The following is a 121,896-nucleotide window of genomic DNA, read 5'->3' on the forward strand; positions in this document are numbered from 1 at the left end:
ACCAGTCAGTGCTTGTTTCCCGGGCCCAAAATCGGCGTTCAATGGATAGAATCTGCCCCATTACCATCAGGATCTCCAAAGCGCCGGGGCCCGCGGTTTGAGATAATTCTGTGTCCACGTCCTCATCACTGTCATCGCCGCGCTGTGGTTCAGCATATACTGCACGAGAGTGCGCGAGGTGTTTAAAAACGATTGCGGTATGGAGCTGAGGTTTATGCAAATTCGGAATAGTCCCGTAGTGTAGACGTACCCTAATAGCAGGTAGGAAAAATATGGTCCCAAGTTTTGCAGGTAGAAAAAGATAAGTGCTGGGGGAGTGTGAGGCCGTCCTCCTGAAAATGTGAACCCTCATTCTGTTCCACCCTTGAATCATCAGTTGGGCACCTGCTTACAGCCCTCATGGGAGTGACTCCTGTAGCAAAAGTCACAGTCGGTGGCCTATGTATCTGAAGTACTTATGGCTTCCCTTACTGTAAGAGACGAGTGCCTTGCAATTTTTAATGTACCGGTATTTAAAGTGCAGCACCCAGAGGTATTGATCTTTATAGTCTGGCATCAGACACATGACCTAGATCATGGTCACCAGTGGCCAATGCTGACCCAAAGCATATCATTCCTCATTCCCTTGAGATCCCTATCTGTGTCCACAGTAAGATCGTTTTACCAGCACGGCTTAGTTCTTCGACCCAGCCAGCCAGCAATTTCAGAGAAAATGGGTTCACAATCTGTACAGGATTTACAGCACAGAGGAGAGGTTCTTTGGCAGATGGGCTCCTTCCCGTGCCGTTGCTCGACGTAGCTACAAACCCTTCATGAGTTCACAGCCCCCGGGAAGATGCTGAAATTAGCACCAAGCAGTTCTGTAACATCACGCCATGATGAACCCCTCAGTGCCCTCAGTCTGGGAAGGTAGGGAGTGCACCCAGGAGATAAGCAAGTACATTAACCACGGGGCTATAGAACAACCATGTCCCATTGGTCCATCGCCCAATGAAGGGTATAGGAGGCCATGCCAATTATGATATTTAATGGAGTCTAAACATCACAGTGTCCTGATTTATGACACTACAAGGGACAGGAGAACCAGGTCCTAGGTCTTTTCATCTCTAACTTCTATGCATCGAACTGATATTGCCAATTGGCATCTCAGAGCCAGCCAAACAGGCATCAGATGGTGATTACTTGTGGTCACCACCATATTTGACCTAGAGCTGAAAAAGCCTGGTATCCTAACAGCAGCCAGTCCCTTCGACTCGCCAGTCCCCCTCAACCTGCTTTGAACATCTCCCCTCCCCCCCCCCTCCACCCATGAAATCAGACATCCAGATGTCAAAACCGAGACGGAGACGAGAGACAAGAAGGGCCAGATCCTCAGCTGGTGTACGTCGTCCGAGCCTTGTCTCCAACAGAGCTCTGACATTTCACAGCAGCGGAGGAAAAATGCCTGGCTGCAAAATGCCTATTTATGAGAGCACATTAAGCAAAGTAATTCAGAGCATGAGCTCTTCTGATCGGAGGCTGAACCCATTTTCCACTGGAACGTCGCCTGGTAAGTGCTTCATCTGTTCAGTGACCCCCAGACCACTGTTGCCAACAGCGTTTCCTGCTGAGAAACTAAGCCAACTTCCCCTCCAGCACCTGGATTGGGCTATAGCAATACTGGGAACCTATTAAATTGCTGTTGGCTCCAGTGAGTCGAAGTGATTCAATTCAGTGACGAACACACACGTTTACTGACACAAATTCTCCCTGGCTGGGAGGCCTCTGGCTTCAATGGCCTTCACAGAGTCATGGACTCCAAGGCAAGAATGGACCAGTATGGTCATCTAGTCTGTCCTCCTGCATTTCACGGGCCACAAGTGCTCCTTGTATTAACGATACCTGCAACAGACCTGTACATCTTCCAAGGGCAAAGATTTAATGAAACAAATAAATTAAATGAAAGTGTCCTAAAGACGACAACTGCTAGCCTGCCTGTCCCATATATTCACCCTTGGAGGGCCTGATCCAAGCCTGTGGAAGCCTATAGGACAGTGGTTCTCAGCCTTTCCTGACTACTGTTCCCCTTTCAGGAGTCCGAAGCCTGAGCCTTAGCTTCGCAGGACCCCTGGGGCCCCAGGCAATTGCCCTGCTTGCTACCCCCTAACACTGGCCCTACACTTGCGACCCCCACTAAACCCGTCCTGCGACCAGGGTCGGTCATAGACCATAGTCTGTGGTGTCCCCCTGCCATTTGTTAAACTTTTGAATTCCTTATTTTTATTGCATTTGTAACCCACTTCACGACTTTGATGCATGCTTTGCGTGCATGATTTATCCCCGTTATATAAGACGATAAATTTGCACACTAGGATCTGTAAATCTATATTTATTTGTGCCATATATAAGCAAATAAAAAAATTATTTCCTCTAAGGTTATAGAAACTTTTTAATTTTAAGACTAACTTAAATGTGCTAACATCAAGAAATTGAACTGTGCACCAATATTAAATAGTGTTACAGTAGGTGACAGCCTTAGATTGTTAACCCTAGTCCTCTAGCCCCGCTCTGCCTTATATACCCGTGCGGGCCTTGAAGGGGCGGGAGGACTCAGGGCTCCTCCGGCAGCAAGGGGGCGAAGGGGGATCGGGGCTCTGGTGGGTGGGGGGCCGGGGCCTCAGGCAGAAGGTCTAGCCTCCCTGAAGTGTGGGTCCACCTGCTGCCCATATTTATAGCCCATATCCCATGACCCACTAAGAGTCTGCAATGAATGCTTGGAAGCAAAGCTGAGAGTCTAAGATCTCAGGGCACGTCTTCACTACAAAGCTAAATCGGCACTGCTGCAATCGACGCAGCGGCATCAATTTAGCGGGTCTGGTGAAGACGTGATAAATCAATGGGAGAGCGCTCTCCTGTCAATTTCTGCACTCCACCTCCTCGAGAAGCGTAAAGTAAGTTGACAGGAGAGTGTCTCCATCAATACAGCGTGGTGTAGACATCGTGGTAAGTGGATCTAGCTACATTGACTTCAGTTACGTTATTCACATAACTGGTGTAGTGTAGCTTAGATCAAATTATCACGGTAGTGTAGACCTGGCTTCAGACGCCATTAAGGGTATCTCATAGAATATCAGGGTTGGAAGGGCCCTCAGGAGGTCATTTAGTCCAACCCCCTGCTCAAAGCAGGACCAACACCAACTAAATCATCCAGATGTGAGTGCAGCTCATAAAGACACACTCAAGTTAGTTTTAATCTGGGTAGCTCAGGTGCCAGAACAGTGAAGCCAGTGCTGGCTCTAGGCATCAGCGTTCCAAGCATGTGCTTGGGGCAGCACTTTTCAAGGGGCGGCATTCCAGCTCTTTGGGGGCGGCACTTTTCTATGGGTGGCACCCCAGCCCTTTTTTTTTCCCCTGCGATTTGGTGGCGGGGCACAGTCTTTTTTTTTTTTTTTTGGCTTGGGGCAGCAAAAAAACCCGGAGCCAGCCCTGAGTGAAGCCACAGCAGTATGTGCTGTCCACACCCACCCAGAACCATGAGTAATTCCTGGGGAGACTAGTCCATGGTGAAACAGCTTCATTGCTCCGATACCACGCCCACCGAGCCCTGGTCTACACTACAGAATTAGGTCAACACAAGGCAGCTTACGTCAACCCAACTCTGTAAGTGTCTACAGTAAAACTCTGCTCCCTCCAACATAACTCACCCACCACACCGACTTCATTACTCCACCTCCGCCAGAAGGGTAGCCCTTAGGTCGGCGTAGTCAGGCCGACGCGGTGTCACAGCGTACCGATGGGCATTCTACTGGTGACGTGAGTGTAATGCAATGAGTATCCAATATGCCCACGCACCACAGAATGGATTGTCCCAGTGCCAACCATTCGCAAATCTTGAGTCAGCCCCACCCCACTCCAAAATATCATGCGATTACTAAGTCTCCTGATTTTAAACCAATACATGCTGGATTTTTTTTTATTTGCCTTGTGTTTTTTTGAGCCTGTAGAGGTCACATTTCCATGACTTCCCCACAATCACAAGGGGCAGAAACTTACTTATTTTTGTAATGAAAGATGAGATTCTCATGTAACCACAGGAGCTACAGAAGGTGCAGCTTTTGAGGAAACCACCCAATATCGCAAATAAAATTCACAAGAGCGGACAGCACTGAGTTGCTCCAGTGCAAAGGTTAGCTTTCCTCCTTCATCCGTTCGGTCTGAATGCATTGCATTTGGAAGTGAAAAATTGCTGACAGTTGCTAGAGCCAATATAGTAACCTTACCCCCACACAAGTCTGCTAATCCCTCTCCATTCTGAGTTGGAACATGCCATCCTATCCCAGTCTTGGGCTCCTGGCCATAATTCTACCCATGTACCTCAGTCCTGACCTGTGTCACTCCTCTGCTATTCCAGTCCTGGGCTCCCCCGCACAGCTTTGCCTCTAAACCTGGCCTGCTATTCCAGTCCCGTTCCCTGCAGCACATTTCTTTCTGTCTGAAATACCTTATATTCATGACTGTCATGTCAGTGAAATGTGACCAAAAATAAACGGCAGCTGTGCCCATCAAACAGATGCTAATGAACTTCCAGCCAATAAAATTATATGGGGCTCTCTATTGTTTCCTACTTCTTTCTTCATTCTCCCCAGGAGCTGACTTTATGGAATTACTGCAGGAAGTTCCAGATGCCTGAATAAGTAGGGAATGGACAGTCCTTGATGAGGCTAGCAGGTTGCTATATACCGTAATCTTTCGTGTACTGGCCTGTAGGTTTTGCTTTAGGCACCTGTTCTAAATGTACAGGAATCACAATGAGCCCCAGATGGAGTTAGCCAAAACCACAATGATCAGGGGTTGTAACGTGAAAGAGAAAAATCCTGGAAAAAAAGTTATTTTTCTCCCCCGCCTGCTATGGTCCTACAGAAGCCTTGTTGCTGGCTGGTGATATATGTGGGCAAGTTTGCTGGTCTCTCCTTGTGGGCCCACGTCTGCTTCTGTTCAGCGCCGTGGCAGTTTGACCACTAATTGTATTGGGAGCAGAGTCAAACCCTTTTGTTATGTCTAAGGCCTGATCTACACTACGAGTTTATCTCAAATTTAGCAGCGTTAAACTGAATTAACCCTGCACCCGTCCACACACCAAAGCCCTTTATTTCGATATAAAGGGCTCTTAATATCGAAATCTGTACTCCACCCCGACGAGGCGAGTAGCGCTGAAATTGGTATTGCCATTTCAAATTAGGGTTAGTGTGGCCACAATTCAACGGTATTGGCCTCCGGGCGCTATCCCACAGTGCACCATTGTGACCGCTCTGGACAGCAATCTGAACAGCTCCTCTTAGCTTCATGGGGGGCACATAGCATCTCCCAAAATATGCTAGTAGGTGCTAGACCAATTGTAGCAGATACTGGGCCTGATCTGATCTCATTCACACCAGTTGCATGCTGGTATGATAAATACCTAGCTCTTATATAGCATTTTTTGTCAATAGATCTGAAAGCACTTTTCAAAGGAGGTCAGTATTATTATCCCCACTTTACAGATGGGGAAATTGAGGCACAGTGAGATGAAGAGACTTGCTTAAGGTCACCAAGCAGACCAGTAGCATAGGTAGGACTAGAACCTGAAGGGTTAAAATTCATGTGCATTTTATATAACAACCTGGTATATGGATTGTGCCAGCTCTTTTCCAAACCCAAAGTCCAGCGTGTGGTCAAGAGACCAGAGGCCTAGCAAATAGTGATTAGCTAAGAGAAAGCTGGGTAAACAGATAATCTTGTTTTGCTAAAATAAGACTAGTCAGCAAATTGCCAGGTGTTGGAGCTAAGAACTAAATAACTGTGTCTTATTCAGAGTTGCAGATTGAACAAAGAATCCCAGTTCCTATGTGTTCATTTCTTCTGTAGAGAGACATTCTTCCCACAGATCCAAACTTGAGTTTATGAAAAGTTGGCATATGTCAGTATAAGATATGACATCCTCCCACCTCCCCGTCCAAGGGACCAATGCCTGCCGTAAGACACAAAGAAGACAATCTTTATTGCCATATACTTTCACTGTTTCTTTGTTTTAACCCCTACGAATGTATCTGTTGAACAATAAGAGGAGCTACCCATTCCTATGGACCCCAAATCAGAATTCAACATATATATTTTATACTAATAACATTTTATCAAAGTATTAATTAAATGTTAACGTGCTAACTTGAGACCATGGGTGGAGACATTATGTAACCTGTTAACCATTGGCTACTGTGCTATCTTGTCTCGCTGCAAAACCTATCCCAGGGTGTGGAACTGCCTACCCCATCACTGTCCCCCACCCATGGAAAATCCATATAGTCCATTGTAATCAATTGATTGACAGTGTCTCTGAGCCTAAAAAGCAAGGTGACACTCCGCCAGCGCTGTGTGTAATAAACTCCTCTGCTTAACCTCTACACGGTGTGGATTCAAGTCCTTCAAACCCATATTTCCTGAGTCTCTGTTCAGGCCGCTATCCGCTAGACCACACTATTGACATCAGTTGGGTTGCTCTTCCCACCATATGAGATGAGAATCAGGCCAATTGTCTTGAAGAAGCAGCATTATTCAGTGGGCAGGTGGCTCAGCTGGGACCGGGAGACCTAGGTTCTACTGCAGACTTTGTTACTGGCCTTTCTGTGTGACCTTGGGCAAGCGGCTTTGTTTCTCTGTGCTTCTGTTTTCCCTCCCATCCTTCATCTGGCTGGTCTAGTCAGATTTTAAGTGCTTCATGACAAGGAATGTCTCACTATATATCTACAGAACTCACTGCTGCAGGATGTTACCAAGGCAAAGAACTTACAAGATGCAAAAGATATTAGCCATCTATGAAAGAGAATAGCTGGCAAAATCGGATGTGTTTACAAGGGCCATCACTCCTCATGCTTCAGGGCATAAAATGATCATCAGATGGGGTTAGCAAGAAATTGTTTCTCTTCATGTTTTAGTAATACAGTGTTAGGAGCACATGATAAGGGGAAGTGCATTATGATTTGCTGCAAAGCATCCACCAGTAACCAATGTCTAAGACAAGATACCTGAACTGATGGACCATTGATCTGGTGTCCTATGAAACTCTTCTGTTCTTAGACTTTATCTTAGACTTCTCTAAGGTTTTATATATATATATATATATATATGTTACAGATACCATCACATCAGAAGACAGAGTTACAACAAACTTCCAAGCTGAATTGAAGGAATTAGCTTAGCCATATCCTGTAAGAGGCTTTAGCCTGGTGATGGGACATAGGTAAGGTCACCTTATATATTTATGTTGCATGCAGGTCAGGGAACAATTGGGTTGTAAGTGGATCCCCTGATACAGTTGTATTTGACAGACCATAAGGCAGAGGTTGTGCTACGAATGACCAAGACATGTCATGACATAAATCACTGCATCGTGATAACGCTATGTCACTGCATCATTTAATGACAACATTGTGTCAGACCGAAAGACATTTGGGGATTGTTTTAATGCCATATAAGCCCTACAAACAGTACCTGGAGCAACCCTAAAGAATTGTCGTTCCCCGTTTACTCTCCCCATCCGCTTCTGCCCCAATGCCAGTTTCTTAACCATGCAGCTACGATGAATGTCGGATCTGCTATGTGATGCCTAAGAAATCCAACATGACAGAATCAAGTTTTAAAAGGGTGTAAAAAGCTCCTGTTATTAGAAATGTATTTCAATGAGTATTTTCTGCTCTAAACACAAAGGAGGATGAGACAACCGTGCCGACTGGATACTTTGGAAGGCCTGCTCTGCTTGGCTAGAAGGACCCAATTGGAAAGGGCTCAAGATCCTGAGTAAGCAGCAAAGAATCCTGTGGCACCTTATAGACTAACAGACGTTTTGCAGCATGAGCTTTCGTGGGTGAATACCCACTTCTTCGGATGCAAGTAGTGGAAATTTCCAGGGGCAGGTTTATATATGCAAGCAAGAAGCAAGCTAGAGAACCAGTTTCTCCTCTCTTGGTTTTCACTCAACTGCTAGAACAGGGCCTCATCCTCCCTGATTGAACTAACCTCGTTATCTCTAGCTTGCTTCTTGCTTGCATATATAAACCTGCCCCTGGAAATTTCCACTACTTGCATCCGAAGAAGTGGGTATTCACCCACGAAAACTCATGCTGCAAAACGTCTGTTAGTCTATAAGGTGCCACAGGATTCTTTGCTGCTTCTACAGAACCAGACTAACACGGCTACCCCTCTGATACTTGATCCTGAGTAAGTAAAACATGTGTGAGTAAAAGGAGAATAAGCCCGGGGGTAAGCCAGTGAAATGCGTCATCGACTCAGCAAGCGGAAAGGGGAGGGGGAAGCACATATTTACTGCAATATGGCAAGTGGAACGGGAAAAAGAGGGTGAGGTTTCAGGAGGGACCTAGTTTGGTGTGACACCATGAGCATCAGGCCTGCCAGCTGGGGCCAGGCTGCTAGCAGACAAACACAGGCTTCTCGGCATGTAGCACCAGCCCTGTGCATATTCAGTGAGAAGAGTTGTAGGAAAGATCTTTGTTGCCACATGTCCTATTGCTGATGAAACACCTACAGGCTGAGAGAGAAATCGATGCAGTCAGCAACCACTGATTGCAAAATGGCCTCCATAGTCCTCCAGCTGCCTGGCTCTAGAAAATATAAAGACCAGCGTCAGAAAGGCATGCTGGGAAAAAACATATCTATAAGACAACAACCCTACCCTGGGGAGAATTAGGAGCCAGAAGTCTCTAAGGGTACACAGATACTGGAGCTGCTCCATCAGGGCTAGCGTGTTAAAAACAGCAGTGTAGCTTCCATGCTGCGAGTGGTAGGAGAAGTCAGCAGCTCTGTGATCTCACCCGAGACCCTAAGTACTTACTCAAGCATCTAGCCCCTTGCACTGCTGCGGCTACATGTTATTTTAATGCATTGACTTGCTCTGGGTTAGCATGGGTATGTCTACTTGTGCTGGAAGTTATTCCTTCCAGTTCCAGGGTAGATACACCCAACTTTAGATGCTCACAGGGAAGGTGCTGAACCTATCACTGAAATGTACAACTTGGAATAGAGAAAAAAATATAGAAACTATATGCACCTTGATTTGGATAAGCATCAAACCATGAAGAACGACCTACAAGTATCTCAAGCACTGCACAATCCTTCAAAAATGTTATTAGCTGCGGTCGCAAGTCTTAAAAGAAACTCAGCAGCCACTTCATTAACTCCATCTTTCTTCAAGGCTTGCCACGTTATGTTTCTTAAAATATATTGGGTAATAAAATATTAAGCTCTGATTGAGAGAGCGACTGCAAGCAAGATGGACGCTGTTGCTGGGTCTTATTTTTTAGTTTCCAGATCTGGGATGTGAGAAAACATTTTTTCACAACTCCTCTAGCTCAGGAGTTTAATTTTCTTCTTTTCCATTTGCAGCCAGAATTTATGTAGCGATTTATGCTCAGCTGAGACACCAATTTGGGAATGGAAAAACCAGAGAGGAAGATGGAGAGCTGAGTAATAAAGGAATACTCCTTAAGATGTGTGAACAGCACTTTTGTAAAGTGAATTTAGTGCTGGCGAAAACATGGCTGGTTTGGAAAGCCCTGCAGAAGAAAGCCCTCTGTTTATCCACAGAATAGATAGCAGAGGTGCAAGCTTCCCATTACTGCTCCATCAGTGTGGGCTAACACTGAGCTGCAGAGATTACCTCCAAGTGACATGGGCAGTCTCCATAGCCCATGTCACAATACAGGGCAACTGCACCAGTGTTTCTCCTCAGTGGTTCAACAAGGGCATCCACTCTCAGGCTTCCAGGACCCTAGCAGTTGCATTTCTTGGGTGGAGACCTGCGTCTCTCCCCATCCTGACTGGGATATTTCCAGGCCAAACAGTTCTCTGCCTACACTGTTATTCTTAGCAAAAGACAGTCTGCCGAAACAGACCTGCTTGCTTTCTCTTTGGAGAGTAACAACGGTGTGACTGCCACTATTATAAGTTACCGCACAGCAGTTCCTTCTTAAAGTAGAAAGTATTACAGAGAAAACAAATTCAGAACAATACAAGAACCTACACACATGCTAATAAGCTCACCAGAGATCACCACAACCCAGGGGCGGCTCCAGGCACCAGCGCGCCAAGCGTGTGCCTGGTGTGGTAAGCCGCAGGGGGCAGCCTGCCGGTCGCTGTGAGGGTGGCAGTCAGGCTGCCTTCGGCGGCGTTTCTGTGGGAGGTCCACCAGTCCTGCAGCTTCGGCGGCAATTTGGCGGCGGGTACGCCGAAGGCGCAGAACTGGTGGACCTCCCGCAGGCGCGCCACCGAAAGCCGCCTGCCTGCCGTGCTTGGGGTGGCAAAATACATAGAGCCGCCCCTGCCACAACCTTAACATTGGCTCTGGCAGAAGAAGTCCGTTTGCAAGGCATTTGCTGGTGGTTTCAAATTCATCACAGCTTCACTTCAGAACCAGCCCACTGATAAAAAGTTCAGTCCATCCTTTAAACAATTCAGGGGTCTTTGCTCTGGTTGATTCCAGATGGATCTGTCCTCAGGGCATAGCTTCAAAAGGCCTCCTAGGAAACCACTTCACTCATATTGTGTTGGACCCAGGCTATTAAAAGAAATGATGTGGGTGAGGTGATACCTTTTAGTGGGCCAAACTTCTGCTGGTGAAGGAGACCAGCTTTCGAGCTACACAGAGCGCTTCCTAATATTTACATTGGTCCAGTTCCTAGAAAAGTTACATACAATCCTACAATCGCACATAAACAATTCCATTTCCAATACAATGGATCCCAAAGGTATTAAAACCTAATTCAATAAAGTTTAACTTAATTCAGTAAAGTTTATCTCAATTCCATAAGGTTTGTCCAGGATACTGTCCGTCCATCACAGCCCATTCATCCATTGACCTGAGACTGCCAGCGGAGGTTGTGGTTCCTGTTACATCCTTGGGGGGAGCCGGTTTAGGAAGAAATCAGTTGAGGCCAGAGAGCTGACAGCTAACAAAACCACCATTTTATTTACAGAGAGAGAGAGCTCACTCAGCCAGCTGAAGCTGGCTGAGCTAACCCATAATAATCTAACTCAGTTGCCATAGCAACAAAAACCATGACAACCAAATACACAACAGTTCCTGTGGCATGGACCCTCGTCCATTGAGAACTGGATCAAGACCAGTAGGTAAGTCTCCAAAGAACGCTAAAGATAGCTATGAAGACTCCTGGTCACCCAGCTGAACCCCTGTAGAAGGAGTCCAGCAATGAGGAAGGGGAGCCTTATAAATGTCTGCAACAGAGCCGGCCAATTAGATTCCAGCTTTTGAAAAATGTATTAAAGAAAGAAAATCAGGGAAAAAAAGCTTTTTACCAGGTTTTTTCCTGTTTTCTGACCAGCTGTCAAGCCAATTGAAATTTTGAAATACCAAATTTCAGCCCCGCCCAAGGCCACACCCTCTTTTTTACAGCCTCCCTCAACCCGGTGATGCCTCCCTCCATGACGGGCAGCTGTACACAGACGTCGGCGTGTGGCCAGGTGGCTAGAAGCAGATTATGAGCATCTCGTCACAAGGTGGTGTAGCAAGGACTTGACATAGTACCCATTACCTCTTTATAGCTACCCAATGGAGTCACCATGTACAATCGTATTTATATTATAGCCGCATGTATGTTATCCCTGCAAGTAACTGACTTTCTTCGCCACTTCAGTTTCTGATGTGACACCAGACCTACACGTCAATGGCTTACGAAAAATAAGAAACCAAACGGACAAAATAAAAGAGCTAATATCTGCATGCTAAGTTATTATCTTCCAGCATTATTACAGCACTGCTGAAGTGTTAAGGTGTCAGCTATCTCCATTTTCCACTTGCAGCGAAGAGAAGGAAGTACATGAAAGCTTGTTTGAGGAAATTAACTGGACCAGTGATGCTGAACGTTAACCTGCAGGAGAGGATGTATGTATTGCAGTCAGAAAAGGAAGGCAGCTGACTATGATCTAGGCCTGACCTGTCCTTCAGTGTTCCTTTTAGAGAGGGATAGATCCAGTCACCTTTACTCAGGAGCAGATCAGTGGAACTGCTAGAGGAGTAAGCACTTACTCAGGGCAATATGGGTGACAGAATTAGTGCTACCGTAATTAGAACTTATTGAAGAATAGAAACCAATGATAATTTGCAAATAAATGTGGTGAGTCTGTTCTGCTGTTATTCATGGATTCATATTACTCATCATCCAGGAGTGCTCAGATCACCTGCTGTCTACAGTAGAACCTCAAAGATCTGAACACCAGAGTTACCGACTTACCGGTCTACCGGATACCCTGTGGAACCGGAAGTAATCAACCAGGCAGCAGCAGGAGCCACCCCACCACCACCACCAAAAGCAAATACTGTACTGTCTCAGGGCTTCAGCCACAGGGGGGTTGGAGCTTCACCACAGGAGGAGGTGTCAGGGCTCCGGGCAGGGGCTCAAGGCTTCTGATTCTCTGGAGTGCTGGGGCTCAGGGCTTCAGCCCCGCAGGGGTCACCTGGGCTCAGAGCTTCAGCCCCAGTGCTCCCCCCGTAGCTAAAGCCCTGAGCCCTGGTGCTCTCCGCAAGGCTGAAGCCCCAAGCCCAGGCGTTCCCCCAGCTCTAAAACCCTGCACCCTGGTGCTCCCGGGGGGTAGAAGCCCTGAGCCCACGGCCTGGAGTCCTGGTGCCCTGAGGGTCAGAAGGCCCATCACACCCCACCCCCACCCAGAGCCCTGACCCCTCCCACCCTGTGGCTGCAGCCCCAACCCCCCATGGCTGACGTCCATAACTTCTTATTCAGAATTACAGAACATTTCAGTTACAAACAATCTCCATTCCCAAGGTGTTTGTAACTCTGAGCTTCTACTGTATTTGCAAAAGTGTCATGAATTTAGATAAACTATTGAAAACTTGTATCAGAGAGTAAATTGTTTGCCGCTATTGTTATATGGTAAAAGTTTCAGTCAACCAATCAAGGAAAGGAAACAATACCATGTGACTTAGAAGACCAATCACATGCCACAATACTGAATCGTCCAGGTGAGCAGTTTGCAAGAGCTATCAGCTGTAATTTGTTTGCACCAAGTTTTTGCCAAATATGTCTGGATAACATATATATTTGTAGATATCAGGATCATGTCACCTATTTACTAAAGGAAGAATCAGCTGAATTCTGCAGAGTTATCTGCTCTAATGCGGATTGTTTTATTTCTGCAGTTACTTGCGGCTTGTTACTCAGGGTCGATCTAAGATACGCAACTTCAGCTCCATGAATTGACATACTTAGATCTACTTACCGCGGTGTTTTCACTCCGGTAAGTCAACAGCTGATGCTCTCCCGTCGACTCCACTTGCATTTCTCGTTCTGGTGGAGTACCGGAGTCAATGGGAGAGCGCTCAGTGGTCGATTTATCGCATCTAGTATAGACACGATAAATCAACCCCCGCTGGATCGATCTCTGCCCGCTGACTATTCTGGGGAGTAATTCAATTGGCTGTCACAAGATAAGCCTGTTTAGGATGCCTACACATTAAAGACAAATGCTGCTAGAGATCGCAGCTTGGGAACCTCAGCTGACTTCAGCTGCCATGTTGTAACAAGGACAGAGGCAGCCAAAATCCAAACCATTTAGGCAGGACCGGCTCTAGGCACCAGCGCCCCAAGCACATGCTTGGGGCGGCACTTTTCAAGGGGTGGCATTCGAGCGCTTCGGCAGCAACACTCCAAACTTTTTTTTTTTTTTGCTTAGGGCGGCAAAAAACCTAGAGCCAGCCCTGCATTTAGGATGTTAGAGGTTAAAGCCAACCCCTTGAATTGTGCCTGACAGCGAACCGGCAGCCAGCGCAGATCACGCAGGTAATGCATTCCCTGCAATGGATACCACTAAGTAGGTAGGCAGGGGTGTTCTGCACCAGCTGATGCTCCAGAGTGCTGTACAGGTGCAGCCCTATGCCGAGTGCATTGCAGCAATCCAGGGACAAAGGCATGGAGAACTGTGTCCAGATTCAGAGCCCAAAGGAGCAGTCCGAGCCCCTTCAACAAACGCAGATGAAAAAAGTTGCCTCCACTCTTGCTACCTGGAATCCAGTATCAGCTCTGGATCCAGTGAGCATGTAGATAAACAAAGGCTGGGAACATTCTCTAACTCAAAGGGGCGGACAGAAGCTCTCTCTTCTCCCCTTAACCTACCAGCAACACCTCAGGCTCATCCAGATGAAGCCTCAGCCAGCCCAGTCCTCAGCTAGCCACCAGTGATCATAGAATCATAGAATCTCAGGGTTGGAAGGGACCTCAGGAGGTATCTAGTCCAACCCCCTGCTCAAAGCAGGACCAAACCCAACTAAATCATCCCAGCCAGGGCTTTGTCAAGCCTGACCTTAAAAACCTCTAAGGAAGGAGATTCCATCATCTCCCTAGGTAACCCATTCCAGTGCTTCACCACCCTACTAGTGAAAAAGTTTTTCCTAATGTCCAACCTAAACCTCCCCCTCTGCAACTTGAGACCATTACTCCTTGTTCTGTCATCTTCTACCACTGAGAACAGTCTAGAACCATCCTCTTTGGAACCCCCTTTCAGGTAGTTGAAAGCAGCTATCAAATCCCCCCTCATTCTTCTCTTCTGCAGACTAAACAATCCCAGTTCCCTCAGCCTCTCCTCATAAGTCATGTGCTCCAGCCCCCTAATCATTTTTGTTGCCCTCCGCTGGACTCTCTCCAATTTGTCCACATCCTTCTTGTAGTGTGGGGCCCAAAACTGGACACAGTACTCCAAATGAGGCCTCACCAGTGCTGAATAGAGGGGAATGATCACATCCCTCAATCTGCTGGAAATGCCCCTACTTATACAACCCAAAATGCCATTAGCCTTCTTGGCAACAAGGGCACACTGTTGACTCATATTCAGCTTTTTGTCCACCGTAACCCCTAGGTCCTTTTCTGCAGAACTGCTGCCCAGCCATTCGGTCCCTAGTCTGTAGCAGTGCATGGGATTCTTCCATCCTAAGTGCAGGACTCTGCACTTATCCTTCTTGAACCTCATCATATTTCTTTTGGCCCAATCCTCTAATTTGTCTAGGTCCCTCTGTATCCTATCCCTACCCTCCAGCGTATCAACCACTCCTCCCAGTTTAGTGTCATCTGCAAACTTGCTAAGGGCGCAGTCCACACCATCCTCCAGATCGTTAATGAAGATATTGAATAAAACCGGCCCCAGCACCGACCCTTGGGGCACCTCACTTGATACCGGCTGCCAACTAGACATGGAACCATCGATCACTACCCGTTGAGCCCGACCATCTAGCCAGTATTCTATCCACCTTACTGTCCATTCATCCAGCCCAGACTTCTTTAACTTGCTGGCAAGAATACTGTAGGAGACTGTATCAAAAGCTTTGCTAAAGTCCAGAAATAGCACATCCACTGCTTTCCCCTCATCCACAGAGCCAGTTATCTCATCATAGAAGGCAATTAGGTTAGTCAGACATGACTTGCCCTTGGTGAATCCATGCTGACTGTTCCTGATCACTTTCCCCTCCTTTAAGTGGTTCAGGATTGATTCCTTGAGGACCTGTTCCATGATTTTTCCAGGGACTGAGGTGAGACTGACTGGCCTGTAGTTCCCTGGATCTTCCTTCTTCCCTTTTTTAAAGATGGGCACTACATTAGCTTTTTTCCAGTCATCCGGGACCTCCCCCGATCGCCATGATTTTTCAAAGATAATGGCCAATGGCTCTGCAATCTCATCAGCCAACTCCTTTAGCACCCTCGGATGCAACGCATCCGGCCCCATGGACTTGTGCTCGTCCAGCTTTCCTAAATAGCCCCGAACTACTTCTTTCTCCACAGAGAGCTGGTCCTCTCCTCCCCATACCATGCTGCAGAGTGCAGCTGTCTGGGAGCTGACCTTGTCTGTGAAGACAGAGGCAAAAAAAGCATTGAGTACACTAGCTTTCTCCACATCCTCCGTCACTAGGTTCCCTCCCTCATTCAGCAAGGGGCCCACACTTTCCTTGACTTTCTTCCTGTTGCTAACATACCTAAAGAAACCCTTCTTGTTACTCCTAACATCTCCAGCTAGCTGCAACTCCAAGTGTGATTTGCCCTTCCTAATTTCACACCTGCATGCCTGAGCAGACCCAGCGAAACAGACACACAGAGCTGCAGTCTCCATCCAGTCTGGAATGGACAAATGCTCACCTCACGCTCGCAACTAGCAGAGAGACAAAGAACTGAATGGGCTGTGGAGTCTGCACTATCCTTTCATCCCTGCAGGCGATCCCTCCATGTGATGGTGGAGGAAGGTAGATAGGACCGCATGTGGAAAAGCTTGCCCGGCTAGTCTGTTCTACTCCTGCCCTGTGGCTTCAGTCTCTGGCACTGTCCATCCAGAACTAAAACGCACTGTGGAAAAATAAGGATTTAAAGAATGACTAGTTTACAGTCTGCAGATCACCATGATTTACCCACTTCCCTCTTCCCAGCCTTTGGAGAAACGGTTTCGTATTGTCTGTCGGATAGTGCGCAGTTAAATAAAAGCCCTGGTGAGAGGTTAACGGCAGATGGCAAATGCTCCCTGCAAACAGATGTGCAGATGGGCCTTCGCCTTGTTCGCGAGCGATAAAGCTGGACACATTCCAGAGCCACCAGGACCGAGGGTGGAAAGAGCAGCAGGTTGGAGGCAGACTCTGTCTACTGTGAATACTTGGGCCAGTGGAACCCGGCAGCTAGTGGGAGGGAGATGAAAAACAGCTATTTAACAAAACAAAAAACCCAGCGGGTAAAAGCAGCTCTGTTTTATGTTCCTAGCTGTGCTTCCCAACGTTCTTTTCAAGCCGTTCTCCGGCGTTTTTCTTTAACCAGCGACTGGAAGCAGCTCTTATCTCTTCTTCTGACTTGTTTGTCTACATTACCGCACGGGGTCGATCTAAGATACGCAACTGCAGCTATGTGAATAGCGTAGCTGAAGGCAAGGTACTTAGATCTACTCACCACAGTGTCTTCACTGTGGTAAGTCGACAGCTGACACTCCCCCGTTGACTCCACTTGCACTTCTCGTTCTGGGGGAGTACCGGAGTCGATAGGAAAATGCTCAGTGGTTGTTTGATCGCATCTCAACTAATAAATCAATCAATCCCCGCTGGATCGATTGCTGCTGCCGATCCGGTGGCTAGTGCAGACAAGCCCTTAGGAAAATGCTATTAGAGGTTTCAAAGCAGCTCCGGGTTCATTTGGCATTTGGGATACTGGCTATTGCACCGGCAACTAACGCTATATCTACACTACCGCGGTAAGTCAACTTACTCTATGCAACTCCAGCTACGTGAATAACATAACTCGAGTAGACGTACCTTAGGTCGAGTTACCACAGGGTCTACACCAAGGGGCGTCGACGGGAGACTTACTTTATTCCTCTTGTCAGGGGTAGCGTACAGGGATCGACTGGAGAGCGATCGGCAGTTGATTTGGCTGGTCTTTACCAGAGCAATCCCAGACTCACAGAGACAGGAGCCAGTATTGTCAGTGTCAAGCATTCAAAATCTTGAATCAGGCCCTCCCACAATCTTGAGTTTGGCTTAAAATCATGAGATTTTAAAAATAAATGGTGGGGTTCTTTTTATTTGTCTTCTGTGTTCTAAGCCATCAAATATAATAATAGTACTATCCTAGCTCCTATGTAGCTCCCGTCATCAGTAGATCTCAAAGATCTCGAAGGAGGTCAGTGTCATTAGGCTCCAGTTTACAGATGGGGAAACTGAGGCGCAGCATTTCCTTACCTGACAGGGGTAGAGTGAGGTGCTCAGATGCTATGGTGGCAGAAGCCATATAAATAACGTGTGCGAGAGAGAACTAATGACAAGTAGCGTGTGTGCATTCTAAGACAACCAAAAAATGCTGCACCAAACCTAACAGCATCATAAACAATAGAACTGGTCAGAAAATGGTCAACTTTTAAAAACCTTGGTTGTTGTTTTTCGGAAACGTTCATGGGGTTTTTATTCTGGGTTTTCAAGAAAAAATTAAAAACCTAAAAGTTTTACTGAAAAATATTCAATTTTCAGTTTTTCCATCGGGAAAAAATATAAATACATTTGGTTTTAGATGAAAGTTTTCTGCAAAAAATTCTTTGGAAAAAAGGCCATTTTTCATCAAGAAAAAGCTGATGGAATATTTCCAATTGGGTCTAATAAATAAAGAGAATATACATATACCCGTGTCATGCTGTCTGGAATGGCTCATGACTCTGAATGCCTACCTCAGGGCAGACTGCCAGAAAATGGGGCAGACACCCCAAACTGATGGTATGTTCTATAATTAGATATCACCAAGCCTGTGACAAATGTGAACTCCTGGATCACTACACCAGTCCTACCATAGTGTCACAGACAATCCCCTTAGACTCTCCAGGTAAGATATATGCACAGATGAGTCACAGTTTGTAATTCCAAACGATGGCAGTGATGTAATAAACTGCCAGTTTCCCAAAAGTCTTGTCAGGGTTTTCAGATTGTCTCTGGGGATCTCCGCTTTGGATCCAGGACACTTCCTTGTAAGAAACAGCCCAGAGATGCAGGATCTCTCCTTGAATCCATATGTATAACTTCTTCTAACAATGTCACTACGATGACAGAGAGTGAGGAATGCATTTGGAGTCTTTGACCTCCAGTCATCACACACAATGACCGCTTGCTTTGAAATGAGCACTTTTCTGTTAGAGGTCCTCATTTGCATTCTTTCTCGTTTGATGGGTTATTTAGTCACAGGGGTATACACACAATGCAAGTAAGATCCCACTCGTTTTCATGACATTTAAACACCAAATACACTCTCAGACATTTAACAATCACTTTGATCTATACTAAGCCAGAAGTGAATTGGCCAGTGGCTCTGGCATGAGCTGGCACCTGGTCTGCCAGCATCACAACTGGAAAATGAGAACTCTTGCATTCAAAACTCAGAGGAGCAACTAAGACAGGACCAAGTAAACATAGACTATCCCTGAAAGGTGTTTGTCCAAACTGTTCTTAACAATCTCCAGTGATGGGGATTCCACAACCTCCCTTGATAACCTGTCCCAGAGCTTAACTACCCCTAGAGTTAAAAAGTTTTTCCTAATATCTAACCTAAATTTCTCTTGCTGCCGATTATGCCGATTACTTCTTGTCCTACCTTCGGTGGACATGGAAAACAATGGATCACCGTTCTCTTTCCAGCAGGCCTTAACAGATTTGAAGACTTATCAGGTCCCTCCTCAATCTTCTGTGCTCAAGACTAAACATGCCCCGTTTAACTTTTCCTCATTCCATCATTTTTGTTGTTCTCCTCTGGACTATCTCCAATTTGTCCACATCTTTCTTAAAGCGTGGCACACAGAACTGGACACAGTTCTCCAGTGGGGGCCTCACCAGTGCTGAGCAGAGTGGGACAATCACCTCCCGTGTCTTACATATAAAACTCCTGTTACTACACAGGGGCGGCTCCAGGCACCAGCACGCCAAGCTCGTGCTTGGGGTGGCAAGCCACAGGGGGCGCTCTGCCGGTGGCCCCGAGGGCGGCAGGCAGGCTGCCTTTGGCGGCATGCCTGCGGAGGGTCCACTGGTCCCACGGCTTCGGCGGACCTCCCAAAGCCGAGGGACCAGCGGACCCTCCGCGGGCATGCCGCCAAAGGCAGCCTGCCTGCCCTGCTTGGGGCGGCAAAATGCCTAGAGCCGCACCTGTTACTACACCTAAGAATATCAGTCTTTTTTGCAGCTGCATCACATTGTTGGCTCATATTCAATTTGTGACCCGCTGTAACCTCCAGCTGTTTTTCTGCACGACTCCTGGGTTGGGCAATGCTTGAAAGCACCTGTTACGTTCCCTCCTGCTTGCACTGAACCTGCTGCTCCGTGTAAGGCTTTAGGAGTAAGGCCATCCTGTGCTGTATCCTCTCCCAGGCGTGCACAACGTTTGCTGGCGACAAAGGCCGACATTTTCAAACTCAAGTGAGGCACCTAAATCCACATTTAGACACCGAAAATGGCCTCCGTTTAGAGGGACCAAACATTCCTGGCTTCCACCGAAGGTCAAGCGCTAGGGAGCAGTCATGTGTACCGTGGCCTTTACTAGTAGCGTAGCTCCTATTTGTACTGGGACCCAGCCCTCAGCTTTATCTTCTTCATTCTGGACACTCGAAACGGTGCTGTTTGCTTCTGAAGTTAGACCTTCGAGGTCTCAAGAGACGCAGCCAGCCTGGGGCCTGTAACAATAGCCACTGGAGTCTGTGGACAATGACCCCGTCATTATTATTTGCCTTCCCGTATTACCAAGAGGCTCCTGCCAAGATCAGGGCCCCACTGCGCTAGGTGCTGGACATGTAGTGAGAGTTGGTTCCTGCCCCAAATAGTTTATCTTCTCAATAGAAGAGAGAAAGGCAATATTATTATCCCCACTTTACAGATGGAGAACTGAGACACCGAGAGGTTAAGTAACTTGCCCAAGGCTGTACAAAAAGCCTGCCGCAAAACTGGGAGTCCTGGGTTCTATTCCCAAGTCCCAGGCCGGAGACTTCACCGTAATCATCTTTCCTGCAGCCCCTTGGCAGCTAACCTTGATCCCTGTCACGTGACTGCATCCAGGAAACAAAATTCAATCTCTCACCAGCGCTCCTGAGTGTCACCCCTGATTCCAGCTCCCAGAAAGACCGTTAGCAATGAGAGGTCCGGACTGCATTTGGGATCACCCCGCTCTACCTCACTTTCAGACCCGTGTCGCATGGAGGGATAAACCACCCTACTCAACGTGGAAGACCCTTAAGAAAAGCAATCAGACCTGACCTGACGTTTATAGCCTCATGTGCGCACAACCCATCAGAAAACACTTTGCAAAATTAAACTGCCCGAAGCAGCCGATCGCCTGCGGAGTGAGTGGCTGGAAAGAGAACAAAGAACCCCCGAGTGCTCTCTGAGTGGGCTGGTTTGGGTCTGAATATATGCTCAGTTATGGGGCCTGACAGCACCAGCTGGTGCTATGAAATCTGGGAGCAGACAGCCTTCTGGCTCGGAGGCACTCGCTCACAGATGGGAATGAAATGCAACCAAGCTTCTAGCAGCACTAGCAGAACGTTTACAAACATTTCATCTTTTGGCTTGGACTCTCCAGTCTCCTCCCTCCTAACCCAGACCTCCCAGGCACCTTTTACAGCTGCTCAAATCCTGACGCCGAGCTGTGCTGTCTGCCACTCACAAACGGCCTGTGCATGTAGAAAGGCATCAGTTCTAAAGCCAGAAGGGACCGTTGTGATAATCTAGTCTGACCTCCTGCATAACCCAGGCCGTAGGAGTTCCCTAACTTAATTCCTCTTGCAGTGAGGGTTGCCAGGCGTCCAGTTTTCGACCAGAATGCCCGGTCAAAAAGGTACCGGGGCCGCTCTGGTCAGCCTTTAAAAGTCCGGTCGGCAGTGCAGCACGGCACAGCTCCCGGAAGTGAGCGGCATGTGCCTGCGGAACCCAGGCGTAGGGGCGATCAGGGAAGCTCCATGCGCTGCCCCTGCCCCGAGTGCCACCCCCTCAGCACCCATTGGCCAGGAACCACAGCCAATGGGCGCTGCGGGGGCGGCGCCTGCGGGTGCAAGCAGTGCACAGAGCCACCTGGTTGTGCCTCCCCCTTGGAGCCAGACATGCCAGCTACTTCTGAGAGCCACGTGGAGCCAGAGCAGGCAGGGAGCCTGCTTTAGCCCTGCTGCACTGCCGACCAGGAACTTCCTGAGGTAGGCGCCACACGGCTGGAGTCCGAACCCCCTCCCGCACCCCCAACTCCCTGCCCCATCCCTGAGCCCTGTTAGGATATAGGTATTCAGGCCTGTCTGCAAAGGCCTATACTTTAAGAATTTAGGTGTATTCTTATTACTTAGCTAGTTATAGAGGTATAAAAGAAAGAATTAAAAACCACTGTCTGTGTAGTGGCCTTTTTTTACGGTGACAGTCTGAGGCCTGGTTCTTTAGCTAAGCAGCAGAGGCAGCCATAAGCTGGGAAGTGTCTGGTCACATTCTCACATTCCAAACTAGTCACATTGAAATAAGGTGACATCATGACTCCATCCTGTGGGGCAGGCTGGGTTTTGTTTTCTATACGCCAAGGGAAGCCATGAATGAGTTCTTTATTTCGAGTAAGAGAGAACAACAAAAGCCCAGTCGCCGTGGGGGGGGGGTGAGCACAGTGGGTGCAACTCTTTCTGCCACGTGCTGCCTCTGAACTGAACACAAAATGGCCGCCGTCTCCAGCAGCCAACAGAATCCTAGCAATTTAAAGGGGCAGGAGAGGCAGAAAACCAAATCAAAACAGTTCCATCATACTTCTAATCTAGCTAGCAAGTGACTTCGCCTCTCTGCACAACGCTCAGCCCTGCTTCACAGGAGTGCTGCGAGGATAAATAGATTAAACAAAGGTGATCAAAGGTTTAGAAACCCTGACCCATGAGGAAAAGTTAAAAAAACTGGACATGTTTAGTCTTGAGAAAAAATGAGGAGGGCCTGATAGCCATCTTCAAATGTGTTAAGGACTGTTACAAAGAGGACTGTGGCAATTATCTTTACTCCTCTCTGGTGTGGTCTTTCTCACCGTTTTTTTTTATCCATGTGTCCTCCCTCAGGCCCATAACATTTTATGTTCTGCTACCTACCATATGGATGCTGAGCAGTAATTAGGTTGACCAGATGTCCCCATTTTATAGGGACAGTCCCCATTTTTGGGTCTTTTTCTTATGTAGACTCCTATTACCCCCCACCCCCTGTCCCGATTTTTCACATTTGCTGTCTGGTCACCCTAACAGTAATAGATACTGGAGGAGAAATCAAAGTTTTCTTACAGTAACTTGTTTGATTGGCACCGTATACACTAGTCCTGGAAGAGAGGTGGTCACCAAAGCATGCGGGCCAATCCCAACTTTCAGAGATTTCAGCCAAACACTAGTGCCTGGTTCCCAGAGAGTGACTCTACTCCAAAGAATTAAATCTAGTTAGCTATTAAGGCAGAGAGCAAGTGCTCTTGCTCCTTCACACAGCTGCCTCAACGAAACAATCAGCTGGTGACTCCTGACATAACGACATGAACTTAGGACAAAGGAGATTTGGAGGACAGCTGAAAAGGTTTCATTTAAAAAAAAAGAAGCAGGCTTGCAAATTTAATTGCCACCAGCTTCTTGGTAAACTTGGGGCCCTACAGCAATGACAGGCACCACATGCCTGCTCTGCAAACTTTGCTTGTGCAGGAAACTCCAGGAGGGAGAATGCAGCTTGCCTACAGACTACGGTTCACTCAAGTAACCACGGAAATTGTCCTTCATAAGCTAAGCCCCATTTAACGCATTACTCTCTGAGCGGAGTTCTGGACGGAGCAGTACTTCTATATTCAGTCTCTTCTCCAGTCGAAATGATTCCTCTCCGACTTCCCTGCAGTCAACACCACAACCGACTGGCCTGAGGGAATGTGCTCAAGCTCACACGTTCCGCTCCAAAGGGAGGGAGCGAGATGTTCCGTTCTATACGAATCTGAGAACACAGCCTGGTAACTAGGATGGCGCCCTTGGGTCCTGCAGGACTGTAACAGCCTCAGTAGTTAGAATTATGATTTTCATGGGGGTTTGGCCACAGGGAGCCCTTCGCAGGGCTGAAATACAATCAGAGCGGCTTTCCTTCCACTTGGGAGCTGAAGTTCCCGGAGGAGCCAAGAGCATGTGTTACTTTAGCCTAGGGTGACCAGATGTCTCGATTTTATAGGGACAGTCCCGATTTTGGGGTCTTTTTCTTATATAGGCTCCTATTACCCCCCACTCCCTGTCCCAATTTTTCACATTTGCTGTCTGGTCATCCTACTTTAGCCCCACATAAACGCTTCCCCGTAGCATTTAACATAAAAACATAAACCGTCTACACAAATCAAACACAAATACTAGTAACCATGAGGATGTTTGATCTCCTCGGCACTAAGAGAAGTCAAATAAGGCGCAGGGGAGGGGGAGGATGTAACGTACTTACCAGCCATTAGACAGGGATTTACTCCCTTGCAAAATGGTCCTGCTGTTTGGATTTGCCAAATTTAAAGGGCCAGCTGCTGAAAGGCATGCTGGGAAATCAGTGTCTGCACTAGAAATGGTTACTTCCTGGTCCCTGATCACGAAGGATTTATGGGCTCAGAGCCTCAAAGGCATTCAGGTGCCCAACTCCCTTTGAAACCAATGGCAGTTAGGTGCCTAAATACCTTGGAAGAGCTGGGCCATGCTCTTTTCTCCGTACCATGTATGTTCCTATTGATAACTATTGCAGAGCGAACCTTAATCAATGGCAGCATAAAGCATTTACGTGCATCGCTCATAAAGAAGTGAATCTCTCTCAGACACCAAAGATGTCAGCCTGCCTACATTTTTCTATGTAGCTTCAGAGGGCTACAAAATTCTTTACTTCCTACACTAAAACTGTTGCTTTTATTGTTATTATTACTGATTATTGATTATTGATTTGTATTACCATAGCGCCTGGGGGCTCTAGATATGGACCAGGACCCCACTGTGCTAGGTGCTGTACAAACACAGTCCCTGCCCCAGAGCTGCCAATCTAAGGCTATGATAAGAGACAACAGATGGATACAGACAGATGGGGAGTACAAGGAAACAGTGGGACAATATTGACCAGCGTGACATGCAGGGATCTCCACACACCAGCAGCCTAGTCATTGTCAAGTTGTTTGTAGGCTTCCTGGCAAAGAAGAATTTTTGAGGAGGGATTTGAAGAAGGGCGGTGAGGTGGCTTTGTGGGTGTTCAAGGGGAGCTCCTCCCAAGAGTGAGGGGCAGCACAGGAAAACGCACGAAAGTGCTTGTTTGACAAAGTAACAAGTGAACAGCTGAGGCTGGCATCGTGAGCTGAGTTGCTCTATGCTTGTAAAAAGCTGCTGCAGCCCACCGCTGAGCTGGCTGCATTTCAGCAGCAGGTGAAGTGACCGGATCCAGTGAACACTAGCTTTGGCAAATGTGGTGGATAAGCAGCTGAACAGGAGCTCTCACTGCGACGCTGTGGCCACAAGGACTAATGTGATCCTTAGATGCATAAACAGGGGAATCTCGAGCAGGAGCAGAAAGGTAATTTTACCTTTGTGTCTGGCAAACGGTGAGACCGCTGCTGCGAAACTGGGTCCAGTTCTGGTGCCCGCAATTCAAGAAAGATATTGATAAATTCAAGAGGGTTCAGAGAAGAGCATCAAGATAGATTAAGAGATTAGAAAACCTGCCTTATAGTATCAGAGGGGCAGCCGTGTTAGTCTGGATCTGTAAGAGCAGCAAAGAGTCCTGTGGCACCTTATAGACTAACAGACGTATTGGAGCATGAGCTTTCGTGGGTATCCGACGAAGTGGGTATTCACCCACGAAAGCTCATTCTCCAAAACGTCTGTTAGTCTATAAGGTGCTACAGGACTCTTTGCTTGCCTTATAGTGATAGACTCAAGGAGCCCGATCTATTTAGGGTAACGTTAGGGTGACTTGATTACAGTCTGTAGGTACCTACATAACAGATTTGATAATGGGCTCATCAATCTAGCAGAGGAAAGTACAACACAATCCAGTGGCTGTGTGCTGCTGGCAGAACAGGTGCCAGTTCATGCCAAGGTCTGTAGGGCTCAAGTGAACACTATCACACGGGTAGCTGGAAACTGGTCTGGCTCACCTGTGGGTTAATATTGCTAAAATAGGTCTTGGCCTTGTAACAATGTGTTTAGACTTTATGAAATGATTGTCAGTTGCTACATGCCTCAGTCTCACTTAGACTATCTGCAACGCATGCTAGACAGTAATATAGCTCTGGAACCGTAAACCTGTTTGCTCTGAAACTGTAAATCCAGTCAAGACAGAAACATCACCCAGTGCGAAATACTGGTTTGCACCCAGGAGGAGGGGTTAGCCCCGGCCCATCAGGAAGGCCTGTTGAATCCAAACGGGCCATTGTAAGCCATCAAAGCACAAGGAGTTTGCTGATTGCTTCCTGGACACCCATGAAGAGGGGGATGTGTAGAAGCACTCGTCCTATCAGTTTGGACTTTAGGGAGAGGGGATAAAAATCCCTGACCAGAAGGAATCGGGGTCTTTTTACGCTGTTTGGACTCTCAGGGGCAGAGATTCCTAAACATAAGCAAGAGATCCCCAGGATGAACCTGGGTTAGCTGGGTGAACCTGGGTTAGAGCTGGAATATTTCAGCAGCTCTATCACCATCTGAAACCATTTGTGTGTGTACACTTACCACTTTAACCTGGTACATAACTCTCATTTCTTTTCCCTAGTTAATAAATCTTTAGTTTACTCTAGGATTGGCTACAAGTGTTTGTTAGTTTTGGGGTGTGAGATCTAAGGTGCAATTGATCAGATGTAAGAGACTGGTCCTTTGGGACTGGGAGTAACCTGAATATTGTTGTGATTTTTGGTGTAATCACAGAGTCAGGTTTGCCTGGGTGGCAAGATGGATCAGAGCGCACAATGGGGCTGTCTGTGACTCCTCATATAAAGCCATGTGTTGTGCCTGAGGAGTTCACACTTGGTTGGTGAAACCCAAATATAGACCTCACAACCAGTTCGGGGGTTGTGCCCTGCTTCTTGTCAGTCTGCCTGAGGGTGGGTCTCTTGCTCGTAAGCCACTCCAGACAGTGTGACAGGCCAGAAGTTGAAGCTAGACAAACTCAGATGGGACATAATGTGTAAATTTTTAACAATCAAAGTAATTAACCACTGGTACAATTTACCAAGGGCCGGGGTGGATTCTCCATCACTGACCATTTTTGAATCAAGACTGGATGTTTTTCTAAGAGATCTGCCCTAGGAGTTATTGTGGCCAAGTTCTATGGACTGTGTTATCCAGGAGGTTGGATTAGAGCGATCCCTTATGGCCTTGGGATCGATGGATCTAGTTGTTGTGGGAAGCAGTTCTGGAGATGCAGCTTCCCTCGGGCAGCTCGCCCACAGAAGTCAGGCAAAGGGGCAGACAGCGCAGCAATTGCTCCTCTCCTCTTTCCCCACACTGGGCAGAGATCCTGGCACGAGGCTGTGGGTGAGCTCAGTCAATCAGTAAACTGTGGTGCCTCCGTCTGCGGGCCCTGCTAGTTCAGCAAAGGAGCTGGGCGGGGGAAGGGCTATCTGAGCTTTGCCCCTCTCATCCTTTCCATTCACTAGCGTCTGACTGAGGAGCCAGCCAATTCAGCAGGGTGGCTGTGGGGAGCCGGCGTTTCACCACCACCCCATGATGCTGGTTAACTAAGTGCCAGCAATGGCCAAGGCCGTAGGCAACTGACAAACTCATAGCTGGAAACCAAACCAGCTCACCTGTATGGTAGTTTTGTTGGAAATAGGTATTCATGCTAGAATCACAGAATCTCAGGGTGGGAAGGGACCTCAGGAGGTATCTAGTCCAACCCCCTGCTCAAAGCAGGACCAACCCCAACTAAATCAAGAACATGTTATTAGAATGTATTTAGTGTTTAGATTTCAACATTTCAGCTTGAACGTCGCTGCGTGCACCCGTCTCACGAGTAGTGTCTGGATTCTGCGCTATAAGGAAATAGCCGCGTTTTGCTTTATAACTTTGACAATGTTTGCTCTGACTGTGTGAACCCAGGCACGGGAATCACCCCTTGACCCCCGCCCCCGCCTATCCTGGAGGACTATCAAAATTTAAGTGGGCCATTATCAGACAAAAGCTTTTCTTAATTGCCCCATCCCCCCATGGAGAAGTACAGGCAGAAGGCCTCATCCCACCGGCTTGAGTGCTGGAAGAGGGAAATAAAAATAATTGACTGCACGCTCACAGGGCCAGCGGCATTAAACTAAAGCGGAGATCCCCAGGGGTTACCCCTGGGTCCGCCCTGAAAGACATTGTGAATTGACAGATCACTACAACTCTGTCACGCGTAGGATTTAAACTCATTTGTGTGCATGTTTGCTTGCTTGATCCTGTAACGACGTCTGTTACTACTTTTGCCTAGTTAATGAACCTTTCAATAAGGTCTTACAGGCAGGGCTGAATTTGTGATGGAAACGTTGCCGGGGCTCAAGCAATGTGTTTACTTTCATAACCGAGGAGGCAAATCCAGAGGGTTGCCAACTTTCTAATTGCAAAAAACCGATCACTTTTGCCCCGCTCCCTGCCCCTTCCCGAGCCCCCCCCACCCCCCACTGTCGCTCACTCTCCCCCCTCCCTCACTCATTTTCACTCTCAGGCCGAAGTAGGCACCAGGAGAAGGCCAGGAGCTGCAACAGCTTGACTGTGGGAGATGGAACGTGGGCTTCAGATACCCTTCACCTCACCGGGGAGAGATTTTAAACACTATTGGAAAATGAATTGCCCCCCGAAAGAGTCCCACCCGCTCGCAATGAGCGAGACTAAAGAGACAACTGCAGGAGCTTGATTTTTCTTGCCTTCACCCAACTGTCCTGGCAGGGAATCCATTAGTGCGGCAGCCACTGACTGACCTGCCCTACCTGACAATGAACAGCATAGCGGGGTGGGGGTTTGAAGGGGGGAGGTGATGCTGCTCCATGTTTAATGACTAGTTAAATTGTTTACATGTACGGTTTAAGACAATAAAATGTCATTCGTGCTGCAGAAACGGGCCCCTCCCTATTTTCCCATCCTGCTAACCAATAGCATTGGCCTCGTTAGCACTGACTTCCCACTTGGTAAGGCAACTCCCATCTTTTCAGGTGCTGTCATATTTTTACTGCTTACTGTATTTTCCACTCCATGCATCTGACGAAGTGGGTTTTATGCTTATGCCCAAATAAATGTGTTGGTCTCTAAGGTGCTACAAGGACTCCTCGTTGGTTTTGCTGATACAGACTAACACACCTGTACCCCTCTGTAAAACTGGTCTCTGATCGTTAGAGCTGAAGCACAAGGTCTAATAGCCCTTCCAAAATTGTTATCGTCATTATTTATAACAACTTGGGCTATTCTTAAACCCATTGTCAAATCTTGCTACATTCTTGGTCTCAATCACAGTGTGGTCATGAGTTCCACAGTCTAATCACACGTTGTATGAAAATATATTTTCTTGTTCTGATTTTGCCACTTATTAATTTTATTGACTGTCCTTTGTTCTTAGGGAGGGAGACCAGAAACTCCGAATTTAACTTCCCTTGATCATTATTTTATACATTCTTATCACATCTTACTTTCGTCATTTCTTTCCTAAAGTAACAATCCTCAATCTCTTCATATGAGAGTTTTTCCATGCCTCTAATTGACAAGGTCTAGAACGTACACCTGCCAGTCCTTGAGTGACTCAGAATCGTCACCAGTAATGAAGATTTTGCAGGGCCGATTAAACCCTCGTGACAATTGGGCAATGCAATTAAAGAGGATGAATTTGCAGCCAATACAGACCCTGAATTCAAAATTTAACTAACAAGTCTGCTGCTGCTATATGAGTCAGAGGATCCAGCTCCTTCGCTCAGAGCTCTATAAATTGAATAGGAGTAAGAAATTTTAAAAACCAACTTATTATTGTCACTACGGTAATACATTTATGACTGTAAAAACATGGTAGGTGCAGATATGCTGAATACAAAGGGGCTAGCGATTCAGACACTTTTTAGAGCCGATTGGAATTTCAGTATATTAATCTAACCTTTTTAAGTCAATGAACCCCATTAGTCTCTCATTTAGACTATGGTGAACCCTTTGACCTCCATGGGATTGCACCAGTGAAAGAGCAGTGAATTTAGCCTACTGCATGTGAATTTGGAATCTCAGAGCAGAGGTATGTATTTATTTATATTTTATAACACTTCCATGCATTTAAAATCCTGAGGTTATCAGCTCGTGAAAGTGTCAGTCTTCCGCCTGAAGGTCAGCCCTGGACAGAGGAGGAAGCCGGTTTAGCTGTACACCTAGAGTGAGTAAATAGGTTAATTGGAGCATGTCAATATGCATAATGAGATGACAGCCAGGAGAAAAGATACCAAATTCTCTCTTTTCAGAATTCAGTCTTCTGCATACAGAAATGGCGACATCTCCAGGATATTCTACTTAATCACACGTATAAGTTTAAAATGAATACATTGTAATGTTCTAGACCCTCTTCTCAGCATTTGAAGATGCTTGTTAACATAAGAATGGCCACACTGGGTCAGACCAATGGTCCATCTAGCACAATATCCTGTCTTCTGACAGTGGCCAATGCCGAGTGCCCCAGAGTGAATGATCAGGCAATCATCGAGTCATCCATCCCCTGTTGCCCATTCCCAGCTTCTGGCAAACAGAGGCTAAGGACAGGGCTGGTGCTTCCATTTAGGCAAGATTTGGGGGGTGGCATTTTGCCACCCTCGGAGGCAATTTGGCGGCGGGGGGTCCTTCCGCGCTCTGGGTCTTCGGCGGCAATTCAGCGGCAGGCGGGGGTCCTTCCACGCTCCGGGTCTTCAGCGGCAATTCTGCAGCGGGTCCTTCAGTCGCCCCGGGACCCGCCGCCGAAGTGCCCCAAAGACCGGGAGCGCGGAAGGACACCACCCTCCCCCCCCACCGCAGAATTGCCGCCAACGACCGGGAGCGCGGAAGGACCCCCGCCTAGGGCGCCAAAAACCCTGGCGCCGCTCCTGGCTAAGGATACTTAGATCATGGGGTTGCATCCCTGCCCATCCTGGCTAACAGCCATTGATGGACCCATCCTCCATGAATTTATCTAGTTCTTTTTTAAACCAGTCAAAATATTGGCCTTCACAGCGTCCCCGGGCACCAGTTCTAGCAGCATATGAAAAGTGCAGCATATGAAAAAGTAATTCCTTTTGTTTGTTTTAAACCTGAGGCCTATTAATTTCATTGGGTGACCTCTAGTTCTTGTGTTATGTGAAGTAGTAAATAACACTTCCCTAGTCACTTTCTCTACACCAGTCAAGATTTTATGGACCTCTATCATATCCTCTCTCAGCTGTCTCTTTTACACACTGAAAAGTCCCAATCCTTTAAATCTCTCCTCACACAGAAGCCGTTCCATACCCGTAATCATTTTTGTTGCCCTTTTCCAATTCCAATATATCTTTATGGAGATGCAGCGACCACATCTGCACACAATATTCAAGATGTGGGCGTACCATGGATTTATATAGAGAAAATATGATATTTTCTGTTTTCTTATCTATCCCTTTCTTGATGATTCCCAACATTCTGTTCGCTTTTTTGACTGCCGCTGCACACTGAGTGGATGATTTCAGAGAACTATCCACAATGACACCAAGATCTCTCTTGAGTGGTAACAGCTAATTTAGACCCCATCATTTTATATATATAGTTGGGATTATGTTTTCCAATGTGCATTACTTTACATTTATCAACACTGAATTTGATCTGCCATTTTGTTGCCCAGTCACCCAGTTTTGTGAGATCCCTTTGTCATTCTTCACAGTCTGCTTTGGACTTAACTATCTTGAGTAGTTGTGTATCATCTGCAAATTTTGCCACCGCACAGTTTACCCCTTTTTCCAGACCATTTATGAATATGTTGACCGGCCCTGGTCCCAGCACAGACCCTCAATGACACCACTATTTACCTGGCTCCGTTCTGAGAGTTGACCCATTAGTCCTACCCTTTGTTTCCTGTCTTTTAACCGGTTACTGATCCACCAGAGGACCTTCCCTCTTAGCCCATGACGGCTTAGTTTGCTTCAGAGACAGCAGCCAAGTCCGATTATAAAAAGGTGTATTAGTGACACCTAGTGGTTACTTCTGGATTTTTAAAAATTAGGGTTTTTCTACACACCAAAGTTGTGCTGCTTTAACTATACTGGTGCCATACAACCCTCCGTCGCTTTACACTGGTATCGCTACTCCAGTACAAGAAGGAGAAGAAGCAATCCCAGTGTAAGGAACCATTACCACTGTGTCCACCCTATAGATGTACCCGTATAACTTGACTGGCTTAAAAACACACACACACAGAGCACACCCTAACCGACAGTTCTCTCAGTACAAAACCTGTGTGTAGACCAGGCTTGATGTACTCAGAGCCTCGGAGGTTTGACTCCAAGTTACAAATAGCTGTCCCCCAAGTCTCTCCGGTGAGGGTGGGTGAGGTGCTACGCACCTTGCAGAACCAGCTCCAAAACCACTTGGCTGCCATGGGTGACGGGAAGTCATTAAAATAAGCATTACAGAATTCACACTCCTCATGGAGGCATATTGACCACGGCAGCCAATGAATTTATGCTGCTCTATCCCACTTTACCAACTCCCTTCGTCTGTCGCCTCTTCTCTTTTAGGGTAGGTCTACACTGCCATCGAAGGTGTGATTTCAGCACAGGCTGCCATACCTGCATTAGCTTTACCCACACTAACGAGGCTAAAATCAGCGATGATGACGCAGCAGCACAGGTTTCAGTCCCGGCTGGCAACATGAGTACGTAGCCAGGGTCCCAGGCAGGTTCGTACAGCCCCATGGTCACCACTTCTTCCCTGCTTCTATCAGCCATGCCAGCTAGAGAAAAGCTAGCAACAGCTACGCCCAGGCCCACCGACAGCAATTCCAGGCCCCAGGGCAGCACAGGCAATGGGCCACCTGGAAAGGGATGGCTGCCACCGCCAGTACCACCCTGTGCAGGCGATTTAAAAGGGCCTAGGGCTCCTGGCCGCTGCTACCATGGCAGCAGTGGAGACTGGGGAGCCCGGGCCCTTTTAAATCACCTGGGCCCCTGGGCAATTGCCCCCTTTCCCCCTACCCCTCCATCAGTGGGCCTGGCTACGTCTGCCCATGCTGCAGTCACGTCTCCAGCTGCACTGTGGACGTACCCGCGGGTTGGAAGCTCCTTTGGACAGGAGCTGTCTCTTACTACACGTACGCACCCAAACCTGCCCGACACCTCCTGGCGCAGCTGCAATATAACCCACAGAGTATTCCTCTCCGGCACTAGTGCATGCGGACGCTGGGAGATAAATGCACAAGACACTGGCCACTATAGATTGCACGAGGGGGCTTTATTCTGTTACAGAAAAAAAATGATTGTTTTTTCATGTCCCAGGCGGCACTGAGGATAGTCCTGGCCTGAGCCCAGCACATCTCGGAAGAGCAGGCAACCTCATCCTCACGTAGCCAGCAGCAAGCAAGCCTTCCACTAAAGCCTGGGGCAGCCGGGAGTCGGAGGGGATCTTCCCAGACTCCCTCCCATCACGCGCAAGAACTTTCGAGACCAAGCGGACGTGGCTAGCAGGATGGCCACCTACTCCTTGGCCGAGATGCGGCCTCATCCTCTCCGGCCTTTGGGAACAGCTGCTCCAAGAGCGGTGAGAGAGCCTGGGTTCCACCGGCCCTTCTTTTTCCCCTTCTCAGACCTCCGCACTCTTCCTCCCTGAAATAGACAAACAGGAGATTTAGAGATCAAGGAAAGAACAGGGTCAGCGAGAGCCTGGGTCTGAATTTGTGTTTGCTCCAGGCAGTTTTATTGCTGTGCAGCGGGAGAGTCAAACTGAGCCAGCTGCAGTCATAGAGCAGTGGGGAACTTTGTGCAATCTACAGCAGAGGTTCTCAACCTTTTTCTTTCTGAGCTATAAAAACTCCAGAGCCCACTTGTGCCACAGCAACTGGTTTTCTACACAGCCAGTAGATTATAAGCCAGGGCCAGCGTTAGGGGGTAGCAAGCAGGGCAGGTGCCATAAGGGCCTAAGTTGCTCGGGCTTCGGCTTCAGCCTGGCACGGCGGGGCTCGGGCTTCGGCTTCAGCCTGGCACGGCGGGGCTCGGGCTTCGGCTTCAGCCTGGCACGGCGGGGCTCGGGCTTCGGCTTCAGCCTGGCACGTCCAGGGCTCGGGCTTCGGCTTCAGCCTGGCATGGCGGCGCTCGGGCTTCGGCTTCAGCCTGGCGTGTCCGGGCTCGGGCTTCGGCTTCAGCCTGGCGTGTCCGGGCTCGGGCTTCGGCTTCAGCCTGGCGTGTCCGGGCTCGGGCTTCGGCTTCAGCCTGGCACGGCGGGGCTGGGGCTTCGGCTTCAGCCTGGCACGGCGGGGCTCGGGCTTCGGCTTCAGCCTGGCACGGCGGGGCTCGGGCTTCGGCTTCAGCCTGGCACGGCGGGGCTCGGGCTTCGGCTTCAGCCTGGCACGGCGGGGCTCGGGCTTCGGCTTCAGCCTGGCACGGCGGGGCTCGGGCTTCGGCTTTCCGCCCTGGGCTCCTGCGAGTCTAACGCTGGGTTTGCTCTTTGGTTTATTTTGGAGGCCCCTGTGCAACCTGCTCACGGCCAGACTCCTGGTTGAGAACCTCTGATCTACAGGGTTGGGGTTGATTTTAATATAAAACTTAACAGCTCTCCCACCTACATAGGAATAGGCCAGGTCAGAACACAGATGGAAGCCTCAAAGCCCACCCGGAAGTGGCCTACTGCTGATGATTCAACATCAGGCATTCTTCCCTCTGGGTCAGCCCTGAACCAATGCCCCATTGTAGTTCTAGGGAGAGTGGCTGTTAAAGGTGCCATGTTTCAGCTGAATAGACGTGAGGGCCTGACCACTGGTGGTCATTAAATACCCCATGGCATAGCTCAGCTGTTATCCCTGGTGTCCTGACCAAGTGACCAGAGAGGTCATTACATGATAGTGGGGACCTGGGAAATATTTATATTTTGATGACTATCATAGGCCCTCAGTGGATCTATGTGATACGTCCCTGCCTGGGTCAAAAAGAGTGTTAAAGAAACCAGGCAGGAAAAGTAGAACCACGGCCTAGGTAAGGAGCATCCCTTCGGGGCTAGAAACCTGGCCATGGTGTTTGAAGAGGGAATCCTCAGCCCCGAGCCTGGCGCCAGGGCTGTTTGGCTGAGGCTCAGAAGAGATCAAAAGACAGTGACTGGTTAAAAGACCTGCCCTCCGGAGCGGGAGTGGAATGGGCAACACACACCTCTGAGACTGACAGACAGGCTGGCTGGGAGTCAGGGTCCCTGGGAGGTCAGGCGACACCAAGGCTAAGTCATGTCTAGCTAGGGGCTTGAGGGAAATGCCAAGCATGGCTCAGGCAACCTGCGGGGAGGTGGCTTTGTTATTTTACATCCACTTCTCTAAGCCCTTGGGGCCAGGGAAGTCATGCTTTGTTTTGGAGATGCTGCTTGTGTGTCACTGCATCCTGGTACTGGCCAGGCTCCTGAAGGCTGCAAGGGGGGGAAGGGCGGAGCAGAGATAAACTGCTGACAGCCTGAGAGGTGTAACCCAGAGAGCCGGCCAGAAAGTGGTTGGATGGCAAGATTTTAACCCCCAAAAGAAGCCGAGGCAGGGGTGCACTCGGGGGACTGGAAATGGGTCTCAGCAGGGGCAGCCTTCCCAGGGCCTGTCACCGTGATGCCCTCCAAGAGTCCCGCTTTCTCCAGAGCCACAGCGCGTCACTGTCTGACGTGAGCTGTTGTAGAGAGGTGGTCACCGCCCCTTCTCTCCAGTGTCCTGCCCTCCCACCACCTGGGTGTTTTGAGGAGAGTTAAGGGGCAGGCAGAGGGGTCATGTCTCGTGCAGAAAGACGGGGAGCCAGAGGGGGAGATATTGGAGCAAAGAATGACTATACCCCCATCTTCAGCTCCTCAGCACCATTGGCAGGAGATAAGGAACCAAAAGGTTAATTCAAGGTGAGGGGAGAAAATGATAAAAAAAATACAACCCACCAGATCTGAATTGTGTTTTTATGGGGGGAGGTTCAAACTTCTTGTGGAGATTGTTAGTGTGTCCAATGTGGGTTGTAACACTTGGGGTTGGTGGCAGTGATGTAACAGGTGAGGATCCTGCAGAGAGGCCTTTTGATCGCTAGGAGGCACCATGGAACGTTCATTCGAATTCCAGCACGGGGGCAAGGAGTGCTGGGCAGGAGAGCTGGGTTGTCCCGGGGCTGGCTGAAGGCACCAGGAAGGGACTCTAAATCAGTTCTTTCAGGGGGTTTCTTGTAGTTAACAGAGTGTTTGTTAAGCAGGTCAGGGGTGGAGCTGCGGTGAGCGGCTGCCCTGTTTAATCAGCCATCACATCACTCCCAGGGACATGGTCTTTATCTCACGGGAGCAGAGCGAGGGTGCCACAAGGTACAGGTTTTAAGTCCAAATCTCAGCAATGACAGCAAATTGCCTGAGCCCAGGGCACAGGAAATGCAGGGCTGTAGAACTTCTCTTACTTTTACATCTCCCAAGATTTTGTAATTGTCATCAAACTGCAGCAGGCCCCAGCATGACAGGCACCTGGTTTCCCCCCATCCCCACAGTGATACACATGGCAATTTTCCAAGCTCCTCGCCCGTGAGTCCACCAGCACTCAGTCCCCGGTTCCTTTCCTCTGCTCAAACACAATCCAACCACTCAGCCCCTTTCACCCTCCCAGCACTGTTCTCTAGCTCTAGTTTCCTGACTAGCAAAACACCCCTCTGGGGTAGACAAGTGATATTTCCCCACTTCACCCTACTGCAAACTGAGGTTAACCCAGCTAAGATAACACAGCAAGGCAGAGGTGGGAACAGAACCCATGACACCTCCTCCCCTTGCCTTTGATCACTAGGAATAGGAGCACAATGCCAATACACTGGACAAAATTCAGCTTTGGAGCAGGCCAGGCCAGCCTCCACTGAAGTCACTAGACAATGCTCTGACAGAGATGCCACAGGCGATTATTCTTTGGTGCTGTCCCAGGGGAGAAGCAGCCTGTCTGTGCGGTTACCTGTGGGTCAGTCTGACACCAGGAGCCGAGCCATGCTGCCGATGCAGCTGCCCCCCAAGCAAGAGGCCTTGCTTGGGGGGCAGGCAGAGAGCTTGGATGCTGGGAAGTGTGGAGATGTTAGTCTGGGAATAGCAGGAGATCACAACTTTTACCCAGAGTGAGTCCCACCTCCTCTCTGCCAGAAGCCCTGTGTGATCCCTGCATTCGCCTGCCAGGTGACCTGCACCTCCACAGGTACAGTAATCTGATGGGTGTTCTGCGCTCTGGTGAGCAGCACGGGAATCCTCACACCACCCGAGATCTTGGGGGAAAAGCCTTTCAGTGAACAGGATTTTGCCAGCAAAGCTTCACTAGCATTTCACAATAGCCCTTCGCAGAAAACAGGAGAGATGTAGCCTCCTGACCATCCTGAGGCAAGTCCCAGTCATTATCCCTGTTTTGCAGATAGGGAAACTGAGGCAAAGAGAGGGGAAGTGACATGCCCAGGTCACACAAGACGACACTGGGCATGTCATGTTACATGTTACATTCTTGGCTCCCAGTCCCATGCTTAGTCCATACACAACCCTACAGCAAGGACAGGAGCAGGGGAATGACCCACTCCACTTTCTTCTCCAAGCTCAACTTTTCATCAGCGAGGATTACGTAGTGGAGCTCATCCTGGATGTCCCCCCTCCCGCATCTCCCAGCAGATCCCAAGAAAGGACAGACACGATGCAAACAACTTCCCCTCCATTTCTTATCCCTCCTGCAAAACATACCTTCAGCTGGGTCTGGAATCCATTCTCCTGGGTTATTGTTCTGCCATGTGGTCCCACTGCGCCCAGATCTTCCACTGCCAGCAACTCCTGCATGGTGGGCCTAGCCATGGTGGCCGCAGCCAGCACCGCAAAAGCCAAGAGAAGCAGCAGGCGTCTCATCATGGTCTTAGTCTCCCCCTGGGGAATGCACAGACTCTCTGCTCGTAATCTCAGTTGGTCTGGAAGGAATCGCAGAAGGAATCTGGCTGTAACTGGGAAGAAGGGTTGTTTGAACCGATGATCCAATTGAAAGGGTTTCTTTACACAAAGACCTTTTTTGGTCCCATCCCAGAGAGGCTCCATCTGACCAATCACTTCCCCACCCCCAGCCCACACAATGTGCATTGTGCAATGCTAAGAACAAACAGATCAAGAACAAGATCCCCAGCCGTGATGTCTGGCAGATTATCTACTGGGGGCTGTGTAATGTTTAGCAGGCACTTGGGAGGCAGATCAGAAGGTTGGAGAGAAGTCACCGACTTTGTTATTTCTTGCAGAGTCTGCTCAGGCCTCTGCAAACATCTGGTTCATGCGTCATACTCGGTTGTAGCAGGGACATTATGAGCATAGCTTCTCGGATACGAACTGACTGTGGAATCATTTGCTGGTGCACCCGCTCCCTCACTGGCAGAAGTTGTGCTAAAATAGCAAGTAACGTGCTCCACTGCTCTCTCCTGGCTGGAATCGGAGCTCCTGGTGTCTTTGGTTGTCTTGCTTTGGAGCGGACACACAAAAGAAAACAAAGGCAGTGATTGTTGTCTGCTGCATAGAGGAGAGGGCTCGCAGTCCTTCCCAGCGCTGCACACAGATTTAATTCTGTTTAGCACCCAGGACAGGGAGTCTCCAGTGCTTAAGGCATATAACAACGTAATTAACACAGTCAGAACAATGAAGCAGGAAGGAAGGAGGAAGCCCTTGCTGGCTTCAGAAACAGAGCACCCCGTTTCTGCCAGACCCCTGACATGCGGGCATCCCTCTCCCCAGGGAGAGAAAATCTAGCAAGCGCTTATGGGAAATCCACATTGAAAATAACAGTTATACACCCTGGACTCAGAATAGGAAACATCATATTTATGACATTCTTGATAGCAATCAACATCCCACCAGAAGAACCCTTTAGACATTTAGATGACGCTCCCCCAGTGAATTGATTTGAACAAGATTCCTCTCCATGAAACCATGAAAACAGGGAAATCCCAGGCAGATGTTTAACAGGCACAAAAGTTTTCTGTAACTAGATGGTTACCCCCATGGCCATTACTGGGAGGAATTGCCAGGCAGCTGACCTGCTAGAGAACTAAAGTTACAACTAATCAAAAAGTATTTTTTTTAAACTGCTCGACGCTTGAAGAACCCAGATGACAATGGGCAAGCTGTAGGGAATGAACAGGTGACCGAGCGGGGGGGTATGTCTGTGTTAGACTGTGAACTCCATCATGTTCTGCAAGCTGTAGGGAATGAACAGGTGACCGAGCGGGGGGTATGTCCGTGTTAGACTGTGAACTCCATCGTGTTCTGCAAGCTGTAGGGAATGAACAGGTGACCGAGCGGGGGGTATGTCCGTGTTAGACTGTGAACTCCATCGTGTTCTGCAAGCTGTAGGGAATGAACAGGGTGACCGAGCGGGGGGTATGTCCGTGTTAGACTGTGAACTCCATCGTGTTCTGCAAGCTGTAGGGAATGAACAGGTGACCGAGCGGGGGGTATGTCCGTGTTAGACTGTGAACTCCATCGTGTTCTGCAAGCTGTAGGGAATGAACAGGTGACCGAGCGAGGGGGTATGTCCGTGTTAGACTGTGAACTCCATCGTGTTCTGCAAGCTGTAGGGAATGAACAGGTGACCGAGCGGGGGGTATGTCCGTGTTAGACTGTGAACTCCATCGTGTTCTGCAAGCTGTAGGGAATGAACAGGTGACCGAGCGGGGGGTATGTCCGTGTTAGACTGTGAACTCCATCATGTTCTGCAAGCTGTAGCGAATGAACAGGGTGACCGAGCGAGGGGGTATGTCTGTGTTAGACTGTGAACTCCATCGTGTTCTGTGAACCCTGTTTGGTTTCCAGAGCTCTACTCTCTGCTGTGACCTTCGTTTTGGAATGTGACCTTCATGCTGGATTGCACCCTCCTTTGTGGTCTACAGCCTCCATTTTGTTGCAGGTCTTGCTACCTAGCGGCAAGACTATCTGTGTCTGGAAAGTTACGACAAAGCCCTCAAGGGCCATCATCACTGAATGATGCTCCCCTCCTTGGAAAATGGGTTTTCCACCAGTGGGCGCCATTGACTTTAAAATGTCTCTCTACACGGATGCCGACAGGGGCGGGAGACCTGTAACCTCCTGTCTGGAAGAAACCCAATTTTCTCTTTGGTTGGTGACAGATTTTAAAACCTATTTTCAGACATACAATAGAACCTCAGAGTTCTGAACACCTCGGGAATGGAGGCTGTTCGTAACTCTGAAACGTTCAGAATGCTGAACACAGTGTTATGGTGCTTCTTTCAAAAGTTTACAACTGAACATTGACTTAATACAGCTTTGAAACTTTGCTATGCAGAAAAAATATTGCACCTTAATTTTAACCATCTTAATTTAAATGAAACAAGCACAGTCACAGTTTCAAGCGCTCTCTGCACCCCAAGTGCCACCTGTGCCTGGGAAGGCGGGTAATTGCTCAACGGTCCTGTTGGTGTGTCTGTGTGACAGAATGCGCAGTCAGAGATTTATCCACACGAATAAATCACTAAACCTCCAAAATATCAACACTGGCTGCAGTTACCATGAGATGGAAACTGGGACTTTAGTTTCCCATGCAGGGATCTACAGGAGCTTCTTGGTTGCTTGACACATCTTTTCTTCAACTACTAAGATACCGTTTCTATTGCTGTAGCATCAGCCCCCAGCTGGCACCTCCAGGGGCACTGATTCCCTAGTGGCCTTATTTTTGCAGCCAAAATCCCCAGAAAGGGGATCTCCAAGGGTGGGAGGGGGAAAGACCCCCACATTTACTGACCCTCAGGCCTGTCAAAGGCTGAGAACAAACGAAGATGCCGACAAGAAACCGAGACCGACTTGCCAACCCCAAACATTCAAAAATTACGCGTCAGGCTCCAAAAATTCTTGTCACCTCATCACAGGCCTCCAGGAGCTGGTGCTTTAAGAAAAACGCCAAATATCGTGGGAGTTGCGATAAAAGTGTGAGAGCTGGCGACGCTGCTGAGAACTGGTGCTTTCGTCTCAGAAATGGAACTGAGCCGTGTTTTCCTGCCGGAAATGGGAGAGGCCTTTCAAGGCTCAGGCAGGGGTTTGGGCCGAGCCGGGCGCTTGGGGAGCTGCAGTGACTGGGAGCATGGAGAAGCCAGTGGAGGCGGAGGGATCGGAGGTTAGGGGCTGGCTGAGCCGTGGGGAGCCCGAGGTTTATTTGGGGCAGGGGTAGAGCTTGGGGGTGCTGTTGTGGGTCAGACAAAGCCTGGGGCAGCCCCCCACTTCCCATTACTCCCCATCTGCTCCTCCTCCCCACAGCCCCAGCCATCCTGCCCCTTCAGCCCCCATTCGCTGCCCTGCCTGCCCCTTTCACCCCCATTCCCTCAGCCTGCCCATCCCCCCATATTGCTCCATCTCCCCCACTACGCTCCCCCCACAGCCAGTCACTGGGGCTGTCGGGCTGCTCCCTCCATCTGCCCCAGGCTGCCTGGGCGACAGCTGCGGCCATTGAGAGCACAGGAGAGACCGTCGCCAGCCTCAGGGTTGGTCCCAGCCGCCCCATGGGCCGGGAGGAGGACACCTTGGGCTGTGTGTGTGTGTGTCCCTGGCACTGAGTGTCCTGGGCTCAGAGATCCCCCTCGCTTTGCAGAGAGCAGCACGGGGGGGTGGGGGAGCAGCTGCTGAGGGTCGGGAGGCGGGACCAGAGGGACACAGATGCTGCGCTCTCCTCTGGGGAGGAGGCAGCATGAGGGGACACAGATCCCTTGGAAGAAGCATTGTCCAGAGGGCCCTGAGCTGGGGCAGCTCCCACCTCTCCTCCCCCTCCCAGAGGAGCCCTTGGCACAGCCCCTGGGGCTGGGTGGCACCTCGCCCCTGCCCAGCAGGCTGAGAGCCTCACACGGCAGCTCCACTGTGCACCTCCCCAGCCCAGTGCAAGCTGTGACGCTGATGCCAGCTCTGATCAAAACAGTGCGCTGAGCTGAGAACTGACAAACTCGCTGCTGGGAGTCAGGCCAATTCACTTGTGTATTAGCAGGGGACCAAAAGAGGCTGCTAGATTGATATGAATGTATTTGGCTTTAAACTTCACAACATGAACAGGATTTTGCATGGATCGTTTTCACTTATCTGTATCTTGTCACTATTTTGCATTGTCTGACCCCCCCCCCCCCCGCTCTAAATCCCCCTCCCAACGTGAGGGAAGCCTTGTGCAATGCACATGAAGGACGCTTTTCAGAAAGGTTACACGTCCTGCGTGCTTCGGAGCGAGTGGTCATGGTGCATTGAGTTCAAAGACTCCCAACGCATTTCTCTCTCACAGCCACCAAAGCAGAAACCACCTATCTGTCCTGTCCGATTGTCCTACGTGAACAAGTATCAATATGTATACAAAGGAAAACCCTGCCTCTCAGGAGGGTTTGGACTCGATCAGGGCAGAATAACTGAATGAGAAGATGGAGAGCCCCAGGGGTACTGTGGGTAGCCCTGAGACACCTTTGGGAAAATAGCAGATGACAACCTCTCTGCTCCCATTTGGAATTACAAACTGTGATTCACCTGTACATAGGTTTTACCTGCTTTGTCCTCTCAAAAACTTTCTTTTTTTTAGCTAATAAACCCTTAGATTATTACAGAATTGGCTGCCAGCGTTGTCTTTGTCTGAGATCGAGGAGGCAGCTCGACCTGGGTGAGTGACTGGGCTCTTGGGCCTTGGAGTAACCTGGAATATTTGTGATTTTTGGTGTCCATGACTATTTATCACATGGTTGCTTTTGACAGTTGTCCCAGAGTCAGGCGCTCACTGTAATGAGCTGCTCCAGACAGCATGACAAAGGCCATCGCCTCCCACGCGCCGCCTCCCCCCGGCCCGGGCCGTCTCCTCCCACGCGCCGCCTCCCCCCGGCCCGGGCCATCTCCTCCCGCGCGCCGCCTCCCCCGGCCCAGGGGCTGAGGAAGGACAGGCAGGTTGGGGGAGGCTGGGTCACGCCGAGTCACACCTGGGAGGGGGGGGTTCTCTGCCCCGGGGGGGTGGGCTGGGCCGGGCACAGGCCGTTCCCACCCACCACAGGCTACGCCAGCCCCTGGAGTCTTCATCCAGCCCCACGTCTCTGTGGGCACAGCCCCTTCCCGGCAGTGCACCGCCTCGTGGCCAGGCTGGGAGCCGGGGAACCGGCCACTCCCGACAGTGTGGGGACACAGGGTGGGTCCCAGCAGTCAGAGTGGAGGCCGGGGCAGGGGCTAGTGCTACCCATGGGCAGGTGGGAGGAGACTAATTCCCCACTGGAGAGGGGCAGGGAGGGGGTTACTGCAGCGGCTGGGAGCTCTGGGCTGCCCATGGGACCCTGCTCTGCGCCCCTTGGAGCCGGGGCCGTCGGGAATGAGGGAGCCAGGCTCAGAGGTTCCTGCTTTTATTGATGCGAGTGAATAAATGCAAAACACACGGGAAGCGCCAGGCTCAGCAAAGCGGGTTCATCGCCCGGCACGGAGGGACTGAGAATCCCACGACCGATAGGGCCCAGTCCTGGCCTCTGCCTGCGGCGCTCAGCAGGGGCTGGGGGTTTCTGTACCCCGCAGCCAGCAGCGCCGGGGAACAAATGTGGGGAGTGGAGGGGAGGGCGTCCCCTCCCCAGCCGTGGCGCCTGTTTGGCCTTTCTGGAGTCCACATCTGAAAGGTTTGAGGAAGCCTGAGTCTGGTGCTGCCCGGCAACCCTGGCTTACTTCTGTGTTTGTGTGGCTGCACGGCCCGTCTCCCTCTCGCTCCCTGAAACACACCCGGGCGAGACACAGCGCTAGGGGCTGGAGGAGCTGGAGGCACCGGCCCGCTCCATGGCTGCCCCCTCCAGGTCGGCACTAGAGACGCCGGGTGTGGGTCCCAGCCCGCCCAGGCTGCGAGGCAGCGAGTCTGGGAGAACCACAGGGACTGTCAGTGTCCGGCAGCCTCAGCCTGGAATCCCCTTTGCATTGGTCCCAGCCGAGCCCCACGTCCTCCCCACAAGACTCTTCAGCCGACAGGGGGCTGCGCCCACTGATCTGCTGTGCCCAGACCCTGTCTGTATGGCAGTGGGGGGTCCAAAGTGGGCCCTGCCCTGCCTGGCTCAGCCATGGGCCCTGCTCGGCCTCTGTCCCCCGGAGACGTGACAGGGGCTGGGCACTGGGCGTTGTCTGGGATCCCAACATGTAGGAACCTGGGGCAAAGCAGGAACCTCCCAGCTACAGCTCCCCTCCCCCGCCCGGGGAGAGGGTCGGGGGAGGCTGGGTTCAGGGGCCGGGTCTGCCCCATACAGAAGGTTCGGCTGGTCAGGGCAGGGGTCAGTGAGAATCTCCCTGGGGCAGGGTCATTTCTGGGGAGGCCGTGGATCCCCTGGGTGGGGAGATGTAATTCCCACAGCAGAGTTGGGGATAGGGAGGGTCCCTGCCAGAGTGACCCTGTATCCGATCCCATCCCGCCCCCCGGGGACCCCAGGAAGGGGCACAAGGCAAAGAGCCTCCCTGCAGGGACGTGCTCGGGGCCTCGTGCACAGGACTCACCAGCGGCTGCCGTTGGGCTCTGTCCACCTGGGCCGACGCCCCATCACGCGCTGCCACCGCACCGGGACCCTCCACGCCCAGCGGCTGCTGCAGGATGGGCCCAGCCAGGGCAGCCCCGGCCAGCGCCAGAACCAGCAGCAGCACCAGCCACAGACGCCTCATCGTCCCCTCGGGCTGCGTCTCCTCCTGGGACTGTCGAGCTCTGCTACCACGTCCCCTGGGAGAGGGGCCTCGGCCTCGGGTTTGTGTGAGCGTGAGGATTTTAACCAGGCCTTCTCTACTCAGAAATTCCTCCCTCCCCAAGGGAAACAGGAAGGGCCTCGGTGCAATATGCTGAAATCCCTTCTGGGTTTCCTCACCCCACAGAAGCCTGAAGCAATAGGCAGTTACCAGCACTGACCCTGGCCTCTGCCCAAAACTGCCCTTTGTGGGGTTTTGTGTATGGCACAAGAGGGGCATGAAGGGTAGCAGGACAGGCAACGGTCACATGCTATTACACTGGATCCTGCCTTTCCAACTGGCCTGTGTGTGACCCTACACTCCCCAGCACCTCTGTTCTGACAGATTTTCCCTTTTTGTCCACTGAAAGGCATGAGTGGGCAGTAAGAACACCTGGGTCAACCATTAAGACATCGCTTGAGAATGGGACACAGGCCTTTTATATCCACACCACCGGCCCAAGTATGGTCAAGCTCAAGTGACCAGAAGTTACCAGCGGATGAATGACTCTGAGGTAGCCAAAGTGAACTGAGTTGTGGGGCGCAGTCCAGTTTCCCCCAGAACAAATGGCCACATCCCAATGACACTCTTGGTAATTCTGTTTGGCAGGTGTCACCGGGTGGTGCTGTCATAGTCTTCTAAGTTTCTTTTCTTGGTGTGCGAGCAAGTTTTCAGCCTTGGGAAGACATGCTGTGTGTGAGTTTTGTGCTATGCTAGGTTTTGGTGTAAAAGGGAGCTGTGTGAGCAGCAGGAGAATTTGCTCTCTGCCTTCGACTCTGATTAGAGAAAATTCTGGAGATAGAGTGGCTATTTGGCCATCTCCATTTCAGGATTGGTGTGTGCATGTAAATAAAGCAAGTTACACTTAGAATATACCCAGATTGTCACTGATTTCTCCTCCACTGGGAAGCCAACCTGCAAAGCCCCACACAGCTGCTATTGCTCAGCTGAGGGGCAGCTCTGGTGTCAGAAGAAGGGATAAAAGTACTTCACTATCCTTGGATCAAAGGCCCAAAGAAGCGCCTCAATGTTTCACAAACATCAACCATCTGCAGGGTAGGTGACACCTCCCAGTACCGAACCAGTCCCCTCTGGTGTGCAGAGCAGCACCACACAACAGGACCAGCCAGGACATGGAGAACACCATATCCTCATCCCATCGTACCAACTGAAATTCCAGGGGGAATGTAGGTAGCTAGGGCACAATTACCAGTTTGGGAAGTTAGCCAGGATTTTGGATTCACACGCTCCATCTTTTCTACAGCGTCATGGGAATTTTAGTGGCCCAAGTGGTCCAGAACTTGGTTTTAATCCTCATTGGAAAGGCAGCGCCTCCACCAGCACAGCAGCCTCTCACCACTACGCGTGGCATTGCCACAACTGACGAGAGAAGGAGCCCCACTGACTGAACCAGAGCCGCTTTCTGCGGAACCTCGTGTTCCGTGGAGGTTTGCCCTCCGAGCCAGCACTGACCCAACTCTGGTTCGCTTGTGAACGGAGACAGGACCACAGCACAAAGTTCGATGACTGGGCTCAGAGTAATCAGGGCTGCAGTGGGCATGAATGCTGAGCCTCTTGCAAAGAAAGGTGCCTGCTGCCCGTCAGCGCTGAGGCACGTCCATGGGATAGCCTGGAAGAAGTGTGAATCCCTGCGGCCCGTTCTGCACCTGAACTGCCGACAGAAGACTGATCTAGAGACTTTTAACCCTGCACCTTTCCCCAGGTGCTAGCAGGGACATTTATTTGTATCCTGTGTAAACTCTGCTCTAAAGATCCCCGTCAAATTCTTACACACCAGATATTGCGTCTCAGGAACTCCAATGCTTTTAAATGTATATAGACTGTTCAGCATATCCCATGATGATGTCCCGGCATCGTGTCTGTTCTCTTGTGGCTGTATAGTCTGATCACTGAATAGCAAGGTCACGAACTGATGTCACATGGGAAAGTGCAGGCTCCCACTGAGGAGTTGGCATGACACTTGGCCCTGTTTTCCACGTCCGTCTTCCTCAAAGTGTTGACAACCTTCATCAATAGCTGCTCTCTGGGATAGGTCTGTCCTTGACAATGTCTTCAAAGTGACCAGCATTTCTACCATACAAAGTGAGCTTTTAAATAAATCCCACACTTATGGGAATGCTGCTGAACTGTGATTCAACCAGGAGTTGGCTAGCCTGGCCCCGACCCCAGAGCCAACAGCTCACCACGCTCGCAAAGGGCACCTAGGAACGCACCCTGACGTTCTCCGGGCAGTGTTGATGCTGTGGGGGCCACTGAAAAGGATTCATTATTCAAAAACAGCCAAAGCCAAGCTCCAGCAGAGCTGTGAATATCGACACAGGTTTTAGAAAACCACAGTAATAATCTGACACCAAATAGGGCGTGTTCACCGCTGCTGCTCCTCACCTGTGTGCTCCTGAGCTGATGCTGCCCGGGCACCACTCCCTCCCCCCAGAGCGGATGCAGCCGGCCCACAGCCTAAACCCACAGTGAAATTAACTACCTCTGCAGCACATGCTCTCGTGGCCTCCCCGCGGAAGTGACGCACCCAGCACAGGAAAGGGACATTTTGCACTGTTGCCAGGTCATTTTATTATGAAAAAAATAATTGTTGCAGCCCAGTTTTATCTGTAACAAAACCCACCGATGCAGCACATGCTCCACAAGCTCCTGTATGTGGGGGGGGATCAGAAAGTAAAAGGGAACAATATGAATCGTGCGTGAATCTGTCTGCTAGAATGCAGGCGAGGCCGTTTTTAGTGACCATGCAGAAAGCTCTCCAGCTGCACAGCCATTTCGGGATTCTTTTGTACAGTCATTGGTTTCTTCTTGCCCTCCGCAAAGCCTCCATGCAACGGGAGGCTCCATCCCCCAGCTGTTTAAGTGATGACAGCTCACCAGCCCCTCTTGTATAATACACAGTTCTGCCATGTGCTCAGCTGTACTGCAGGAGAGAGAAAAAGAGTCAGCAAAGGAGTTGGCTTTATAGACACCTGCACAGAAACACGCTGTCTGCACTGGCCAAAGAAGGCGTTCACATCCCTCTAGCACACTGCTCTGAAACACGGCTTGAGCTAGAGAGATGCTACATCATTCCCTGACCAGTGTGGGTAGGGGCCACAATTCTCACGTGATTGCTAAGCACAGGGCTTTTCTTCTGGCTGTGTGGTGTTCCGCATGCCACTCAGGAGCCATCTGCTCCTTTAATCGGCTCCAGTGCTTTATCTGAGAACTTTTACTTCATCAAAAGTCCAGAAAAGCTCCACTGGACACCCCTGCCCCACCCGCAATGCCAAACCACATACTGCGAGGCTGAGCCAGAGAGCCAGGCACGCTCTCCAGGGAACGAGAAGGCAGTACACAGCATGCACATTGCATGGAGCATTCCCGTGTGAAATGCTCACACACAGCAAACACATGCTCATGGGTCTAGAACGGACTGAGGGGCTCCCCATATCTGCCCCTTTAGGAGCTGCTGTGCTGGCTAAAGCATTCACAGCTGAGAGAGATTCCCCTCTAGCCAAGTCTAAGGGAGTTAAAGATTCTGTTAGCAAAGAGTGACAAGCCCAATGTGACAAGCCCCAATGAGTCTGTGCTCTGAGGCAGCCAACCAGACCTCCTTAATCAGAATCACTTCCTTCCTGCTTTGCCGATCCAACAGCTGATGCCAGTTCTTCCTCTTGGCCTCTCAATCGCTCTCCTGTGCGGGCAACAGAAAAGCCAGTCAGTGATCATTGTGTAACCGGAGTTTAGAACAGCACGTGAAGGGGGTGATCTGAACTGTGCTACCCAAACTTCCAGGATATCCACTGACCTTGCCAGCAAGTTTCCCTGCTCCATTGATTCTGGATTGGCTCAGGTCCCAGTTATTTCTGGAGTGGATGTGAGTGTCACCCAACTGGCTGGGCGAATCTGGATTCTACTGTACAACCTGTATCACTGCAGGCTCTGGGAACATCCCATAGACATGTGTATCTGCTCATGGTGGGCAGCAATATCACCCCTCCCCAAATCAGCCACCTGCCCATCAGGGAAGCAATCAAGGGGAACTGACAATGGTTAAGACATATCCGGTGAAGGCTTGGCTGGAAGCGTGCTCTGAGGAAATTGCTGGAGAACCCAAGATTCAGAGCAGAACCGGAAATAAAGGTACAACATCAGTGCTAAGAGTCGTCCAGAGAGAACTGGCAAGCGAGCTCCAGCTCTCTACAAGTCCAACACGTTAAAAACGCCCTCTCTGTTCATTTCCACTCATGTTGGAAAGTCTTTTCTGTGGCTTTTTAGACTGTGACCCTAAGCCCCGCTCTGTTCACTCTAGATACGCTTTGTACAAAACACGCCTTGTGCAGCATCATTTGAAAACTAATCACTCTCTGATCACTAATAGGCTTGTGGGGTGAATGCACACGGTGTGTCTGAAGAGTTCTGGATACATGCTGGAATGATGACTAAAGTGTGTTTAAACCAGGCATGTCCGGGGGAGTTGGTAAACAGGTCTGTCCTAAACACAGGAATGGGCTTTTACCCCAATTGACATATAAGCAGTAAACGGGGCCATCAAACTAACAAGGGGAGGAGATCACAGGAAAGAGAACACTTTTCATTTTAGCAAACACCTGGGAGGAAAGAAAGAGCAGGGAGCTTCCTTCTCCACCAGACTCAGCGTTACCTTTCTCACAGCTTGAAGGAACTGTACTTGGAGGGGAACCTTCAGAAGAATCCATTTCAAAGATTCTCTGGACTATAAAAGAAAGGGGCAGAAACCCCAAATTCTCTCTCTCACCTAACATGACAAAAGAGCCAGCACTTTGGGTTCTGGAGGAAATCCCGATGGGAGGAGCGAGGGGGGTGGTAGCCCCCGTCTTGTCAAAGACTGGGTGAGAAACGCCATCTTGAACAAAGCCTGTACCTTAAGTTTTAGACTTTTAGATGCACATTTTCACTTGTAGTTGCTTGAAATCAATTCTAACTTTCTCTCTTACACTTGAACTCACTTAAAATCCTATCTTCTTTTGTCATAAACTTGTTTTACTTTTAATCTAAACCCACAGTGCTGTGTTCGATTCAAATGAATGTTAACTGCAGTTAATGTGGCAAGCTGTTTGGTTTTGTCTCTTTAAAGGAACAAACGAACCAAATTATTTCTGTGAACATTGCAGGAGAGGGCTGACATGGCAGAGGGCACGGGTTTTGCAGTCACCTGCTAACATGAACCAAGAATGGTAAAGACAAGAGTGTGTCTGTGATAACTGAGGCCGGCTCTTGGATTCAGAGTGGTTGAATCAGAGCTGAGAGCACAGAGAACATGGTGTGCAAGCTGGCTGCGTGTGCATCCCAGGCAGGGAGCACAAGCAGTGGAAGCATTTTGGGGCACTCAGGGTTATAATACAAGCAGTGACCCAACCTCCCACTGGTCTGAATTGCTCCCTGAAGTGTGACACTGACGATCAACAATATTTACTGCCTGAAAACGAGGCCACGATTTTCGAAGATAAATACGCAGGCACCTAAGTAAGTAGCCTGCTTCTCAAAGGGCCGAGCTCCCCCACAGATCCCTCTGAGCTCAGGAGCAAGTGCTGGGAGCACTTATACAGATGCATACAGAGCAATTGAAGAGACTAATTTTTGTCTCCTGGCTTTGAAAAATCTTGGCCCTAGTCCTTCCTAGTCTATCACCATTTCCACGGCTCCCGTCTGTTAGTTCAACAGCAGCAGTGCACTTACTTATCAATTCAGCAATTGCCCTTTGCGTTCTCTTCTCCAGTTTTTCCAGTTTCTTGGCTACGTCTCGCTTTAAATCCCTGGGGGAGAGGATGGTCATTTAGCAAGAAAGCCCAGCACACAAGCACACACAGACACAAAGCTAGCCCACCAGCTAGCCCAGCAGAAGGGATCCATGCGTCTATGCAGAGCCAGTCTGGGGTCTTGGATTAAAAACAGCCAGAGACACTGTAAGCTCCTTGGGGCAGAGATTGTGTCTTACAGAGCAAGCTGCTGGCACTTTAATCATCATCAGAGCCAATGCAAGGGCCATGCAGACCAGTCGGATGGAATACCCCTGCCACTGGTGTCCCTAAATCCCACCGCCAGAGCAGGGGAGCAGCAGCATTCCATCCAATTCCTGTTTTAAGGGAAAGGGTAAGAAAAGTGCCAGCTTCATGGGAGGGATGAGTGTCACCTCACTGGGGGAAGAAGGGGAATGAAGAAATCCTCGGCCTCTGCCCCTCTCCACAGGGCAATTCTTGCCCTTCCTAAGTGAGAGAAGTTGCACCATCTACAAGACCAAGAACTCCATGAGATTCCTGGTGGCCACAAGTCTCTCTGAACTGCTGACACTATGCAAGACCCACAACTCGCATTAGTCCCTCCTCAACGCCCGTGCCCAGCGATCCATGTGGCCCAACAGTCACACTCAAAGAGAAGCCAACTCACCAGCCAAGCACAAAACACCAACACTCAACCAACGAGGAGAAAAGGTCTAACGCACCACACATGCCAGCCCTGTGTGATTTGTGATGTATCTATCGGGCTTCAGAACAGGAGGATGTGAAAACCCAGCTGAGGAGCACAGTGGGCCCGGCCCTTCTGTGCCCCTCATTTCCATCGGGAACCTGCCACACACTCTTTGAACACAGATGCTCTTGGCTTTGGAGGCCCCTATCAGTAACATATTCCTTTGCTAGTTAACCTGTGCACACTGTTCCAGCTCTGTGCGTGAAGCCTGGTGCCTGTGCCTGCCCACATGCTGAAATCAAAGTGCTGTCATGCTGTGGGACCATCGCTCACTATGTGTTTGTACAGTACCTAGCACACCAGGGTCTTGATCCCAATCGAGCCTCCACATGCAACCATAGTGCAAAGAATACAAGCGTCATCAGATCCCTTCATCATTAGCCAAACAGAAACAAAACCAATTGTATCCATCCTAGAAACTCCCAGAAGGTGGAGATCAGCACCACTTATCTGTCCCATCTAGCAAATCCCCCAAGAGCCAGAGACTGTTCATTTTCTACAGGATATTGACTAGGGTTTTCTGCCGTGGTGTCCAGGGATGGGGATTTTAGTTCTCTCCTTGGGAGACAGTTCTATACTCAGATCTCACTCCTGGGAAGTTTCCCTTGATATTGAACATAAGTTTCCCAATTTCTTGTAGTCCCAGCTGCTACAACCTTAACAGGGTTAAAGTTATGGAAATAGCAGGAGAGCGTCCCTGCTACCATGAACACACACGCGATGCTTAGGACTAAAAGGACTGAATCTATGCAAGCTAATTCCTAAGATAGCACTTACCAGTCTGGCTTTCTGGGGGCGAGGTTTGCCAAATCCTAGGGGAAAAGGAACAAGGGAATTCTCATTAAGAGCAGCCAAACTAATGTAATGGAAAAGAGTGAGTTTACAAGTGTGCACAATTATATTTCAGACCAGGTATTGAAGATCAAGACACATACCACTTCTTCAATGATAGGCTCTGGCTTCGCAGCTTCTAGTTGGTCTTTCACCTTATCTTCCACTAGAGGGAACAACAGAACAACAAATGTTAACAGAGTGTCTCATAAGAAAGCCAGCACGAGGACGATGCTTCACCTTAGTATTTAAGAAGCTTTTACAAAACCTAACCCCAACAGACATGCTTTGGAAACTACTTCGGTACAAAAACATTCCCCTGCAACTTTTGCAACTCAAACATTGCACTCCAGAAGCGAAACTGACCATAAACCACGTGAAACTGACATCCATTGTCTGAATTGAGAGAAATGTGAGAAGTGAACAGCAGCAGCACTGAAGTCAATTGGACTCAAACTGTGTTTTAATATAACCTCTGCTGCTGTAACACTGGAAAGGAAATGGATTTTGCTTATAACATATGACCTGAGTTGACAACGTCAATTTAAAGCAAGCGATGCACAGGAGTGAGCCTGCCTGCAGAAGTAGCATTTTCTACAGCCCTGTCTCTCAACCATTTTTATATCAGGGACCAGCTTGCTGCCTTCCTAGGCTACAGTAGGGAGATCACAGGGACTGGCGCCGATGCACAGACCAGTCATTGAGAAACACTGTCTTAGAGGAAGGGCAGAGCCCCACAATCTGAAGAACTGATAAGATGACTGGTAAACTTTATTCCCAACTATTACTGTAGTTAGTGTAATCATGGGAGACTTCCCACTCCATAGGTCTGTTGCAAGTTACTTTAAACTCTTTACATTATCCATCCCTGAACTCCGACTTACACACAGCATATGATACCTCCTTCCCTCCTGCAATGGGCACATCCACCACTGGGAATGAGACACCCTGACCGGGAGAGCTCTGAACTCAGAGAAGTATCCGAACTAGAGTAAAATCCCTGCTTCAAAACTAATGTAAAGCCCCAAGTGGAACAAGAGACAAGGAGAAACCGACGGCAGAATTCCATCTTTCTTTCTGCCCAGACCTTGCAAGAGGGAGAGGCCCGGTCCCGAACACTCCGAGAACAGCAATATTTACAGGAAGACACGACTCTGCACTTGAGAGTGCTATTTCAATCACATGCCCCCTCCCCCGGGTGTTAGAAATCCGTTGAGGAGTGGGAAACTCTAGCCCGTTGGTTTAATTTGTGTCTGTTTTGTGCTTTCATGGATGCTCCCGGCCAGAGAGGAAACGAATTTGAACGATGAAAACAAACACAGAAACTTGGAAAAGATGAAGTATGATTAGTGAAGGGTGCTGTCTGGCACAAATCGAGGGCAGGGCAGGGCAGACTCTACTCCCTTGGCAAACTCAGGCTGGGTCTATAATATGTTAGAGCCCAATTCTGCTTAGAGCGTGGTTCAGTTCAGGCTACAGGAATGTGCTCTCTCTGTACTGGTGGTTCTCAACCTGGGGCTCGCGGGCTGTTTGCGGCCCACTCAGCAGCCCACGTGACCTCCTTAGGGCCACAGAGGATGTATATAGTGTGTGCGGATATGGCCCATATAACACAGAGAGCTGCATATGCAGCCCACAATAGTAAATGGGTTGAGAATCACTGCTCTGTACTGTGAGACCAGGCTGTGAGAAGGGATGACTTGCAGTGGAGAGATCCTCTCCATTTTGTTACCTGACCTCTACGTCAAACTATGCGGTTACTTCTTATGTGGTTTTAAATGAATACACCCTCTTTTGATACCTAACAGGAGTCCTGACTTATCTCTGCCCCTCCCCCAACAATCACTGATTTTAAACAAGCCTACAACCCAGATTTCCATGTTTTAGCTTTAGAGCAACTCCCCTCCCAAAGCATACAGCACCATACAACACTTGCAGAGGCAAGGCTCCTGAAGCAGCGTTGGGCTATTACAAGCCACTGGCATTCTCTTTAAAGGAGATCATAGCTCTGCCGAGGGGCTGGTAAAGATGACCGGTTCTCAGACATCACTGGAAACAAATCGAGTCAGCTATGCCCACTTCCCACTATTATAATTGTGGGAAAATGCCATCATTGTTTCACAGGAGGGCAAACTATGAGATTCTGCCCACAGCTGAGATCCACAGAGGCCCCAGTATTTCTAATTATAGCCACCGCTCCCGCACTCAGCACTCTAGGGTATTCTTCATCCTTTCCACACTAATTCCTGACACTCCCATTATTTGGCACACATTTTAAAGAGCTCTCTTCTGTGAGGGTTTAACACCACCATGCTAGCAGCAAGACAAATAGGGATTTTTGTTTTACATTAATTAAGGGTAAGTGGATTTTCAAGCTGGAGAACGGTGCCAGATTGAAAGCCCTGAAGTTATGGCTAATATTGTCAAACATGGTTGCTTAAAGTTAGGTGCCTGAATAACAGTGGCCTGGTTCTCGGAGGGTGCTGAGCAGGGGGAGCCCCAGCTCTCGCTGACTTCCAGAAGAACTCTGCTCCTCTGAAAATCAAATGACTAATTTACAGGCCTGAATTTGGCTTTCCAGACCTAACTTTAGGCACTCACGTTGGGAACCTTTGGCCCAATGTTGTCCGCCCACAGAAAAGGTTTGGCGTGGGTAGTTGCAATGTAATCTCCTCCATGCTGCCACACTGATGTGCCTCCACCCTGACCTCAAAGGAACCACCACTGGAGGGCAGTCTCCATGCTCCTTCAATCCTTGGCACATCTCCCGAGTCACTCAAGGGAGCCTGTTCGTGACACACACAGACCCTGGCTTAACGGAATTGGCTCTGAATCTCACAGATTCATTTCACACAGGCCATCCGACTGCCGATAAGTAGGAAAGCCCTTTCCATCACTTCTAACCCGAGCTGGAGTCAAACCCATGAGGAGCTAGAGAAGAAAGGGTCGATTGCCCTGTTGAGATGCCTCTGGCCCATTCTTTGGAGACATAAGTATAAATGACTTGGTAGTTACATCTGCTGGGAGGTGAAGCCTCAGTGTTGTCCCTGCCTATGCAGACCCTACTCCTGCTCATTTCCCGCTAGTAATGGCCATGGCCTGTGGGAGAGGTTTATATGAAGTGTAAAAATCCGGGACATGGGCACTGAACCACTCTAGTCTAGTCTATATAGGACCAATCCACGGTCACACTCAGACGCCTTCTAGGCTATTGGGACTATTTGCTCATTTCTCCGATACTGCTGGGAACGATGATTTACTTCATCCTCCAAGCCATTCGAGGCTCCCCAACTGGGTACCACCCAGCTGAGTTGGACCAAGTTCGACATGAAGACTGACAGACCGTGGGAGGAGCAATAACGGTGTAAATACTGAAAAGAGACTCGCTTAGACTAATCTCTTCAGAGCAGGGACCAACACCATCTAGTTTAAAATAATAAATTGGACAGAAAAAATAAATCAGGCACGTGTCCAATAGTTGGTTTGAATTGAAAAAGAAAGGACTGGTGATATGCAACTTTTCACCTCGAGGTCACCGGGTCAAAGGCAGCGAAGGCAGGGCCGGCGCTTCCATTAGGCGTTTTGTGCGCTCAACAAGGGGCGCATGGGAGCTTCCAGTTGCGCTCCAGTCGCGCCGCGGAAAACAGTGGCAGGCATTTGAGCAGCTCAATGACTACCGCTGTCGCCTGCAGCGTCGCGATGGGAGTGGAACCGGAAGCTCCCGCGCGCCCCGGGGGGAGCGCACAAAATTCCGCCCCCCGAATTCTGCCTAGGGTGCCAGAAATCCTGACGCTGTTCCTGAGCGAAGGTCAGTGGCTTAACTGATGGGCAGCTGTTTGGTGGCCAGCATCCAATGAGTATGGTGGATCTCCCCTCAGTGCCTAGTGGAAAGGATCTAGATGAAAACTAACTGGCTCCTTGCTGGCAGCTAGAGCAGAGGCCAAGGACTGAAGCATTCCTGCTCCAGCACTAGCAGAGATGGTCTCTCCAGATAGGGCAACGTGGAGGAAATTGGACCTGTTGCTGACCCTTCACTCTCCAGGGTGATCAATCCAGCACCTTTCACATCTTCTAAGTTTTGTTTTTTAAATGGGGGGAGGCATCATTCCCAAGCTCTCAAAAACTCCCTCTCCAGCACCTACCTGAGGCTGGCTTGGCCTGAGGCACCTTCCTTTTCTTGAGATCTTCATCCTCAGGAACATAATTTCGCAGCTTGAGCTCCCTAGAAAGTAAGGGGAGAAAGCAGGAGAAGTGTAAGCACACGCACATTCCCCCTCAACAGGCTGCCACCATCTTAACTGACATGCCCAAGAGCAGAGATACAGACGCCAAAGTTCTCACTTTCTGTAATCAATAAATAAGAAGAGAGACTTTGAACTAGATGGACACAATTGAGGCTGGTTGACCTGCAAAGTGAGGCAAATTCGACAGACCAGCCACCTGCTCAAGCATTTTCTCTGTGGTAAACAAGGCTTCAATAGGGAAGTGCTGGCTGTGGAGGGGCCCATATTTCACTGCTTCGATACACATGGGATTACACTGAAACAAGCGGGTTTGATTCTCCCAGCAGGAAAGCCAGAATGGGGTCCATTGGCCTGTGGCGTAATGCCACTGCTGACGTGACTGAAGCCAACAGAGTCACAGCACTGGCATCGGGTCAAGGTGCAAGAAGGTAATGGTGTATTTCAAGGTAAGATAATTTAAAGGTTAATTGGAATTGAACAGCCCTTGTTTGCCTCATATCCAGGGAGTTTAGACCCAGCTACTTATGGAAGGTGAGCTGCAAAGCACCATGCCAAGAGAACGCGGTGTGGATTTCTGTGCAGAGTTCTTCCACTCGGGCTGCGTGGAGCTGGTGGGCAGGCGGAGGGAAGCTATGCTCAGCCCAGAGATGTGTGTTCATTAACCCTTTCCAGGCCAGGATGTGAAGAGTTCCAGAGATGCTGCCGAGCCCCTCTCCTGTTGGGTCCATTTTTTGGTCTTTTTCATAATCTTTCTCTGGTTTAAGTCTATTGTTTTTAGGTGTTTCATTGCTAATGGAAGTCCTGACCCTGCACATATGTAACTCTACTCGTGTGTGTAACCTCATTACTTCAGTGGGATTACCTGTACATCAGCTCGCACAGCAGGGAGCTCCCTGGTGCCACAGTCAGACAAATAACCACAATAAATAAGAATCTGCGTATGCTTTTGCAAGATCAGGGCCTTGGAAGGCGAGATCTCAGAGCAGGGATCTTGTCTCATATGCTTGTGAACAATGCTAAGCAACAGCTGGTGCTATATAATAGTATTTTAGCCCATAAGGCAAATTAAGAAGATTAAACTAATCTAACACTTTAGATTGGTTTATCTGTTCAAGATGCTCTAAAGCTTTCAATTGGTTTAAGTTGTTAATGCAGCTTTAAGGCCCTCAGTTTAAACTGCAAAATACATTAAAAATTGTGGGGGAGGGGAGATGAACAAGAGGGTTAGAGAAAAAGCCAAGGGGTGGGAGCCAATCGTGTTGTTCTAAAAACCGTTTCTTAAATGCTGCCCCGGAGAGTAATTCACACCTAGAAATTCATACCTACCCTGCGATACCTAAGGGGCTGCGGGCTCTTCTATTTGTAATGAACCTTGAAATTAACTCACTTCTTGGTCAGGCACTTGCATCAGCCAGAACTGCCCTGGAAGAGCATTTCACTGCTGCTGTTCAGCATATTAGATGCAGGGCCGGCTCCAGGGGTTTTGCCGCCCCAAGCAGCCCCACACACACACACACACACACACACACACACAAAAAAAAGCCGAGATCACGATTGCGATCTGTGGCAATTCGGCGGGAGGTCCTTCGCTCCGAGCGGGAGTGAGGGACCCTCCGCCGAATTGCTGCCGAATACCTAAAAGTGCCGCCCCGCTCCAGAGTTGCCGCCCCAAGCACCTGCTTGATAAGCTGGTGCCTGGAGCCGGCCCTGATTGGATGACAAAACATTTTCATCTAGATCCTGTGTAAATAGTGAATAGTATTTTTTCCTTTAAAAATAAAATAAATCAGTGATGGAGCAATTTGGGATTTTGCAACTTTTAATGGCCAGTTTTAACACAGAGGCCATTTCCCACTGGATTCTAGGGCCTCTGTCTTTAAAGGCAAGTTATATGTGAGGTATGTTTTATGTTTATGCCTGTTTTAATCTGAAATCATTCTTGTCACACAAAAAGGGGCAGCATTTCACTTGCTACTGTATGAATTCCTCCACCCAGACACCCAGCCAGCGGTCAACGGTGTTGGTCTGTCAGTTCTGATGCTGGGAACCAATTTCCGGTGTTTTTAATAGAAACAAAACAGATCCCACAAAATCAGCTGCACTGCACAGGTTCAAAGTATCAGTTTCTTTTGAAGTCCCACTTTTGTTCATATTTTGGTAGCGTCCGGAGACCCCAGCCAACATCAAGGCCCCGCTGGGTTAAGTGCTGAACATAAATATAGTGAAAGCCGGTCTCTGCCCCAGAAAGCTTACAGTCTATGTAAACAAAGCAGGCAGGGGGCAAGAGAAAGGGATAGAATCTACCCCCTTCCCCCACAGCGACAGGAAAGATAGTCCAGTGTCTAGGGTGCTAGCCTGGGACTCAGGAGACCCAGGTTAAATTCCCAGCTCTGCCACAGACTCCATGTGAGCTGCTTGGTCTTTCCACGCCTCAGTTCCCCAACTGCGTGGGGATCACAGTACTTGCAAGGGGATTGGGGGAATACATGAAAATTTGCGGTGCTCAGATACTACCATGAGGGGATCCCGTAAATATCTAAAATAAGCAGAAGAGCGGGAACCAAGCCCCAGAGCGATTTAGTGACTTACCCAAGAAGTTTGTGATACAGCCTGGAACTGAGCCCACATCTCAAGTCCCCCCCACTCTAACATAACACCATGAACCAGACCAACCTTCCCACCATTGGGCAGACACTGGTAGAACAAGGGTGATTCAAAGAAACCAATTCCAGCAGAGATTAGCATGGGCCTGAGATACAAATGGAGGCCAAACATTTCCCCCTTTGTGTTAAATGCAGGTCAGAGTTCATGGGATTCACTTTTAAACATGGCAATTGTGCTTCTTATGTAGTGCACTTGGCGCTGGGGAGAAATCTTTCACTAAGCTGGGCTTATGAAGGAAAGACAGAGGGGGGATGGGAAGCGACTGATTAACCTTACAGGACCAGGTGTGTGATGACGACAAGAACTGCTCCCCTGAGCAGCATCTTGGGGACTCCCAAGGGTGCAGTCCCAGGGCCTGGCGTGATCAGTGGGTTTGCCAAGATCTCTAAGGTTAAAATGAAGGCAGCATTGGCCGATTGCTCTCGTCCAGGAGGGTCAGGATACTCAATACCTACTGAAGTCGGCAGGAGTGGCCAGGTGCCCCTTGCCTCACAAGAACCAGCCCTTTGTGCTGCAGAGTAGCAATCACTAACAGTAGTGGCTTACCACGGTTCACTGACCGCCTCCCAGAGGGCTTTACAATCTTCAATTCCCTCCCCAGGGCCAGGGAAATGACAATATACTGCTAGTTCTCCAAACAGCACATGGAACATGGATAATGAAGAGAGCAGCCCTTCACCCCAGTCAGGAACAGCTGGACAGGGTGCAGACTTAGCTGTTGTCACTACACATGCACAATAACAGCGCGACAGCCGACTCCCAGGCTCCTGCAGCTGCTCGGCTCGGCGCGCACACGCCCCAGCATTGGCTCCTTCGGGCCGCCTAGGGAGCAGCACTGAGGCCACGTCGAAGAGGGAGCTGGGCACCTCGGTTCTGCATAAGCTAGGGCGAGAGCTACAACACTGACCAGGTGAAGAGCAACTCCATGGCAGAGGGGTGGGGAGGAGGCGAGGGAGCGGTGAGGTGGCGGGGGAGGTCACGCCAGCAGCTGGGTTGGGGGTTTCACGAGGGGTTTGCATGCCAGCAGTTGGGCAGGGTAGCACAAGGGCAGTTGTTCTGGGGGGTGCAGACAAGGAAGAGGGTCAGATAATAGGGTTCCAGATAAATGGGAGCAGACTGCGTCTAGGTGAGGAAAACGAAGCAGAGAGGTGAAATGAACTACTCAATGTCACAGGGTGGGTGTCAGACATCGGCATAGGGATCGAGAGCACCTAGCTTCCCATCTTATTTTCAGCCCACTGAAAATTGCAATGTATCTTTTTGTGCCTGCGTGGGAAGAGGAATTTAATCAATAGAAGTTAATTTACTATCCTTGAGTCCTACCAGGGGAGTGAATTCCTTTCAGCAACTGCTAGCTGGCATGCTCCTTTCATTCCTTCTGGTCTCAAATGATTGATCAATTTTTATTTTTTTTTTCAGCACAAGGCCCCAGTGCTGTTCACACAAACATCTCAGGGTTATTTATGTTTTTATTAACAGTCCCCACTAAGCTGAATTCTGTTGCCAGCCTGGAGAAAACATCAGTAACTAATTCATCTAGAAGGTAATTGGATGTCAGGCAGTGCTGTTAGACCCTTGGCCGGCAGGCTGGATCTAGTACGCTGAAGGGCTTTCTCTTACTAAGCCGGTAGAGTCAGACTCTGCAGAATGGAAGCATTCATTTAAAAGTTCCTAGTTGCTTTAGTTCATGTCAAGAAGGTTTTCCTGTGAACGGAGTGTAAACCAATGCAGACTTCCGGAGTTCAGCCACTTCAAAACAATAGCTCAGAGCAAACAAGTTAATGGGGGTGGTACCACTAAGCCTTACAGTGACACTTGACAAGCCGGATTTCCAAATAACCATGTGGAATGTTGCGCCTAGTTGCGTATGCAGGTGCCACAGCCGGGTGCTCGGACAAGGAAACTGCTTGGACAAGTGGCCAAACAAAAGGCAGAAAACAGCAGCAATCCTAAAAGCACTCTGCATGGTGTTTCCCCTGCGCCTCACTTCCTAAGGCTCCGCAAGCTTCTTTAGGCAAGCGAAAGGGTCAGTCCATGCGGAGCCACTTGCAGAAGCTACATGAAGGCCACGTTCTATGGTCCTTGTGCAAACCTCCTATTGGCTGCGACCCTCATTTTGTAAACCCACCTCCAACTGAACAGAGTTAAAACCCTATTTGAAGTAAAAGGGGGAATCCTGGAGAAAAACAGACATAACATAAGAATGGCCGTACCAGGTGAGACCAAAGGTCCATCTAGCCCAGTATCTGTCTGCCGACAGTGGCCAATGCCAGGTGCCCCAGAGGGAGTGAACCTAACGGGCAATGATCAAGTGATCTCTCTCCTGCCATCCAGCTCCATCCTCTGACGAACAGAGGCTAGGGACACCATTCTTTACCCATCCTGGCTAATAGCCATTTATGGACTTAGCCACCATGAATTTATCCAGTTCTCTTTTAAACATTGTTATAGTCCTAGCCTTCACAACCTCCTCAGGCAAGGAGTTCCACAAGTTGACTGTGTGCTGCGTGAAAAAGAACTTCCTTTTATTTGTTTTAAATCTGCTGCCCATTAATTTCATGTGGTGACCCCTAGTTCTTGTATTATGGGAATAAGTAAATAACGTTTCCTTATCCACTTTCTCAACAACACTCATGATTTTATAGACCTCTATCATATCCCCCCTTAGTCTCCTCTTTTCCAAGCTGAAGAGTCCTAGCCTCTTTAATCTTTCCTCGTATGGGACCCTCTCCAAACCCCTAATCATTTTAGTTGCCCTTTTCTGAACCTTTTCTAGTGCTAGAATATCTTTTTGAGGTGAGGAGACCACATCTGTACACAGTATCTGAGATGTGGGCGTACCATGGATTTATATAAGGGCAATAATATATTCTCAGTCTTATTCTCTATCCCCTTTTTAATGATTCCTAACATCCTGTTTGCTTTTTTGACCGCCTCTGCACACTGCGTGGACGTCTTCAGAGAACTATCCACGATGACTCCAAGCTCTTTTTCCTTACTCATTGTAGCTAAATTAGCCCCCATAATGTGTCTCCTGGACACACCTTTCCCAACCGTGTCCAGGAGAATTTCAGCCTGGCCTATGGCTGCCCCATGCCTTGTGAACACAGTGAGGACCAAGGTGATCAGCCTGTAGGGTTTTAATGCTGGTGAAGTTTACACAAACCATTTCTATTAATACCAATATCAACCCAGGGCCGCAGGATTGTGTGTTAAGTGAACTGATCTGCTGACAAGGCAGAGCCAAGTGGGCTCCTGGCAAGTTGCCCCTGCAGTCCTTGGTGTTGCCAGGCTTTGGCAGCCTTAAACCCACTCTCCATTTGGGGATATGCAGCATATGGACCAGGTAGGGAGGAGGCTCTAGCACAGTAAAGAGAATAAGGTTTAAATCTGATTCCCCAACAGGCAGGGATAAGAACATAAGAATGGCCGTACTGGGTCAGACCAAAGGTCCACCCAGCCCAGTGCCCTGTCTGCTGCCAGTGATGCCAGGTGCTCCAGAGGGAGTGAACCTAACAGGCAATAATCAAATGATCTCTCCCCTGCCGTCCATCTCCACCCTCTGACAAACAGAGGCTAGGGACACCATTCTTTACCCACCCTGGCTAATAGCCATTAATGGACTTAAGATTCATGAATTTATCTAGTTCTCTTTTAAACACTGTTATAGTCTTAGCCTTGGCCTCCTCAGGCAAGGAGTTCCACAGGTTGACTGTGCGCTGTGTGAAGAAGAACTTCCTTGTATTTGTTTTAAACCTGCTGCCCATTAATTTCATTTGGTGGCCCCTCGTTCTTAAATTACGGGAACAAGTAAATAACTTTTCCTTATTCACTTTCTCCGATTAGTAATGCAGTTTAGTAATAAAATAGCTTTTTGCCCATTGACGCTAAGCTGAATTCCAATCCCATGTCAGACTACAAACAAAAACATAGGGGTTTTATCACCGTTAGCCTCCGATGGAGATTTATCCCTGAGACAAAACAGCAAGTACAGAATTTGTTTGGTGCTGCTCAGGACTGAGATAGCAGCAATGCTGTGCGCCAGGACTGAGCTGCACCAGCAGAGCCATGTAAGGGGCCTGGGATAAGGATAGCAATGATGCTGCAGGGACAGAAAACTATTCAGTGCCTAGATGTACTACAACCAGTTCCAGCCATGGCTTTTTGTTCACCAAATTCACGCACGACTGTTTGAAACAAACAAAAAAAGGATCCCTTTAATTGTTCAATATAAGACAATGCCACGCACCTGCCTCCTGTAATTAGCCGAGCCCACTGTTCCTGGCAGCTGCCTCCCTGAGGTGCTCATGGATTATGGAGTTAATCCCCAAGGCTCCAGTGCTCAACAGGAAGAGACAGAGCTGGTTTAAGTTAGTCTTTCCCACTCTCTGACTTCTTGCCCACCCTCACCCTGTGGTTCCTTGATGATCTGTAATGTTTTATGGCAAAGAGGTAGTGTGATGCCAAATCAAACCTAGTCATTTATTGTAGGAGATGAGGGATTAAATGTGCTATCTTGAAAAGCAAAGGCTTACAGAGGCAGGAGAGAGTGAAGTCAAGGTAACTGATTTCTCTAGCGCTCTTTCATCCCCAAAAACAGATCACAAAGCACTTCACAGATGATGAGTTTGATCCAAATCTGGCTGAAGTCAACGGAAAGACGCCCACTGACGTCAGTGGGATTGGGATCACGCCCTGTATTTGGGAGCCCTCCAATGCACGGTAGCCTCTTCTGGGGTGAAAGGCAACACTGGTTTAAGAGCACACAGCAATGCTACGTGGCCATTTAGATGGTACAAAAAAGTTATCATTCATTCTGCCAGTTACTAAAAAAAGAAACCCCTGTTAATGCAATGTTAAGGCCGCAGTGTTAAGGAATCAAAGTCAGACAATAAGGATGTTTAGACTGAATTAATCGCCTTATCTTTTCCCCATTTACCTTATCTTTGCCCTTTCCCCCATAGGCCCAGGCACCGTGATACATTTAATAAATGTGATCACGTATTTCTCAGATACAACATAAGACACCTCAGCAGCAGAGTGGAGGCCTATCGGCAAGACTGGCCCAGATCTTCCATCACTCCCACCAAACAAGGTGCAGCTGGGTACAGCAAGCTCTTACTGACTGTCATCTGGGGTCCGATGCAATCCACAGTGGCGTATTGTCCTTTTAACGACATCTCTCTCTGGTTTTAACCTTTTACCATTTTTTGAACAAATGGTTTTGTAGTTCAACAGAGAACACAGCTTCCTACCTCATGACTTCACCAACCCCACATTTGGGAATGCACAGGCGAGCTACTACGACCGCATGCACAACTGCAGTAATTGAGCATCCAATTGACCAGCACAGTAACGAATGGGACAATAGCACACGGCACGGTATTTCTGAAAACACGGTTCTAGATCATTTGGTTCTAGGCAACAAAGATGCCCATTACATTTATCTGCATTATAGAGCACAGACATGGAACCGCACTTACGCCTTTCCACTGCAAGTCCCCTTTTTGACACTCATTGTACTACATCGAGCATCAGTTCTACTGGCACCTCCACTGGGAAAGGATTTCCTTAAGGGGTCAAAACCTCATTTTGAGGCCTCAGTCAGGCATCACCCAGGTGTGATGCAGCTGGTACTGGGAACTGCTGCACGGTAAAAATGCAGTTGGCATTTGCAACCAATACAGAGTTTGAAGAGTAATTCCTATAAGATGTGAAGAACTAGCTTGATGCAAAACAGAGGATACTTACAAGGTGCTTAAAGCTTTCTCCAGCTTGTTTGCTTTTCACTCTAACAGTGCTGAGTGTTTCGCGCCGTGAACACTGTTTCCCAATTAATAAATGGGCTTTCAAAGTCTTCTGGTGATGCTTTTGCACACCGTCTCCCTCATGCCTGTCTGAAGTGTGCTGTAATTTGCCAGGAAATCTTCTGAGAGCAACTTCCTCAGATGCAGAGCCCATCACATGCTCCAGCTGCTATCACAAAGCAGCCACTTGAACTCTCATTAACTAGAATGCTTAAAAAGGCAATACATTCGCATCTTGGAGAGGACGAGGTTAGTAGCGAGGAACAACAGTCTAGAACACTCAAGTGCACTCTTTTAGGGGAAGAGTAATTTTTGTTATCATTTTGAAAGGCAGGATGGGCAGAAGGCGCTGAAGCACTTTTTACTGGAGGGAAGGCAAGGGGAAGCTTGCAGTAGGAGGTAGCAGTTATATGGACCTTGTAAATATTGCAAGGGCTCTGCTCCTGCATAATTTAGAAGCCATCCCCCACTAGCTCGCCTTTCTGCCAACCACCCATGCTCCTCCAATTCTGACAGCTCACAAAACTTTAGACATTTCTAGATTCTTTCCACACACTCATTCTCTCAAGCCTTACTGCTCTAGATGGCAGCTGAAGACTACAAACAAGATGGTGCATCGTCTGCCCCAAGCCACAGCCAAAGCTCAATGGTTCATAATGCCCAAGATGCCAGCTGGCTCCTATTTTGAAGCACAAGTGTCATGTTAGTGCCTTTCTGTTCTTGGGAAACAGTTGTTATGTTTAAGGAAGTCCTGCATGTCCTCCTAAGTATCTCAGCTGTTTCTGGTCATTTCCATCAGAAGCCTCAGGGAAATACCATCTGGTTTTGATTATTCACTGCACTTTAACTTCCCAAGCTGCTCCACAGCTTCATTTTTATAGTCTTCAATTTCTGTTACAGCCACTCCAATTTGCTTTAAAAAAAAAGTGCCCTTGAAATGGAAACTCTTCACTGTCCTCTAAAGAGAGACTGATATAAAAGAATACTCCTCTGCTTACATCCACTTCTGATAACATCCACTTATCTTTGGGTGGTCTAGGCCAGTAGTTTTCAACCAGGGGTCTGGGGGGCCCCCCGGGGCCCTCGGGCAGGTTTCAGAGGAAGCCTCCAAGCAGGGTCAGCATTAGACTCGCTGGGGCCCAGGGCAGAAAGTTGAAGCCTCACCACATGGGGCTGAAGCCCAGATCCCTGAGCCCCACCACCCAAGACTGAAGTTGAAGCCTGAGCAATGTAGCTTCGTGGGGGCCCCTGTGGCAAGGGGCCCCAGGCAACTGCCCTGCTTGCTACCCCCTAACACCGGCACTGGCTTTTATATGCAGAAAACCAGCTATTGTGGCACGGAGTTTTTATAGCATGTTGGGGAGGCCTCAGAAAGAAAGAGGTTGAGAACCTCTGGTCTAGGTGGCCCACAGTCACACAGACTCTTTGCTTCAACATGTTAGGAATTTATGTACGTTACCTTGATCTCTTTACCTGGTTCTCCTGGAGTCTCTTTGCCCTTTGTTTACTTCCAATTTGAACCTTTACAGGCACAGTTGTTTAATATGTCCATGGCATTTGGACAAAGATTTCTGTATTTCTGAAAGAAGAATTTGCAGCCTTACGTTCTTGAACTTTTCTGCTTTTGTCTATTTCTTCAGACAGTTCCACCACTAACCTGCTGTGTGTGATCTTGGGCAAGTCAATTTACCTCTCTCTGGTTCAGCTTATCCATGTATAAAATGGGAATACTATGTTCCTATCTCTTGGGGTGCTGTTTGTAGGTCGTAGTATGGAAGGTGCTAAGATTTTCCTCCCTACCTGTTGTTGAACTTTCCCATGCTTTTATAACCCATTTCCCACATAGTTTTCAAGGTTACCCTTTCATATCTACCACCATCTACTTCCTTTGGTATTTCTGGGTCTAGCAGCCATCCATCCATCCATCCTTGACCCTCAATCTCAGCGGACTGACTTGGAATGAAGGGTTCTTACATTTTCAAGCTACTCTATTTATCATCCTTCATATTCTCATGCACGGAATTTGCTGTATTTGCTCTGTTGTTGACATAGCAACCAAGAATTTTTTTCTGAGAGTCTATTACTCCAGTGTTAAAAATAAAATAAAAGATCTCTCATCTGGCCGAGACCACCTCTTGTCCAATCACAAAGAGAAGAGCTCTACCACAGTACCACCTCCTGGGGCAGGAAGCAAAGGCATCTCTAAAGGACCTGCCAACACAGAAGTCCAGAAACGATTGTCTGCTTAAAATGGTGCAGTTCTTTCCCATCATGCCTGGATTCCTTACCCAACAAAGGGCAGAAAAGGAACGAGAAAAAAAGAGAGGGAAAAGTAGCTCCCTTTGCCTTCTTCTCAAAGACAATTTAACTTCAGAATCAGTGTGTTGCCATGCAGTGTAGGTTGGCTGCTTTCACTAAAATAACTGAGCGTGTTGAAGCACATTCTATCTTCCCCAAGCCGCTGCCGAGGGCTCCTTTAGGCACTTTAGGAATGTCAAAAAAACAAGCACATCATTAGCCTGTCAGACCCCAAAACAACACAGGCTGGAGAGGTGTCTGGTTTCTCAAGAGGGATTCCTCAGGGACCACGTGAGCAAGGGGGAAATGGCCAATTCTGGATGCTGCTAAGCACAGCTGAAGTAGAAGAGCTTCAAGCACATGCAGGTGCCATGTGCCCATCATGTCTCACATGAAGCCTGCCCAGAGTATTGGGCACATTCCAACTGGATACAAATAATCTAACCATCAATTACAAAACAGATTTAGAGCTACCCAAAGAATCACAGAACCTGGGGCCAGCCTGGCAGCTTCATGGCAGCACAACAGAATGAGCTCCCCTGATAGACAAAATCCAAAATCTGACCTTAGCTAAGGCATGTGTCAGCACTGCATCTAGGGGCCATATTCCCAAGTTACGAATCGCAGCAATTCCATCTGGAAAGGACCACACATCCTCCATCCCTTACAACGGCTTCCTTACTTGGTTGTCTCAGACACACACTACCAACCATTCTGCAGGCATGGAGGAAACCTTTGTGCAAAGAGACTGCCCCCGTCGAACTCGAGTAGCACCCCAGCAGAGACAAGACCGGCAGATCATGAACTGTGCTGCCAAAAGTCTGCTGTCAAGAATTTGCAGGGCTGGCCGAGAACGCTTTCACGCTAGGGTCTTTCAGCTGCACTGTCTCTGCTGATTGCAGCTGTTGTGGTGGATATGGGGAGAGGGCTCTACAGCCTTGGCACTGCAAGGGCAGATTTGGAATTGCACAGGGAGGGAGCTAATGCAGTGCGAAGCACCAGCGCAACGTGCAGTCAATCTCTGTTTAGCAGGTGAACCACTGTGAGTTGGGCCAGCTAATACTTGTGTGGAGCCTTCACCATAAAATCCAGGTAGACCCTGTTGCAACAGTCTATCCTGGACGGAAGCCTGTATCGCTATCACTTGGTGCTCAGCTGAAGGAAGGGAGCACATCTAGCTAGCCTCAGAAGTGAAGCAGCACTGCTGGTTACTGCTATTGGAGCATGAAGGAGTAGCACTGAATCCTGTAGGACATGAAGTCCAGGCTCCACCTTGACCATCGGAGGATAGGAGTCCTCAGAGGGAGAGATCAAAGCTCCTGACAGTTCCTAAAAGTGCTTCTCCTCTCTATCAGCCTCACTTTGGTTTTACCCAGGTTGGGAAGAGTGGCCCCTATCTAGCCACTCAGGCACTGGGACAAGTGCTTAAGTGGAATTTAGACTGGAGTCTGTCCTCACTTCCAGGAATGGCAGCAGGTGGGAGCACTGTGGAGGTGGCACATGCTCAGACCCTGGCAGCAAAAGGATGAAGAAGATGTCAAGATGTCAGTCAAGGACCCCAGGCCACATCAGGATGACATTAACAGGCTCAACTCTCACTACCAGGACAATGGGCTACTAACAATGTGTCCACAGGGGTAAACAAACGCAGACCATCATTAAGGGTCAGGTGTTACCCCTGCATATAGCAACAGTGGTCTCTCCTGTGGAAAAGTAACTACAACAGCCAAGAAATAGGTACCACTTTCCAAAGCACAAAGGCTCTGTATTTGCACAGAAGTTGTTTCTGGTATCACCCTTGTTGTTCTTCCTTTCCAATCTATTGCTAGGCAGGTTTGCCATCTTACTTTGTGTGTATGGAATCTGAAGACTGGCTGTTTCAACCTGACCCACGACATCCTGCCATAAACCAGGGGAGAGTGCACTTCACAGTCCTGGCTTCCTGCAACTCCTCCCAGGAAATAATTCTCTGCAAGCAGCACTGTGTGGAGTTGTAATTCTTAAGGATGACTAAGTGCTGAAATGCCAGCAGCGGATTAATTACAGCCTTGTGAAGTTTAATTGCTAGCATGGCTGGTTAAGTCACAGGTCACGCCTTTCACTCTCCTCCACCCCTGCCATGCATTCTCTGACATTCCTCACGAGCCACAAGCCCAGAGTGCAGAACTACAGTATAATTTCCAAGCTCAGAGCATTTCCTTCATGGGGTGGAGGTTTAACTCATCAGTGAATGATGGTTTATGGGAATCTGAGGCATGAGATCAGTAGTCGCAAGAACAGCTCTACCTTACGTAAGTAACCTGCTTTCTCCAAATCATAGAAAGCAATCAATAGGAAGGGCCAGAGTCCACCTGCACCCATCCTTTGCAATTGCAGGACATCGTCCATGTGAGTGATAGCTCACAATTGATCCTAACGGTTGTTTCCTGATCAAGAGTCTGGAGAGAGTGGTAAATAAAGCACACAAGCGCCTTGCCACTATGTTCAAGGTGAATCACCAGAGTCAAGTTCGGTGATTAAAGATGTATGGGAGCAAGAATTGCCACGGGTTTGACACTTTCGTAGAGAGGCCTATTCAGCACTCACTTTTGTGTTGGTATCTTGCAGCACAAAAGCTTGTGGAAAGAGGAGGAATAGAAGGTTTCTTAGGCCTTGGCTACACTTGCGAGTTGGAGCACATTAAATCAGCCCCAGGCGCCCTAACTCCAGAGGTGTCCATACTGGCAAGGCACGTAGAGCGCCCGGACTCTGCAGCTGGAGCGCCCCTGGTAATCTACCTCCACGAGAAGCATAGAGCTTGCTAAGCCTGGGCTGGAGCGTCACAGTGCCAGTGTGGACGCCTTGGTCTATTAATGCGCTCTGATCGGCCTCCAGGAAGTGTCCCACAATGCCTGTTCTAGCCACTCTGGTCGTCATTTTGAAGTCTACTGCCCTGTCCTCAGGTGACCAACCATCAGACCCGCCCTTTAAATTCTCTGGGAATTCTGAAAGTCCCCTTCCTGTTTGCTCAGCAACGCATGAAGTGCTCTCAGCGCATCTTTCCACATGACCATGCCTCCATGTGCCAGGCGATCCCCAGTATGGAGCAATGGAGAGGTACTGACCTCATCAGTGTTTGGGGGGAGGAAGCTGTCCAGTCCCAGCTGCGCTCCAGCCATAGGAATTATGATACCTACAGGCAGATATCAAGAGTCATGATAGAAAGGGGCCATGACCGGGACGCAGTGCAATGCAGAATCAAAGTGAAGGAACGCCTACCACAAAGTGCGGAAGGCAAACTGCCGCTCTGGTGCTGCCCCCACGACCTGCCGATTCTACAAAGAGCTGGACTAGATACTAGGGGGCGACCCCACCTCCACTCCGAAGAGCACCATGGACACTACAGAGGCCACAGCAGCCCAGAGTGCAACAAGGCAGGAGAAAGAAAGCGGGAGTGAGGGTGCTGAGGAGGAGCGGGGCCCATAGCCAGAGGATGGCCCGGCATCCCTAGATGCATGCAGCCAAGAGCTGTTTTCAAGCCAGGAGGAAGGTAGCCAGTCGCAGCAGACGGTGCTCGGGGAAGAATAAACAGCGGAGGAGGTGCCTGGTAAGCAGCTTTTATTTTGAGAAGGGAGTTGTTAGGTGCAGGCTGTTGGGGCAAGTAGGGTTGCAGAAAGAAGGGTTAGAGCTGCGTGCATGCCTAGATGTGGAATAGGGCTTTGATGTGCTCTCTCATGGGGGGAGGGATACCTCAGTGGTTTCAGCATTGGCCTGCTAAACCCAGGGTTGTGAGTTCAATCCTTGAGGAGGCGACTTAGGGATCTGGGGCAAAAATTGGTCCTGCTAGCGAAGGCAGGGGCTGGACTCGATGACCTTTCGAGGTCCCTTCCAGTTCTAGGAGATTGGTATGTCTCCAATTATTACCTTACTACATCGCGGTAATCGGCCTCAGTTATCTCATTGAGGGTCTCAAGCCAAAGCTGCGCAGGTTCTTTGGCAAAGCTACTGTGGCCCTTGTCCCAGTCAGGCTAATATGTCTGCGCCTCTGTGCCGTGAGGGGCAGGGGGACCGTTGCTGCACACAGGCAAGCGGCATAAGGGCGAAGGCGGAAGCTGCATTGTAGTAGAAGACCCTCCCTTGCTTCCCCAGGTCACCCTCAGCAGCGAGATATCTTCCAGGACTAACCCATCCTGTGGAAAATGTGGGGACAGTGTTGAGTATAGCGGCCCCCTGCAGCTGTTGGCTCTCCCCAAGACACAGGACCCCAGAGGACAGTACGGCCCTGGAACAATCAGTCCCCCCTGCCCCTGTGGTTACTCACCATTTCACGGCTCTTGTGGGTTATGTGCGCTTGGGACAGGCAGTTTGTGTTGTTGTGTACAATGTGCTTGTCTTTAAGATCAGCCGAATCGTTGCTCTGCCTACTGTGAACAATGCTGCCTCTGTTCAATGTTGCATTTTGGCTTTACAGATGTATCCTTGAGATCCCAGCCGTCCTTGTTATCAACGGCCGAAAGGCTGCACAGACTCAGGAAGCGGCTGCGAAGAAGCAAGGAGGACCTTCTGCATGAAGTCATGCGGCAATCCCTTACTGAAAATCAAAAACTACAGGAGTGGCGGGAGACCGAAAGGAGGCTCCGCCAGGAGAATGCAGATCGCTGGCAACAAACCACGGAGCGGCTCCTAAGCATTATGGAGCACCAAGCGGACTCGACGCAGACGCTTGTAGCACTACATACGGAGCAGATCTGTGCCCGCCCCTCGCCCCCCTTGTCCCAAAACTCTTTCCCTTGTGACCCTATGTCACCACCAACCCACTTTCCCCAACATCCGGTTTCTTATCACCACCAGCTGCCTCCAACACCTGTAACTTCACCACCCAGCCCTGCAAACTACGACCCTTACCCACTGCACTCAACCCCCATCACCATGCATTTTAGCCAGCCTGAAGCGCAGCACTCATTGCACGGCACTCCAGACTGAAAGGCTGAATATGATAACAGGACATACGCAAATCTGTGATTGTTCCGTTCCCCATCCGCCCCCTTCCCTCCTCCCACACAGCACAGATGTGTCATGCCATGTTTGGTTCTCCAGCAGTTGTGTTTCTTTTCAATAAATGATTTTTTTTTTGGTTTTGGAAACATTCGTTATTGCATTAAGTAAAAGATACCGTAGCCCAGGAAAGCAACAGGCACTGCTCATCAGTGCATCATACGTAGCAAACAAATATGCCTGCTAGCATTGGAACCACTGCACTTCACTCCCCTGCAGGGCACCAAACATTACTGGTGGCTCAAGGCACCCTCAACTGCTCCCTCAAGGCATCCCTAATCCCTACGGCCCTGCTCTCTGGCTGTTCAAATTCAGCCTCCAGGCATTAAACCTCAGCAGTCCATGCCTGAGTGACGCTTTCACCCTTCCCTTCACAAATGTTATGTAGGGTACAGCACACGGCTATAACCGTGGGGATGTTGTCATCAGTCAGGTCCAGCTACCCATACAGACAGTGTCAGCGGGCCTTTAAACAGCCAAAAGCACTCAACAGCCATTCTGCACCGACTCAGCCTGTTGCTGAACCGCTCCTTGCTGCTGTCAAGGCTCCCTGTGTAGGGTGTCATGAGCCATGGCATTAACGGGTAGGCAGGGTCTCCAAGGATCACGATGGGCATTTCGACAGGGTCTCCAAGGATCACGATGGGCATTTCGACTTCCCTGACAGCAATCTTCTTGTCTGGGAAGAAAGTCCTGCCTTGCAGTTTCCTGAACAGGCCTGTGTTCTGAAAGATGTGTGCATCATGCACCTTTCCAGACCAGCCTGCATTAATGCATGTGAAATCCCCACAGTGATCCACAAGCACCTGGAGAACCATCAAGAAATACCCCTTCCAATTTATGTACTCGGAGGCTAGGTGGTCTGGTGCCAGAATTGGAATATGCGTCCCATCTATCGCCCCTCCACAGTTAGGGAAACCCCTTTGTGCAAAGCCATCCACAATGTCACGCACGTTGCCCAGAGTCAAGGTTCTTCTGAGCAGGATGCCCTGCCAACTTGCATCAACACGATTCCAACAGTAGACTTGCCCACTCCGAACTGATTAGTGACTGATCGGTAGCTGTCTGGAGTAGCCAGCTTCCAGACTGCAAGCACCACGCGCTTCTCCACCGGCAGGGCAGCTCTCAAGTCTCATGTCCTTGCGTCGCAGGGTGGGGGCAAGCTCAGCACACAGTCCCATAAAATGGCTTCTCCTCATCCGAAAATTCTGCAGCCACTGCTCGCCATCCAAAACTTGCAGGATTCAAGGTGTGGGAATATCATGGATTTATACAGTGGCATTATGGTATTTTCTGTTTTACTATGTAGACCTTTCCTAACAGCTCTGAACACTTTGTTACCTTTTTTTGGACTGCTACTGCTCATTGAGGCGATGTTTTCCAAGAATTATCCACAATGACTCCAAGATCTCTCTCTCTCTCGAGTGTTTACAGCTAATTTAGGCCCTATCATTTTGTGTGTATCTTTGGGATTATGCTGTCCAATGTGCATTACTTTGCATTTATTAATTCAGTCACATAGCAACCTGGTAGCTACACTGTTGGCAACATGTGATCCTCCCTCCCAACCTCAAGTGTAGCAGGAGGTACAGCTGGCCAAAGAAAGCCAGAAGCAGCTTAGCAAAGCTGGTGAGGAGGCAGGCAACTAAATAATTTTCTTCTGATGGTTTTCATAGGGAAACCAAAGCTGGTGGCTTGGTTCTCTTTTTTCAGACTTAGGTCAGTCACGTTGGTTAGATGATGTATCCAGGCTGTAAGTGTAGGTCACAAGATTATTTAGTGGACAATTACAATTCATTTGCCTGGATCAAGATTTTGGTTGTCTTCAACTCCAGACAACAGGGTTTTCCTTAGCCTGCTGCATAGCCTCTGCAGTGCTACAGAAATGCTGCTGCAACCTTAACTATGGTACAGTTAGCAGCTTTGATTTCTGGAGCCTACTGCTTCTCAAGTTCAGGATCAACCTGATCAGCCCACCTTTAGCGACTAGCCAGACTCACGAGCACTATGGCAGTACACACACTAGGCCCTGTTTCAAGGGACTGGGGGAGTTCAGAGACACTACTGGAAGATGCACATCTAGAATGGAAGCAAGGTATCAGGTTCCTGGAGCTGTAGGCCACCCCTATTTTTAAAAGAATATTTGTCTGGTAAAGAAGTGAGCTAATAGTGAAATTCTTCAGTACATCACAGAAGTCAAATTGCAGAGCTAATCCCTCTATCAGCTGAACAGTTAAAACTGATTTTGAGATTCAAACATCTGCTACAGAGAAGAGACTGTTCTAATTTGCCTTGCAAAGTTACATTTGGATCCTGACAACACAGTGAGTAGTTGGACAGACATAAACAAGGGTCTTGCAATCTATCAGGTAGTAATTGCTACAGAACGCAAACTTTACTCTTTTTACAATAAATTGTGCCTTCCAAAGCATGCGACTCCCCCTGACCTAGCCCTGAGCATGCATCTGTGGGCAGCGTTGGGCCCACTGATACAAAACTGACTTCTGACAGGGAGCAGCTGGTGTCATGCTTAAAGCTTTCTTCTCTCGTACAGCTGTTCTGAAGTTTCAAGGACTCCGTACACAAGTGGAAAGACCCTTTGGCCTTTATGGCACCAGCCAGAGGTCAGGAGATTATGAGAGTTTCCAGTAGTCCCTGGAGGAGAAGGTGGTTTGCCAACTCCAGAGTACACAGGCTGAAGATTTGGTATGAAACAATGTGACTTCTGGCACAGTTCCAGCTCCTCACTGTGCTGCCTGACAAGACATCAACATTTAAAAGGGAGGAACTATAGGGCTGAAAGTGAATAGAGGCTGTTTTTACGTCACAGTTAGGGTTCTCCAAAGAGAACATGGCTAATATCATTATAAACCAGGGTGTGGATGTAAGAACGCATCCCTGACGGCACAATAATGCCATCTCGTATGGCAGAGATGCCACAGGTCTGACACGTCTCGTCACCGCGTCACAATATGCATCATCTTGTTGCTCACTCGGTATATCAAGTGGCAGAGGGCTGGAATGTAATAGCAGCTCATTCATTATTCACCGGGCTCTGTACCTTCAACTCGTGGCATGTCGGCTCACTTACCTTCTGCAAGGCCCCGCTACCCTTTCAGGCACAAGAACAGTTTGATACACAAGTTTGCCTCTTCACTCTGCTCCATCCCAAGAGCCGCTCTCAGCACCAGTGCAGAATGACACCCGGGCAGTCCTTGCACACACACTTCCGCAGCAGAATTGAAACAGACCAGGGACACAATATGTCACCCTGCTCCTGTCAGCATCATTGAGCAAGTGTTCATGTGCAGAAGCAGCAGTTCACATGGAGCTCTCCAGCAGGGGGATTGCTACACTGCCAGATGGTGAGGAAGAACGTGAAATTCCCTTGATCGCACACTAAATTCAAAGCCCCTGCGTCCTCTGTTGGGACCCGCAAATACTTATCGGTGGCAAAACCAACTAAGGAGTCAGCAGATTTTGCCATCAAGAAAAGCCTGTAATTGATCAACTCTGTCTTTGCACCTTGCAGCTACAAGGAAAGCACAGCAGCAGGCCACCATTAATGTGAGCCCCATTTGGCCTTTGGGCCTTCCCTCATGGGTGCCAAAAATAACTCCATACTTAAGGCAGGGCAGGAGGAGACAAAGATATAACCATGGAAGAGGAGGGATTGGGGCAAAGGAGGGGTGCGGGGTGTATGAAGGGGCTCAGGGAAGGGGGTTGGGGTGCAGGAGGGGTGCGGACTGTGTGAGGGAGCTCAAGGCAGGGGGTTGGGGTGCAGGAGGGGTGTGGAGTGTAGCAGGAGGCTCAGGGCAGGGAGTAGCGGTGCAGGGTGTGGCAGGCCACAGGGACGTGGTGCCGGGCATTTCTGAGAGTGGCGCGGGGCCTGCGGCGCCATAGGGGGCAATCCTGCGGGCTGGATAGTTGGCCCACCCCTGCCCTCAAGGTATGTCTACACAGCAACTAGACACCCATGGCTGGCCCGTGCCAACCAACTCAGGCTTGCAGAGCTCGGGCTGCGGGGCTGTTCCACTGCTGAGGAGATGTCCGCGCTCAGGCTGGTACTCAGGCTCTAGGGCCCTGTGAAGCGGGAAGGTCCCAGAGCTCCTGCTGGAGCCTGGAAGTCTACATGGCCATGAAACAGAGTCGCACTGGAGTCAGCTGGCACTGGCCAGCCAAGGGTTTTCCTTTGTGTGGACATACCCCGAGAATTATTCCCAAACAGAAGGGCTGTTTGCATTTCCTAAAGCGTCTGAAATGGAAAACTTCTGACTGATAATTTCTTTTTTGCTAGGGCTGCACTGTGTGTGGTTTTTCACTGTATTCCCTCAATGTCAGATAATCTTCACTGAGAGAGTAAATTCACAGTAAGATATCTGGGCACTGGAAGCCACGGAAAGATCCTAATTAGCAAACCATGGAAAGCAGCACTAAGACAACACACAGTCAGACACATCCGTCTGAAAAATAAACAAATTACTTGTGTTTGGTGGCATCCTCTTCGTCGTCTTCTTTTAACTGCTTATTCTCAGGTTCACCATTGTCCTTATTCTGAAAAACAAACAAAGTTTCTGTCAAGCTTCTACTTTCCAGAATTATGCACAGTAACAAAAGAATGGAGTGGCACCAGAGCCACATTGAAAAGAGGACACAGGACCGATATGAACACCAGTGTTCCGTACAATTTAAATCTGACTTGCTTTTAGGCAAAGATTGAAAATTGCAGCTTTGTGTCTTAGCTTGCACCAAAGACAAGGAAAATTAAATTATCTTCTCCTTAGAGGCAGCCATGACACTCAGAACTAATATTCTCCTGATTTCTGGATATTCAAGCCAATTCGGTGAGCGAACAAGCAGCCATGGTAAATTCTAAGCTAAGAGACCTGGTCTGCAGTATAATTACAACCTTGTTTTAAACGACAGAGTAATGTTGAGAGTAGGGCATGGTAGGGCAAAGGACAATGCAGTAGATTGGTAACAGCGGTGTACAGCTTCACCATGTCACAAGGCTGGGGAGGAGAGCTGAGTTTGGATCCTGAGTTCCCCTGGCTAGGACGGAAGGCTGAATTCTATTCTGGCCAATAACTGAAGTGACAGTGACTGGATCCGAAGGGAGCCACATGTTGATATGAAGAGTCCTATTCCGTCCATCTCCCTGTGAGTGCAGGATTATTCCCTAGCATACAACCAGGTTATGTTTACACTAGCCTGATTTCTGAAACATATCCCACGTTTGCTAGCGATGGGTCAGCTACAGAGTGACTGCAACAATGAGAGAGCGCTGCTTTTAGACAGGGATCCAGGCAGCTCATGACTTCTTTATCATTTAAAATAACTACACAGGAAGTTTTAACAGGTTTACAAATCATTACTACATAAATCAGAAACAAAGGATTAATGACTACAACACTGAGCTTATCTTTTTTAGAGAAACATTACGCAGAAATAGAATAATCAAATCTCTATTTAGTAGGGTGTTACCATATTAGAGTGAGTCACTTTCCACTAGCCACGCTGTGTTTGCTGGTGATTGTAGTGAGTGCAACTCCTGACTACTCATATTTATCAAACCAGCCATGTCCATCAACACTAATATTAAAAAATATCAGATACGTATGCTAGGACTTACGTGCAGGGGAATGTACTTTGAATAATCAATAAATGGTAACCAAACATCTAAGTATTTATTGGCCCTCTGTTTTGTTGAGTATGGAATTGATGCATTATTCTTTCCATAACAATGCCCCATATTTTTTGGAGCCATTCCTCTAATGTGGGGCTTTCCCCCCCCCCCTCCAGTGAGGCACTATCAGTAACCCAGCAGCTATTAACAGATGTGAAATTAATTCTTTGAACCTGACCAATTCCACCAGCAGGATTATCAAAGGATCATTTGGTAATCCTCCTGGGGATTTTTGGTAATCATTTGGTAATTGTGACGTTATCTAATTAAAATATGACCATGCAAATCACTGCTGCTGCCACTGTTATATAACTGCAACGAATCTTATACAAAGTGTGACGTTTGGCCAGAAAGGGTTAAGCATCCTGCAGGATAATTGACCCAGGTTCAAACTTTAGAGACATGTTAGAAAGGTATGTAAATGGTAATTAGGGCCATTCCATGTTAGATAGGCTAGAACTCTGAAATGCAAACCTATATTGTTAGAAATTAAAGGTGATACTAATTGTGTTTACTGATATCTTGTTTAATGCTTAGCCATGTAAACAGACAGTTCCTGTCTGTCACTATAGCTATTCATTCAGAGATCAAAAGGGAATATTAACATTTAGATGAATCTTGGGTGTAATAATGTCATTGTCTATATGTCACATATAGACATGTTAAAGTTTCTGATAGATTGTCTAATGGATAAATTCCCTTATGTAAATCCGTGTAGCTAATTACCGGTGACACTTAGGAAACAGGTCCACTTCAAAGTATCTGTGATTGCCTATTGTTCGCCTAAGGACGCCGAACTATATACAGATGCCTTGGGTCCCAATCCTATTTATCTCAGACCTGCCTGATGCTTCAGGCAGGGGAAGCTTAAGTCATAAGGTTGAGATCCCAGACCTGACTGGACCACCCTGAATATAAACATTTGGACTATACCCTATGAACTATTTCTGAAAGAACTCTTTGCAACTACAAAGCTCACCGTCTCTGCTATGAATTCAATCTCAAGAATTGAACTCATGCCTGTATGTATATTGATCTTTTAACCAATACTCTCTCTCTCCTTTTTTAATAAATTTTAGTTTAGTTAAGAAGAATTTGCTATAAGTGTGTATTTGGGTAAGATCTGGAATATTCATTAACCTGGGAGGCAATGTGTCCGATCTTTTGGGATTGGTAGAACTTTCTTATATGATGAATAAGCTTTTCAGTAATCCTCATCAGATTTGACTTGGGTATCTGGGTGGAGGCCTAAGGCTGGGTTACTTTAAGGAACTATGTTGTTGGCTTCTGGGTAACCAATGAGGTATTACAGAAGCTGTTTGGGGCTGGTTGGTAAATCTAAGGGTAGGTCTACACTTACCGCGCGGGTCGACGCGGTGAATTCAACTTCTCGGAGTTCGAACTATCGCGTCTAATCTAGACGCGATAGTTTGAACTCCCCCCGCGCTCCGGTCGACTCCGGAACTCCACCACTGCAAACGGTGGTGGCGGAGTAGACCTTGGAGCCGCGGACTTTGATCCCGCGGCGTCTGGACGGGTAAGTAGTTCGAACTAGGGTACTTCGAGTTCAGCTACGCTATTCCCGTAGCTGAACTTGCGTACCCTAGTTCGACCCCCGCCCTTAGTGTAGACCAGGCCTAAGTATTGGAATATCCACCAGCTTTGGGGATTGTCTGCCCCATTCTTTGCAGTTCACCTTAATTGAGTGACCTCAGTTGGCTCTCCTGGGACTCTGGGCACAGTAATAATTATCCAACATTTATAATATTTCACTATGAAGCATATCCCAAAATTCTCTAATAACCGGACAGGTGTACCATACCTCTTTCAACACAATTTCACCAACTTTTATCCCCATTCACTCTCTATATATATTTTAAAACCTAACTGGTGTGAGGTACCACTGAAATAGATATTAAGGAATTTTCTTTTATTTAGGTACAGACTGAGGATGCTGACTTTTTTCCCAGATCAAAGCCAGTTCCTCTGGGGTAATTTGTCTATCCAATTCTTTTTTAATATGTAGACTTTTTTTGGTTAGGAAAGTCATTAGCAAAGATTGACATTAATTTGTTATATTTTTTTCTAATCAACAAGAAGCCATCACTTCTACTAAAGTTGGGTTTCTATGGAAGTATTTCTAGGAAATTGGGAAACATAAAGCCTAACTTGAAAGTACTGGTACCACAGAAGAGTGGTCCAGTTAAAGCAGGTTTTGGTTTCTAAATGAGTTAGAAAAGTTTCTTTGGTGAACAGTTGGCCAAACACATGTATTTCATGGCTATCTAAAACTTTAAAACTCTGCTGTATGATTTGGATTATTTGCAATGGGTGTAATTAGCAAAGAAAATGAATGTATTATCTCTGGTTCTGTCCCAAACCCAAACAGTAGCCTTTGCTAAAGGATTTATATAAATTGCATGAAGACACGTACATAGGTGAATTTGGTTTGTTTTAATCCATGCTATCTTAGCAATATTTAGATTGCCACAATTTTCCTGTTCAATAAAGACCCAGTGTTTGCTTGAGCTGGCTGGCTTGATAGTACCATGTAACATTTAGAACTAGTTCACCCTGTTTAATGGAACTGTAGAGTATCTGCATTCTCTCTCTTTTCTTATTCTATATGAACTCTAACATTCTTTGTATTCTTGCTAGAGCGTCCCCAGAAGATTTTGAAACAAGAAGGATATCTTTGGCAAAATAGTCAATTTGACGGTAAATATTCTTCCTCACCAAGAAACTGCATTTCCCTCAGCATGCAAACTTTGTTCATTTGCTGAAGTAGAGGTTTGACATCTTCTTCTGCTATCCCTCGATGCGAGGATGACATCTGCCAAGGGGGGTCATTGGTGAGTATTTAAGTGGCAGAGGAACCCAATTTGTGCCCTGCAGATTTTCCCACAGAAATGGAATCTTGGAGGAGACATACTTGTTGGCTGAACTGTTGTGCCCTTTCTTTCCTCCTTTGTCGGTTCTGTCTCATGAGCACGTCTGTTCTCCTCAAAGTGGGCTGTGGCTTGGTGTATGGTGTGACGCCACTGTGTTCTGTTTCACGCCAAGTCCTCCCAGTGTATTGGACTGATGTCTCCCTTTTTAAGATGTACTTTCAGTATGTCTTTGAAGTGCTTCGGATGCCCTCCGCAAGCCCTCCTTCCCTGATTTAACTGAGAGAAGAGTACTTGCTTCGGGAGGAGAATGTCAGGCATACGTACGCAGTGGCCAGCCCAGCGGAGTTGGTATTTAATTATCTGTGCTTCTACATTGCTGATGTTGGCTGCAGAGAGAATGCTGATGTTACTGTGTCAGTCTTCCCAGCTGGTCCTGAGAATCCTACTGAGGCAGCATTCCTGGAACCACTCCAGCGGCTTGAGATGTCGTCTGTAGGTTACCCAGGTCTCACACCCATAGAGAAGGGTGGGGATGACAACTGCCTTGTAAACCAAGATCTTAGTACCTGTTTGTAGATCCCTATAATTGAATATTCGTTTGAGTAGTCTTCCAAAGGATGTGCTGGCACAACTGAACCTGTATTCAACTTCTGTGTCAACACTGGCTGGTTAGGAAAAGTGGCTGCCAAGGTACGGAAAATGGCTGTGACCCAGGCTGTGATAGGCATCTGCAAAAAGATTTAGGGTGCTTTGCAGGTCGGCCTGTGTGTGTGCAAGAATGACAAAGGAATCTGCATACTGAAGGTCAGTGATGCCAATTCTCGTGATCTTAGATTTTGTTTGGAGACGTTCAAGATTGAGGTGTTGGCCATCCATATGATCCTGATTCCCAATTCCATCAGGAAGGTGGTCGCAAATGAGAATCAGGATCACGGCAAATAAAATGGAGAAGAGTGTTGGAGCAATGACACAGCCCTGCTTGACACCGGTGCGAATGATGAATGGTTCAGTCTCTGAGCCGTTGCACAGAATGGTGGCAGTCATCCCATCATGGAGTAGGCTGCTGATGGAAATTAATTTCTGTGGACAGCTAAACCTACACAGCACCTTCCATAGGGCATCATGGTTGATAGAGTCAAAGGCCTAGGTTAGGTCAATGAATGGCATGACAGTTCCGGGTGTTGCTCTCTGCACTTTTCCTGAATCGGTCATGCCATGAATATCATGTCGGTTGTGCCTCGGGATGACCTGAAGTCTCGCTGTGATTCAGGGAGGAGTTCCTCAGCAAGTGGGAGAGGCGGTTTAGTAGGATCCGGGCAAGAATCTTCCCTGTGATGAAGAGGAGATCAATACCTCTGTAGTTCCAGCACAAAATTGACATCTTACAGCTGTTTCAGGTTGTTTGAGATTTAATTCCAAAGTATCTTATGGAATTTGTTGCCCATTTGCACCCAAATGTTTTCTGGAGGGACAACTTCTCTGTATCTGGAAAATTACACATAGTGATGTCTGACCCAGCTCACAGCAGCTTTACATGACAGTTCTTAAGGCATGTCTACCCTACAGCTCCTACAGTGGCACAACTAGAGTGCTGCAGCTGTGCTGCTGTAGTGCAGTTGTTCCTTACATCGACGGACAAGTTTTTCTCTCACTGTAATTAATCCACCTCTTTCAGAGGCGGTAGCTAAGCTGATAGAAGAATTCATCCATCAACTAAGCTGCGTCTACAGTGCAGGTTAGGTCAACCTAACTACCTCATGCAAGGCATGAAATTTTTCACAGCCCTGAGCGATGCAGCTGGATTGACCTACGTTTTAGGTGTAGACCAGGCCTCAGAACATTTGTGGCCACTGGCATCTGATCTACACTAGTGCTACCACTGCAAATACCTAGCTATATCTCCTTCTACTATGGTCAATGATTAGATACAATGTGCTGAGACAGTACAACAATGGGTGCAATAGAATCTCTCTCCCTGGTGTCATCCCTGACGGGAGGGAGAGCGAATGAGGCACTGTCCCTTTTTTGGGTGAGAGTGAGTAGAGTAAAGGAGATAATGGGGATTGTGGCAAGTAGGGAGCATAAGAACAGCCATACTGGGTCAGTTCAATGGTCCATCTAGACCAGTATCCTGTCCTCTGACAGTGGCCAGTTCCAGATGCTTCAGAAGGAATGAACAGAACAGGGCAATTTCAAGTGATCCATCCCGTCATCCAGGCCCAGCTTCTGGCAGCTGCAGCTTTAGGGACACCCAGAGCATGGGGTTACATACCTATCTTGGCTAATAGCCATTGATGTACCTATCCTCCATGAACTTACCTAATTCTTTTTTGAACCTAGTTATACTTTTGGCCTTCACAACATCCTCTGGCAACAAGTTCCACAAGCTGATGTGTGTTATGGGAAGAAATACTTCCTTTTGTTTGTTTTAAACCTACTGCCTATTAATTTCATTGGGTGACCCCTGATTCTTATGTTATGTGAAAGGATAAATAACACTTCCTTATGCACTTTCTCCACACCACTCATGATTTTATAGACCTCTATCATATTCCTCCCCCGCCCAGTTGTCTCTTTTCTAAGCTCAACAGTGCCTGTCTTCTTAATTTTAACTTGTTTGAAACCTTTTCCATGTGCCTAATCATTACTGTTGCCCTTCTTTGCGCCTTTTCCAATTCAAATCTATATGTTTTAGATGGGCCGACCAGAAATGCATGCAGTATTCATATGGCATTATGATATTTCTGTTGTATTATATATCCCTTTCCTAATGGTTCCTAACATTCCGTTAACCATTTTTGACAGCCGCTGCACATTGAGGGGATGTTTTCAGAGAATTATCCACAGTGACTCCAAGATCTCTTTCTTGAGTGATGATAACTCATTTAAACCCCATCATTTTGTACATATAGTTGGAATTCTTTTTTCCAATGTGCATTACTTTGCTTTTATCAATACTGAACTTCATCTACCATTTTGTCACCCAGTTTTGTGAGATCCCTTTGTAACTCTTCACAGTCAGCTTTGGACTTAACTATGAGGAGTAACTTTGTATCATCTGCAAATTTTGACACATCACTGTTTACCCCCTTTTCCAGATCGTGTATGAATATGCTGAAGTCCCAATAGATCCCTGGGGGACCCTTCTGTTTACCTCTTTCCATTGTGAAAACTAACCATTTATTCCTACCCTGTGCATCCTATCTTTTACCCAGTCACTGATGCATGAGAGCACCTTCCCTCTTAGCCCAAGACTGCTTAGTTTGCTTAAGAGTTTTTGGTAAGGGATCTTGTCAAAGGCTTTCTGAAAGTCCAAATACATCTATTAACCTGATCACCCTTTTCCACATGCTTGTTGACGCCCTCAAAGAACCCTAATAAATTGGAGAGGCATGATTTCTCTTTACAAAAGCCATCTTGACTCTTCCCCAACATACCATGTTCATCTACATATCTGATAATTTTGTTCTTTACTATATTTTCAGCCAATTTGCCTAGTACTGAAGTTAAGCTTACCAGCCTGTAAATCCCAGAATCACCTCTGAAGACTTTTTTAAAAATAGGCATTATATTAGCTACCCTCCAGTCATCTGGCACAAAGCCTGATTTAAGTGATAGATTGCATACCATAGTTAGTAGTTTTGCCATTTCATATCCAAGTTCCTTCAGAATTACCGGGTGAATACCAACTGGTCCTGGTGACTTAGTACTAATTTATCCAGTTGTTCCAAAATCTCCTCTATTGACACTCAATCTGGGATAGTCCCTCAGACATGTCACCTAAAAAGAATGGCTCAGATGTGAGGATCACCCTCATGTCCTCTGGTGTAAAACGATGCAAAGAATTCATTTAGTTTTTCCACAACGGCCTTGTCTTCCCTGAGTGCTCCTTAAGCACCTCCATTGTCCAGTGGCCCCACTGAATGTTTGGCAGGCTTCCTGCTTCTGATGGACTTAAATAATGTTTTGCTGTTAGTTTTATGTCCTTAGCTTGCTGCTCTTCAAATTCATTCTTGGCCTGCCTTATTATACTTTTACACTTGACTTACCAGAGTTTATGCTTCTTTCTATTTTCCTCAGTAGAATTTGACTTCCAATTTTTAAAAAATGCCTTTTTGCCTCTCAACTGCCTCTTTTACTCTGCTGTTTAGCCAGTGGGTGGGTTTGTTGTTGGTGTTTTTTTTTGGTCCTCATACTTACTGGGGTGCAGAAGTGTACATTTAGTTTGATCTCTATTATGGTGTTTTTCAATAGTCTCCAGGCATTTTACCCTGGTGACAGTTCCTTTTAATTTCCATTTAACTAGTTTCCTCATTTTTGTGTAGTTCCCCTTTTTGAAGTTAAATGCTACTGTGGTGAGTCTCTACCATTTTCCCCCCTACGAGGATCTTAATTTTAATTACATTATGACTCCTATTACCAATCGGTTCAGCTATATTCTCCTCTTGTACCAGATCCTACGTTCGACTTAGGACTAAATCAAGAATTGCTTCTCCCGTTGGGAGTTCCAGGACTGGCTGCTCCAAGAAGCAGTCATCAATGGTGTCTAGAAATTCTATCACTGCATCACTTTTTGAGGTGACACATATCCAGTCAACGTGAAGAAAGTTGAAATCCCCCATTATTATTGCATTTTCTGCCTTTGTAGCCTCTCTAACCTCCTGGGGCATTTCACAATCACTGTCACCATCCTGGTCAAGTGGTTGGTAGTATATTACTATTGCTATACTCCTATTATTCAAGCATGGGATTTCTCTCCACAGAGATTCCATGGCACAGTTTGAGTCATTTAAGATTTTTACTTTATTTGACTTTCTGCTCTCTTTCACATATAGGGCCACTCCCCCACCAGCACAACCTTCTGTCATTCCTATATACTTTGTACCCTAGTATCACCATGTCCCACGGATTATGCTTATTCCACCAACTTTCCCTGATGCCTTTTATATCAATATCCTCATTTAATGCCAGGCACTCTAGTTCACCCATCTTAGTATTTAGATTTCAAGCATTTGTATACAAGCACTTGTACAGTTTCTCAATATTCAGTTGCTTGCCTTCATATGTTATATTTCAGTGAGACTTTTACATTTGACTGCTCCTCACTACCTCCTACCTGCACTTTACCAACGTCTTTCCTATCTTTACTAGGATATAGAGTTTCCCTTTTAATAAATTCAGCCCGATGTTTCCACAAAACTGTGTGCTCCTCCACACTGGTCAGCTTTCCCCCAGCACTTGGTTCAAAAAATCCTCTACAACCTTTTGAATTTTAAATTCCAGAAATCTGGCTCCATTTTGGTTTGTGGAGCCCATCCTTCATGTATAGGCTCCTCCTTTCCCAAAAGGTTCCTCAGTTACTAAGAAATGTAAAACACTCCTCCCGACACCATCATCTCATCCACACATTGAGATCCTGCAGTCTCACCCGTCTTCCTGACTCTGCACATGGAACGGGAAACATTTCAGAAAATGCTACCATGGAGTTATGGGCTACAGAAGAGGCAGTAAGCCTCAGAACCTGCACGGAAGCAGCAACAAGTTGCCGATCACTAGCATAAATACTTGTAAACTGCATTCCCTTCCTTCTGGTTGTCTGCTGCTAACACAGCTGCACCAGACAGAACAAAAACAGAGTAGATCTGAAACCCATGTCCTAAAATTTAGGTCTCTCTCGCCCAAGAAAAATTAATGCTGGTTCCTTCTTTGCGACAACGGCTGTTAAACAAGATTTCAGGTTTCATTAGCAGGATCATTCAAACCACGGGCTCATGTTCCCAGTTCCCAGAGTCAGCCTGCAAAGCCAGCCTGAGCAGCACAGCTTCTCCAAAACTAAACTAGATAAGAAATAATCATGGCTTTACAGTTAAGTGTTCTTTTGTCACTGACACAGAAGGGCCTTTGTTCAGTCTGTTTTCTCATAGCACCATGGTTGCTTAATCAATAGATCAATGTGTGGATCATACTTCCTTTTGAGACTGCAGGGAGAAATCCTTGTATTTCCTTCAATTCCATTTCCAGTCACCCTACAAATTATAAAGTAGGGCTCTCACTGTTGGTCTTGCACAGTTTAGCAATACATGCTAGCTGAGAAAAGTAAAGTTACCAGTTAGTAGTGGGTTACGGAGGTGCACTAGGAGAGGGTTATGTGTTTCTAAAAAATATAAACTCTGTCTTCCAGCGTGTAGCTGATTCATAGTGCTCCTAGTCAATTTCACACTGGAGCACAGTCACAGGGTTGGCAGCAAGAGGACTGCCTATTGAGTAATGCCTAGGAAGCTGAGCTTTGAAGACACTTCATATTTATTTCTCCACCCACCTGCCACCCCGACTGGACTGGAGCTTCATGACTCTGTTGCACAGGAAAACAAATTATTGGATCAATGCAACAGAAAAGGGCCCTGAAAATGCCTGTAGCCCCATAGAATAATTGTGCACAAAGACAACAGCACAGAGGGGAAGGGTAAAAAAAAAATCACAGCACAGCATCAATAACCATCATCTTTGCCTGTGGACAGCAACCTCTTGACACACCATGGCTCTTTACACAGACTCCCCCCAACAGAAAGTCACTTCAGACAGACAGTACAAGCTGGGACCTACCTACAACAGCAGCTTAGGTCAGAAGGTGAAACACCAGCAGATTCTTACAGGAATTCTAAGAGTCTGTCACATTTCTGAAGGTGTTAGCTGCTGCCCTTTCAAACTAAAGCAATGTTTGTTTCTGAATCATAGAATATCAGGGTTGGAAGGAACCTCTGGAGGTCATCTAGTTCAACCCCCTGCTCAAAGCAGGACCAACCCCAACTATTATTTTTGCCCCAGATCCCTAAATGGCCCCCTCAAGGACTGAACTCACAACCCTGGGTTTAGCAGGCCAATGCTCAAACCACTGAGCTATCCCTTCCTTCGGCCGGTTAAACCTGTAACCAACCCGCTGGGCTGCTGCTTTTGTACTAACAGGAGCTGCCTTATCAGCATTTCTAGTTAGCATTGCTGGAGTCTGCTGCAGACTATGAGACTGTGTAGGAGAGTTTTCCTTTGAGCTATTCCAGCAGGGATAAGACAGAACCTGTATGTAGGACAGAGAGTTTACAGTGACGATACTTTGTCCATCTGAGGATCTCAAGTGCTGGAGTGGGTGGCAATAGCCCCAATCTACAGGTAAGGAAACTAGTGTACACAGAAACCAAGGCCGAGTAAGGAGCAGAACACCTCTCTTCATAGAATCTTAGAATATCAGGGTTGGAAGGGACCTCAGGAGGTCATCTAGTCCCACCCCCTGCTCAAAGCAGGACCAACACCAACTAAATCATCCCAGCCAGGGCTTTGTCAAGCCTGACCTTAAAAACCTCTAAGGAAGGAGATTCCACCACCTCCCTAGGGAACCCATTCCAGTTCTTCACCACCCTCCTAGTGAAAAAGTTTTTCCTAATATCCAACCTAAACCTCCCTCACTGCAACTTGAGACCATTACTCCTTGTTCTGTCATCTGCCACTACTGAGAACAGCTGAGCTCCATCCTCTTTGGAACTCCCTTTCAAGTAGTTGAAAGCAGCTATCAAATCCCCCCTCATTCTTCTCTTCTGCAGACTAAACAATCCCAGTCCCCTCAGCCTCTCCTCATAAATCATGTGCTCCAGCCCCCTAATCATTTTTGTTGCCCTCCGCTGGACTTTTTCCAAGTTTTCCACATCCTTCTTGTAGTGTGGGGCCCAAAACTGGACCCAGTACTCCAGATGAGGCCTCACCAATGTCGAATAGAGAGGAATGATCACATCCCTCGATCTGCTGGCAATGCCCCTACTTATACAGCCCAAAATGCCGTTAGCATTCTTGGCAACTAAGGCACACTGTTGAGTCATATCCAGCTTCTCGTCCACTGTAACCCCTGGGTCCTTTTACACAGAACTGCTGCCTAGCCACTCGGTCCCTATTCCGTAGCAGGTCATGAGATTCTTTGGTCCTAAATGCAGGACTCTGCACTTGTCCTTATTGAACCTCATCAGATTTCTTTTCGCCCAATCCTTTAATGTATCTAGGTCCTTCTGTATCCTATCCCTACCTTCCAGCATATCTACCACTCCTCCCAGTTCAGTGTCATCTGCAAACTTGTTGAGGGTGCAATCCACGCCATCGTCCAGATCATTAATGAAGATATTGGACAAAACAGGCCCCAAGACTGACTCTTGGGAGTACTGTACTTAATACTGGCTGCCAACTAGACATGGAGCCATTGATCACTACCCATTGAACCCGATGATCTAGCCAGTTTTCTATCCACCTTATAGTCCATTCATCCAGCCCATACTTCTTTAACTTGCTGGCAAGAATACTGTGGGAGACTGAATCATAAGCTTTGCTGAAGTCCAGGAATAACACGTTCACTGCTTTCCCCTCATCCACAGACCCAGTTATCTCATCATAGAAGGCAATTAGGTTAGTCAGGCATGACTTGCCCTTGGTGAATCCATGCTGACTGTTCCTGATCACTTTCCTCTCCTCTAAGTGCTTCAGATTTGATTTCTTGAGGATCTGCTACATGATTTTTCCAGGGACTGAGGTAAGGCTGACTGGCCTGTAGTTCCCCGGATCATCCTCCTCCTCTTTTTTAAAGATGGGCACTACATTAGCCTTTTTCCAGTCATCCGGGACACGTCCCCCAATCACCATGAGTTTTCAAAGATAATGGCCAATGGCTCTGCAATCACATCAGCCAACTCATTTAGTACCCTCGGATGCAGTGCATCCGGCCCCATGGACTTGTTCTGGTCCAGCTTTTCTAAATAGTCCTGAACCACTTCTTACTCCACAGAGGGCTGGTCAACTCCACCCCATACTGTGCTGCCCAGTGCAGGAGTCTAGGAGCTGACCTTGATTCGCTCACCAGACGGCACTATCCTGATTATTTACTAATACTGGGAAAGAGGCCCTTTATTGCGCCATTTTAGCCCAGCTTATGGTTCTGTTGTGTTTTTTGCAGCCACCTGTCTGTCCTTTCCAGCATACTCTAAGTTCCACCAACCATCTGGGATTCCTATCTGAACATGTGCATTTTCTAACAAAGCAATCATACAATTAATAGTGTCATTCATTGCAGCCCTGTTGTCTGCTACTTCCCCCTTCTGCCTTCCCTTCAGCTTCTTCCCTGGCAAGCTGCCTTCCACCATCATCTTCTCCAGATGGTCTCCACTTCTGCTTACTGCCTATGTACAACACTAACTTTCACTTCTCAAGCTCCAGGAGAGGAGACATTTCTCTTCGCAACACTGCATTGCCCAGCTATTGGCTTCTATTTCCAGTAATAGCTCCACATTTCAAATGCTCCAGTCATTTTCCCTCCTTGGAGGTGGTCAATTTCCACAAGTCTGCAGAGCAATAAGTCAGTTCAAGGCACTAGCCAGAGAGGCTTCACCTTTGTTTTCTTGTATTTAAACTGAAAGCAGCAGGGGAGTTGAAAACAACCCTTGTATTGCTCTGCCCTGCTCTTATTTGTAGCACATCCTCTTTCTGGTATGCCCTGTGGTGAGACTCCAACAATGCCGGTTATTAGCAATAGTAAGTCACACCACTGGAGGTAGCTGTATAGCTAAGGCCTACAAAACTGCATGCTAGCTGCCTGCAAATGAAAGTCTTTCTCATATCTCAGTCTGCTGGGCATAGACAGCCCTTGGATGAACTACCAGGGGTAAAATATATATATATTTGGATTGCAATGTTTGAGAACTAAGTAACTACCAGATTGGCTTGAAGCCACCAATATTAAAATGACTTTTGGGTGGATAAGGTATGGCATTAATAAAGCAAAGAGGTTTAAGATAAAAAGGACTTTATTTTACAAAAACGTTAAAGGGGACTTAGACTATTTCCTGATAAAGACACAACTCCCCTCTCCCCCGCCCCAAAGGCCAACGTTGAATTATTCAAAAAGGACTAGCATCCCGATGCTACACAATGCCAGTGGCAAAGATTCACAAAGAACAAACTGGTAATAGCCCAACTTAAAAGAATATATGTGGACACATAAAACTGCAGAATCTGGGCCCTGCAAGAACGTTTGATGGAAGTTATGGTATAGTCAGTATCCATGTGTTATCTTCTTATTCCCTTAACAAGTGCCAGATGGCAATAAAGATACATTTGGCCGCAGTACACTAAGTAAATGCCAGATGGCGACACTGCAGAAAAATACATATGGTGGGTGTAGCCAACTGTCAGCAAGAAACCGCCCCCTGCTTTTCTTCCAGCCTCTGGGTCATTGCTGTCCCAGCACTCACCATCTACACCCAAAGAGCTGCCTTTCCATGCTAAGGATTATTGGTAGCATCTAAAGGACTGTGCTCAGATCACAAGGTCTATACCCTCCATTGCAGTATCAATGTCCCCAAATGCCTGCAGCATTTTTGGGGAAACCACCAGGTTATGTACTACAGCAGCTTCCTGAACTGAAGCATGAACGGCATGGGACAGTACGCCTTGTTGGTCAGCAGGAGGGAATGTGGTCTCAACAGGTGTTTCAACCTCCTGCTTTTCCCCTTTATACAGTTTAGTGTTGCATCTGAGATCGTGTGCCATGCAACACGGGTATCTTTCTTCTCAGCTGATCAGCAGGCTGAGCCCGATCCTGTCAGATGCAGCAGTGATCTGTGGGTTTATCACCTCCCAGCTGGATTACTGTAATGTCCTAAAACCGGGGGACGGTGAAGGCTGCAAAGCAGCTCCGTTTAGTTCAGTGTGCAGCCCTGCACCTTCCAACTAGAGCAGAGTAACAGGAGCACATCACCCCACGGCTCCATGTTTCTCTGGGCCACTGTTCAGTACCAAGATATTTCAGTGTCCTGGTCCCAATCTACAAAGGCCTCAGTGGACAGGCCTCGACTACCTGAGGATACTGTGCTTGTCATCGTGAGTACAGACCGGCTCTGTCACGAGAAATGCAAAATTAATAGAGCCAAGGCAAGGCTATAAGGCTTTTCCAACAGCAGGACCTTCTCAATTAACTATACAATCCTATCCCCGTAAGAGCTAGAGGAGCGCCATCTCTTTGCATTTGCATTCATAGATACATGCAATAAAGCCAAGAGGAACTTAAGTCATCTAGTCTGACCATCTGTCAGTCACAGGACACAGAATTTCATCCAGATACCATAAGAACATAAGAATAGCCCTACTGGGTCAGACCAAAGGTCCATCTAACCCAGTATCCTGTCTTCTGACAATGGACAGTGCCAGGTGCCCCAGAGGAAATTAACATAACAGGTCATCATCAAGTGATTCATCCCCTGTCGCTCATTCCCAGCTTCTGGCAAATAGAGGCTAGGGACACCATTCCTGCCCATCCTGACTAATAGCCCTTGATGGACCTATCCTCCATGAATTTATCTAGTTCTTTTTTGAACCCTGTTATGGTCTTGGCTTCATAACATCCTCTGGCAAGGAGTTCCACAGGTTGACTGTGCGTTGTGTGAAGAAACACTTCCTTTTATTTGGTTTTAAACCTGCTGACTATTAATTTCATTTGGTGACCCCTAGTTCTTGTGTTATGAGAAGCAGTAAACAACATTTCCTCCTCTACTTTCTCCACACCAGTCATGATTTTATAGACCTCAGTCATATCTCCCCTTAGCTGTCTCTTTTCCAAGCTGAAAAGTTCCAGTCTTATTAATCTCTCCTCATATGGAAGCCGTTCCATACCCCTAATCATTTTTGTTGCCCTTTTCTGAACCTTTTCCAGTTCCAATATATTTTTTTGAGATGGGGCGATCACATCTGCACACAGTATTCAAGATGTGGGCGTACCATGGATTTATATAGAGGCAACATAATATTTTCTGTCCTATTATCTATCCCTTTCTTAATTATTCCCCTGTATTAAGCCCAATAACTTGTGTACGACTAAAGCAGATCTTCCAGAAAGACATCTAGTCTTGACATGAAGACATAAGGAAATGAAGATTCCACCACTTCTCCTGGTAGTTTGCTCCAGTGATTAATGACCCTCCCTGTTAAAAATTTGTGCCTAATTTTTAATCTGAATTTGTCTAGTTTAAACTTCCAGCCATCATTTCTTGATATGTCTTTCTCTGTTAGTTTAAAGAACCCTTTAGTGCCCAGCATTTTCTCCCCACGAAGGTACTCATGCACTACAGTCAAATCAGCTCTCAGGCTTCTTTTCAATAAACTAAGCAGATACAGCTCTCAGTCTCTCACTGTGAAGCTTTTTCTCCAGTCCTCGAATCTTTTTTGTGGTGCTCTTTTCTGCAACCTATCCAATTTTTCAACTTCCATTTTAAAAGGTGGCCACCAGAACCGGATGGAGTACTGCATTACTGATCTCACCAATGCCATACACAGAGGAAAACTCACCTCTCTCCTCCACCTCACTCCTCCCAGTTTATACATCCAAGGATCAAACTGGCCCTTTTTGCCAATGCAAAGTCACGTTGATTTTCTTATCTACTATAACCCCTAAATCCTTTGAGTCCCTGCTTTCCAGGATACATTCCAACATTCTGTAGGTGTGGCTTGCATCCCTTGTTCCCGGATGTGTAACTTTGCATTTGGCTGTATTAAAATATTTTGTTTCAATGACCCATTTTACCTAGCAATCCAGATTAATCTGTATGACTGCCCTGTCCTCTTCATTTACCACTCCTCCGATCTCTGTGTCATCCACAATTCTTTTAAAATCAGCAGTGATTTTATATTTACTTCCATATCACTGACGACAATATTGAATGGTGTCAGACCTAATACTGATTGTTGCAGAACCCCACTAGAAACATCCCCATTCAATAATTCCCCATTGACAACTACTTTGAGATCTGTCAATTAGCCAGTTTTTAATCCATTTAATGTGTACTTCCTTGACATTGTATTGTGCTAATTTTCTAATGAGAATGTTGTACAGCATTAAGTCAAATGCCTTACAAAAGTCTAAGTCTGTTCTACCTACAACAGTGATGGGCAACCTGCATAATCTGCTGACCGTGGTTCGCCATCCCCGGCCAATGGGAGCTGCGGGAAGTAGTGTGAGCCAGGCACATGCGGATTACCCTAGCGGGGGGGCCTTATGTGGCCCGCAGGCCACAGGATGCCCACCACTGATCTACCCAGTTCACTTTATCAACCAAGCTTGTAATCTTAAAAAATGGTATCAGGTTTGTTTGACAAGACCTGTTTTCTGTAAAAGCATGATAACTGGCACCAATTATATTCCAATCCTTTGATTCTTTATTGACTGAATCAGCTTTTCCAATATTTTGCTGGGATCGATGCCAGACTAATCAGACTATAATTACCCAGGTTATACTGCTTATCCTTTTTGAATACTGGCAAGATAGAAGCATTTTCCAGTCTTCTGGAATTTCCCCAGTATCCCAAGATTTTATTAAAATCTAACTTCAGCTGGCCAATGATCTGCTTAATCTTTGAGGACATTTGGGTGCAAGTTATCTGGGCCTGTAGATTTAAAAATGTTTATCCTTAATACATGTTGTCTAACATCCTCCTTAGCCACTAATGTCCTGGAAAGTAATTCAGTCTCATGTGATGCTAGTGCAGAACTCTACTTCTTTCCAAATAGATTTATTGAACATTCTTCCTTTTCTGTACCATTCTTAACAATTTTCTCATTTTTAGGATTTTTATGTTCCCAATAAAAACTCATTATTGTCTTTGGCTCTGCCAGCCATGGATTTTTACCAGATGTTTTTAGCGTCCCTTACCAATTTTCTACACTTCATAATTTATATTGATTGCTGTCTGCCTCCCCTTTTTCTATTTTTTGTTTCTTCCTTTTTTATTTAATTGCAGCATTTACTTCCCCTCCTAACCCAGTTGGGCTTTTACCCTGAATTGTCCCCTTTCTTAACTGTGGAATTGTGGCTTTTCTGCCCTCTAAAACTGCCAATTTTCATTCACATTTTTAAATATTTCTAAATATTTCCTCCCAATCAATTCCACTCAGAAGTTTCTTCATCTTTGAGAAATTAGCCCTTTTGAAGCACCAGGTATATGTATTACTGGTTAGGACCATCCTGTTTGCCCATCCTAACTGCAATCAGGTCATAATCATTGGCCCCTAGACAACCAACTACTTCCTTTCCGACAGTGTCTTCAGAATGGGCCAGATGGCACCTCCTGTCTCCCAGGAATCAATATGAACTTCCTTTCCTTGGAGTCTCAGTGGAATGGTGGAGAACACAAATCCCCCAGGTCAAATTTTGCTTACACAGTTCTGCTAGTGACCAGACACCAATTTGAAGGGTGCAGTATCTAGGTAAATACACAGACATGAGTATTATCCAGGTGCACAGAGCCATTTGTCCAGCAGCAATCAATGTAGATTTCCCCATTTTGATAGTGTTCTTGGCTTAAGGCTAACAGCAGCTGGTTGGACACAGACATACACACATTCAAGAAGCTATTTCAATGAGGACTTAGGAACATAAGATACAACTTTGTGTATTAATGTTAATAAGCAAAGAGGAAGATCATAAGCAAAAATTAATATAACAACTCACAAGCAGTGGAGGGGGGAAGCAGAGCTATAGTACATGGGGATGCTGAAGAATTTTGGTTTTTAACAAACGAAGGAAATTAAATGCTCCAAAACGTCGTTAACACGGAGTTAAGGTTGCCCAGTGGTGCCTCGTGCTGTTCCCGAACGTGAAGCATGCCTAACTTTAGGTTTCTAAAAACTAACAGATAAAAAGTTAAAGGACAAGCCAGCGCCTCAGTGCAATCTTAACCCTGCCCCCACCCCAACCCCCCTGAGCTGGGAATGGTTCAGCAAAGGTAGTGCAAATATTAAACGACCAAGAAATGTGGCAGGTTCTCCATTTCTTGTCGTCTTCAAATCAAGACTGGATGCCTTATTGGAAGATGCTCTAGTCAATCACAAGTTATTAGGCTCAATACAGGAGTAACTAGATGAAATTCTCTGGTCTGTGTTATACAAGAGGTCAAACTACATGATCTAGTGGTACCTTCTGGTATTAAAATATGTGAATCTATAATAAGTAGCTATGAGGAAGGACTAAGAGAATGTCCCATTGTTGGTATTCCACAGATTTGAATTTCAGCACTTCTCTGCATGCTTACTTCAGCTGCATTCCCTGTGTTAGCTGGAGCGGTACTGACTAGTAGAGGGATTTGTTGTAACAGCTTGGCAGAGGTGTCTCTATGATATGAGAAGAGGGACATGTGTACCTTGAGAGACCAAATATGCCTCATTTCAGGGCTGAGTTTTGTAGGCTGTGTCACTAGAGGTGCATGAGGGGGTGTCTTCTTGCCATAGGCATTGTCAGCATTCTGGGGGGACAGAGGTCTCCGGGGCACAGTGAGGGGTAGGGAAGGCAATGTCTCAGAAGAAATCCTCTGGCCAAGGTTGAAGATTTGGTAACAATTAGCAGGACTGGGGTGGTTTGTATGGAGTAGGCCAGAGGTGTAGGCACTGTAGCTCCTGTTTGCTACGCCTGACCTAACCCCAAGTTTTGCCTTAGCAAAGAGAAGGTTTTACAGTTAGATTGTGTCCTGCAGTGCTTATATGCTCTGTTCCTGGAGTGTTCTGTAGCATCTGTGAGGGTCAAGTGCTACTCTGTGTGTTATTGGCATGGTGGGGCTTCACTTAGAAAAGGTAGAGGCAAGGTTGTATTGAAGCAGGTGGCATGTATCCTAACTTTGTATTGCCTGGTTTTCAGAAACGTAGTCACTCTCCACATTCGGGAAGGGCATGAGGCACCACTAGGTAACCTTAATTCTGTGTTAACAAAAGTTTGGGGACATTTAATTCTCTTAGTACCATGAATGGAAAACACGAGAGGATCGTTAAGTGCCATCCACTTTACAACACCATTGGGTAGCTGAGTTTCCATTGGCAACCTGTGAATTTTTACACAAATACCAAAGGATCAAGCAATTTTAATTCCCTGACTGGGTAGTTAATATGAATAAAAGCAAATATTAAAAAAGCTTCATTTTAATATTTACAGAGAAGAGCCAGGAAAACATAAAATTTCATAACTACATATTCAGGTCTTAAAGATCCATTGATACTTTGTGACAAATCACTATTTAGAAACAATTTTCTTATACCCACCCTGTTTATTAAAGTATGAAAACATGGCTGTTTTTAAGAACCTCTGTGTTCCTGGTGCTTATTCCTTATTGAAGTCATAAAACCCTGTTCAATCACAGTTGGTTGCTATGGAAATGATTAAATCACAGACAAAACATTGTGACTTCACATGAGGAACAATCAGAAGGCGTGGAATAGGCTCTGAAAACTAAATATCCTGCTTTCACATCAATGCCTCTAAAAATCCTAAGCAAATAAACTACAGGCACCAATTCTTACATGTCCTACCTAATCAACATGAACACGTTTCTCATACATGTATAAAGAAATACAATTTTCATCACAATAACCTTAAATTCATGAAATGGTGGGTTTGCTATTTTAAATATACTTGTATTATCCAAATGTCAGTGCCTAAGTATTTTCTTTCAACAACTACTGTTAAATGTGAAGTATCCGTGGATGTATTTTGCAACTGACAGCACAGTTGCTATCACAACTGAAATTAATGGCACAGAAGTTCCGCAGAAACCAAAGCTATACACAGAGCTTAATAGTTTTATTTACTAGCTATAGCTGCAGAATCCATGGTGCAGTCACATGAACTTGCAATGAGATTTAACTATATGAAAAACATGAAGGGGGCAGAAACAAGCCAGTTTTGAGCCGGAAGGAGATAAACAAAAATGAAGATTTTAAATCAGGGTTTGTCTATTGTTTTTAAATAGATTAGTGAACCAATGCTGCAAAAACATTACCCTTTACCATCCAAGACAGTCTGGCATTATCTAGGCCAAACCAAAGTTATAAGGGGGTGGAAGGTATAAAAATAGCGCATAACAATGGTTCAGCCTTAACTATTCAGAGGCTATAATCTCTCTGTAATAGTTCAAGACTTTGGTACAATGGATTAGCCAAGAACCAATCCACAATTTTAATTCCAAACTTGCTCCGTCACCTTAAGTAAAGTCCTTAATGATCCCTTGATAGGTTGTTATTGTTTTATTTTAAGTACTTAAAATTCTTTTTCAAAATGTTTTTCCAAACGCCAAGCCTCCAGATCCAGTCATTACGGAACCACTAGAGTTCCTGAGTGTGTGGGATGCCACTCTAACAATTCCCTTTCCCAGCAAGTGATTTGTATAGATTTCACTTGTATTGATCAATGCTACTGTATTATTCTGTGACATTAGAAGTTGGCACTTCCTTCGAATGTGTTGAGAGGGGACTGCTATTAACAGAATCTTTTTGGCAGGTGTTTTTAGTATTCTCTTTTCTTATTACTGCAAGAAGTGTTCCCATGAGGTTTTTCAACATCTTCAGAGGCGATCATGATCCCATAATGAAACAGCTTTGTTTAGGTCGACACAGAATGCTGCTGAGAAATGTGATGCACCCTTCACAGCAGGAGCCAGTAGGGAGCTTTGTCTTTGCTGTTGGGAAAATGCTCTCACATGAACATGGTCACAGCTGCCAATTTGCAAGAGCATCAAAAAGCAAATGTGTAATATTTCAGAGGTAAACTGGTGTTTGTCTTGCATCTGAGTCTAGATACTTTCCCTGAGGAAATCCCCTCTATCATGGCTAATGCCTTAAATGAAACAAGCCCCCATAAGGGACTACCTAGCTCAGTGGTTTGAGCATTGGCCTGCTAAACCCAGGGTTGTGAGTTCAATCCTGAAAGGGGCCATTTGGGGATTGGTCCTGCTTTGAGCAGGGGGTTGGACTAGATGACCTCCTAAGGTCCCTTCCAACCCTAATAATCTGTGATTCTCGACATCTGCAGATAGCAGAAAACCATCCCATGAATTAACCTAGATGAATAGTAGAATCTGGCAGGTACAATCATCTCACAATGATTTATGCAATTAAGAATGTGCATCAGCTCTCTTAAAATGTGTATCAGTTCCTGAAATACATTCATTCTAGCATAGGATTCAAAACTACATAGCAATGTGTTCCCACCTTTGAGTGGGCCTGACCGTCCATCCTATGGGGCAGTGGCACAAAGACACCGTGGGAGGACAAAACAAAAGTAACTTCTTATATAGCCAGTGAAGACTTATCTTCTGAGTTTGACAAACTAATAGCTTGCAAGATGCATTCCTTCCAACATATGGTAACCGATTTACAGTACATAACGCGCTACGACAATCTCTGCATTGTTCAACACAATTTATAAAACCAAGAAATAATCCTCAGTGCTGTCTTTTAAAGAACTTGGAAACAATTTGCTTGATGTGGTCCCAGATCACTTTCTACCATACAGACTGCACACTTCCTTTCTATCACCCGGAACAGAAACTCTCCCTTGTGTTTCACACTGAGCAAACAAACAACAAGAAACTCTTAGTTGCCAAAAACCCCAGAGCAAATTTTACTAAACCCGGGACCATTTTTAAATGATCTTGGATAATGAGAACTGTTCTTTTTCCTAGGGTTGGGGGAAAAGACTAGTTGGCTTGTTCAGTTTTTAGAAACATTTCAGCTAGACTGGTACCTTTGCTGTCTTAGGGCAAAAACAAAAATAAACGCCACACATGGCCGGTTTCACTTCTCCGTCAAAAAAAACAAAAAAACAGGGAGGTTTGTTTTTACATGCAAGGTCCTGTTTAGAGATAAAAATTTTAGCTAGAACCAAGCAGAAACTTCTCTGGGCAGATGAACTTTCCCCATCCCCACCCCTATATTTACAAAACAGGTTGGTCTCAAACTATACAGGGAGAATTTCACAGCTTTGCACACAGTAATTAAGCATTGCCACTTAGGTGCAAGACAGATCTAATTCTGCATTTTTGGAGCTGATGATTAACCTATTTTCTGGAGTTTCTTTTTCCCTTCATGAATTAAACAAAAAAGCCTGCTGAAAGGCAGTGCCAGTCAGCCATGCAAGAACATGAGCCTACTTCCCCAGCTACGCAGCCATGGGTTTTTCTTTTTCTTAAAAAGCTCGTATGCATTCAACTTTGTTCTTCCAGGCAGAACATTTCTGGAGAAACCTGTTTGTTCACAAAGAGAGTTAAGATCTTCTCAGCTTGTCATTATCTATAAAGGACGATGAGCTCTGAAGCAATACAGGAACTAAACTTAAATCGGAAAGCCTACAGTGAGAATCATCTAGCAGTTATCTAGCTAAATGGATCTCAAATCACTTTACCAATTGAATGCTTAGGCTTTGTCTACACTAGCACATTTGTTGGTCGGGGTGTGAAAAAAACCACACCCCTGACTGACTAAGTTGCTGGTGTGGACAGTGCTATGCTGACAGGAGAGCTCTCTCCTACAGGCAAGAAGCGTCTACATGGGAGACCTTACAGCGACACAGCTATAGCGGTACAGCTTTGCCACTGTATGGTCTGTAGTCTAGACATAGCCTTAGTGAATGGGATAGGAAATAGCGAAATATTGTCATATAAATCATCATCCCATCATACAAATCAATGGGATAAACTCATCTTGGGCTCAGAGGTCTGCAATCATAACTCATCTTTGCACATGGATGTCTGTTCACCTAGCACTCCTATGCCAGTAGTAATAGGATTGCTCAGTGCCCCGTATGTGAAATAGGGATAGTACATATCTATCTGACAGAAATGTTGGGAGACTAAATGAACACAAAAGCAAGTCAAGTGCTTGGATGGAAGGCGTGACATTTATCCAATGTGTTTAGAAAGATTAAATCGTTCTAGTAATTGGATGTTACTGAAGAACAATGTTTTAATTATAAAGTCTCTCAGTACATCTCTTGAGTGTTAAGTGACTTGCCCAAAGCCACTGTGCAAGTCAGCAGTAGGGTAGGAAATACAGCTGTCTGGAAAATGGGGTTCCCCCGTCCCAGCAGAAAATTTCTACTTTTCAGCAAAAATGAAAAACCAAAATAGTTAAACTCAGAAATACTGCCGCAGCGCCTCATGAGCCCATTCTCCTTTATAGGACAGGTCGCCGTGGGAGTGGAAGCCTAGCTAACAGAGGAGAATGTGGAAACGAGGGAACTGAACACCTCCTCCCACCTAAATCAAAAATATTTAGAATTTTGGTTGAAAACTTCACTTTGCAGGGTTCCATTTTTCAGTGAAAAAAAAATCAGAAGACTTCCAGAGAAAGCAGATGCTTTTTATGAAACATTCCATTTAGTCAAAAGCCCAACTTTCTGTCAAAAAATAGTATCGATGGAAAATCTTCTTTCAATCCCAGCAGTGAATAAAACTTGAGATCAGCATAGTGTAACAGGGAGGGCAAAGGAGTCCGGAGACCTGGGTTCTATTCCTTGCTCTGTGACTTCGGACAAGTTGCTTTCTGTGCTTCAAGTTTACACATCTACAAAACACAAGGATGATACTTACTCACCTTTGCAAAGTGCTTTGAGATTTACTGATGAAAGCCGCTACATAAGCACAATGCATTAGTATTAAATGAAAAGAGCTATCTATAAATACAAAATTGCACAATTTGGGTTGAAGATAGTTCAAAGTTCAGAGTTACAAAGCTGCTTATCATTTGTAAAAAAAAAAAAAACTGCCAAAAATGAGAACTCTCCTAAATTTGGATGTGATTCTCTAAAGATCTTAACATCCTGAACAGATGATCAAATATTCAAACACCACATGATAGCATTACTTTGCCAGCTACATTTCGGTAGTGACCTGGTGGCAACAGCACACAGCAACAACACACAAGTTTAAGGACAAAAATGAATAACGCAATGAACAAATGTACGGCAAAATTAGGGAGGCAGAGTATAATTATATAACACAGAATTTGGCCCACATACTGAAATTAGCACTCCTCATCTTGCAAAGAGAGTGTCATGGGATCTGCAAAGACCACAAGAGGTCAGCAAGAACATTAGGCTTTTCATCTCATCGGAAAGACCAGCCCCCACAAACCCAGCATTCCCTGATATGGTAGGGCACTGCTACAATACTTCTAGGGGAAGTGTGTCCTCTGTGACTCCCCAAAGCCATTGCTTACAACATTTGGGTTTTTTCTAGGTCTCCTAATCAAGTACAGATCAATGCTACCTTATCTTATGAAGCTGAATGAGATCACACTGTGAAGGGCTCTGACTTCAGAAACCAAGGTTTGGGTGAAGTCTCTACAGTTCTGACCCTACTAAGCATATTTCCTCAGAATAGGGGACAATTTCCACATGTTAAGTCTTGAGGAGGGAAGATGTGAACGTAGCTTTGTTCTGAAGGAAGATGAAGTAGCGTATGTTCCATTTGAAAAGAAATAATTAGGTAATAAGATAGGGCTAATACAGAAAAAAATATATCTTTAGCCAAAACTCCTGGACCAGCCAGAGAAATTACAACAGGAAGGCATATGGAAAGGATTTATAGCTGTATTTTTACAAATGTTAAAACAGATGGGAAAGGAATCTAAATGTGAATTTTAGGGGAAAGAACTGGTAAACAGTATGTGTGTATTCTCAAAAGGAAGTGGCAGTAGATTTGACTGATATTTCTCCATAAGGCATCCATTGCAACTGTAACACAGATTTAACAGAAGCTTTTTAAAAAGACCACTATTTTACAGTATCTGACATATTAACCAAGAATCCAACTTCCATCCAGAGTAAGACTATCACTAGTTATTTTAAATTCTGGAATATTTAAGTTTTGCATAAAAGAACAATTATGCCATCCACCTACTGCTGTCTTTTGGAGAGGCTAGAACATCTGGTTAAAGATTCAATTACTTTTGTGCAATTCTTGTTAGTTGGCAGCTAGGCACAGAATTGCCTGATTCAGAAGGAGAACATGGCAGAGGGGCATTGCTGGCACAGGAACCAATCCCTGCAACAAAGCCCGTTGTCAACTCTGTCCGCATATCTATTCTAGGGACACCATCATAGGACTTAACTACATCAGCCACACTATCAGGGGCTCGTTCACCTGTACATCTACCAATGTGATATATGCCATCATGTGCCAGCAATGCCCCTCTGCCATGTACACTGGACAAACCGGACAATCTCTAGGCAAAAGAATAAATGGACAGAAATCAGACATCAAAAACTAACATTCAAAAACCAGTAGGAGAGCTCTTCAATCTCCCTGGACGCTCAATAGCAGACTTAAAAGTGGCCATTCTTCAACAAAATCATGTCAAAAACAAACTTCAACAAAAAACTGCAGAACTGGAATTAATTTGCAAACTTGACACCATCAAATTAGGCCTGAATAAAGACTGGGAGTGGATGGGTCACTACAAAAAAATTATTTTCCCTCTGTTGTACTCACACCTTCTTGTCAACTGTTGGAATGGGCCACATCCATCCTAATTGAATTGGCCTCATTAGCACTGACCCCCTCACTCAGTAAGGCAACTCCCATCTTTTCAGGTGCTGTGTATTTATACCTGCCTACTGTATTTTCCACTCCATGCATCTCATGAAGTGGGGCTGTAGAACACAAAAGCTTACACCCAAATAAGGGAGGAGGGATAGCTCAGTGGTTTGAGCATTGGCCTGCTAAACCCAGGATTGTGAGTTCAATCCTTGAGGAGGCCACTTAGGGATCTGGGGCAAAAATTGGTCCTGCTAGTGAAGGCAGGGGGCTGGACTCGATGACCTTTCAAGGTCCCTTCCAGTTCTAGGAGATTGGTATATCTCCAATTATTACCTTTATTACCTTTAAATGTGTTAGTCTCTAAGGTGCTACAAGGACTCCTCATTGTTTTTGCTGATACGGCTGCCCCTCTGAAACCTCTCACCACGTAGTGCACTTCTATTCATCTGGCTCCATCTCCTAGAACTTGCCCTGCATGCCTGTGCAGCCACAACTACTGGAGTGCGGTCTAGTGCAGTGGGTCCCAACCTGCGGTCGTACCCCTGGGGGTACACAGAGCTCTTCCAGGGGGTACATCAACTCATCTAGATATTTGCCTAATTTTACTACAGGCTACATAAAAAGCACTAGCAAAGACAGTACAAACTAACATTTCATACAATGACTTGTTTATAGTGTTCTATATACTATACACGGACATGTAAATACAATATTTATATTCCAATTGATTCATTTGATAATTATATGGTAAAAATGAGAACGTAAATAAATTTTCAGTAATAGTATCCTGGGACACTTTTGTATCTTTAGGTCCGATTTTGTAAGCTAGTCGTTTTTAAGTGATGTGAAATTTGGGACAACGCAAGACAAATCAGACTCCTGAAAGGGTTACAGAAGTCAGGAAAGGTTGAGAGCCACTGCTCTAGTGGTCACTCCAAGGGACTTGGAATTAGGGGTCCTAGGTTCTACCTCCAAGCGACCTTAGAGAGACCAAAGAACTTGCCTATGCCTCAGTTTACCAGTCTATAAATGGGACTGCTACTTACATCACAGGGAAGTCGTGAAATTAAGTATTGACAAAGCAGTTTGAAAGCCTTAGGTCAAAGGTGCTACAGATATGCAAAATATGATTTACTTAGAATAGACTTTACTTTTTATGTTAGCTCTTTTGCCAGGTTGTGTTCTGTTTGAACTCTTGGAATATGGACATTTGCTTAACTGTCAAATAAATGCTTTGGCAGACATGCCCAGTCTTGAAAGGATTAACTACTACAAACACTCCGCCTGCAAATGGCATTATCTAAATTGACTAGCGAGATAGAACAGCTAAGTAACGTTTCTTCGTGGATTAGATGACTAACAATTTGTCATTGCGAATTGTCTTGTACATTGCTGGTGAAATAATTTTGTCTGCAGGTTTCCATATCTAAAAACACTTGAGCTTTGCAGTGATAGCATATTATTTTCTTGATAAGCCCTAAACAGAAAGAGCCTTGGCTAGCCCTGAAGTGTACATTTTTGTCTCCTTGTAATGTAACTTTACTATGCTGTGTTGTTACCACAGCAACTATTTTCTCAGCCACTTTGTTCTCCGCTTTCGAGAACACAAGCTGCTGCTACACTCTTTCTTCTAAAATAAAACGAAGAGGGAAAAAAAACACATTTGAAGAAGGCATGCTGCCAGTCTCCACGCTATGCATCTCGCTTCAATGTGGAGAGATCCCCAGGTTAGAGCTTAGGTCGGTCTAGTTAGAGTTTTCCACTGCTACAGACGTGCTGTCTGTTTAGAGCTGCAGTGAAAGTGAGACTAGTACATAAAGAGGCTAGAGAAAGAGAACTCAGCTGGGAACCTGTCACAGCACATGGACAGCTCCTAGTTCCCTTTGCTGGTTGATATTTTCTGGCCAAAAACAAGATAGCCCCATGATGCTAGCTAGCCTCATGTTCCTACCATGTGTGCGCTTTGCATTCTTCCGTTACTAGCAGTCAGTGCTGGGAATTCGGTTCTGCTCTACTCAGGATGTAACACCACACCCATTGCCATGGTGTGAGTAGCAGTTAAAGAGCATACACGTTCCTGCTACTCTCGCCCCACCTTGATATCACAACCTGTCTGTAATACCAGTGGCAGCTGCTTTTGGACTGGAGCTGGGAGACTTCCCCGCCCAGCAAACCAGCTCCTTCTACCCTGAACAGGTTCAGAGCATGGGGTTTATTTACTGTACACAATTTGGAAAAAGTCCCACTCTAGTATTCAGCTGGCTCTGTAACTGCAGTTTAACGCTGCTCCCAGAGGGTTGGACGGGAGCAATGTTGGTGCACAAATAAGAAAAAGCTATATTTGGAATATCCCTGCACAAGAAGTGTCTATTTATAATGCACTATCCTGTTGTGTCAGTAATACGTAGCATTTACACAGCATTTTCCATACAACTATACCCTCAATAACCATGAAAAAAAACATTCTCATCTCCATTTTACAGATGGGGAAACTGGAGCTGGGCAGTTTGCTTAAGGCCATGCAGCAATCCAGAGCTGGAATTTGAACCCACAAATTCCCAACTCACATGCATAGTTCACTAGATCATGTCTCTTAAGACTTACAATATTATGCTTCTACACCGCTACCTCGATATAACGCGAAACGATATAACATGGTAAAGCAGCGCTCCAGGGGGGTGGGGCTGCGCACTCCGGTGGATCAAAGCAAGTTCAATATAACACGGTTTCACCTATAATGTAGTAAGATTTTTTGGCTCCCAAGGACAGCGTTATATCGAGGTAGAGGTGTATATGCACATTTTATATACTCTCACTCACACTAACTCAGAAACTGAATCAGATGCTGGAGACGGACGGGATCTAATAAGTTATCTAGTCCTTTGGCCTGCCAGTGCAGAATTCTTCCCTTTTGCAATATTTGCTACTGTCACGGTACGTTTAAAACTAGACTGGACGAATAACGGCGCTTCCACCATTCTCTTGGAAGAGTATTCCACAGCCAATGGAGATGTGATTAGATACCAAAGCAATGAGTCTCTTATAAATACTTAAAATAGTGCATTGTACGGAAGATTTTTTTTCACTGATATTAAGCCCCCTTTTTCCCCCTTTCTCCTAGTTGTCGATACTCCTGTCACCTTAATTCCTTAAGCCCACCTCTAGTCTGTGGTAACTGAGTACATCCTCTGTGCATGTGAGAGCGGACCATGGAAGTGACACATTACTGGAGAGGAATCTTTAGTCTGTGCCCTTTGACAGAGAATCCCCAAAGGGCTGGGGCCAAACAGCCTTATTTCCCTATCTTTTCTTAGAGGCTTTGACAGCTGTTTCATCTCAGACAGCAAGCATGAAATTCCCAGACAGCCCCAACCCACTCAGAGTTTAGTAAGACAAGATTTATTTAATAAGAGAAAATCTTATTAGAAGAAGGAAGGTCTGGTGGCTAAGGCATTGATTGGGACTCAGAAGGTCCAAGTTTTATTACCAGCTCTGCCATAGACTTCTTGTGTGACTTTTCTGTGTGCCTCAATTCCCCATCTATACAATGGGGTAATGCCTCACAGAGGAGTTGCAAGAATAAATCTATTAGTGCCCGTGACACAAAAAAGGAACGAACGCAATGGTAGATAAAACAAAAGAACCAGCACACGCATCTCATTTTAACTGCTGCAAAAGCTGATCTAGACAGGTACCTTTCGTGTTACAGTGAATAAACAAAATCTTATACTTCTAGAGAATGTAACCTCCTATTCCCGCTTGCCCCTTCTGCTATGACCCTTTGCAAAGCAGTCCATCTCAGACCCAGCCTGTCATGTCAGGCATCTCATGTCATGCTCATGGCGTCTCTCTGTGGTCACTCCATTACACCTCTTTGTTATATTGCTTGGCCCGCCCAAGATATCCCTCACATGGCTCTATCCAAGGAGGGTAATTCTTTTATGAAACACCCACTGTAAGTTTCCTAAATCCATTCAGGTGGTATTCACCACTTAGGATAATCAGTTTTGGTTCCCAATTTTCTGTATCACTTTCACAGCTGAAGGAGGCGTCTGAAAGTTCTCACACACATACATCCCTACCTTCCAGCCACTGAATATCTGTGTTTCAGATTATTTTTCTGTGGCTGTAAATACATCACCTTTGAAACATTCATGCTGTGTGCGAGACATTTCGAATAGCAGAATGATGTGCATTGGCTGTATTTAGGGAACTAAGATTTTAAAGAAAACAAATGTCAAGCCCCGTTAAAAAGAGATAGTGGGCTGTCAAATGGAACCTAACCAGATCTGAAGCCAAACACATTTTCAAGTTTCAGAGAAGGTGTTAGAAAAAAGAGAGTCAAACAAGTGCGTGGGCGGGAGGGGCTCAGATCGCGTTTTAACCACATTATTCTCCAACAGACAGCAAGCTATTCAATTCAAGTGAGTCAACTTCAGGCGATTAACAGCAAGGGCTCAAGACCATGTTGATGCTGCCCCCAGATTCACTGCTCACTTCCTTCAAAAAACAAGGTAGTTTAAATTCCAGTGGAAAAAAGGTGCCCTGATTCTCCCACACTGGGCTATTTAAACAAGCTGAACAAACATTTCTGACGGGCCGGAAGCAGGTGACATCGGAAGTTTCATTTGAAGCAAAGGGGTAGAGGATGTGTACCATAGGAGAGCTGTCACACTCATGTTTAGTATTAATTTCATAACTTGTCTGCCTTTGCACTACCCTCTGGAGCTTGTGTCCATTCACTGCGAGGATACGACCAGATGAAAAGATGCCTCATGTCAGTCATCTATTTCCATGGACCCCACTCAAAAGCTCCAGCAGAAAGAGTCAGACCGCACAGCTGGGACCACTGAGCAGCAGATTAAAGGAGCCAAGGTTTTAGTGCAGCACAGTTTGTGTTGAAAAGGAGCAGTTAATCTTTTTTATGAGTACAGATGGAAAAAAGGAAAAATGATGTGAAAACTCTCTGCCCATTACCATGGCAATGCAAAAATAAGTCAAGATAATGAGCATCGTGAAAATCCAATCCCATAAACTTATTGCCAGTTTCTCATGTGAAAATTAATCCTCATTTACAAAATAAATATGGGATCTCACCGGGTTTTATTATATTACAATGTTTTTACACTGGGGAAAGGGAAGATGTCCAAGTGAGTTTGCAGCAGTTTTCAAAGATTTGCCTCTAAATGCCAGTGTGTTAGATTGCTTTGCTGCTTTTATTCAAAACTGGAAAGCAGCATCTTACGGAAACTGCGAAAAGCATCAATACAGGAAAAAGTGCTAGTCACGTTTAGTTTGCCATTAGCATCTATTTGTAGCAACCTAGTTCTGTTAAATACTCACCTCAACCAACAACAAAGCTGCTTTAAAAATTAAAAAGCAAAGAGCGTGAAAACACCTAGATAGCAAGAAATAGAAATGAAATGTGGTCACATGCTGCCATACAGAAGGAAGGAGACAGCCACCTTGGAGGTGTGTGGACTTGTAGTCTAAAGGTAGAACTAGGAGCCAGGGAATTCTGAGTTCACCATTCACTTGTCATGTGCCCACAGGCAGGTGACCACCTCTCAGCTTCAGTTTGCCCATCAGTAGGAAAGGAGGATGTGAACCAGCCTCTCTTTGGTTTTCCTATGCTCTATACCAGTGGTTCTCAACCAGAGGTTTGCGGACCCCTGGGGTTATGCAGAGGTCTTCCAGGGGATGCATCAACTCATCCAGATATTTGCCTAGTTTACAACATGCTACATAAAAAGCACTAGAGAAGTCAGTACAAGCTAAAATTTCATGCAATGACTTGTTTAAATATTGCTCTATATACACTGAAATGTAAGCACAGTATTTATATTCCAATTGATTTATTTCATAATTATGTTGTAAAAATGAGAAAATAAGCAATTTCTCAGGAACAGTGTGCTGTGACACTTTTGTATTTTTTTTTTGTCTGATTGTGTTAGCAAGTAGTTTTTAAGTGAGGTGAAACTTCAGGGTATGCAAGACAAATCAGACTCCTGAAAGGGGCACAATAGTCTGGAAAGGTGGAGAGCCACTGCTCTACACCACATCTGTCTCTCAAAGGAAGTGATGGAAGCCCCACGATTCCTCGGTCTAGTTTGACTATGTCTTCCTATGTCAAAAATACAACATACAAGCTAGATATGATTCAAAGACAAATAAACAAGTACATAAAGATAAAAAACAACCACTTCTGAAATTTTACCTACTTTTGTTAAAGTAATTATTATAAATTGATAGACCACTGGAAAATATCCCCCATTTATTTCCTTTGTGCATTTAGGAGCACTGTGTCTAGTCATTTGCACTGTTTCCCCTGTATAGTCATTTTCCCGTTTGTGTGAGTCTTTCAGACAGCAATGGCAGAGAGTAACTCATTTTAGAAAATGGAAAACAAAAATTAAAAACCACAAAGACTGGCCGGGGAAACAGGACAAGTGTAGAACCTAAGACTGGTTTTAGCTTTGTTTGAAACCGATCAGCTTACAAGTTAACAGCCTCCCTCTAAAACAGATCTACTACTTTTGTGCTTAGCATTTGTGCTGTACTGCACATGCCTTGTATCTGTATATTCGTATGGAGAGTTTGATCTCTGCACTAATAAAGCTTTTTCTCTCTATTCCAACCCTCCTGTCATCCAAATCTTTTAGAAGGAACCAACTAATAGTACGCAGATGCAAATACTCAGTAATTCACCACACAGTGAGGCCTCACAATTTTCAGTGCTTGATTTTAATGCTCAAATTTTGTTAAATAAACATCCTCTCTCTCTCAAGTAGTCTGAATTAACAATACGGTAGCAGCTTCCTCCCCTAGCAAGAGCAAGCCACAGACTTTATCACACCAGCAGCGGCCAAGGAACATTTCCTCCCCCATTTCAAAACCTAAAGGTTACACACACAATTATTTCAACATTAGAGATTAAGCAGCAACCCCCAGGTTACAAAGCAGTGTTTAAGACAGCTGCACTGTTCGAAAATATATTGCTAAAAATATTACTAAGTAACTGGTTGTGTGAAAAGGGCTCAGCTCACAAGAAAGGCAAAACAGCTCAGTTGATTCTTTTATATGGATAATTCACAGACCCACAGCTTCACTATAGCACTAGCAGCAGGAAAGAACCAAATCATACTTTGTTATGTATTGTAATTAAAATCAAAATGCCTCCCTAGAGCGAAACTAACTATTTGGACCACACATTGGCACATCTGTGGTATCCAACAGCAACTAAGAAAAACTCGGTTTTCCCCATTTTACATGCTCAGTTTTCAAAACAGTATATGGTAGATGGATTTCAAATAGGGTGACCAGATGTCCCGATTTTATAGGGACAGTCCCGATATTTGGGGCTTATTTTTATATGGGCTCCTATCCTCTCCCCCCCTCCCCCACGGTCCTGATTTTTCACACTTGCTATCTGGTCACCCTAATTCCAAAATCTCTGTTTAGAATATATTGAGGCATCAACAATTCTAACGAATGCCTGCTCCAGTTTACACAGGGTTTTCACCTACTTACAGATGTACCACACTACATGCCCATAAAGTAGCCCTTTGAAGAATCCACATCATATGACTTTTTCTGGTTTTGAAACACTAAATTTCATAAAGAGAAAGCGCTCAAATACTCCAGTGATTGCCGGAAGGTCAACATCCTAAAATAGACAGATGCAGATGTACAAATAAGGTAGTTTCTCAAGAGCCAATCTCTTAGACACCATCCTTGCGACCATGGATTTCACCTCCCTATACACCAACATCCCTCACAATGACATCAGCGTTGCCTGCCTCAAATATTTACAAGATAATGGGCAACCCTCATATCGGCCTCAAACACATCACCAAACTCATCCATTTCATCCTCACGCACAACAATTTTACATTCAGCAGCAAACACTTTGTCCAAACCATGGAAACAGCTATGGGTACTAGAATGGCTCCCCAGTATGCCAACCTCTTCATGGGTCACCTTGAAGAAGAATTACTGGATAAATGCACCACAAAACCTGAGATAGATCGATGATTTTTACATGCTCTGGACAAATGACCTAAACTCCCTCATAGATTCCACCCAACTTCAAAAACCACCACACATCTGCTAAACTATATCTAGAACACTCACACACCTTCCTGGACACCACTATCAGCTTCAGAAATGGAATCCTACAGATAACTATATACACAAGAAACCCACAGACCACCACACCTACCTGGACAGATCCAATAACCACCTAAAATACATCAAGAAATTTGTTATCCACAGCCAGGAACTCTGAAACCACAGACTATGCTCTGAGTAGAAAATCCAGGATATATATACACATTAACACACTTAAAACTCCCTTTACCAAACAAGGACACTCCACCAGAGAAATAGTTTGCATCATGGAATGGGCTGCCCAAACACTCTGAGAGAACCTGCTTCAATACAGAAATAAAATCGCCTCCGAACTCACACCCCTAGTTGTCACCTGCTGTCCCACACTGGAATCTATATGGGGTATCATTAAACAACTGCAATCCATATTTAATGGGGACCACATCCTGAAAGAAATCTTTCCTGAACCCCATCTGCTGGCCTTCAAACAACCCCCAACCTCTCCAAGCTCATCATCAGAAGCAAGATCCCCACAGATCAGGATATACCAACTCAAAACAACACCAGACCCTCCCAGAACAACAGATGCAAAACCTGTAGACATATTTCCACTGCTACGATGATCAACACCCGCCACAACACACCTTTCAATATCCATGGGCCCTACACCTGCCTATCACAACATGGGGTGTACCTCACCCACCTTCTTTTGGAAAAGAGCCACCTGAAGAAAGACGCATTTACGGGATTGGCTTTGCCATCAAAAATAAGATCGCCAATCAGCTTTTGGAGCTTCCCATGGGGATCAATGAACGTCTCATGACTCTTCAGCTCAAGCTCAGCAACAACCAATATGCCACAGTCATCAGTGCATATGCCCCAACACTTGATGATGAGGAAGACAACAGGGAGCAGTTTTATAGTGCTCTCGATGCAGTCTTCACAGCCACACCTAAAGCAGACAAATTCATCCTCCTGGGAGATTTCAATGCCAGAATCAGACAGGACTCCCAACTCTGGAGCAGCACAATAGGCAAAGAAGGGGTGGGAAATGTAAGCCCCAATGGTATTCTCCTCTTCACCAAATGTGTGGAGCATGACCTGCTCATCACAAATACCATCGTTAGGCAGAGTAACAAATTTAAGACCACCTGGAAACATCTTCGATCCAAACACTGGCATCTTCTTGACTATGTTATAGTCAGAACCTGAGATTTGACTCCATATAACACAAACCACAAGAGGTACAGATCACTGTTGGACAGACCATCTATTAGTAAGATCACTCATATACCTGCAGCTCACTCCACCACACTGCAAACACCCAAAGACTAAGCAAAAGCAGTATAACATCAAAACACTTCAAGACCAAGCCAGCTGCAAGACGTTCCAGCAACACCTGTCTGAGAAACTAACTAACTTTCCTGATAACATCATTGACATTCAAGAGCACAGGCATCAACTTAAAAATAGCATTCACAGTGCACATGCTGAAACTATAGGATATTCCACTTATCAGCACCAAGTTTGAGTTGACAAAAACAATGAGGAAATCCTAGCATTAATTCAAAAGAAAAGAACTGCATTCTGTAACTGGCAAAATGATTCCTCTAACCAACGAAAACATGAGGCTTACCACTTGCTCAAAGACAAAGTAGGCTACGTGACATCAAAAATAAGTGGTCGCAAGAGAAGCCTCTGAGATCCAGGGTTTTTTGCAGACCAGGATGGCATGAGAAGCTTCTTTCAAGCAAGAAAAGCTACATATGGGCCAAGCTCCAAAGGCCCAAGCACCTTATATTCCCAGGATGGCTCCAACCTCCTCAAGAACAATGTGGCCATTAAACAACACTAAAAGGAGCACTTTGAGAGCCTACTAAACCCCGAATCCATGGTCTCTGAAGACACCATCAAGTCTATTCCACAACGCTCAGCAATGGAACACCTTGTTGATGTCCTATCTTCTGAGGAAGTCTGGCATGCCATCACTCAGACAAAAAAAAAAAATCACAAGACACCAGGCCCAGATAGCATCTCAGCTGAAGTTTTTAAAGCTGGTGGAACAATGCTCCAGCAAAACCTTTGCCAACTCCTCAACAAAATCTGGATCTGCAAAGAAATTTCACCTGACTTTAAGAACGCCAACGTTGTTACAATATTTAAGAGAGGGGACAAATCTTTGTGCTGGAACTACAGAGGTACTGCTCTCCACTCCATCACAGGGAAGATTCTTGTCTGAGTCCTACTAAACTGCCTCCCCCCCACCTTGCCGAGGAACTCCTCCCTGAATCACAGTGTGGGTACAGGCCATCCCGAGGCACAACTGACATGATCTTCGTGGCACGACAAATTCAGGAGAAGTGCAGAGAAAAACACCAGGAACTGTTCATGGCATTCATCGATCTAACCAAGGCCTTCGACTCTATCAATCATGATGCCCTATGGAAGGTGGTGTGTGGGTTGGGCTGTCCACAGAATTCATTTCCATCATCAGCCTACTCCACGATGGGATGACTGCCACCATTCTGTGCAACAGCTCAGAGACCGAACCATTCATCATTTGCACTCGTGTCAAGCAGAGCTTGGCATCACTGACTTCAGTATGAAGATGACTGTGTCATTCTCGCACACACAGAGGCTGACCTGCAAAGTACCCTAAACCTTTTTGCAGATGCCTATCACAGCGTGGGTCTCTCTCTCAACATCGGGAATACCAAGGTATTCTATCACCCCTCACCTGCACAAATTACTCTTCGTAGTCTACAAATCACCATCAGCGGAGAACCCCTGGAAAATGTGGACCATTTTCCTTACCTTGGCAGCCACCTTTCCCAACCAGCAGGCATTGACACAGAAACCTTGAATGGTCCCTTGAAATGTGTTAACTACTTGTGCTAAACAATCTGTTCCACCTTGTATTTAGCTCTGACACGTACTGTTTCCCAGGCCTGAAGAAGAGCTCTGTGTTTGTCTCTCTCATCAATAGAATTTGGTCCAATAAAAGATATTACCTCACCCACCTTGTCTCTCTAATATCCCAGGACCAAAATGATTACAACATCACTACATACAACCTCTTAAACATTTGCAACAGAAAAAGAGATAACGCTAAGTTTGTAATGTCAACTAGCTTAATGGAAAATTGTGCTAAGTGGGAATAAGATTCTCTGTGTACTAAGGATGGAATTTTTAAGTGCTTACGTGATTTAGATTTACAAGTCCCATTGACATTCAACAGAGCTTGTGCTCCTAAGTCACTTAGGAAGTCCAACCCTAAAGGTTTTGATGTTGGTTCCATGCAAGTGTGCCCATTTAATACCAGTGGCCAATTTCTGATTTGGGGTTAATTGTAAAAGAGTTTTCCCTGCTCCAAACAACACTTTGGACCCAATCCTGTGTTTCTTATGTAGGTAAAGCTCTCCAACAACTTCAATTAGGAACTGCAGTACTGGGATCTAAAGAGTCAGCTGAATCCTGCAGTGCAAGTGGGTTTTCAATTTTCCATGAGGAATGATACAACTACCCTCCATCTTATTTTCATTTGCTGTAAACGAATGATGTTGAGGCGTATGCTTTACAGTCCCAATCCTGCAAACACTTATACATGCAAGTAGTCCCATTGGCAATGAGACTGCTGAAGTACATGAAGTTAGGCATGTGTCACTAGAAGGCTAGGAGTCACTAGAAGTCATCCGAAGAATGAGCTGTAGCCCACGAAAGCTTATGCTGAAATAAATTTGTTAGTCTCTAAGGTGCCACAAGTACTCCTGTTCTTTTTACTAGAAGTCAGGTAATCACATGCCTAAAAGCTTTAAATAAATCTAAGAGACCATATTCTCTAATTGTGTTCCAAGATTTACAATCAGATAGTGATGCTGCACTCAACAGCTAAGTGATGGCCACTGAAAGCAACCAGGCATGTAGTATTAAACTTTAAAATGAGCCTAACTTAATTCTTTAGCAATAATAACCTTAACAAAGGGTGAAAAACAGCACTCTGTTTAATTATTTGATTTTCAGCTATTTAATGGGAAAAAAGATCGGTCATATGAAAGTGAACAATAAGTGGTCTGGACTACATGGTACTATAAGAGAAACGTTAGTATATTCATTAGAATTAACATAATAAGATTTAAGCAAGTTGAGAAAATTATGATGCAGCTACAGTACAAATGCAGCTGCTGCTTCTAGTACTTATTATGCGGTTTTACACTTTTGTATAAAATGCATGCAGTGTCAGATTCTTCCACCCCACTGCTGTGCCGAATGACTAAGTGATAAACTTCTCCCCAAGCATTCTCTCTTATGTTCACATTTGGGAGAGGCTTGCTCCCATAGCTATAATATGACGTACACTCAGTTACTTGGGGGGAAAAACAGGGGTTGTTCTCCTAAGAGCTGGAAGCACTTCTCACTCTCTGTTTCAAAATTAAAATTCTTAAAGTTAAAAAGACTGATCAACATCATTATGTGAGTGTTACCAAGGCTGGCATCAGAAAAACCGGTGCTGCTTTCCTCTTAATTGGACATGGCACCAAAAACATCAGCTAAGTGCCAATTATATAACCAACCTCTTTCAAAGATATTTAAATATCCTAAGCCTGCAGAAAAATGTGCAAGGCCATATTAAACATTACAACACTGTCCTGTGCATTTCCTCCTCTACAAAGAAACAAAAAGAGGGGAAGTTTATTCTTCAAAAAGCACTGTTCCCATGTTGTCCCTTCATATGGATTTCTGTTCGATACTAGATAAAAGGCTATTTGAGCTTTTATCAGTTTTACACCTTCTCCAGTTACTCACAAATACATCAGCTTTTAGGAAAATTGTGTGGTATAATCAGGTCCTGGTCCGTGACTGCAGCTCCCTTAGGCACCATCACAACACAAATAATCATACAGGGTTAAAAGCACCTTCCATGCATGCTAGCCACTTAGCTTGAAGTGATCTTCCAGCTGGGGGAAAACCCCTGTCCCTAGAAGCCCAAGACAAGAAGTAGCACCCTCTGAGTAAATAAAAGTGTCAGGTTTCCTGCCCATTGGAAGAGAACAAGGGAGGATGAGTGCAGGATCTGAGCAACAAGCAAACTGAGCTGCCAGTTAGAGGGGAGGGTAACCATAAGGGCTGAGTGGTAGTGAACCAAAGAACTTAGTGGTAAGGGGAGTAGGGGCTGAGCAGAGCATAACTACTGAGTTGCCAGTCAGAGGGGTGATGAATGGGCCTCACTGGTACCAACTACATACAATACTTTGGGAGAAGGTGATAGCATCCTGGAAAGAACCTCTGCTGGGCCTCAGCTTGAATGTGTTTTTTAGTGCACTGATCAGGGGTCTATGGTGAGTGGAGAACCAAGAGATGTGGTTTAGACTTTTCTGCTACAGTTAGGTAGTTCAAAGGCAAGCAGCTGTTTAATTTTCCAGCCAAGTTGAAATAGGCTGCATAGCAACATCTAGAGCCTGGTAAGTTTACCAGCAGAAGCTTTGGCCAGGCAGACTTTGATTTGATCTTAAGAGGGAGAATAAAGCGTGCACGCTAAAAGCCACAGTCAGAAAGTGGCTATCATTTTCATGTCAGAAAGATAAAATGTTGTGCACTTTGCAGAAAGCATGAGAAGCTTGGTCTTCAAGACACTCTGATTGTAAACGGGTGTAAGACCATTAGAATTGGCTTCCTAAACATACACAACCACCTCTGCTGCTCACACGAAATGCATGGAAGCATGAAACATGTCACTTTGCCCCCGAGAAGCTCCCATTACCGATTGCTCCATAAAATGCTCCATGAGAAGACCTTAAACTTGGCTACCTTGTTGAACACCAGCTATAGAGTTGTTCAACATGACTTCAGTTTGAGATTCTGAAATACACTGCAACCTGCAAGCCAAAGATGGCCTTAATCTTGGAGCAAGCTATATTTAACAGCCACAGAGGGAAATGCTTTACAAAGAAAAACAGGGTCTGAGAAAAGTTTCTCAGAAATACAGTCAGAAAGCTAGGTTTTATTACCATACTTGCTGCTAGATCTACTGGATCTGTAGCTGAGCCAAGAGTCTGCATACATCAGTTTTGTGTAGGACAGAAACCTTGTACTACAGTATCTTTGTGATACAGTACACTTGGAACCTGGGACAGCTGATGGTATCACACAGGGAATAAGATCAGCTTTAGCAGTGGCACAGATTGAGTCAGAAGAGTTCAAACCAAATTTCAGATTACATAGCAACGACTATGGGCTTTTCAAATGTTGTACAGGCCAAGTTTAGATAAGGTAGTTATGCTGTGCACTGCACCAATCACAACCACCTCTATTGTGTAGCTCAACAAATGTTATTCCTTTCTTTAAGAGGGAGTTTGTTTTGGAATATGTTTTCCAATTTTACTATTTAAAGTGGCAAATAACAATAACAGTTTCAAGCTCTGGCTGATGACTTTGATGCTCCTATGAGCTACTTCAGAAGCATCCACCATGTACACTCAGTTGTTGGTCAAGCCGCAATAATGAAGGCAGTGATAAGTCATCATTTGGTCCACATCTATTATGAAAATACTGCAGAAACGAAGTCAAGCACTGATACAACCCAACTTACAGGAATTCTTAAGGACACCAACACAGGTAAATTTAAGAGCATACCTCTCTACTTTCCAGGGAAAGGCTCTCTTGTTGAGGTGTAGCACCACGATTAAGTGGGATCCAACAGGAACTCAAAAAATTATCTGGCCACACATTGCATTTGTTTACTTAATTTTGAAAATTACCCAAATGAAGAAACAAAGTAAGCCACACAATACACTCACCCAGCATGAAGCAACTGTTTCCTACCCAGAAAGAGGTCAACACATTTATTTTGCATGTTCCTGAGCAGCACAACAATGGAAGCTTTCACTCTGTAGTTCGCCTGAGAAAACGATTTACATCATGAAGTCTAAGCCAGCAACTGAATGAAAATATGGGCCAAGTTCACACCTGGTGTCAAGCCCACGACATCAAAGGCAGTACAGATGTGTAGTGCAATACAGGTTTTTCTAGAAAAGCCCAAATTCTTAACTGCATGGATTTCTTCTGAACTTCCAAAGACTCTAACCAGCCTGAAGTGACTCAATACCCCTGAGGAAATAGAGGGCAAGTCTCAGAATTAGCCTCTTTCTCGCTAGGTGGACACTAGAGTTGTAGCTGACTCAACTCCTAGAGCAGGGGTGGCCAACCTGTGGCTCCGGAGCCACATGCGGCTCTTCAGAGGTTAATATACGGCTCCTTACTGAGGCACTGATTCCGGGGCTGGAGCTATAGATGCTAACTTTCCAGTTTGCTGGGGGGTGTGCTCACTGCTCAACTCCCTGCTTTGCCCCAAGCCCTGCCCCCACTCCACCCCTTCCCCCAAGGCCCCCTGCCCCTTCCCCTGAGCCTGCCATGCCCTCGCTCCTCCCCCCTCTCCCCATAGCCGCCTGCGCACGTGAAATAGCTGATTGTGGGGGGAGGGGAGAGTAGGCAATGATTGGTGGGGGCTGCCGGCAGGCGGAAGTGCTGGAGAGTGGGTGTGGGGGCTGCTGATGTATTACTGTGGCTCTTTGGCAATGTACATAGGTAAATTCTGGCTCCTTCTCAGGCTCAGGTTAGCCACCCCTGTCCTAGAGACATGACAAGACTCCCATAGTGTAAGCTGAGCCTCATCTGTCTCCAAAGGCAAAGAGACAAAAGAACAGGGCAAAACATGATACCATGTACAGGAAGGAGATTTAATAGAGGGAAGGAAAATATGCATCACCTTTTTTAAATTACCTAGAAAAATTACAAAGGCTCTGTGCTACCTGGTTCCTTATCTTATGTGCCAGTCCATATAGGCCACAAACTAGAGTCTTATTTTCTGCAACCCCCCATTAAAGACCAAGCATAATAAAAGAAGTGGAACTAATAGTTTTCAAGAAGCCCCAGGTAAACAAGCTCTGTATGTGTCTCCAAAATGACTATAAAACTGTCCTAATGAGACTCAACAATTGCACCCCTCCTTCCCACAATCTTCCAGTTCCACCTTTGGGGAGAAAAGAGAATGCCCTGACCAAAATTGACTTAACAAGTCATTTTTTAGGTCATCCAGAATTTACCTGCCAAGACACTTATACAAACCCCACCACCTTAGTACCTAAACATCAATCCAGAGTGATGCAACAAGCAGTGATTGCAAGGCCATTTTTAACTATCCCAGAAATAATTTCAGGGTAGTAAAACACCACAGTATTATTATTAATACAGTAATACAGGCCTAGAAGGTGCAGTCATGGACCAAAACCCCATTGTGCTAGGTACTATACAAAGGTGCGGTTACTATTCCATACAATCTAAGGCTCCAGGTATGTTGACTACATACTATTTTCTGTTGTGTTTTGCAGTGCTCTGTAGTGTACCTGCTACTGATTTTAGGCTGATTTTTGTAGGCAAGACCCATTATCCATTTGGTACAGATCATCTATTGTACAGCAATAAGTACACTTATAGTGCTGTAGTCACCTCACAATGTGACAATGTCAAATCTCAGCATCATGAAGTAAATGGGTTTTCCCTGAAGGACAAAATCCATGAGGTGGTAACTCGGTCTACTTTACACACAGAGTTCAGGCACTGTAATGAAGATCAAGCCATCTGAGTCATTCATTGCCCTCTCCCCAGTGATTGTTGAGTAACTTCTCACCTCTCCACAGGACTCATGCCCATCTTTCCTCCTTCTTCAAAGGGCTCTTTCTCCACTCATCCAAACCAACCCCTTCTTTCATTTACTGTCCTCTTGCAAGGTGTTTCCACACAGCTGATCTGGGGCTGGTAGTCTATCTTTTATCATTGCAAATTTACCATCACAAAGCAAGGAAACCAAGGTGATAGGCAATGAACACAGGACTGAGAGCCATGAAACTCCCAGGTCATAATCATGGGACTGACACATGCATGGTCTGAGCAAATCACACACCCCATGTCTCAGTTTCCCCATCAGTACCATGCAGGTAACACTCTCCTGATAGTTTGTTTGGGGGATTAATTAAGATTTGTAAACCCCTCCCCACAACCAATAAATCAGAAACTGCTATAAAAATACAAAATATTTGAATATGATAGAATTAATCCCCAGTTTATACTTAACTCTGACCACCGATCCCCATTTGTGCATTTCATATTGGGGCTTATTTATTATTTTAACACCACCCAAAACTAAATAAGCTAAGCGCCATCCAATACAGACAGTAGACATGATCCCATGGAGCTTACAGGCTAAAACAGACACAAGGCAAACAAGGTAGATGAAAAGTAGGGTGACCAGTAGGGTGTCCCGATTTTATAGGGAGAGTCCCAATTTTGGGGTCTTTTTCTTATATAGACTCCTATTACTCCCCACCCCCTGTCCCAATTTTTCAGACTTGCTGTCTGGTCACCCTAATGACAAGACAACAGCCAAGAACAGGAACAGAAGAGTAGAGGTGGAAGAACAAAGCTTGTACATCAACAGGGGTACATGGTTATTCAGCAAAGGCTAATACACAGCACCATGGAGCAAAGATAACAATGAATTAATAAGTAGCAGAGTAGGGCGCTGATTCCGCAATTCGATCCACACAGGGGATCCCCTACAAGCATTACAGAGCTTTTATGAAGTCAATGGGATGGAGGGGCCTGCCCACAGAAATCCAGTTATGGATCAGGGGCTCAATCAGCAGGTTACTGGTTGGCTGAGTACCATGGGCAGGTCCCATTGGGGCACACGCCCTTCCTGCCACTCCTGAAAGGTTCCCCCAGACACCTCCCAGGCTTCTCCCAACTCCCATGCGCACCTCCCCACTACCCAATACCCACCCCACCAATTCATCAGTGCCCCCCACCGACGTTGTGCCCCGCACGAATACTGAGTGCACCTGTCTCCCTCAGCTCCTCTCATCCCAGATGGCCTCAGCTGCCCTTTCCCCCCCAGCCACTCCTTAGACTCCACCCCCACCACTGGGTATAGTCACACCCCACAAGACCCCCCCCCTCCCCCCAACACCAGCAGCTCCCAGTCCTCCCCACGCCACCCACCCCTGGGTGACACTTGGTGCTCCCCGATCCCGTTACACCCACAGCTCCCCTCTCGCCCCCGCTCCTCCCCCAGAGGGTCCTCCACCTCCCCCTCCCCCACTGGGCTCCGCACTCCCACCCCTGGGTGACACTTGGTGCTCCCCAATCCCGTTACACCCACAGATCCCCCCGCGCCCCGGCTCCTCCCCCTCCTGCACAGAGCCCCCTGCTCCTCCCCCACAGGGCCCCCGCCAGCTCCTCCTGCTCCTCCCCCACAGGGCCCCCCATCTCCCCTCCCCCACAGGGCCCCGCGCTCCCACCCCTGGGTGACACTTGGTGCTCCCCGATCCCGTTACACCCCCCGCACCCCCAGCTCCTCCCCCACAGGGCCCCCGCCAGCTCCTCCTGCTCCTCCCCCACAGGGCCCCGCGCTCCCACCCCTGGGTGACACTTGGTGCTCCCCGATCCCATTACACCCACAGATCCCCCCGCACCCCCAGCTCCTGCCCCACAGGGCCCCGCGCTCCCAGACCGGGGCCCGGCCGGGTCACCTTGTGCGCCCCCGTCCGGCTCCGCAAGGCCTTGAGCCGCTCCCTCCGCCGCAGCGCCTCCTCCTGCAGCCGCCCCACGCCGGAGCCGGCCGCGGGAGCCGGGCCGGGGCCCGAGTTGGCAACGGGGGCCGCCATCTTCCCCAGCGCCCGGCAGGCACCGCGCGGGGGAGGGGACAGGCCCGGCCAATCGAGCGGCCTCCTCAGGGCCAGGGGGAGCCCCGAGCGCATCGATCGGAGCCTGAGCGCTTCGGGAGGGGGGCGGGAGGAGGGAGCAGGGTGGGGGAGGGGAGCAGAGGGGTTGGGGCAGGAGGAGGGAGCAGGGTGTGGGAGGGGAGCAGAGGGGGTGGGGCAGGAGGAGGGAGCAGGGGAGGGGAGGAGAGGGGGTGGGGCAGGAGGAGGGAGCAGGGTGGGGGAGGGGAGCAGAGGGGTTGGGGCAGGAGGAGGGAGCAAAGGGGGTGGGGCAGGAGGAGGGAGCAG

The 121,896-nt window shown here is 46.9% G+C and overlaps 1 protein-coding gene across 2 annotated transcripts; it reads right to left on the reverse strand.

The window, feature by feature from the left end:
• Positions 1 to 46,957: 46,957 nt before the first annotated feature.
• CCDC12 (coiled-coil domain containing 12) lies at positions 46,958 to 121,670 on the reverse strand. 2 transcript variants are annotated; one of them, XM_045007691.1, is made up of 8 exons: positions 121,420 to 121,670; positions 76,260 to 76,330; positions 55,872 to 55,951; positions 51,834 to 51,895; positions 51,676 to 51,710; positions 50,110 to 50,186; positions 48,002 to 48,085; positions 46,958 to 47,324 (listed from the first exon to the last, which is right to left on the reverse strand). In XM_045007691.1, the coding sequence occupies exons 1-7, from the start codon at positions 121,645 to 121,647 to the stop codon at positions 48,006 to 48,008; spliced, it is 633 nt and encodes a 210-aa protein (XP_044863626.1). In that variant the 5' UTR covers positions 121,648 to 121,670; the 3' UTR covers positions 46,958 to 47,324; positions 48,002 to 48,005. The 2 variants fall into 2 exon arrangements, with proteins under 2 accessions (XP_044863626.1, XP_044863625.1); XM_045007690.1 differs by having other exon boundaries at positions 46,958 to 47,329.
• Between the last annotated feature and the right edge of the window lie 226 nt (positions 121,671 to 121,896).

The sequence above is a fragment of the Mauremys mutica genome, chromosome 2 (assembly GCF_020497125.1).
Source record: "Mauremys mutica isolate MM-2020 ecotype Southern chromosome 2, ASM2049712v1, whole genome shotgun sequence".
In the NCBI taxonomy this organism is placed as follows: Eukaryota; Metazoa; Chordata; order Testudines; family Geoemydidae; genus Mauremys; species Mauremys mutica.

Coding starts and splice junctions, on each gene's coding strand:
- CCDC12 (XM_045007691.1), bottom strand. CDS start 121,647: ATGCGCTCGGGGCTCCCCCTGGCCCTGAGGAGGCCGCTCGATTGGCCG. Junction 76,331..121,419: donor GCCGGACGGGGGCGCACAAG/GTGACCCGGCCG, acceptor TTTGTTTTTCAG/AATAAGGACAATGGTGAACC. Junction 55,952..76,259: donor GAGGATGCCACCAAACACAA/GTAATTTGTTTA, acceptor CTTACTTTCTAG/GGAGCTCAAGCTGCGAAATT.